Genomic DNA, 144,179 nt, shown 5'->3' with positions numbered 1-144,179 from the left:
CATCATTATGTTACGTCGAAGGACGTCGACTTCCAATCCTTTATAAACAAATACCTAATTTCAAATGGACGTAAGATGGGACCTAGACAACTTCTACATGGATGTTCACAAACCAGAACGCATGCTGCAATGAGGTTTTCCCATAACATTGAAAATCGCATTTGCCCCATCGGCCCAACCATTTTCGCGGACCTCGAAACATCACTAATGTGCAAGCATTTAGTTGTACATGATATACATTTTTTTTAGTTCTAAGAACGGTCTTATTTTTTTCTTGCTATGTATCAGCGCATCACTCTATATCCCGCTGAATTGTTGGTGCCGCCAGGATCAAACATGTTTGAACCATTAGACGACTGATATCGCCAGAGGCGATTTGCCGGCCATTCAGCGCGAGGAAGACGGCTTTGTGAGGCAGGTGCTAGCAGCCCCATCTCGTAGCATTTGTTCGCTTTCAAATGTTTGCCTTTTCCCCCGCCTGACCTTTCTGTCTGATTTCCTCACCGGTTTCCGCTTTTCCCTGGAGTGGATGTCTAAGGACGAACACATTTTATTTTTTCATCTGTTTGTTTTGGTATTGTTTTCCTTTATAACATCTGGTTTGCTCAAGGATGCGCCAGAGAACATCTCCCTCGCCACTATTTGTTTTATTATATCGTTGTCTGTTTGTGCTGGTCCCAAGAGAACCAGTCTAGGGTCCTCTTTGTGCCTATGTCACTGACTGCACTGACTAACTGACTCACAGACCGACTGTCACGTGTGAGCCGGGCGGTGCTATCCTATAGAATTACCCCGTAGCACAGCAGCTATTGACAGGGTAAATCCGGCCCATTTAGTAGACCAGATGCATAAAAAGACTTCCAGTGAATTACCCATTTCAAATATTTTTTTTTGTGCCCTGGGGGACAGCTTTACTAGGCTTGCCTACGGTCTTGTTTAACTCTTTTTTATCCTTCATTAGACTACAAATTTGGACACCTGCAGCTTTAACCTTTTGCCAAGCAAAACTTCTGTACTCATTCATGCTACAGATGTTCCAAGCAACTCCATTCTTTTACCGTTTCTCCCACACATATATGTACAAAAGAGGATTATCATATCAACAAAAAAGAAACAAAAAGGTGCGTTTCCAACCATTTTTTATTTTCTAACTTCATTCTGGAAATTCCCCTATATTCCCATTTAAACCCGAACTTGAAAATAACAATTCTGCACGGTCCTCAACACACGAATTGTTTAAAAATGATTTGGAATATGTTAAATGATTTGGAATAACGCATCAAGTCGGTGATGTATTATCGCACCATTGCAGTGAAACATGTCCTCGTTCACTATCAAAATGTCAAATTACCTACATGTTCCAGAGATAACTAGGTTTAAACCCCAGATATCCTAACGTGTTACTTATGTTATCGGCAAAGCAATTGATGTGGCATCAGTCGAAAGATGGATTTATGCAACAAAATGTGGTATAACTGCATGGTAACGATCTCCAATTGAAGAAGACAAAAAATAACCAAAAAGGCCTCTAACCTGAAGTATTTTCCTTAAGTGACACACGTCATTACAAGACTGCCTTCGATTTTAACGACGCTCATTAGTTCTTTGTAATGACAAGCATTAAAATACATATTTAATCAAAACCGATTTACTGGCCATTTAGACAATTAAGTCCCTGTTAATTCCCATCTATAGGCGGCACTAGAGAATATTGTACTTCGGTGTCATTAAGCTGGTGAATAGATAAATCATGGAAGAGTGTACAGGGCTTTCATGTTTGTATTATTCGATATTTAAAAAAAAAAAAAAAACCTTGGAGTTTTTACTTGGTCTTGTGTTTGTTTTCACGGGGGACATTTTTTCTTTCTTTCTGTACAGAACATAATTTAATGAAGGAAACTTCAGACCTGACCTACGATCGTATTTCAGTGTATGTAGTATTTTGTATCAGATCTTTGAAGTTGCATACCATGTTCTATTCGAAAAAAAATTCTCCTGACGAAATTTCGATTTGGAGGTTTTTAATTTGTTTTAACAAAACAAACCTACTTTATTCCGATTGAGTGCGTCTGATAAGTCAGAAAAGGGGGCTTTCATTTTACGCACAAATGAACCCGCCCTACAAGAGCCGAATTATCGTCAGGCAGCTAATTATTTGAATTTTGCGAAAACAAATAATTCAATAACTAAACGTCGGTGGACTGTTTTCCCAGGGGCGGATCCAGGAATTTTTACGGGGGGGGGGTCATCAGCCATAAAAAATCTGAAATATAGAAAGGTTTTTTTTCCTCCGGACACTTGGCCTCCGAAAATCAATGGGGGGGGGGGGGGGGGGGGGGCTCGTACCATACTTTCAATGGGGGCGCTGTTTCAAATCCGACTATTATTAACACTATATTACACAATAGTGTACAAATACCCCCTAACCAAGGTGGCTCTGTCCGTATTTTGTGCAAAGGCGGACATTATTACCTGTATAATTTTTTGGGGTGTCAGAGCAGGAGGGGGTGCATTTTTTGAAAGAATTTCTATGATTTTTTTTTTTTGACATAGCTGGGTTTTTTTTTTTTTTTATGGCGCAGAACGCAGCGATACCGGTGTGGTGTGCATTTAGTACTATAAAATACGGAATAATTGGTAGTATTGCGCATGCCTATGTGAGGATTGTGAATGATCTTCCAATAAAAGGGTAAAAGGGACCAGATTTAATAGAGTCAAAATTTCATGTGACACCGGGAAAGTGTTGAAAACCAGCCAGCTGGTGTTTCATCAACCATTTAAAACCATGCGCACTTGACGGGCTCTCGACCAATAGGAATGGGTAAACTGTTACCCCAAAACAATTACGACAATTATACTGTTAATAATATCTGCCGTGCACAGAATTCGGTCAGAGCCTGCTGGGTAACGAGTGATTACTACATATTTCTACACTATTCTGTAATATAGTGTTGATGATCTTCGGATTTGAACAGCGCCCCCATTGAAGGTATGGCACGACCCCCCCCCCCCCCCCCCCCCCCCCCCCCCCCCCCCCTTGATTTTTACGGAGGCCAAGTGTCCGGAGAAAAACAACCTGTCTACATTTCAGCATTTTTTTGCTGATGAACCCCCCCCCCCTGCAAAAAAAACACCTTGATCCGCCTCTGCGCAGGGGAAGCAGCCAACCTGCCTAATTGTTGTCTATCTTGAGATAGATTATATGATTGGCACGAGTATTAGCGTTCCTATTTGACGATAGCGAGCTTGGCTTATGATCCATAGATGAGGCAGATGCTAGAAGCGAAATCATAAGCCTGGTCGTATGTACATTGCGGAAGCTATACTTTTGTTTACGTGTTTACTGCGCCGCAGATAATCCACCACGCCTCCGGTAGCTGCATGAAACATCGCTGACAATGACCTTGGATCGATAAACGGCGACACTGACCCGTGGCATTTGACGCATTGCTCTATGTATCAATTGAATTTTCAAAATGTAGAAATAAAGTGAGCCCTTTTTCCAACATCGAGTAAAAGCTCAATCCTACACATTCTTACAGGTTTCCAGGCCATGTAAGGCGAATGAAGGCCGTGAAAAATCATCTCATCAGTCAAGGCCAAATCATTGATCAAAAATTCCGCCAAAAAATTAAGATATTCCTTTTTCACCAACGGAGGAGATGCTTACTAATCACACGACAAGAAGTAGGTCAGCGCACTTTTACATTTTCACAAATTATTCAGTATGTTTTATCATTATGTAAAACAAGAAATGATTTCACCATGTTAGGGGAGAGGTTGAACTATAAAGTGTGGGCTTAATACTGGGAAACATGGTCTCCATAATGTGGCGGTTTCCAGTAGTTCTTAATCTTCCAGATTTTTTCTCTATGGGCCTATGCCGTTTCTTCGTGAGAACGGTGACGTATACTGCAGCTCACATCGTTGAAGCACGCATAAAGCTCACATGTGTATTTGTTCAAGTTGGACCAGGGTGCCATATACATATGAAATACACAGCTGATGGGTGATTTATCTGCGTTGTGTGTTCACCTCGCACTCTCCGCGATCAGTAGGGGTGGCAGAGGGCGCCCGACCCGCCCAATGGCGTCCCTCTGAAAGCCTCAAAACAAATCTGTCATTTCTGCCTCAAGAGATTTGATCTTTGGGTATCATAAACAGCTTTGGCTAGAGATAACTTCAATTGAGTCGCGCTCCTCGTATATCAAATGCATCATTCATAAATTTTGCCTGGCGGCCTTGTCGCGTATAGTCTATGCAAGGTCCCGTCTCCATTTAGTGCCATTTTTGAAAGCAGGACGCCCTCACTTGTTGGTAAGATCTAGCAGGTTTTCTTACCTGGTTCTCGACCTAAAATAGATTGTGAATATTCTGACGAATGTAAGGCCGCGCCCTGATCTCTTATATAGGGGGGCATAACCTTTCAAAAAATTAGGAAAAAACTCAAAACTTTCCAAAGTGTTCATTACATATAACATCATCAAATAAAAGTTCGTATTAATTGTACTCTTGTTCACTTTCTGTTATACTTTTGTGGGGGTTTACCAATTGACTTTTGGATGATTTTACACACGGAATATAATCAAACCTCGGCATTAAAAAAGACCTGCCAACTCACTCAAAGTAGAGCGACTTTCACTGCTACTGTTATTCTAAATTTCACAGAAATACAAGTTCAGGGACTGGTTCAGAGATAGGGCCCTTCACTGCTACATGCAGCTGCCCTTTAAAGTGCAAGTGCAAACATCCCTGTAGAAGACATGATTTGGTCGGCATGGGGAACTGGGAGCGGCCTTGCACTAGCCTCCTAATTTTCTTTTCCCCTTTTGCTTTTGTTTTCTTTTCATTTTTTCATTTTTTGAAAATAGGGGTGGTGGGTGGCTGCGTCATTTCAACAACTTGACGCAGGTGCAAAATACACGTACAGCTGGCAAATATTTGTTTGCATCTCGGTAAAGTCATCGACCGTAATACGCATGCGTGAAACATCTCACGTGAACGAATGAACATGTCACCTGGTTCGAAATAAGTTCGTATAGCTTATATTGCACTGCAGTCAGTTCGCTGCAGTGGCGTCATGCTGCGCTTACTCTGAGGTTTTGAATGCTGCAGGTTCAGGGTTCGAATCGAGGACGAATTTTACATTTAATTGTTTCCCCAGAAGGCAATTGTTTTCCCTAAATTGTGTTTAATCAAGTGCCGATGATCGATAAAATAAAATTCAGCCTTTTCTTCCCATTCATGGCTCTGGAGGATTTATCAACTGATGCCGTAGCTCTGGAAGCCCGTTTCCGACATGACCTAATAAGATTATGAAGGCGCCAATGTCACGTGATCAAACCGGGGAGGTTTTCTTCCGTTTCCCCAAAAAAGTATTTCGGACACGTTTCCGTTTACACTCGGATATGTCTGGGGGTTTCCGCGTATAAAATCTTTGTATCTACCCAAAAAAACTACCTGCCATGGCTGTTGTCAGTCATAGAAACTTTGTAGCCAAGCGTAATGTCTAAAATCTATATTTGAAACCCATTTATGGAATGTGCCTGAAATGTGCATTCGACGAGGGGAGGCCGTGTTGTTTTTGAATTTCCCGGCTACCTGACGTGCGCTTACGATCCATCAAGAGCCGTCAGGGGATAGTCAGGCGAAGGGGGGGGGGGGGAGGGACCAGACTAGAGGTTTTCTTTACAGGTTTTTCGTGCCACATAACAGGCCTACTTTGTTTCACTTAGACAAGAACAAGTTATATACCGTTCAGCACAAGGTTTTCACGTTCTCTTCCGTTCACTCAAATCTAAAGTTGAACGGATCTCAGCCTAAAACATATTTTGTGCAAATTTCCCTAAATCTGAAATTAATGAAAATTATTGTATTATATATAAAGATTATTTTAAAAGCGCGGTCTTAATAGTAGAACTGTCTGTCGATGCCAACTAAGTCATTTCAGGTATGGAAAGCAAGATCGTTGTATCGAGAATGATGGCTAAATGAACATTACTTGCAGTATTTTCTAAATTCATCAGACTGGAGTGCAACATTCACCCTCTTATTTCTTGAGCTTTCACAGAGGATACATTTTGCATTTCCAATGACCAAGAGCAACACTTCCAATTGTGCAGTCAGTATGTACACATGGTGTGTACTCACATTGCTTACGGTAAGTGACATACCCACAATGCTTTGCGTTTCCTTCGAAATATTTTGTGAAGGGATTAGTGGTCATCAGTGCCCTTGGATATATAGGGCGGTCGCTATGGTTACGAGCAAGAAAAGTTCCGCGTCTGAACTGACAAACTGCAAGATAAGTCAAAACTGTGTTTCCTTAAAAGAGCCTGTCATGCATCTTGCACTTAGTTCTATCCGTGCACTTGTATTATAATTAGGATCTGGTATGGGTGCGGCTCGGAAAACTGTTTTTGAGATATTGTGTCTTAGCTACTGCAATTCCATTGGTCTAGAACGGTCACGTGTCCGGTCTACAAAAATGACTGTTTACTGCATATACACTGCGTTGATTTCATATACACCGCGTTGCATGTACATTACAGTATTACTTGATATACACTGCGTTGTATATAAATTACCTCTGCGGTGCGCGCGCATGTGACTGGTCGCGCGCCTCGCGACTGAGAACTGCAATCGCTCAGTCTCATGACTGGAAGACAGACTGTTAGTTTTCAAAAGCGATTTAATATATTTCTTGATATCTTTTTGACTTACTGGCACGATATAACAAAACCATTGTTGACTGCTGTGATGTGGGATATGTAACCGTCTCAGGGCGCATAGTTCGCCTCGGGTGTTAAGACGCCTTATGCTACATCACTGCAGCCAACAACTGTATCAGCATTTGTGCTTATCTGTGTTTCACCAAACCCATAATTATTACACATCTTGACATTCTGTTGTGAAATGCGCATTGCTCAATATGCGCGAGATGAAATAGCCGTGGTGATTTAACAAGCAACTTTCCCGAGCCCCATAAATATCCCGTACGCGTACAATTTCTAGTTGGTCCCTATATATATTAATACTATTGGAGGTGATACAGCAATAGTTTCAATGTGCTCAACGGTATTTCACATTAGTGGCATGACAGTTGTACAAGGTGGACAGCAAACGTAGTCTCCTGTAGAGAAGCCGGTATTGAGGTCTCCTCAAGACGGACAGAGCATAATGACCGAATAGTCGAATTACAAACCGGTTCTTTTCAGAGTTACAAAACAGATATGACTACTTGGTGCCAGCGCAAACCCCATATTTATTGCCAACATTATACTGTAATTGGTCGTATGCAGATCATTCTAGTGTACTGCACTATATTTAGTTCATTTTTTTTACTCCACTAGCGTAGTCATAATGTACCGTCTTTGAATTCGCCACTGTTTCTATGGAAATATTGTCTTAGGCTGTACTGTCCGACCAATTATAATAGTCAGAAATTGTCGGCCATTAACCCGTGGAAGGTGCGTTGGCCTTTTGCTTAGGTTGCAGCGTCCGTTCCCAACCAAAGCACGTATTTTGCTGAAAGATTAATGGAAGCAAAACAGTGTATAAATCATGCAGGTTTTTTCTGTCTCACTCGCTCGCTCTGCATGGTTGTGGAACTGCGTATGGAGCATAGGAAGAGAGGTATTGTTTTCGCTCGGAACAACATGCGATTTGTAAAAAGAAAAGAAAAAGGGAATTGTGTTTAGCAAGGCAACATCGCCGAAGATGTAAAATTCGAATCCATTGGTTTTTCCCTTATAGTTCTTTCAAATAACTCACACAATCAGGACAGCATTCAGGCATGTCAGGAGAATGGGTAAACTAGTCCAAAGAAACCACTTGTTCTTTTATCACCACTTATTCCATATACGACGCCATCTTTCTTCGAAATACTATACATTGTAGTTTATTTGGGATGTGGGAATTAAACAATTTTAATCGCACAAAAAGTCGTCGGTAAAATTTTTGGGAGGACACCGTCTTCATAATTGTGCATGTTATCTGGAGCTTCCCATTAATACAGTGTTGGGCGTCATGTTACTTCTAACACAACAGGGTGCGCAAACAGTCTGGGCCCCAGACCTACAGATTCTAACTCCCATTTTAGCCTTTGCTGCGTCATGATCTATTTTTGAATTATGACGACTGCATGACCCACGTCTATTCAGAGACATCGGGGGCTCGTCAGGTCAGGAAACAAGACTAGACACGCAAAGGTACAAATGAAGCCATTTACGCTAGAGGCTACAGTCTTTATAATGTTCACATCGTTTATTGAAACAATGCTATGCCATGAAACAGCATTGTATTTCCCGCTGTGCAATCCATTCACACTTGACGCATACAGATAACCGCTGCCCTTAATTTTGAAAAGAACTTTCCATCACAAATGTCCTGTATTGACAACACATTTAAGATTAATGAATCTATGTTAGATGGAAGCGGCACTGTGGTCAAAGACACGTTTTCTCTATCTCTGGTTTTTTTTTGTAATTCGTTCCCAACAGATAATAAAACAGGTGGTTTTCTCGTCTGACAGTAACCTACTGGTTAACGAACCCATGTCGTTCATCTCCCGTATACCCACTCGCCTATTCCCCTCGTAAAATCTCGCTTCTTTTGTTGGACTATGCCATGGACGGAAATTTATGTGACACCAGGCCGTCGTTAGTGGCTCCCTTCAGCCATATTTCACCGGGGACATCTTGCAGGATGGGGGTGTCTGGCAGCAGGGAGAAGGGAGGCACCAGTTGACGAACATCTTCGTTGGTGTTCGGCGCCTCCTTCTCTTGGTCCGAGAGACACACCGTCTGACTGATCCACCGGGGGTCTTGCATGCTGTGTGGTTAAACGTTCCTTTGGTTTCAAAGGCACAATGAGCTTCTTCAGAGTTTAATTAAAAGTACACCAAACTGCTATATATAACTCCAGTTCGTATATCCCAAACATCTAAAAACCACGCTCACAACATACAACTATGGAGGTCAGCGGATTGGCATCACCCGAACAAACTGTTAAAATTCGCGGAAAACATTTGGGCCATTGGGCCAATAATTCAAGCGAGGGAGTGAATTTATGGCTCACTATTTAGTTTAAGGGGTCCCTAAATGTGCTGCCAAGTAGTCACTACTGTAATTATTGTGACCTCGGCTTGGCATTACATTCTCATCATTTCTCCCTTTCCCATCGGGGCAAATTTGAAACAGATTGTTGAAAGTCGTTGCCTGCATCTTATTGTCCGTGGTGACAGCTCAAGTAGCCACGTGCATTCTAGGACCTCAATTTGTTTTGGACCCACATTGACACTATCTTCAAAATGTTTGAATGTCAGCTGTTCTCCGTTGTACCATGGTTGTACTACAAACATATGGGCGGGTTGAATACAAACTGCATAGCAATTGTACTGAGCAACACTTTCCCAGAATTGGCGATTGCTTTATGATAGGAGGTTTTCGATACTCCGACATCACCTCCGGCATTCATCTCTTGCTGCAAAATCACCAAGAGCCCCAAATGTCACAATCAAATGTAATTACTCTAGACTTTGGCTTCAAATTATTAGGTCTTGCTTTTCCTGAAGCAAGACATGGACATAAAAATTGAGCCAGATCCCCAAAGTCAGGGACCAAAAATAATATTTCAATTTGATCGGACACTACGTTGACCACTTGACCAAAATTCCCGGTGGTGAAGGTAAATTTTTGTTAGCTCACTTTCGATAGATTTTCTGAAACGAGCGGGATGCCGCGCTTGGCGCGGCACCCACTAGCTGGGTGGCGTCGTAAAGTTTGTCTTGTTTGACCTATTACATGTTTTAAAAAAAGTTGTAAGTGGAAAAGAAAGTTCAAAGTTTAGGATTTGAAAACATCTCGCGTGAACGAAAGCCTACATATTTGTGTGGCAAACGATTTGTAAGACAATCTATCGGCCCTGTTAGGCCGACAGGCAAGTTCCGGGAGACTTTTGCATGGGGTTAGGCCCAGAACCATTTAACCGTTCCCTGTCAGTTTGAAAGTTTGTCTCACTTGACCACAACATCCAGCAAAAGTTAATGTCGTGTTAGGAAGACTTCAATGGGGTTCGGGGTTGCATAGTGAGGAATTGTAATCATTATAAAGATACTTGTATGCATTGCAGTCAAACAAAGGACACGAATGGGAAACGTCAACTTCAAATTTGAAACAGTAAAAGTTGTTATATGCATATATATTTAGTACAAAATGGAAACTTAAAAAAGGTACTGCACATTATGAGTAATATTGACATTATGAGTAATATTGACTTTTGCATAATTTATTTCCAACAAAACCTCCATAAAAAGAGAAGATAAAAATTACAATAAAGACATATAATTATAAACATAACTAGAGATGTGTTTGTGGACAAACACAAGCTGTTTCGGATATTCAAAATACTCTGTGCACGTGATGAACAATCAGTGACGTCACTAAAAATGTCATCTATAACAGCACATTATACGTACATGTCAAGTAATAACCAAATCGAACATATAGGTCTGTAAATATAGGCCTATAAAGAACAAAATGCCCCTTTAAGGGACGTCACATGACATTTGATGATGACATCACATGAATTTCATCTATAACCCATCTCCGCATTGGTACGATCACGAATTTCTTCTAGGACCATCTGTGGGTGGTAGTCTAAGTGTGTACCAGGTCTAACGTCGATCGCATAATTTACAAAAGTGCCAAAGTAGAGTGTTTTAAAACGTGTACAAACCCTATGGGGAAAAATGCATCTTTAATGTGATGTAACCCAACACCTGATGACGTCACGATCGCGCATTTCTTCTAGGACCATCTTTGGGTGATGGTCTAAGTATGTATCAAGTCTGAGGTTGATCGCATTTACGAAGAGGCTAAAGTGGAGTGCTTTAAAACGTGTACAAAACATATGGGGAAAAATGCATCTTTAATGTAACGTAACCCGACACCTGATCACGTCACGGTTACGAATTTCTTCTAGGACCATCTGTGGGTGGTGGTCTAGGTATGAATTAAGTTTAAAGTCGATCGGATTTACGAAGATGCCAAACTGGAGTGTTTTAAAACGTGTACAAAATATATGGGGAAGAATGCATCTTTAATGTGACGTAACCCGACACCTGATGACGTCACGATCACGAATTTCTTCTAGGACCATCTGTGGGGGGTGGTCTAAGTATGTACCAAGTCTGAAATCAATCGGATTTAAAAAAGTGGCAAAGTGGACTGGTAGAAGAAACGTGTGTTAAACCTATGGAGAAAAAGTCTGAAAAAGGAGAAAAAAAAAAAAATAGAAATGTGTTTGTGGACAAACACAAGCTGTTTCGGATATTTGAAATACTCTGTGCACGTGATGAACACTTGATGAAGTCACTTCGAATGTCATCTGCCAAGTGAAAAGTCAATCAGACATACAGTGCCAAAGTACATGGTTTGAAGAAAAACGTGTACAAAACCTATGGGGAAAATGCATCTTTAATGTGAAGTAACCTTACACCTGATGATGTCACGATCACGAATTTTTTCTAGGACCATCTGTGGGTGGTAGTCTAAGTGTGCCAAGTCTAATGTCGATCGGATTTACCAAAGTGCCAAAGTAGAATGTTTTAAAACGTGTACAAACCCTACGGGGAAAAATGCATCTTTAATGTGACGTAAACCAACACCTGATGACGTCACGATCACAAATTTGTTCTAGGACCATCTGTGGGTGATGGTCTAAGTGTGTGCCAAGTGTAATCCATCGAATTTATGAAAGTGCCAAAGTGGAGTGTTTTATGAAAACGTGTACAAACCCTATGGGGAAAATGCATCTTTAATGTGACGTAACCTGACACCTGAGGATGTCACGGTCACGAATTTCTTCTAGGGCCATCTGTGGGTGATAATCTAAGTATGTATCAAGTTTGAGGTCGATCGGATTTACCAAGAGGCCAACGTGGAGTGTTTTAAAACGTGTACAAAATATATGGGGGAAAATGCATCTATAATGTGACGTAACCCGACACCTGATGACGTCACGGTCACGAATTTCTTCTACAACCATCTGTGGGTGGTGGTCTAAGTATGTACCAAGTCTGAGGTCGATCGGATTGACGAAGAGGCCCAAGTGGAGTCTTTTAAAACGTGTACAAAACATATGGGGAAAAATGCATCTATAATGTGACGTAACCCGACACCTGATGACGTCATGGTCACAAATTTCCTCTAGGACCATCTGTGGGTGGTGGTCTAAGTATGTACCAAGTCTGAAATCGATCGGATTTAAAAAAGTGGCAAAGTGGACTGGCTGAAGAAACGTGTGTTAAACCTATGGAGAAAAAGTCTGAAAAAAAAAAGAAAAACTAGAAATGTGTTTGTGGACAAACACAAGCTGTTTCGGATATTTAAAATACTCTGTGCACATGATGAACACTTGATGAAGTCACTTCGAATGTCATCTGTAAAGTCAATCAGACATATAGTGCCAAAGTATGATTTGAAGAAAACAGTGTACAAAACCTACGGGGAAAAATGCATCTTTAATGTGAAGTAACCTTACACCTGATGATGTCACAATCACGAATTTCTTCTAGGACCATCTGTGGGTGGTAGTCTAAGTGTGTACCAAGTCTAACGTGGATCGGATTTACAAAAGTGCCAAAGTAGAATGTTTTAAAACGTGTAAAAAACCCTATGGGGAAAAATGCATCTTTAATGTGACGTAACCCAACACCTGATGACGTCACGATCACACATTTCTTCTAGGACCATCTTTGGGTGGTGGTCTAAGTATGTATTAAGTCTGAGGTCGATCGCATTTATGAAGGTGCCAAGGTGGAGTGTTTTAAAACGTGAACAAAACATATGGGGAAAATGTGCATCTTTAATGTGAAGTAACGTGACACCTGATGACGTCACGATCACGAATTTCTTCAAGGACCATTTGTGGGTAATGGTCTAAGTGTGTACCAAGTGTAACGTCGATCGGATTTACAATAGTGCCGAAATGAAGCGTTTTAACACATGTACAAACCCTATGGGGAAAAATACATCTTTAATGTGACGTAACCTGACACTTGATGACGTCACGATCACGAATTTCGTCTAGAACCATCTGTGGGTGGTGTTCTAAGTATGAATCAAGTTTAAAGTCGATCGGATTTACGAAGATGCCAAACTGGAGTGTTTTAAAACGTGTACAAAACATATGGGGAAAAATGCATCTTTAATGTGACGTAACCCGACACCTGATGACGTCACCGTCACAAATTTCTTCTAGGACCATCTGTGGGTGGTGGTCTAAGTATGTATCAAGTCTCGAATCAATCGGATTTGAAAAAGTGGCAAAGTGGACTGGTGGAAGAAACGTGTGTTAAACCTATGGAGAAAAAGTCTGAAAAAGGAGAAAAAAAAAAAAAAAAAGAAAAAACTAGAGATGTGTTTGTGGACAAACACAAGCTGTTTCGGATATTCAAAATACTCTGTGCACGTGATGAACAATCATTGACGTCACTAAAAATGTCATCTATAACAGCACATTATACGTACATGTCAAGTTATAACCAAATCGAACATATAGGTCTGTAAATATAGGCCTATGAAGAACAAAATGCCCCTTTAAGGGACGTCAAATGACATTTGATGATGACATCACATGAATTTTCATCTATAACCCATCTCGGCATTGGTACGATCACGAATTTCTTCTAGGACCATCTGTGGGTGGTAGTCTAAGTGTGTACCAGGTCTAACGTCGATCGCATAATTTACAAAAGTGCCAAAGTAGAGTGTTTTAAAACGTGTACAAACCCTATGGGGAAAAATGCATTTTTAATGTGATGTAACCCAACACCTGATGACGTCACGATCGCGCATTTTTTCTAGGACCATCTTTGGGTGGTGGTCTAAAAATGTATCAAGACTGTGGTCGATCGGATTTACGAAGGTGCCAAAGTGCAGTGTTTTAAAACGTGTACAAAACATATGGGGAAAAACGCATCTTTAATGTGACGTAACCGAACACCTGATGACGCCACGATCACAAATTTTCTTTTTGGACCATCTGTGGGTGGTGGTCTAAGTGTGTACCAAGTGTAACGTCGATCGGATTAACGAAAGTGCCGAAATGGAGCGTTTTAATACATGTACAAACCCTATGGGGAAAAATGCATCTTTAATGTGACGTAACCTGACACTTGATGACGTCACGATCACGAATTTCGTCTAGAACCATCTGTGGGTGGTGGTCTAAGTATGAATTAAGTTTAAAGTCGATCAGATTTACGAAGATGCCAAACTGGTGTGTTTTAAAACGTGTACAAAACATATGGGGAAAAATGCATCTTTAATTTGATGTAACCTGACACCTGATGACGTCATGATTACAAATTTCTTCTAGGACCATCTGTGGGTGGTGGTCCAAGTATGTACTAAGTCTGAAATCAATCGGATTTAAAAAAGTGGCAAAGTGGACTGGTAGAAGAAACGTGTGTTAAACCTATGGAGAAAAAGTCTGAAAAAGGAGAAAAAAAAAGAAAAACTAGAGCTGTATGTCTGTTTGCAACAGAACACAGGGCTTTTCCGCATTATGATTTTTTTTATCAATAATACATCCCTGACTATGCGCATGAATGAACATAAAATCTGTCAAAGTTAGCCGAGAATCGGCTAAAACGGTCACTGTGGACAGGATTTGACCTCAGCCACACGTGCGCTGCAGGCTGACTGACAAACGATGTATGTGCGTATGTACAACGTACGTGCATGTACATGTACATTGTGGACGTCCAGTGCATGTTTTAAAGCAGAGGTATTGTCAACCTGAAGTTTTAAGCGTGCGCAGGGTATGTCCGAGTTCACTTATTGCCTCAAAACTTTGAAATGTTTTAGACCTACCCTTAAATCGACAATTAAAGTAAAAACAAATATAAAAACTGCCATGGTTGATTTTTCAGGAATTTTCAGAAGGAAAAGGGTCTTTTCATTATAACTTCCGGTCTGATGACGTCATACGCCTAAAACTTCGCACACGTCTTAAGTGGGTCAAGGTCATCATAAACACCAATATTTAGGCGATTCCGACAAACTTCGCCACAGACATCTATTCAAAATACATTTTTTTTAATTTTCAACCTGTCGCTAGAGGGCGCTCGAAAATTGCATGACGTCATCGGTAGATGATTTGAAGAATACTATCGGCTAAGACACTAGCACCGTTAAAAGCAAGTTCATATCTATTACCACTTTCAAATAATAAGCCACTTCCGGTTTGGGCCTTTTACGACCGGAAGCAAGGGTCGCGTGATTTCACACACACTGAATGAAATAAAGACCTCAACCTATTCTACCACTTGTTAGCAAAAGAATGCGGCGGACGCGTACTGTTGATTTCTTATGCATTTTTAAATATTAAAAGTGTCACAATTTAATTGCCCATAAATAAACACCGGATGACGTCATCATGACGTCATCATTACACAATGTTGTTTGAATTAGGGTCTTTGCTTAGACAAAGATTGGTGTAAATGAATTACTGGCAAAGAGTCAAAAATGCCCTTTGAAAAACGACATTTTTTTTTTATTTCCGTGTACAAAGTCTATGGGAAAAATTAAATATTCAAAAATCTATAATAAATTAGTCGATGACGTCACCATGACGTCAATCTTCGGGGCACATCTTTGCTATAGGGACTATGCTTATGCTAACTTTGAATGATGTCTGACAAAGATTAATGCCAAAAGTGGCGTGTAGAAAAAACGTGTACAAAGTCTATGGCATTTTGGCGACAAAAAGAAATAAAAAAAAAAAAAAAAAAAATCAGAACAAAAAGAAAGGCTTTTTCGCAAAATTGCGAAAAAGCCAAAAAGAAAAAAAAAAAAAAGAAAAAGAAAAAAAAAAATCTTAACGAAAACAAGAGCTGTTTCGGTGTGTCACCGAAACAGCTAAAAAAGAAAAAAAAAAATCTTAACGAAAACAAGAGCTGTTTCGGTGTGTCACCGAAACAGCTAACAACGTGTTCACGAACAGGATAACCCCGACACTCAAGGACGACCCCCAGATAATCCAGACAACGTCAGAAATTAAAGATTGTCAACACGACCTGAGCAGTCCACCAAGAGTGCCAAGCTCATCATAATCAAGAAATTGGTTACGATACCAAACTGTCTTGACACTATCACAAATACCATGGTTGATTCTGTCTACATTCTTAATGGTAGAAATGACACTGTACTTTGACATGTAAATGTAAGACACACAGTCTATTACGTAGGTTTCGGTTGTGAAATTCATTCAACAGTTTCACTCTCTTGGATTTAGAGAGTATGCACGGACAAGCAAGAAGGGGGGAAAGCCTGTTGACTCGGCAGCTGTTGACGGCACGTGATCGTCTATCTCCTCTGCTTCTTGAAGCCCGAGCCAGTTTTAAACATTATGTGCAAAGAAATTGGACTGAAAAAGCCTTTAACGAAATCCGTGATTACTTAAAATTAAACTGTTTGTGACGTTTTAACTTCGTGTTTTTTTGTAAACGGCCATGCGTAAACATGCATTGATACTCAATTAAGATTATCCCTACCAACTATGAAGTCACCTTAGCGTCTAACTACTGAATTAAAGGATATTAGTATCAATTGATTGGTATAGCCTCAAAATGATCTTTTCATATCGTATACAACATGTACTAAGTCTGTGGTGACATCACATGTACAATGGGGAAAAAATAATGACCCTCCTTATTTACATTCCCTGAAACAATGGAGTTATATAATACTCGTATACTTGTTTGGGGGCAAAATAAAGTGTGACACAAAGCTCTATTACCCCAAAAGGTTGCAATATCTGTTCCTTTTGCTCGTGGGTGAAAATCTGCATGATATATAGGCACATGCCTTTCTTAATCCATCTTTAAACCCGTTCTCTTAACTGACACGATATTCATAAAGGATTCTTCTTTCTTCGTCTTTTATATTTTAGCATGACCCTTCAATTCAACTTAGCTCTTCCATATGAAAGCAAGAAACAAATGCACTTTTTGAGCAGCCTCTTCAAGATTTCAGATCACGCGTTACTACCACGGTTCGTGCACTGTACGATGTTACAGCGAACCGTAGCTGTTGTCCTCTCCCTGCCCGCCCCATTAACCCGCAAGTCGAGCGTTACCACCGGTACTGGCGTACAGAACGGCGCCGCTGCCACATAGCCGCCTCCCCTTCATGCAGCCGACACTTCAGCCCGCCATTACTTATTCATACCTTGGATTATTATTTCATGTCCAAATCAACGATGATCTTGTATAATCAGAGGAGCAAAGACAGAACTGTAATTGCTAGATTAGGGGAGACGTACTTTTGTTTTTAAATTCAAGACAAGTGCAGGCAACGAAAAGTACAGGGTGAGTAAAAAAAACGAAACCCAAATGTTGGGACCATTGTTTTAGGGAAGTTTTGTATGTAGAATTTTCAAAATCAAGGATATAAAAGGCCAATTCTTAAGCTTTTTTCAGTACAAGAATCATTCAAATCATTCATGTACTTTTCAAGTTACGGAATTTTAAACACAACCACCGTTTTAAGGTTCTGTCCACGGATCGCAAAAAAGCTCAGTGTTCTTTCAACAAAACGAAAACAAATCACATAGGAATGTGTGAATTGTTTTCGTTTTGCTGAAAGAACGCACGCCTTTTTGGTGATACGTGGACAGAACCTTAAAACGGAGGTTGTGTTTAAAATTCCGTAACTTGAAAAGCACATGAGTGATTTGAATGATTCTTGTACTAAAAAAAAGATGATGAATTGGGCTTTCATATATTAGATTTTAAAAGTGCTACATGCAAAACTGCAATAAAACAATGGTCCCGACATTTGAGTTTCGTTTTTTTTTACTCACCTTGTACATAAAAGTTGTATATCCAAAGGCTTCCACTATAAACTTAAGTACATGTATCAATGTTGTGTTTTCGTAATTATAAAAAAATAGTCCATGACTAACAAGTCAGCATTCCAAGATCACTTGTTTCCTGCTTCGAACAAATAAATTAAAGTCCCTCATTTTAATGAATGGTTAATTAAGTAATATTTGTATAGGATTAATTATACAAGGCGTCAACTGTCTCAGTGAATAATAAATGTGACCGATGAAATCAAAACTGTAAAGCTCTCAAAAAGTTTTACCGAGTTTTAGCTACATTTTGTTAAGCGTATCATGCCAAATGTCCCTCCCCCCCAAAAAAAAGAAACATACGCCAACGCCATTACGGAATAGAAAATAGTGTGTCGAAGTCGATGGATGCTTTTTGAAAGATCATTTAAAAAAAAGCCAATATTTAGTGAGAATGAAGTAAAGCGACATTTCGTAATTGATCGGTGTGGGGGGAGGTACTGCCAACAAGGTCCTCCACCCCCCCCGAATTTTTTTTTCAAAAATCCCCAACCCTCCCCCTTCCCCGCTAAAAAGATGGCGGATTTGTTTTGTTTTTGGGAGGGTTAAATTAAACCAAAATAGTGAAGACGACAGTTTAAAAACGATATTCGTGAAGATAAATTAAGAAAGAAAGTAAAAAAGATCTAGAGCGCCCCTAGTGTCCAATGTGGTCAAGCCCCCACCCACCGCCATGCTTTTCGAATTTGCTACGGCTGGCCAGCTGACGGGCCGGCCGTAAGCACCTGTTACGCCTTGCTTATGTGAACTTGTACCGTATGTTACCTTTTTTTGATAGGGTATGCAATTAATCGAACCACTAGCATCGAGCATAGGCTAATCAAACCAACTCTCAGACTCGACTCATTTGTAAACAAGAGTTGAACCGGACTCGATCAACGTGTACTCGGACCTGGCCTGGACTCTATCTTCATTTGGGTTGGACTCGGATAAAATTATCAGACTTGATCGTGAGACTGTGTCTATTTCACCCCACGTAATCTAGCAGTGCCGAAAGCAAAAGAAAACTATTTTTTTCGGATTTGAATACTTCATGAACGAATTGCGACCGTGTATTGTTCAGGCATCTGTCTAGAGATTAAAAGTATTCTTTAATTCCATCGATTAGAAGAATTGCAGCCGCAAAGCTAATTTTCAAAAATGATATCCGGGTACAAAAAATGCTTACAAGTGTGACAAGTACAAACTGTCCATGTTGATTGAAAATGCCTGAAATGGGCGTCCCTGCTATAAATCATTCTTAATTGTTATGAATAAAAGTAGGTCATGATTGTATGGGCTTATTGCCCATTTTGTTTTCTCGTCGTATCAGAATCATCGGGGGCTTTTGTTATTTTCTCTTATTCACTGTCCATCCCCCTTAAGGTCAATTAGCTTTTGGTCTTTCACGTGGATGTAGGTTTCGCGTAGTCTGCAAGCCAAATTAGTGACGGTTCTTAACCCGCAACAATGTTGTAATCACTCCGGCTCGGTTTTGAAATTGGGCTTTCATCATGTATGACCACGTTAATTCATCTAGTTTCCCCTGCAGACCCAGACTAGACGGTAAATATTCACCCCCTGCCTCCTGTATCCACGTGTGTTTCTCGCCGGACCCCGCGGTCGCGCTGACGGATTCACTCAACTTCCTTTGCACTTTGCTGGCGCGGCCGGTGCGTTCTTCGCCATCCCCGCCGTGCAGCGCTCGATCGATTTGGGGAAACAGGCAGGCAGCCACAAATCGCCACGACACTTCGTGGCAATGGGCGCAAAGTTTTGAGCTATCTGGCCGACTCGGCAAGCTGACAGCGCTATCTCATAAGTGCATACAGCTAACGTCACTGCGAGTTTTTGTCAACTCGTGAACAAAGAGTGGGGAAAACGAGTGAATTTTGTCCACGGTTGTATACAAATCATGTATCATTTGGCTTTTGATTGGCCGCATAATTATTACAAGGGCTCTTTTTTTGCGCCATTTTACCTTTAATACTCGTGCATTTATCCACATAATTTTCTTAATATCGGGGCTTTGAGTGGCGGGCCAAGTTGGGCACTGTAAGCCGATACAGGCGAATCTGAGGAATATTGTTCTGTTGGAAACCTTGACATGTACTTTTGCCGATAACCACAGCTACTGTGGGCAGATTTCAACATGGCGGCAGGCTTCAACATGATTCTCAGAATTCTCTCGACTTTTTGAGGAATTTCGAATCAGCATCTACACGGCCATCATCCTCAGCAAACCTGAGTATTGAAAAAGAAAAGGCCCTCGTTCTCCTTCAATGTCTTGGTAGTAAAGTCTCGGTATAGACGGTTATTTTGAAATCGATCAATGAAACCAAGACTTCTCCAGGAGTGTACAGGCACTGAAGCTCGCAAGGAAACGGGCGATAAAGAAATAGTTAACCGTTCAGGTGGGAGAAACCAACGAAAGGGAAAACTAACGAAATGACGAAACCTTTGGGTTTTTTAGTACAAATAACACAATGCCATATTTTCTATAATTAAAAAAAAAAGATATTCATAATACGCTGACCAGTCAAGATTAAATATGGCTTCATTCGAGCACGTTAACCACATGAACCGCCACATTTCTCAAAATTGACCTCTCCTCAGTCTCTTGGCCACCTTCAGCACAAACATAGATACGGTGTCGAGTGCCCGACAATAAATCGCTGGTTGTATCTTACCAGACACATTATTCAATTTGGTGTAGCCTCGTATATTAGCGGGGCTGGACTCCGTGTGACATCATGACAAGGTCCAGTCGTCAACCGCGTGTGAGAGCCTGCAATGATGGGGGCCCACCGGGCAGGTCTCGGGTCCCGTATGGCATGGCAGGGACCTTCCGCCTTTCGTGGGTTCCTTAATAATAAAGTAACCACAGTGTGTATGCGACACACAGTTGCAAGACTGATGTCAATTTTAAGTCGCACTCTGCGTCATGCATATGTGACTTGCAGTCGAAATAAGAAAAGTCCGGCTGATCAAAATGATGACTCATTAATAAACACAAAGGATTACTCTTTGTACATACATGACATGATGACATGATTGGTAATCATTTCATTCTTCAAGCTGAGAGTTTGAATTCTGTTTCTATATTCGTTTAAGAAGTTAGACAAATTAATTGATGTCTCCAAAATATGAAAATTCATATTAGATTTTGTTACCGCCACTTTCGTGCTTTGTTCAAATTCTAAATGTATTTTGCACTGGAACAACAATGACAGTGTGCTTTCCTGGGATTAGTCCGATTAAATGGGGTTGATGGGTTTTGGAGTGCCGTAGCTTTCCCTTCCCTTAAGTTCAAGCCGCAATGCAGGCCCATTTTAAGCCTCTCGATGGCAAAATGAAAATGTTCCTCAATCAGCAATCCATGTTAGTCATCAATAACTTGCCTCCGCCGCATCAGAGCTCCTTCACACCCTTGCGACTTCGGACACAACCCCGTCCTTCCCCCGATCCTGCTTATCCTGGTATGGTTTTGATAATTATGACCTAAGGCTTTGAGAAAGAACGCTTACATGAAAACAATTGAAATCTACGATGCTTTCTCCTAGCATTCTAAGGAAATTTGAGAATACATTTTTATGAACTGAGCATTCCAGTTATTCTTTTGGCCACATTTTACTAGTATCGTAACATTAGTCAGCGGTTGAACGCCCCCCCCCCCCCAGATCCGACACTGAGTACAGCCGGCGCACCGCAATCCCTGCCGTTGATCAGCCGGTAGCAGGCCGGGGTCTAAAAAGCACTACGCATCATCGCTACCTCCCCGGCTGTCCCGGAAGCAATACTAACGGTCCCAGAGCAGGAATTGCACAATCGTACAACCTCGCTGACAGAGTGTCACAAGGACACCGAGTCAATAATTGACATTGCGAATTATTGGGCACAACGGTAGTTGAATACCTTAATGTATGGGACGACAGACACACGGCGGAACAGACAGTGCAAAGAGAAGAATAAATGCCTGCATCGAAAGGACAACGCCAAAAATACACCTGCTTCGGAGGGATTGATAACTTGCGGTCTAGATTTGGTCGGTGGAACCAAAGCAAACGTGGTGACCAACGCTAACTTTCAATTTTGCCCCCACCTGTCCCCCTTTTTAAAATGGAAAGCTGTAAACACAGGCTTACATTCACCCAGTGGTTTTCACCAGCGCCAAGGCAAGCAATGTCCGAGTTGATGTTTGTTTATAGATCTTGGGGGACCAGGTTCGAATCCAGGATTTACCTTTTGGCATGTCCCATGCATGCATGGTCCCGGTCTTTTCCTATGATCATAGGAAAAGACCGGGACCATGCATGCATGGGAAATTCCAAAAGGTAAATCACTCATATATGAGTGATTTAATATACCGTTATAAGCTCTGCTGCTTGGACTGTCTGCGAAGTCCAGGAATGTATCTTCGTATAAAGGTTCAATGCACGTTCAATGCATTGACTGGCCCACACTGGAAGCAGTGCAGTGGGTGGGCCGGGAAGCGAAATTTCTTTTCCAAAACGAGATCGGACAATATCAAAAGAGGGCGCTCTCTCTGCGTAATGCATATTCATGATGTCCCGGGAAATTAGAGAATCTGTTATATAACAAGGAATAATAGTGTTTAAATTAACGACGTTTGGCAGCTCGTTCGTGGATGGACTGGTTGGAAGAAGTCCTGACTTCTAAATCAGGTAATCCAAGTTTGAATCTCAGTGAGCGTTTTTCACTTCTTCTCATTTTATATTTTAAATAAGTAAAGTGTTGAAGGAACATTTCTCACAAGACGTAAAGCCTATCTTGGGTTTGTGTTATGGAGAACAAGGCATTAGATATGCATGTAATGGATTAATCAGAAGATGGGAAGCGGATGTCGTTTTGGGAAAAAAAGATTCGCGGCCGGGAACCCCGAGATCCCAGAAGAGTCCTAAATGGGAGTCGGTATTAAACGATTCAAGTTTCTTTCCTGAGTCCAATTCCTGATGTGGTTCACACCACATGTCGGTTCTTGTATACATTTCTTTGTGCTAGATGCAATGGAATGAGCCTTGTCACATATGGAACAACTGTCATTTTACAACGTCAAAATCCTTGCAATGAAGACATATATCATGCGTACTTTTAGCGGCCAACGTCGCGCGTGGTTGGTTATGACATCACCGTGTTCACTTCATGCACACCGATCTCGCGTTGTTGCATTCATAGAGAATAACCTCAGTCAAGTTTCGAATGTTCATGTTGGGCACATTTTGTTCTAGAGAAACGCACATTTTCATTATGCAATTGGCCCCAAATGCTTCCTTTTTTGACAAAAGAAACATATTGGATCGTGTCATAGCGAAAGAAGTTTTCAAGTTATGTTTTGGTATAGCTGCACTGAGTTTATTATACATGTAGTGCAATGTAATTCCAAGTAATCGTCTTATAAAGTCTGCTAACCATATACCGCTGCATCTCGTTTACGTTGTGTGATTGTTCGTTTCTTGTTAAAATATTACGGTTGATGAAGTTCAATATTAAATATGAATAAAGGTGTTGAACCTGTTGCATTTAAACAAATAAATCACGGCCTTTTGGTAGGATTGATAGCTGTACACGAACACGAAACAGCCAGTGACACAACTTATATAGCATTTTATGAGACCGTCTATGCTTTACCGTCGAAAACAAAGTACTGGACTGTACACAGCCCCCCCCCCCCAAAAAAAAAAAATCACACGGAACGGCGTACTTCCGCTACCCTGAGACTCAAACAACCTATACCAATGCATGTGGGATTCTGTTAACAGAAAATGAGTATAGTTTTTGTTCAAGGGCCTATTTTTTTTTATGAAACTAAGTCGGGTTTCATTTTGTCCCGATGAATGACTAAACCATCGGATAGAGAGGTGTTAATGTATTAATACCCACATGATCAGTTGTATGCTTCACAAAATAGGCTTTGCAGCAAGTACTACTGGACCGAATCGGGAGATCTTGGTATCATATTTCTTCTAAAAAGATTCCCAATCCATTGGTACAGGTGGTTTGAGTCTTGTCATTTTTAGGCCATTTATGGTAATTTACACACGTCAAATCACAATGAAATTCATTCATAAAAACCAAATTTTATTGAGGATTACGATTAGCTTTTTGTTTCATTTAGATATATATATGACATAGCGTAATTAAGGGTGCGATTGGGGGCAGTCCCCCCCCCCCCCCCGGTTGAGGTTAGTTTTCCCCCCCCCTATTGCCGCCTCCATTCAGAATTTTAGAGAATGCAAAAATGAACCTTTCATTGTTTAAAAACCTTTCAGCGCCCTCTCAAAAATGTCATCTTCACCCCCCCCCCCCCCCGCAAATTATTTACGCCACTGTGGATAAACAGAAAGGGCAAATCCTCACTGTCATCCTCGCTGGCTAGAGGTACGCTTACCAGACCATGGTTGGTCTTTGTCGTTTCTATAATTGAATTAATTACTAATGTTCGCCGTGCACGTGTTCCCTTGTGGAGGTCGGTTATCTAGGTTAAAGTGTTTTTGGTAGATTCAATATAGGCCAACCGCACATGTATATTTTAAAATGGCACTCCCCCCGCGCTTCTATACAGAATCGCACATAAACTGGATTGGCTGCATGCTTCAATGGGTTTCCAAAGCAGCGGCTAGATTATTTTTCATTTCTTTTTTTATCTCACAATAACCAAATTACCGTTCATTGAGATATTTGAAAGCGATAGTTATAATAAACAAGACAGGCCTGCACAGAGGATTTTATTTTTAAAACCCGGCTATCAACATGACGCGACTTCACATTTGGTTTAATATATATAAAAGAAGACTCTTTTAATAAGCAGAAAATGTTCGTTTTTCCTTCAAAGGAATAGGCATCTAAAATCCTTTTTTTCAGTGAGTATGGAAATAATAACAAAAACAACAGCTCACCACTCTAGATTAGTTAACAATCTGAATCATTTTGTTGTTAGCGCTAAAAGTTCTGAACCATTTGATCAACCCCTACCCGAGTTCCTTCATAATATTCTCATGTTCTAGTACGTCACTTTTGTTCACACACAAAAGTGTATTTTGGGGGGTTTTGGGGGGTAATTTTGTGCAATAAAACATTTATAGCAATTTTGTGACGGATGACGCGTCCTTTGGAATACAGGGGCTACGATAAAGCATTTTCCTCACCAGAATCATTCTGAAAAAAAAACAAACAAACAAACAAACAAACAATGATAACAAACTTACCCAAACCGATTCTTCCAAGCCTCACAGCATGTTAGGATAGATCCAGATATCAAACGAGAGATAGCTCTTAATTTTTAATAAAATCAGCTCATTATTAAGTCAGCAAATATCAGCGTTTTCGAAAGGCATTTTCGCAGACTCGGAATGGGGGAGGGGGGCTACAAGAGGGTTTAATCGGTGAACACCAGAAAGAAAATTGAGCCTTCGCATCTCTCAGCCCCTCCCGGATCTGCGAATACAGGATGAGTAAAAAAAAAAGGAAACCCAAATGGTGCCTCCCTAATTTTTAAAGAATTTCCGCATGTAGCGCTTTCCAGATCTAGAATATGAAAGCCCAATTAATAAGCTTTCGTTTGGTGAAAGAATCCTTCACATCGCTCGTGTACTTTTCCAGTTATAGAATTTTGAAAACAAACACCGTTTTTTTTATTCTTGTCCACGGATCATATTTAGGGTGCGTGATATTTCAGGGGAAAAAATGAAACCATGTCACATCCTGAAAATGATATCAGAATAATCCCATAAGTCTCCGGGGTAGCCAAGTAGAAGGCAGGGCAAAGCTATAAACTCTTGACATGTTATTTTAACATTGGAAGTAGCAGGTTTTTAAATAAATGTTATGATAAGTGCCAGTTGTCATGGTCATGAGAGTGTTCTGATGTGTTTTTTGGTATGTGTATAGTTCGTCTTGCTGAAATATCACTAACCTCCATGGTGACCCGTGGACAAGCTTAAAAAACGGTGTTTGTGTTCAAAATTCCATAAATGGAAAAGTACATGAGCGATTTGAATGATTATTTCACTAAATTAAAGCTTATTAATTGGGCATTCATATTCTAGATATGGAAAGCGCTACATGCAGAACTATTTTTTTTTAATAATAAAAATAGCGGGCACCAAATGGGTTTCCTTTTTTTACTCATATTTTACTCGCCCTGTATACTCCGATAAGAACGAGAGCCACAAGACACACACATTTCATGTTCAGTGGAAAATACTACAAAATGTGAAATAATGGGGAAAATGAGAGATTCGAAACGACTTTATGCTGACAAAGTTTAATTTTACTGAAGTGAATTTACATACGAAAAAAATGATTCTATATAGACACGACCTAATGGAAACTATACCAATAATTACATAACATGGTAATATAAAGTGATTTCAAATATTTACATGATAGTGTCCCGTCCTTAACGTTAATGTCCAACACACGGTGAGACTGCAAGTCTGCCTAAGATAGAGCTCAATCAAAATGTGAGGAAAATTTCCAAGATATTTTTTTTATCTTCCTTGGCAGTATATTTTACAAAACGGGACAGATACAGCGTGATCCTAAAATGCAGGATCAAACAAACTTTCTTTTTTTTCATTCAGAGTTCACTTGTGAATCAATGCAACGTCCATAAGATATTAGAAATGACACAACACACAGTTTTTGACCGCACAACTGATCAAAATAATTTACAAGAATGTATAGGAAACTAGTCGGTTATTTCAGCCTTATATTCTTGAGAATTACACCCACGACATCCGACGTTGAGAACGAATACAATTATAGTGAACGAATACCTTTGTTATAGTACGTTATTAGCGTACCTAATCAATAACCAATTGGTAAATTATTACTTTGATGTTAGGGAATTCAATTTCAACCCGAGTCCTTCATGGTTTAGAACGTAATCGTTTCGGACCCATTGATCTGATCAAGGAGATTTGCCAACAAAGTGTGGATGCGTGTTGTTACTAAAATAATTATTAACAAATTTAGCGAAAAGTGACTGAAACCATCTGATCATTAGACACGCGAAGGATTCGTTTAGTCTTAATCAATCTGCAGGGATATACATTTGGTACTTTGACCAACTCAAGTGACAATTCGAAACACACAAGTTATTGCATTATGCTTGAGCGGAAACAAAGAAACAAAGACCTTTATTCGTTGTTTTGTTTTGTTTTGTTTCTTCCTTTTAAGCCGTTATGGGTTTTGCAGGTTCACTAACAGAAACGAGTTTTAACATTTTTTTATTCCTGCGCTATATTTGGGTTTCGGGCAAAATAAGTACATGATAGATTGAAATAGTAGGCCTACAATTTCCAATATCACAACATTATGAAAGTCCGTTTGACCATATCATTGGAAATGGGGAAAGATGCCTCACCCTTTCCCAAATTATAACTGAGATTAAGGACAAACGATACTGTGTTTTTGATAACTACCATTCATGATACACTCATTGAGCAGTTTATCATTCGATTCGCAAAACCAACAAACTCAATGCTGAACTTTCCCGCAACAAGTATAAAGAGATAACTAATAAATCGTTTACACTATTAAAAATAAACTCTGATCACTCATCTAGAGTATAATAGAGAAACATTATAATAGCCATGTTAAGCAGCTAAAACCAGCAATTCGTGGGAACAGTAATCTTTATTGTTTGGTCTGCGAAGGGATGACAGAAATATTGAAATATTTTCAGAAAAATGGATGCCGGTGATTATTGGCTATTGAGCAAGCTTGGGAAGTATCCGATGTGGAGAAAAAAACATACACACAATCACGTCAGCAAACAAAGCAACAACAGAAAATCACATACCAGTGAAACAAGTTACAGGCCATAGTCTTCATCTTATTTCCCGTTCTATCAAACACATTGTAATATTTGAGAATATTTCTCAAACTATACCCTTTTTTCAGGTCGATAGTGAGCGGACAATTTGTTATAGTTGAATGTCGTTTCACTATTTTTGTCATCTTTGGCGAATGGTATTGCACAAAACAACAAAATGCATCAAAAATAAAATAGAAAATAGGGGGTACACTGCGTGTGGACATGCGCACTCGTTGGTGAGGACCAAGTAAGGTCCAGAGGTATAGCAGGTTCGTACAGCGACTAATAAATAAACGACCAAAAAAAAAGAGCATAGGCCTAAAGGCATCATATTCACAGCGCTTTAAAACAAATTGTATAGAGCCTGTTTTCTAGCCTGTCTTTTGCAAGGAAGATACAAGACAGGAACGACAATGACATGTTATAAACAAACAACACACTTAGCTCACTGTTTCTTTCAAGCCTCAGGCATTTTTGTTTGGTCCAATCCCACACAGGATTGTAAGTCATTAGATCAGTGCCCGTATCGGACATGTAAATAAAAGTACGAGGTCCCATCTACAACAGCGGTCCGGAGGCAAGTCTTGGAGGGAGAGCACACGGCGTGTCAAATGTCTCTCTCCCGCCGGAGTCCTCATCAGGACCGTAAACAATCTTCCGTGAGATTTCGGTTTAAACGAGTCAGCGCATGGACTGGTGGTCGGCCGCAGCGGCGGCGGCAGCGGCGGCCGCTGCCTCTTGGCTCATCAACTGCGAGATACTCTTGACATTGTGCTCCTTTTTCCACTTCATGCGGCGGTTCTGGAACCAGATCTTGATCTGTCGCTCCGTCAGCCCCAGCGCGTGGGCGATCTCGATGCGCCGTCTCCGCGTCAGGTACCGGTTGAAATGGAATTCTTTCTCCAGTTCCAGGGTCTGGTAACGCGTATACGCCGTCCGTGAGCGTTTGCTGGGCTCTAGGCCGTTCGTTTGGCTCACTGAAAAACAGGAAATGCAAGAGCGAAATCAAAATGATTTTTCAAATTAACGACCTGAAATAATCCACGAACCAAACAATGAATGTTATCAGAGGTATATCATGACTCCCTGACGGTATCATTTGTTTTCTTCACTCAAATCAACATCGTTGATCACTGAGCATGCGCATTGTCCCGTTTCCTCATTTAAGGCCGGAAATGAATAATCATACAAAATGTACATTTGAAATTACCGTTTTCCAAAGAAACAAACAAGTGAAGAAAAAAAATAGAACAACATCTTCATTACCATTGATAATGACCACATTCTTTTAACCTATACTGAAACACATGCAACATTGATTAAGCTCTAACATGGGTTAACATTTTCATCTTCTTTTACAATGACAGGTCAAAGTAATGATACAATATACATGTTTTTTTTATGACTGATCTGAACTCTGTGATTATATGCGATGATAATGCGGCTGTCAGGTTCAAAATTAGGCGGGCTAAGAACAACAATCAGGAGAAATGACTGTGATAAAACCTGTCCCGTAGTGTTTCCATGCTAGGATGGCATCCAACAGATCACTGGGTCATTTGCAGTAGAATTGTTAATTATCGCAAATGGTAGGTAACACACAGAAGCACGAAGCACAAAGCTCTTTTTGTTAGCGGAAGAAGATGCATTCCAGCCATCCCTAATATTACTGAAATGGACGACGATATGGCTTCCACAAAAAATAACGTGACTGACATAGAGCAGGGCAATGCACTAATGTTGTTACATCAATAGGCGTATCCACATGGCACATGCATCGCATACAAATTATAGATGATAAATCAGTGTGTATTATAGTGCTGTCGTGTGACCAAGTAACACCACATCAGCACTAGAAGCCATATTTGATATTTCCTGCACATGTCTATATATCAATGGAAGAGGATTAGACTCAACACAAAGGCCAATCATCAGTGCTCTAGTCAGACTTTACGTTGCCTTCAGTGAATAAACTATTCATACAAATCATAGTATCACGTTTGTATCTTGTGAGCATTATAAAGAATGAAACCGGGAAAAGTACTTTTCCCGAGTTCAAACAATCGACTCCGGAAAATGTCATGTTCTGTTGTGATAATTCTTACCACTCAGAAACCGAACGTCGGATGTTATCAACTTCTAATAAACTCCATTACAAAACGTGGTTTTATTGATGTGAAGAATGATCAAGTCAACCACCAGTGAAGTTGAACCATTCAAAATAATGCGCCTCTAGATAACAGTATACCATTATGATAGCCTTGTGACATTAATGGCCTCTTTCGCAAGATGGGCATATTGGGGGAGTCATTCCAAAGCTCTAAACGACATCATGTCCCGGGGGAACTCAAATTGAACTTAAAGGCACATAGGAATATTGGTAAAAACGCGGAAACGAACAAGCCGATAAAAGGAGAAAAAGCTTTCTCAAAGTGAAGATAGAGATGGTACCAAAAACCCTGCGAAATCATTCCGTCTGAAATGGTAACATTCGGAAGAACACAATATTTTAAGGTGTTTTTTTTAAGTGCCCGCGGAATCCAGTTACGAAACCCGAAAAAAAGTGTGAAAATGGTTTCAAATTTTCTCAAAATGTGTATTTGCCACTGAGCTATAACTTCCAGGTTAGTTGTTATGCACCCCGCTCCTTAAGATTTTGAACAGTTTCGTTTCTTCAAATGTAAAAAAAAAGCACAAGAACCAAATGATCCTATACGTACCTTTAAATTCAAGTTGTATTCCAAATCCTATTGAGCTATATTGACGGATTAATCCCCCTTTAAAACGGCATTTCTCGATAATTGGAACAGTAAATCTTACAAGGTACCTGTATTCCTGGACAACACAAAACTGACGAAAATTTGTTACGTAGTGGAGCGCTCATTCCACGCATGATCTACTTTGATGTATGAAGTAATAATGGCTGTGGTTTCACACCCTTTCGAGTTTTCAACATTTTTAATGGTGAAAAATTAGCTTAAGATAGTGTTATTTGCCGGAGGAGACCGTGTTTTGTGTATTTTTTTTTGGGGGGGGGGGAAGGAGACGATCCTCAACAATTACAAACGCATAATTTAGAAGTCATATTCAACTTCTTAGCCCACGCGTCCCCGCTACAGGCTAACAGTTAACTGTTTCAAGACCGGTCTCCAATCGTACAGTAAAAGCGATTCGCATATAGTTGAGTTTTGAATCATTACTTCGAGGATTTACTTATTTGTCATATATTGGGATCAAATCCCCGACTTAAGACCCTAAAAGATCCAGTGGGGTTCCGGTGAGGGTTGCCAACAGCAAGCAACGGCTCGTAAATGCCAGGACAAGACGGAGTGTACGCGTGGAGAAGGACGCCATACTCGCGAAAATAGGAAATCGGTGTTCCGCTCACTTGAAGACCGCAGGCTCCCTCACGCAATGCAAGACCCCCGTGTAACAGCAGGCACATGCTGGGCCAAATTAACCATGACACATGCAAAAGAAAAATCAAGCACTGTATTGCACTCAGGGCCATATCTTTGATATGGGAGGATGAACATTTTAAGAAAGGTGTCAAACAGTTTCTTTGAGACCAACAACAATTCTTTCAACCTTTTCATCCAAGGAGAGTGATCTGCAAACGGAAATGAGTCTTTATTTTATTTTTTAAAGGTGACAGAAAAATGTCAATTTTTGGTTAATAAACTAGAATTTCTTACACGATAAAGCCAAGGAATCAACCGATTTTAATATATATTAAAGCCTGAAAAATGAAATACAAGGGAAAAATTAGTTTATATTTCTGATTCCACGGATTAGGCATGTTAGGAAAATTTTGAATCGGAATGCGGTTTTTACGATTTTGCGCGAGCTTATGATTTATGCAACTTGATTTTGCAGATCGAGAATTCATGCGAGAACAGTTGATCTAAATTATTGGTTTGAAAATTTGAGATATTCGCGGCAAACAATTTTTCTGCGCACTAGGGAGGAGTCATCGGGAAGAATCTAAAAAAAAAAAAAAAAAATCAAAAATTTATTTGGACACCATCCAAAACTAATTAGCGCTGTTTATAATTTACGCTTTTAATAGTAAGAAGGCTGAAATTTAATCCCTGTTCTGGGCTGAATGATAAGATTATAATTTGAAGACATTATTCACTTTCTACACTGCTTCAGCACTGATCGTACTCATGCATTTGAAGAGTTGATTAACTCGATTAAGCTTGTGAATTTAAGGGGGAGAAAGCTTTCTTCTATTTCCACTTTTAATTGAACGTGCTATACAAAAGATACTTTAATCATGTTCAATGATCCTTTTTTTTTATTTAGTTAAGAGAACGTGCAATGTTTTTTATTTGAATTTATTTAAGGAATTTTTGTATAATTCTTGTCTGCCACTTTACACTGACACGTACCGATGTGTTTATTATCAACCATACTCACGTAGTTCATTTTGCCCCCATCAATAGGTTAACGGCAATCAACGTTTTACGCGTGAATCGTAAATTTATCGAGATGAGAGCACGCGGAGCAATGCATGGCTTGCAACGGGGAATTAACCGATACACGTACGAGAAGCGGCTTCTTTTACTTTACGGGAAAACATCATATTCATAATTTAAGGCAGGTTCTGAGACGCTTTAAAAAAGGTGCTTTTATCAAGACTGTTAACGTCTCCCTTTTTAGAGAGAAAAAAATCAATTGGTAAAATCGTTAACAATTCATTAGATTTGAATTCAGATAATGAATTCAGATACTGAATGTGATGTAATGTTTTTATTTGTCTGATGGGGCAATGGCATGTCGATTTCATACTAACATGGAGAACTTCTAAACATTAAAAATTCATTTCGCCAGTGACAGTTTCCGCAAGGCTTCAGGGCAAAGACCCCGAAACTTTGCATATTTTCATCACTTCACAGCGCATACACTGCATGTGATGAAACCAACATTTGCATCGGGCCAAGGTGTACCCAGGACTGAGGGGGAAAAAACCTGATGTGAACATTAAGAAAAAAAGGAGATTATGGAGTAAGGAAAATAAAAAAAAAGTACGATGCAATCAACGTTTGCTTGACAGCAGTGACGAACGAGTTTATTTATTGATGAACACACATGTAATTGGAGTCACAATGTCTCGCTTGCGGCCCGGGAACGTTCGACTTTAATCATGAGCCAACGGCCGCCAGGAACAACACACCGCGGCGCCCGCACACAGCCCCGTCCAAATTGCGAGAGGTGTAAGCCAAATAAACAGTTTTCTTTGCCGAAATTTGACGAAATTATCCCAAATGTGTGGTTGCACTTGTACGGTGGAGCGCCAGATATTGGAAACAAAGAATCAACACTCACTGCCGATGCGGTGGAAACCAAAGGCCGGAAGAAAATTGAACAAACAAAAATATATATATATCAAAAGTTGTAGACTCGCATTCATTAGGCTTAATACCAGATTGGAAAAAAGCGACAGTCACTGAATGATGACAACATGCATTGTCTGGCTCGTAATCACGACTGTGCATGAGTTTCAACAGTAACCAAGCCGGAACAGCATAATTCTCAGGGCACAATGGCGTCACTTTAGCTATCCGGTGTAAAGCATCGTCTGCATCCACCAGAGACACGTGTGCTTTTTACGCCATCGGTTTCTGTCACACGGAGGTTGCAATCAACACTTTACTCAACGTCGAATGGGTTGAAGACACGCAGGCTCTAGGGATTGAACTAACTTATACTTCAAGTGGTTTCGCACAGGTGATCTTGCAGATGATTAAAATTATTTTTCCATGGAAGTTTTAAAGACACTTACGATGATAGGATCAATCTTTTTGTTAAGCGGTTTGAGTACAACTGTACCACCGAGTGATTTTTTCTCCTTTTTTCTTGAGGGTATTAAACACATGTGCACACTGATACAGTGTTTATACGTCGATGAAGAGCAAAACCATATTACTATATTATTATTATTAAAACCATGGTGCCCGAGGGCACGCTATTTAACGTGCGTTAGCAACTGAATCCAGTTAAAAGACACCCCCACCCCAACAAAAAAAATAAAATATGCATGTTTCCTCTGTTTCCTCAATAGGGTATGTACAGTATGCATTGAACTGCAAAATTCAACAGATTATAGTTGATTAGCAATGTGCACAACAAAAATGCACAACAAAACCAATGATCTAATGTACCCGGCCTTTTAGTATCCGAATAACCAAACTGAATAATAACTCATTCACATTTCATCAAAAAAAATGACGCACGTCATGAACTAAGTTTCGAAATTTAAAGTGAGCAACCTCGTTGTATTTGGGCGGATGTAAATGACGTTGTTTCACTATATCCTTTCTCTTTTGTACAAAAACAAAACAAAACAAAACACCAACTTTCAAAAGGTTTAAATATTTCCACTGAAACTTGGTCTTTTTGGGAAGGTGATGGGATGTTGATATTCTGCAAAGTTGAACAAAACAATCACAAATGCTCAATTGGGCATGCATTTTAGATCTTGTATACTGAATTCGGGAAAATCGTTGTGTGTTTGAAAGAAAAACATACGGCCCTAATTTTACACTCGCTATACTATACAGTCATCAAAATTTCGTCAAGCAAACATATCGTAAATCAAAAACAAAATCTCTCCATTACCAACGTTAAAATGCGAAACAATAATTAAATACAAACGTTTCATGGAAACAAAAGCACCTGAATACCCGCACCAGCTGTTCGTGCAATTAAAAGCCAGATTACGAACCAATCCACTGCATGCATGAATGGCTGTATCACTTGGACAAATCAGAGCAAATCATGGTTTCTGTTTCCGTATGCTTACCATGTGACCACACGTCATTTTCAAACGCAAGATTATCGTAATGCAAGGCACATATGCAGAGTGTTAGTCGGTGCGGGTTATCTTTCCCCTGGAGGCTGATATACACGACCCGGTAAGAGAAAGTTCCCGAAAATTGGATCAGCGTCGCACGGAGAGGTCATAAAAGTGTTCTGCTGTTTCCGCAAGCCTGATTCCGTGGCCCCCAAAAGTCTCACCAGGCCTGTGTTCCTCCTTACCCCGTGCGCGACCCGCTGACCTTCGCCTCACGGCCCGCTTGATTTGTCACATATGCACCAGCACCGTGCAGACTGTATGCGTTATCTCGTCTTACGACAGATTATCCGTGCCACACGACCGTTTACTTTTTAACGAACTCAGTAATTAAGCAGACGATTGTAAGTCATTTATAACCCTGATTCGACTGGAGGGTTGGCATTCATGTCAGAACGGGTGGCATTTTATTTCTCGGTGCAAAACTGCAAAGGGAATTTCAATCTCAAGACAATAACTTTGAGCAATCTCTGCAACTGTAAACACAATTGTTTAATGTAAACCACGAAAGTTGTTCTCGTCCGACTGGTCCAATTTGGTAGACTAAATATTAGGTGATTCATAATAAATCCAATGTTTCACACTGTTTTCAATGCAACAAATAAATTGTCCGATATAATACTTGTGATACTAAACGATTCCGGGACAAAAGGGAATAATCTATCAAGAATTCGATATAATACGGATCTAAACACCCGTGATTGTTTTTAAAAAGATCAAACTTGGAATCTGAATAGATCTATAATAATATTATGATTTCTTTCTGACTTATCAACTTTGGTTGTTGATTCAAAACCAACCTTTGCGATTATGTGTTGCAAGAATATGCATGCGGGGAGGCTAGTTTGGATTTGCTTGACAGTTTTGATAAAATTTAATTTACTGTTTTGATAAAAATTACTTATGGAGTTCAATGTCAAACAGGAGGACTCATCAGGGGGCACATCTGGCCTCAAGCAATTTGCCTTATTATGTAGATGCAAATGTGCAGCCATTTGTAGCGATGCGGGGTCAAAGGTAGCACTGCACCTGTGATGTCAACGAATGTGCTTGGATGAATCCATTGTAAATAGAGTCACAATTAATTTCAAGTTATTTTGAATCAAAATGTGTCTGTGTCTTCATTTTTGGAGGGTCTGTGCTCGGCCAAAACTTCCTTGTAGTTACAAAAGGATGAATGGGACAAAAAAGTATTGTCTTTTTGTCAAAGGAATAGCTTTTGCCAATATGAGGCCTACTGCTACATCTTGATTGCTTCTATTGTTGTTGATGATGATAACGATGTCCATACAAATTATACGAGCCCTGCTGGTTTATGTTGTTTTCGTTATCAATGACAATAATGAATAACATTCTGTTTTGGCATGATATCTGCTATATTATCCATGTTGATAATCTCAATCTGAAAACTGTTATTCAAATGTATGTGATTTAGTTTAACAGAGATTAGATCCTGATCGTTAAAGTTTTTCTGGTTATATTTTCCTTTTAAAATGTTTTTTTTTTCTCAATTTCAGGCTTTTTGGCTGTCAAATAGTAACTTCATTTGATAAATATTTTGACACAACTGCATGTATTCATCAAAACGACATGGGGTGCAAAGTGCATCTTTAAAGTATGATTTTGCGGGGTTTTTGGTCTGTTTTTGTTGATTTATTTCACGATATTGTTGTGAAATGTGGATTCAAACACCAATACCAACTGGCATTTCTCTTAACATGTAAATAGTGAATGCAGTAGGCTGTGTATATACTCAATGTGTGTATACATTATGCAATGAACACTCGTACATGCATGTACGATTTGGCACGCTGTGACGCGCCGTAGTCGCATCAAAGTGTATACGGTCACAGTTGACCTCCTCAGTTGATCGTTAGTCAGTATTGTGCGCTCAGATTGGCCCAGGTTATCCCTGGAATTAAAATGATGGAGGTAGACATTTGGTTGGAAATCCGGAGGTAATTAGCCAGTAATTCACACTGGTAGACTTGCATATCAATCCGTTGATACTGGTTGTCTTTAGAAAAGGTTGCCTGGATCGCGCGCAGCCATTTCTACCGCGTAGTTCTCGCACAACCGTATGTATGCTTTTCATCAATGGATTCCGATACGCTTCGCGTGATCCATTCTGTGAAAAAATACACAAGGCCCTCGGGGATGAACCGCGATCTTTTGTAAACATCGCTGCTGATTTCCATTAACCATTGTTATGATATTCAATAGAAATATGGAACATTTTAGTTTAGATATTTTTTTACGTTGAGCAAAACCCATGGAAGGTTTCTCGTGTGCAAAAAAGGTACGGCGGTTTCAGTGTGTCTACAGCTTTGATGTAAATTTGAAACCAGCTGAAAGACATGTTGACGTAAAAGGCCGAGGGCCGTATACATGTAACAGGAGTTATCCCACAACCTTTCCAAACTAAATTAACTTACTGCCCGTTGCCCAACTTAAGGGCCACTGATGTTGCATTCACGATGCATTCCGCAACTGTTCATACATTTTAAATCTTACGGCAGAAGTCATGAACGTGCAGCTTCAGTTGTTCCCATTTGTTTGTAAGTATCGGTATTTATTTTGTAATATTAGTATTGATGATTCAATTGGCATGTTTTGTTTTTTTCGCGACAATGCGCGATGCTCCGAATGAAAAGAAGCCCCTCAAGAAATGTTTACATTGACACCTGGGTTGAAGTAATGATCTGCTGCAAATGTATATTTGGCATTTTAAAGTCAGCCAGTTGTTTCAGAAAAGTACCAATTTGAAATTGATAAAAACAAAATCACAGCTATGCCATGTGTTGTCAATGCTGCTTCAAAGTACAAATTGCGAACCAAACTGGGTGAACAGAAAACCCTGAATTTGATGTTTAATTATACATGACAGGCTATCAAAATGTCAGTCATAGTGCAGAGCCATTTTGCATCAAATCCGTAATTCACTGAAAACAGACACTATAATTTGAAGTGAAATACATCGGATCAAATCATTCAGTCTGCGTAATTTTACACTTGATGGCACACTTTTTTTGGGGGGGGGAGGTTCAAATAACATGGCGTAGAGTTTCATCATTTCGACAGTTAATTCTTGGAGGTCAATGTTGTTCTACAAAATTCAGAGCAGTCTTGCTCGGGCTATTGCAGGGAAGAGGGGTGGAATGAATAATAATGAATGTTTTACAGGGATTCAGTTGTAATTTGAAATGAGGATGGATGGGCGAGAATGAGCTGAACAGTTCTGATGCATAAAGCATTTCAATGTGGCCCCGCCATGTCGCGTGTACAGTGTATTTCAGCAGCTGTCAGCTGACGGTCTGATGAAATATTAAATACAAATCTAAAAATGTATATTTCACGGAGGCCCTGCAATTCATACTTTCTGTTGAAAAGAAAAGTCCGTTAAAACGAGCAAAATGAGTGGGTTTTTTTTTTGGGGGGGGGGGGTTAGTGCTGAGAACATACGGAATTAAGTTACACCAACTTTTCAACTTTGATTCAGATAACTTTTAATAACGTTAAGGTAATGGACAACCTTTGAACAAATTCAAAAACAAATTGTGAAAAATATTATGAATATTCTACTTGATTGTTTGTTAATTATAGGATCAAGCATTCTCTGAATTCGTTGCGCCTAGTATGCTGTCATTTTCAAGAAAAGAGGATTTACCATAATTTTTTCGCGATGTTTTGGACCAAACCATCGCGAAAAAAGACCAAATTTAGTTTAGTTTCAATAGGTTACATAATGAATGAGAATTATTTTCCCGAGTCATACCACAAAAGGGTGCAAGTCAAAACGTATTACTATTTGTGAATATTTTGGAAGGGCGGTCTTTTGTTGCACAATTGCTTTTCGTTAAGAAAAAAATAACGATGATTTTTACGGTTTTTTACAAAAAAAATATATCTACTGAGCTGAAATTTCAACAGGTTAGTTATTTGTTTAAATAACCAGCTTTATATTTATTAATTATATTGTTGTTCCTTGAGTCGACATGAAATACATTTTGCAAACATGGTAAATGGTGTACATTACCTTTAAAAATTAAATGGCGAGTTATTAACAAATTGATGTCGGACCCACATAAAAATATTGATTGATCTCATGTGGCCAGTTTTGGAGCAATTATTAAAAGGGTTACTTTGTTTTGACTCACCTGCCGTGTTGGAATGAATTCTCCTCATCCATGGGTATATCTGCTCGGGTTGGCGGGCTGTCTGAGCTCCTTTCATCGCTGACTTGGCACAGTCCCCACTCATATTCTGACCGGTCATCTTAATGCAAGCAGCGGCAGCAGCGGCCGCCGCCGCCCCGCTAGACCCCGTCTGGTGCTGGCTCTGGCACCGGTTGTACGCTGCCGAGGTGGTGGTGGCAGTCACGCCGGACACGGGCGAACTTTGCGGGTGCGTCAACGGGACAGTGGGCTCCATGGACGGGGTCCGGTCCATGTGGTAGAAACTACCCTCCAATTGCGACGCCCCGTAGCTGTTGTAACTGTAGTTAACGGGCGTGCTGTTGGCCGGGTAGTGGGGGGCCTGTCGGGAGTAGCCCTGCACCGCCGCAGCCGATGGGTAATCCGACCCATGGTGGAAATCGGCCGTCGACAACGAGTGTGTGAAGTATGAGCTCATTTGTCTTGTATCTGGGCTTAGGACCGTTGATTTGTGACCCTTAGGATTTTATTGCCCTAGCTGTGTAGTATAAGCGGCTGTCTAGCTGTCCCGCCGAGTCAGCAGTGCTGCAACTCCGAATGATGAATAGAGTTTGGCACGGCCTGCCTTCTCTCAGGTCAATACTGGCTACCAAATAGGGAAAAAAGAGAAATACCACGTGATTCAAACTAGCCAATCGCTCAGAACTATCGGTTTTCCCCTTCACCTAAAAGCTGATCAATGAGATAGGCCTATTGTCCAGGGTCACAAAGCGCAGTGAATAGAGTTGTCATATTAAAAATTGTGCTCATAAATAACAGGCCATGAACTATGAAGCGTGCAGTCACCTATACATGAGAGAAGAGTAGCCCTGTGTCACATAAACAGTATTAAAACAGCCCTATATTCTACTCAATTCGCCTCCATGACTACGCTACATAATGGACCAATCAAAATGCTCCGCTTCGCGCGTGACGAATTGGACGAACCTTAGATTTCCAAAGGGAACTGAATTATGATAATTGACATGTGATTAAGTTGGAAGGTTTGAATAGTAAACAAAAGGGAGATACACCAAAGTTAGCGTGATCTGGGCGCACTGTATTACACTTTCCGAATTACATACTGATCGTGCTGCATAACCCAATGAAACACTACATCGATGTAACAGCTAACAAAATGAACAAAATGCCCAAACAAAGCATAGTATCACAGTCGCAATACCTTATATTATACGCAAAACAAACCACTTGAAGAGAACGAAACAGTTGGAAACAAGCATTTAAAGATGAACATTTGTTTTCTCTACACACGTGCTCATTACAGAACACGATATTGTTAGTAATGGTGTAATTATTCTGAACACACTATAATACCAAGTCGCTGGAGCATGACCGACGCGGACGTCTGCCGCGACCGGCCGGCCGCCTGGCCATGCGCTGCGCTGCCTGGGCCCGTATGCCTCACAGATTTTTTGATCATTTATTCAAATGAACAAAACACCACGGCAGCCTTGAAATTCCCCCAGCCAAGAACAATATCTGAAAAGGCCCAGAGAGATAAGAGGAGGTGGGGGAAAAGAGAACCCAACGACAGCATCTATGTCTCAGACGCAACAGTCCGTGGATTGGCTAAAAAAAAAAAAAAAAAAGTCGTTCTCAACGCGACCGCCGGAGGGAGAGGGTGCATCTTTCGGCCCGGGGACAAAAGCGTCGGTTCCGTTCCACCGACTTGGTACCTTCGATGGAGCCATTTGTTACGGGCCAGCGGTGCTTTTTATACGGGGACTGTATTTTGGTAGGCCAGCGACACAGGTTGGCTTAAACCGATTACTGGTTTCCGCAACACGCGCAATGAAACAACGTTGCTTACATCGCATATACTGTCATGAAGTGTTGTGTTTCGACACGCTTATTTATTTATGTTCATCAATGCTAATGAGTACATTAATTTTATTGCATGAATTTCGTGTGCAGTCTTCCACGTAAATCCGTCTCTTTCTTTTGGGTATCGATTTAACCATTATCATGACTGTCTTGTTGGGTGGAGGAACACGTGTGTCATGACCACGATCGCACGGCATTATACTGAGCCTTGCTACATGACAAGCAAAGAGAATAAGAAACCTTACTTCTGCATGATTGGCCAGTAGGCGCTTATTCTAAAATTGCACCATTTCTGTCAATTTATTTCATTAAATGCAGTTATATTTGCGGTTTTCCCTCCACGTTGTAATTATAATTAGGTGCGTAAATATAAACGCAACTTTAACCCTTCGTGCAAATAATATTGACTAACAAAATTTTAATCTTCGGATACAACAATAATTCCATTTTTCAAACATTTACTTACAATTTAAAGATATGTGATTACCTTTCTTAAATAACAAAACTAAACAAATTTTTATAACATCAATAATAGTTAAGACTTGATAGATTGTATGGTCGAAAGTCAATTTAGGTTTGTGGTAGCACCATGTAGATATATTTCTGTTGCGACTTTGTGTGGTTTTGAAAAGAACCGGTTTGGTAACCTGACGTTTCGGGCGTGAAAAAGTGATAAACACGAATTCCTTCACCCCAAGGCTAGATAAGTTTATTAGAGAGAAAAAATGTTTCCATAAACGGAAGGTCCATAAACAATGCAACTTTACTGTAATAGCTGGAATTTCATTTTTAGTAAACCCATTCACAAGCCTCAACATTTCCCTCGATATTAACATCGTTCTTTGAAATAATAGGCATATTCATAGTCATTATTGCGTCTCTTTTCCACATTATTGCCGATCTGACCCGTATAGACCATGTGTGCCTAATGACATGGTAATCATGACAGGGATATTCTGCAATCAGCGTCATGATGACCATCAAGTACACTCCTATCGGTTCGGGACAATCAGGACCCAGTGACTTGTGAAAAATCACCGGTCTGCGATATGTTGTTCTATTCGCTGTGAACACTGTCCCTCGCGTGCGATCCCTCTCAACTCTCATGCACTTTTGGAAGAAAAAGAGGATGTTTGTTTTGATTTGATTACATGCGTTATAAGATGCATCGACCCCACAATCCATGTCATTTACATTAAAAAATAACGTTGTTTCCACATTAATTTATCGATTCCTTCATTAGCGAGAACGGTCAGCTTGATTGCGAAATCGCTAACAAAGATATCAATCAAAAATACGTGTGTAAGTTCATTATATCTATGTCAAGGCCGGCGCGATTTATGTAGGCGAACGGTTTAAGATATTACGGCAAACGCATATTTGATTTATTAATCATTTGAATAAAAATACACACAATTTTTCAGGAAATATTGTTAAGGATGACTGCAGGAAGCATCTAAAAACTTTTTTTTAGGTTTCTGTAGAAAGAACAAACCTCAGCCTTTATTGTTGTTGTTATCATCTTTAACGATCACGTTATTCCCAGTTGGCTTGGAAACAACAATGTTCATCAACAAATTAAACCCTCCATTTGTTCGAACATGCAAGTACAACCTTAATTCCCGAATCAAGGACAACGATTAAGAAGAAAAATGCTCCAATGTGAATATTTCCTTCTTAAGGCTACAATGAAAAGCCAATGCTTTGCTTATCAAATGACTTACCCCGGAGCTTATACAACTCGACAAGGCGCCAGAAGCGACAGTGTTACTGTTACGCCTCTGAGTAATTGGCCTGCTCGAGTCACGAGACAGACGGGCAGCAGGTAGGTGGGGTTTTCACCCGTTGGGCCCGCCGTACGATACGGCCTTCCAGAGGCGGCACGGTACGGTCTGACGCGGTTGACACCGCACCATTAGATATTGCTATAACGCATGTGCCCAGGTTCCATGCACTGAGGCCCGTTATTAACGCAAAATGGTGGCTTGATAATGGGGAATCGGGAGAGAGAATTAAATATCATCATGATTCAACATTCCAGCCTACAAGTTTCGTGTGCGAGGTTTTAATGACGACCTCAAAATGTAGCTCTACGTAATCAAATATAACATTGAATCTATGCACGTAATGACGAAATGAGGATGCTCTTCAATGCATATTTCTACTTATAACTATTGAACATTTCTGTTTAAAAAAATGGACAGGGGTGTTCTAATAAAAAAAGGCATTTACACATATCACAAATTGATTTGATTTGATTTGATTTGATTGGTTGACAACAAAACGGGGAACCGCCAACATAGTGCTGGATAGCTGAGTTGGTACAGCAACGGAATGGCAATCCGGGGGTCGCAGATTCAAACCCCGCTTCAGTCAATTTCTTTCTTCAACTTTAGAATTATTGTACAAGAGATGTAGGCCTAGTGCAACGGAAAAGGAGTAGTAGTGTGAAATGTTGAGGTGTTTTACCTAAAATTGCCTTCAATCCATGTCAGAGAGACAACATGACTTATTACACGTTTAGGCAAATGAGCCCCAATGGGCGCCCCCTTCTGATCATCCCACGAGAAATCACACTCAAGTACGGGTCATGGGATTATTAAAATATGCTGCAAACTTTTCTCGAAATTGGTGAACAGTTGCACAAACAACAAGTTGTAAAACCCACACAACTGGGGAAAATGTCTGCTGGTAAAAAAATATAAGAGTATGATCCACTTTCGTAATTTTCTACTTGCGGTACGGACTTGTGCTTGCCTCGTTTAGCAACATAAGAAGGAGTAACAAGTTTGGATTTTCGCTGAGGTAAATTCGCTCTTTTTTACTCGGTAGGTGAGATAATCAACTGTATCAAAAACTGAAATGGATTTTAAAATCGGAAAGTGAAATTATCAAACAATGTATCGATTATGGGCCTGACATTTCTGATGCAACCATATACTACCTGCAGTTCTCCCACCTTACCAAGTTAAATACTTGTTCCCATGCAGCCGTGAAGACAAACAAAACCACTGGTGGCAGCAAGGAAAGCAAACCTTTTCTAGGGGCACTCCCTGATGCAGCTTGGTTATTCTGCGTTTTGGGCGGGCATCATTTCCCGTGCTATATCAAAATATACCTCAAAACTTAACCTCACGGGGGACACTTCAAAGAGTCACAATGAATTGGTCGGAACCAAAACGCTGACACTAAAAGCCCTCGACCTTTAAAATATGATACTTTTCCCCTTGCCCCTTAAAAACCGCCCGCTAGCCTTTCCATCAAGCTGATTTCATTTCACTTTATAAGCTCCCGCCGAACGAAATAAATGGCAAGACGGGGAGCCTAGTTCCAGTATCGCCTCCAAGCCATTCATTCTGAGTGTGCTATATTAAATAATTTTCCGTTGATTACAAAGAGGAGTATGTTAGCGCACTTTATTAGCCGTAACGACTGGCACTTTGGCGTATAATGGCCCTTAAACACAGGAAGTGTGTCAAGTTGTATTAGGCCCGGCCGGCCGCCGCTACTGCCTTTTAAGATCTCGCAATCGTGATGGACGGCCGGCATTTGGGCGCTTTATGGACTGTGGAATATCCATAATGTCATTCATTACTATATGGCTGAATTCTCCACACGAGTTGGGGGAGGAAAATTGGGGGCTGCTAACGCACGCTCCGACCTACCGTGCCCGAGCTCCGTGGAAATTCATTAAGCCTTCGTGGCTTGGGTCCGGTCGCCAATTTCAGTAATTACGTGCGTCTCATTTCTTACACAGTAATTATGTGCAAATTATATTATATATATTGGAAACATGCTTTGTCAATTTTCGTGTTATTTCGTGATGAAAACAAAACAAAACAAAAAATAAAGGGAAAACAATACCACAAAACACTCAGAGGAAGGCATCCATTATTTTGACTATCGCAACTTCCAGATCAGCACGATTAATCGTACTTTTGATCAAAACAGGTGAAATTCTTACCGAGTGTTTGTAATTGTTCTACTACTCCCTACACCTTTACAAAATAAATAAATACATAATTAAGAATAATGTGTGATGTGTTTTCATCTAGAAGTTGAGGTTTAGCGTGATTTCACTTTCAGAGCAGACTTCAATACTCTAACAAATAGCAAGTACGAGTAACTGATGACTCGGGGTAGGCCTTTGCTGTATTTGTATTAAGATTACTCAGAATTTTGTTAAACTTACAAAAGGTAATGCCATCGCCGCATGACCAAGTTTATCAAGCCAATCTTAAACTTATCAGTGTGCCAAAAATATGCGGCCCAGATCACGTAAGCCAAGCCTAATATGTCACCCCCGCCTTGGTCGGTGTGGTCCATGGACGCCAGCACCGTAGCCTTTTAATTAAAGGATGGCCAGGCGAGGTGCAAACACGCCTGGACGCGTCACGCGAGGCGTGTCAGGAGCAGCATAAATTCTCACCTTCGGTTGGAGCAAGAAAGCGAGGATTCCGTGCCGTCTGATCCCGGGGTCTGTGGTCGCAAGGCCGAAGTTGGTTATGGCCCGGGGGTGTTCCAGAGCGAAGTTGTCTTAGGGGACCACTTGTCGGGAGACCGACTCCATACTAGTGCTTCAGCGGTGTGGAAGGTTGCCGTGTTACAGTCTAGATCCACTGAGAAAGTTCAATCGCTACTCCAGACTCCACCAAAGTGAGTCCTGTCTCGGAAAAGTGAGAAAATTGTGAGAAAAACAGGGAGTACAATAACTGATCTGGAGCTTCGACAGTGTGCACCATTTCAAAAGGCTACTACTGTAGCTGTTTGAGCTGCCCTGTGCTAGGTTCAATGCTGCTGTAGTAGCGATTACACTACAGGCAAGGTGGGCGCATGATCGTATGGGTTCCTGGCGTAACCAGTCAGTAGTCAGGGGTGAGACAAAAGGGCATGATGGGAACAAAGATGTCTGCCAACATCACCGCTGGCAAAAGCCGAACCAGCCCTCAAAAAGTCACAAAAGCCAGGTTCCTGAAATATGAATCCTCCAAGCCAAACGCGAGAGGGGAAAAAAACACTGTCAAAGCCAAAAATGGATGACAAAGAAACGGAGCTTTTAAAAAAAATGCCTTCTTTTGTATATTTTTTCAAAAGGTTTGATTGTCATCCACGCGTGACGACCGCTCCCTTTTCAGTCGCTCGCGGGTTCAAAGGCCCTGTTCTTCATTAGCAGTGAATATTGATAATTCCTAGGCTTAGTGGTGGGCCATTTCAATTTTTAAAAAAATTGAATGAACACTCGCATGGGGCTATTTGGATATGAAAGGATGACTTTCGGTATTCAAAAAGTTAAGGTAACTTTTGTGCGTATCGTGATTTGAATTCGACTAAATAACTGGTGCCTTTCTAACGGCAACATTATCACCAGCATCATCATGATAATCATCACCATTCACCAATATCACCATCATGGCCATGATCATATACATCACCACCACCATCACCACCATCCCAACCTCCGCGTCCACCACCACAGATGATAAACTATATAACCCATGGGGTTATATAGTGCAGTTTAGCATTAAATCGCCTTTCCAGAATCCAATTTGTATTCACACTATGCGTTGTATCATCGTTATATTCGCTGATCCGTCACCATCAGTTTGCAAGCGAATTTCGTGGCTCAGAAAAAAAATTATTTCTACACAGAATATTAATATTGCGAATCCTATACCCAAGCGGTCATGAAAGCTTAGGACAGTCCTCTTGGAGTCGCGCCCACTTCATTCCGGTCTCTCCTGTTTAAAATGAAATATTTATCGGCGAGTGTGAATCTGAAACACGCCGGCCTGTGTCGAGCCCCAGCTCTCCCCACGGAGTACAAAAACAGCAGCTCATTAGATGTGTAAATTGCTTTTTCATGTAAATGCACCCTTTCGCAACTCCCCGGCCCCCCGAATTTGACATATTTGAAATTTTAAAGTCTGTGCATGGTTCTGCCAATAATTACTTTTGATCTAAGGAAAGTGGTGCGTTGCATACAATATAACTGCATGGCTGCTGCCAGTGGGATGCCGGAAAAGCTCTGCTTTTATCTTGACTTCGGAAAAGTTAACTTTCAGTGATGTAACTTGTTTGTATTTGCCTTTTCCCCTGGCAAGGGACTTTAAACGCAAGCCAAACCGATTTTATTCAGCATTCGACACTTCGTACGTTTGATAAAAAATCCAGTTGACATTAATTGTTTTAAAATCTTCGTGTCCTCTTGGTACAAATTAAAGAGCCACCCCAATCCGCATAGTTCAAATAATGCAGGAGGTTCATCCGCATGTTCATCGGCTTGATCTAACTGATATATCTGTTTTCCTTCGGGATAAATTTGAAATACTTAAAGTGCTTTTTATTGAGCAGTGATTACGTTCAAACGAAATGTATGCGGAATCACAATGGTAAACAAATTTATATGTATTTTCCATGAGGCCTTCCTATTTCCATTATGTTCCCGAGAATCACTCAACCTGGACCTAGACACATCAGAAAGATCAACATTAAAAAAATATTGAAGTACTTCGGCCATGTTAAAAGAATGCAACCCACAAGATATCCAAAATGGCACTAGAAGGCAATGTCAAAGGTGATAGACCCAGAGGCCGTCCACCAAAACGATGGCTGCATCTCACAGGACTGCAGATCAAGATCAATCCCAAGAATAACTGATGCGGCAAGGTTGGCTATGCACAGGAAAGTTTGCCACAACATCACCATGCAGAAGCCATCACGAGGTCTCCTACCTGCACGGACGGCATAAGTCAAGTAAGTCAAGTCCCGAGCGACAACTTTTTGGTTGAAAAGTCGTTTACAAACCTAAGTTTCTTCTCTTCATGTTAAACCCCGCCACCGTAAATTACCGCGAATTAGAGGGAGAAGGGATTTCAGCAATCACATTTCCCGTGAAAGCAAAAATAGAAACCAAGATCCCCAGTTTAGAAAAAGACGTATGGGATTGAAGTTAGCACCATATATTACCAAAATGCCGATCATCATAATAGATAAATTACGTTGAAATAGGGATATTCACAATTGTAAATGTCGATTTGCACGCTTACCTGATACTTCAAAAGACACCTATTCGCTGTCAAAAGGATGTTACACCAAGCGAGAATTCAGCCTTTTGTGTTGTACTCGTTTAATCGGGAAAAGTGTACACAACGTGCTATGGCGCGCACTATTGACCGGGGAAAGACGGTATCGCGGGGCTATAGTACTGAGCGAACTTGATGTCAAAAGAAATATAGCTCTACCTCACCAATTGACAAAATTAAGTTATTAGGCCATCTGTGTCGACAGTTCATGACCTGGGTAATTTGGGATCCTGCGAAGAATAGGCCGTGGATGAAGTCACATCGCAGGCGCAATATAATGCACCGCAATGTGTGGCCGTACAACAAGATGTACTTGTGCGTGGAAGGATTTATGTCGGAGGGCGGGAGCGGGTGAGAAGAGATTCATAGAAAATGAACCTACTTTTTTTTCTTTTCCGTTTGGAAGTAGGTGTATATTTTATTTCTCGTCTGTGTTTGGTGCAAGTAGAGAACTAGGGCTAACGTCGCCGAGTTGGACGTGTGAAAAAGGCGAAACACGCGCGTTAATTTGTGCCGAGTTCACCCGATGATGGAATCAAAATGAAGGTCGAGGCCCGGTACATGATACCAACAGTGTGGGAATATTCTGGGTTATAGATTATAGATAGGATAGATATTTAAATAAAATTCAAGCAAGATCTTTGAAGTAATAAGGCATTTTGTTTTATGTTAAATACCAGGTTACCCTTATGGAACCACCTTATTGCAAGTATATATAGGGGACGCCATGGTTGCGGCTTCCATGTGCTAATATTCCCATAGTATCAACTTGAGCTTTCTTTCATTATAGTGTGTGCATCATGTTTAAACGGTACGCCTTCTTTTTAGGAAACAATTTTTTTTACGTGTGACTCACAAAGATGTTGTGACAATTATGTTTTGGCTACTATTGCATGAAGGCTTCACAAGGATTTAAACCAAGTTCAAAAATGACAGAAAACAACAATCGAAGTTTGAATTGTTTTCAAGGTTTAACATCCGACATGTCTTGCTTCAAAATCTGCCGTAGATTTTCTCTCTAGTATAGGGCTACGTACACACCAACAACAGTGAGAGCACGTGAGACTCAAAGCATCATTTAAAAACAATTAAAATAACAGATTAAATGTTGAAGCTAGCCCTGTAATCGTTGTCCTGTAAGGAAAAGACCAATTTTGCCACGAGTAAGCGGAGGGAAAGTTTGTACTGGTAAAGACAGTACTGCTGGTGTTGATCCTGGACATGCTTCAATTTTGGCGACCTGTGAGTTCATCCAAAATTTGAAAGAGAATTCAAATTCAACTGAATAATGAGCTACAATCAAAGGGCAAAACGCCTCATTTTTCTGAGAATGAACCCAGACAGACTATACAGGTGTCGGTGACGGTCAGGTTGAATTTGTTAGGTTGTAGACAAAACAAGCCTATGATAGCTAACGAGAGAACTTAGCTGATGTTTCTGACTTCAAACGCGAATTGAACGCATTCATAGGAATTGGTTTTCCTTTAAAATACCAATTATATCTGATAATGACATGGCGGCGACCTACACAAAGTGGCACCTTGCCCGTTCCCGCCTCTTTTTTCCCCCTCCAGATCTCGATAGATCAATGTCTGTGACTCACCACAGCACCGAACGGGGATGAATAATGTGCTGGGGTGTATCTGGCAACCACTTGCTTATTTTTCCGTCTCAGACACCAAGCAAGTAAACTAAGCGCCCATTGGCCTTCTTACATCATGCATTAGCCTGCTGATTAGGGGGTGAGCAGTGATAAATGTTCCCGGTCATCTGCTTATAAATAATAACTTGCATTTTTTTCCCTAAGCTGCGATATAAGGGAGTATTGATGGTGGTCGGCGTAGCGCAACTAACTGCCCATTGTTGGGATGCATACACAAGCGGCTCCGGTGTTCACCCATGCATGTCCATGCAGCCGATGGGACACAGTAGCCTACAGCCCCGCCGTCACGCTTCGAGAGCAAGATAATTTCTCGCCAAACTAAACTTTTTCAAGCAAGACAGGCATTTACATAATATGCTTTATCTTACCGGCTTGAATCCTTGAACAGAAGAATTATATTTGTCTTTCATGGTTTCTCTGATTTTTTTTCCAATATGGTGTACATGTACTTTCATTTTCAACTACGTGAAGTTACTCCTAAGCTTCATAGCTAGTTCATAAATTCACTGGAATCAAAATACAATGTATTACATATCGACGGTAAGGTTTCAAAGACCGCCTTCAATGATTGCTTTCTTCCGAATGATACTATTTTAGGCGGAATAATTTCACAGGGTATTTGATACCAGTCCTATTGAGCAAGGATTTTTCTCGCTAAATCGGTAGGTGCATTTCCGGATAATCGCAAACATCCCTACGTGCTTTTAAAGACAGAAATAACAATGTCATTCCTGCCTACACATTTTTTTTGCCTGCCAAATTATGATATTGGTCCGTATGAGGGCGCTATACGCACGCATACGGTCTGGAGCACAGACAGAAAATCGATGAAAGTTGTCCTCGTATTTGCCTTCCTCCAGAGTGCACTAACGAAGGGGTCAAGTCAGTGGGTGGCTGCCTCCTTCATCGCCTGCCCCTATTGAGGCTAACCTCCGGCTTGCTCAGGAGTAAATCACAAACCAGACACCACACCAACTCACTCTGCCGACACACTCTGTCTTGACTGTCCCTTCCCACCAACAGTCACCATACTCCCCTTTTTATCATCGACGGCCATTTTGTGGAAGCTTCAAAATGCTATCACGGAGGGAACTGGGAGGAGGAAATCTATGCTGAGCTGGGCAACAGTCAATACAATCGCAGTGTTAGATGAGGGAAAGTTGCTGCAGTAGGCCCTAAAAGGTTACAATGGTCGAAGGAGCTTGGCACTAACTTTTCTCAGAGCATATGCCTGTTAGGCACTGTACCTAACAGTGGGTTCTTTTTTGTACGTTCTCGTACTGTAAAACCACAGTGCTGGACAAAAACCCGGGAAAGAAGATGTGAACAACAGTCAGTGTCACTCTCTTGAAGTGAGGCCAACAGTCACTGACAAAGGTTGATAACCAGAACTTGAAAACTCACAAAACACTGTATCTCTGTTGGCTTTTATCTGGAGACTAACAAATGCTGACATTCGCAATTCGCATAGAACATGTTCATGAAGCTTTTAACATTTAGCTTTGTTATTTTCAATCACATTTACCAACCGAGGATGTTGGTATTGTGTGAAGTAACTGGGATATCTGGATCACTAAGATGTGTTTGAGACACCATTAGTTACAATGTGCTACTTGTTGCCGTCTATCAAAGTAATGCTGACATGACCTTTTCAAGAACTTTTGCAATATTACGTACATTTTTGTATTGCGCCATGAGCGTCATTTATGGCGGATACCAGCGCGGTATAAATTGCCGTTATTATTACTATTATTATGCCTACACTTAATTCTAACAAACCGTATGTTTAACCTTGGCGATGTTAACATCTCCCCTCCAAAATCTTTCCCAATTTAGCGATGCAGAAAGAGCCGCAGGGCGCAACAGCCTTCGCCCTCAGAGCACAAAACAGTCGTCAGGGAAGTTTGGCGGGATAATGCCGAAACTTCAGGGGAAAAAAAGTTGGGAGCATGATTGCCTCTGGCCAGGCGCATAAATCTCCATCTTCGGACTGGCTTCATCCTCCGTAATGATGAAAGATGGGCAGGCTGAGTTAATAAATTGGACGCACGACTGGAATGGAGGTCGCGAATGGACGAGTGAACTCAGTTTTGTTGTTGTTGGTTCTGGGAGTTTTTCGTTTGAGGTAAGCTCCTTTAGCATTATTACTTAATTGTGGAAGGTTTCTCCTGACAAAACTTCATCAAAACATAAAACATAAAACAAGAAAAACGACTGCGCGCCAGACATTGACGTCACTATACCGTACACACATGCTCTGGTTGCATTTGAGAGACGGCTCCATGCAGTCATTTTTGCAGGAAGTCGTTTTTAATGTAACTATTTTCCTTCTTTTGCTAAAATTAAAGTGAGCATGGCCACCACTAGAGGGCGCACTTAAATATTTACTCTTACACAGTCAATATTTCGGACACTTCGACCCTGCGTGTATTTAGAAAAAAAATTACTAACGAAGACGCTAATTTCAACTCCTATAGGATTTTTTTTTTAATATATGCCTACTTTTGAAAGATATTACCATTTTTATTTTCTTTTGCAATCCAGTTTTTTTCCTCCAGTTAAATATAAAAATGAAACTTTACCAAGGAGACACCCAAATGCAAAATTATTTCTGTGCAATAATGTATGCTTACTGGGCGTAGTAGTGCGAACTGCAGTACTTCACCTTTTTCTTAAATACAGTTATAGAGAAAGGTATATAAAAGTAGGTTAGATCGTGGCGTCAGAAAAGAACCATTAAGGCGGCTTTGTCAAGTATCTTTCGGTACTACATTATTTACAGCTGGATATATTTTGGATAGGTATTGCACCGCTTGCAAGGGAATTGACATGCTTACGTACAAAATCCAGACCTTAAGCCTCTTCGCTTGTATGTTGGGGGAATTCCCCAAACACCATTTCGTCATCAAGATGATACGATTTGTATCGGATTTAGCTTTGGCAGTTTTAACGTCATCTCCCTAGGCCCAAATGCTATGTGTATACGACTATTATATCTAAATAGCGACTTATCGTGCCCGTGGGACACCGTTTGATCATAATGGCAATCTCCGTAGCTTGCGTCCTGTGGACAGTTAAATAAGGGGAACTGTTTCTTACAATCTCACTTGATGCACCTCAAAACAAACATTCATCCTCTTACTCAAATAAAGATTTCAGATATTAAATATTTACGCTTAAGAAAACGGACAGGTCTCAGGATCAAATCCATTGTGACTTCGATGTACATAATTATTACTGATTTTCTAAATCTATGGTAGATTGACCACTGCTACAATATCTCTGTTGCCATCGAAAATAAGTACGTTTTGCGAAGAAATCTTTGGTTTGGATTGGGAGGGGAAACCTCTAGAGTAAACCACGTGATCAAGTGACGGGTTGAAAGAAAAATCCACATTTGCCGCAGGGTGTATTTTGTTGACAGCAGGGATGAAAAAATAGGAGAACAAGAACTATCAGATAGTCATAGCGTTTTTTTATGGGATAGAAAAAATTACATGTATTTATTTCATATTCCTTTTGTGTGTGTGGTGTTTCCGTTTGGGGCATTGTACTTGTATTGTACTGTTTAATGTGGTTGTATATAGGAAGAGCTTGAAGTTGACAAATATATCTTTCGTAGATATTGACATCAGTCCTGTTGGCATGCAGTGGTTTCTGCATGGAATGGATCCACGTAGAGCAGCACGTTGTATGTTGGTGGCAACGTGCCGTGCACCGCGTGTATGCGGCCCCTGATCGCCGTCTCGACAGCCGCCCTTCACAGCTCGGCCTGCAGCCACCTCAAGACGAACCGGATATCATTGTACTCGTAAGCGTGCCCAGCCAATTGCGATCCCTCCACGCGCTACATATCGCCGCCGGCTAACAACTTAATGTCTGTATTCGTTGGGAAGGTTCCACTCCTTCATTCACAGGGCGTCATTTTTTTTGTTCTTTCATCTTGCTCCACGGCCACTTCTCCCCGCCGGCAGGAGCCACACAGGCCCGTCACATCTCGGGCCAAGCAGAGGCTCCGGTACTTATGATTATATGGAGTTATCCTGGTCTTTATGAGCAGCGACAGTTAAAAGATGTGAGGTTTTGTTGCTCACCGGAACAGCGAGTATGTAATAGCCCGACTAATCGTCAGTCACTGCTTTTGGCCCCGTGCTGCCGGCGCGATCAGCCCGGCGCTGCTGCTTCGCCGTGCTCGCTCGGTGAAATTAAGCCGCGGTGATTACTTACTGAAGAATTATACCCATTAAAATGGTGTGGAGATTGTTACAAATGGAGTCGTCTTTTGAAATTGATATTGATTTATCCCGTTCATTTAGGTACGGCTCATCATTGTCAGGCAATCTGTATTCATTTATAAGTATGCCCGCGCTTGTATAAATTGAATAAATCAAGCTAAAAGGCCGTTCATCTTAAGGAGAAATTGAATTTTAACACAACACATTATTATCAATATCTGCAGAAAGAAAAGCGACATTTGGTTGAACTTGCTTGAATTTTGGCTTCTAATCTTTGAATCTTCCAGTTTATGTATTTTTATTAAACAATTCATCAATACATCACATTTTTAAATTGATCAATGGATTAACGACAAATAATGTATTCCTTTTTAGAAGATAATAATGTTTAACCACTTTAATATATAATTATGGTGTTGTATGGGATGATTCAGTTAGATATGTGTGTTACTGTGTTTGTGTTATATTTTCGGCACTTTGTTTCGTATAGATCAGACCGATTTCGACGTCACTTGTATAAGCAGGGGAAAACAGCACACTGATCATGCCTACACGATTTGCCAAGGCTCGTTGCCGGACCCTGCTCTTATTGTTCTGTTTTTAGAGGATTTATGCCATTACTGGACGGGAAATATTGATTTTTGCTTTTCTCATGCCTACCGACTGTCCTTCCGACCCATCGCTGTGACGGTAGCCGATGCCAGTGCCAGCGTGCCCCCCCCCCCCTCACTCCCCGCAACAGACGCGGAGTTGCATCCGTCGATGGCATCTGATTGATGGCGCGTTGCTTCAGTCGGCGCCTCTCTACCTACGCCATGGCCTGATGAGAACAGCCATCATGATGCGAGTCGCTAGGCCCTGGGCTTTTCTCCCTTTCTACTTTTACTAGTTCTAGCATAATACCAAAGCCTCAGCCGAGGTGTTAGCGTCTGTCTGCCAGTCCAGAGTGCCAAAATCCCCTCCTGGGTAAGCAACCGATTTGGCAACTTCGTTTTTCGAAACGTCATGTTCTCCTTTTTTTTTAGGGAATGGGGTGACAATACACCAGTTGCCCGTGAGCATGTCAACGGTGTTCGCGTGTTAAAGGTTTCAGGGTAACATGTAGGGCTGTCAAGATACTTGTTATTTGCCCCCCAGAACAGACTAGACACGACAAGGTGTTGGGTTGGAGTCTTGACCCATAAGACAGAAACACGGGATTGGAACAGAATGCATCTCGCTCGCCGTTGCACAAAGTTCTTCTGTCTAAACAATGCCATTCTAAATTGTTTTCAGGATAGTCACGGTCGGGAACGAGTACAGTGCGGCAATAAACAATCACCATTATGTCAAGTTCGAAATGATTGTAAGTAAGCCATAAATTTACACGCTACGTTTGATTCAAACATAATATGGATTGCTATATGTGGGCGGGAACTGTATGAGATTGGACACGGGTCTGCTTCAATCAGATCTGGCCTGTAACATTGAAAAGACCCAATAGCGATTAACGTGAGCCTTTTAAGTGGAGAAAAATATCTTGTAAAATAATAACACATATAAATGTTCATGATCAAAGGAACCGTGCCATGGAAATAACATTGTCAACATGAAAGAGGGTTTTTTTTTTGAGAAATCAAAAACTAAAATGTGGATTTAATTGTAATTCATTTCTTTTTATTTTTTGGGGAGGGGTTTACATCATTGCTAAGGGAATCAATTAAAAGTTACTATTGATCAAGTGGACCTGAAAGAATATGTACCATTTGAACTTGTTTTAAATTAGCATAGCGGTGATTCAGAGAATGATATTTTCCGTCCAGTTTGAAATTAAGGTGGCGAGAAGTAAAGTTTAATTAATGCACGACCGTCTTTAGACCAGCTGTCAAAGGAAAATTTACTCCAATTAGTATTACAGTTTAGCACATTTTTTTACAATAGTGGCAATTTCGAAAATGTGGTTAAACTGCGGTATAAATGAGTGAATATTGAAAAGTTAGGAATTTATTATTCACTGCGAGGATTAAAAAAGTGTATAACTTTTAAGCAACAAAATGACATTAATAAGCGGGAAGAAGAAAGAACAAGCTCTCGGTCTTACCTGCTTGGATGGTAACTCAATCGATCCCTGCCGAGTGACAAGACTTTCTCCAACTGAATGCTCTTCCTTGATCCGACAGCAGCAGATGTCTTAGGCTGCCTCAAAAACACCCTCTTGCCAACTATGTCCTCTCTGATGATGCTGCTTGCTGCTGCGGGTGACGTGCTCTCTCTTAGGACCCAAAGTATAATGAAAAGTCGCTGTTACCCGGCCGTGCGGAACCTCCGATTTAATTGCCTTACACCGGCAAGTCCCCGCAGGACACGGCGTAGGATGGGGCCCGTCCTTTCCGGGTACCCCGATCGCTTTGCGAACCGGTGGATGAGATGGGTTTGATAACTTGGAGATACGGGCGTTCAAAACTCAAGGGACTCTCCTCCCTCATGCGTGTAATTGAGCGATAAATGTCCCGTCAGCCGAGCTATGCTCAGCCGCGCGGTTTAGGGTTTGTTTTTCGCATCTCCTCTTGTCTCTGATTTCTTTGGATTTTTTCTCCTATTCTTCTTCTTCTCTTTTTCCCCCTCTCTCGTCAGGGCCGTAGATGTGTCAAGAGGGTAATCGTTTCGCGTGTAACTAATCTAATCTGGCCTATGTTGACTGTAAGCGAGCCGGCTTTGGTAAACACATCTCCGGTATGGTCCGTGGCCGGGAATGAATTAGCAGACCCTGCCGGTTCTGCTTACCGTACACCGGGGATAGACGCCGGATCGAAGGGCGGAAATCGCATCGCTCGGCCACATTGTTTCGCCTATTGCTCTGCAGATCGTCTTTCCCTGAGTTGCATTAATAGGAATTCAGCCCACAGTGTGTATCGTTTCTGTATTTTCATGATGTCAAGAGATTGATTCTATTTTCCGTGTGGGGTTGTCTAATGACAGTCGACTCAAAGGTTGAAAAAGGCGAACTTGCATTTTACCACAAGCGAGAATCGACCAGCCATACATAACTATTGGCTGAATTGAGGTCAATCAGTTTCATTCGCAATAAAGAATGACATTTGAGTGAGCATACATTCGCATGATGCCCTAGCGGAGGTCGTGCATTGGCAAGGCTGTAGCATAGGTCAACAATATAATGTGATTATGACTTCGCTCATTAAACATTTAATGAATGTTGCGATCATATTCAATCTGACTTCAGATTATCAGAGCATGAGGAATCCGGCCTCGTGTTTTGTATATTTTGTACATAGAATCAGTTGATCTGATGATAAACAAGCACTAAACAGTTGTCGTCTGGGAAAACACGTAGAGGTATCCAGATGTACCTTGTAGTTGCACGGCCATGAATATCAATACATTTTGCCAGGAGTTTATAGTGTCAAGTTATTTTTTCTTTTTTTTTATTAAAGAAAAATTCCTCTCCGTTATCGTGTTTGAGAAAACTATCTTTCAAAAGAGATCGTATTTGTGCTGTTTGTGCAGATGTTGTATGTATAATAGCAAATTTTAAAATATGCATAATAATCTGTAGAGTTTTAATGTGACCGTGTGAAAAATCTCAGAGCATTCAGGCCTACTTGCTTCGTAGTCGGTGAGCCGGTTTTGTGTTACAAGTGTGTTTCACTTGTCTTCAGAAAAACGGGAATTTCCAAACAGGTTTGCTTTGTTTCAACATCTTTAGGGCCTACTGGGAATATGTTTGAGATTCACCCACCGACTGTTGTAAGTAGCTAGTTAATGGAATTACCTCTGCATGTAATTTGCATATCTGTGAGGTGGCTCTCTTCATTGGTATTCAGGCGTGGCAAAGTGAGCACGTGTAAAACGGTTAATTACCAAAACTATGCGCCCGTGCCGCCCCTCAGAACTCAAGGTCAGCGGAGTCTTGTTCACGGGTTGTGCGCACGGTTTAGCGCTAAAATTGGACACGCTTGACAGGTAGCAGCGAGCCCGTTCGCCCGGGCGCCCTTCCGATAGGCAGACGTTTAGACGGCAGTGTCCTTTCCCCACTGATTGGCAGTGGAATTAATCAAGAACAATTTGCACCACTCGACTTTTTGAATATATTGATGAAGATGTGAGATTTGTGGTGGATACCGCGTACCGGCCGGCGGCCGGTCAATCGGTAGTGACCGCTTCTTTCTGATTACTCTTAAGGAAAGATAATAATTGTTAAAATCCAATTGTTGAAATTTTGCCCCGGAGGCATCAGGATTAGCCTTGGATGAAAGGAATTGTTTTTATGCTTTGTTTTAGGAGGCTTCCTCTTTGTCATCTCAATTTGTAGGAATCATATACCATCATTTTAGCGAAGATGGTACCCTGTGATGATTAGAAGTTAGAACTATTAGTTAAAAGGCATCTGTTTGAAGTAAATACGCCATGTGCATAGTTGCTTGTTGGTCGTTTCTATGCACGATGTTTATTTTGCAAAAAAAACATGAGTGTTTACACAAGGTCCGTATAAGGTTTGCACTGGCAAAGTTAAATTTAAATCCTTTTTTTACATTCTACCTTCAGTATTGATTACTGTTGCTTGTATCTAAAGGTTACAATAATAATATTTATTTATACATTTATATTGCACAAATCCCATAAGAATATGATCAAACGCGCATCACAAATTTTATTATCCCTGTTCATCTGGAATGAGACCCTGCAGCAGCTCGAGATCAGCGCATTCTGGTCTCTACGTTCACAGGTACCCATTTATACTCCTGGGTGGAGAGAGGCAATCGTAGTAACGTGCCTTGCCCAAGCGCACAAGCATCATGTCCCCTTCCAGGGTTCAAACCCATGTACCACGGCACACGAGTCGAACACCGTTACCATTGGACCTACTTCCGAAGCGGTGTATGATTCGATAAACAAGGTTAAAACAATATAGGTAAAAACAGTCTCCCCCCCCCCCCCCCGATAATGACAAAATTATTTAGACTAATTTAGATCTGCCCCTTTAATGCATGTTTTGTATTAACCAACATTCCAATGTTAAAACTTTCTACCAATAGAAGCTCATCAGTTATATGCTTATCGTGTTAACAATTTATACGCGCTTAGCGCGGCCTAATAAAAAGCTCGATATATCCAGTAAAAAGCTCGATATATCCATGCGTCCCATCAAACTGCTTGGAATCACCCAGTGATTAGAAATGGACAGATTTACACTTGAAACATAACAATAACGGTTTACACTTTGGCGGCCATCTTAGCCTCGTTCTGAAGTTGCGATGAAAACAGTTACAGCCACTCGTTAGCGTACATGACAGCGCACGGACTGCGACCGCCTTAATCGCTGTATTCAGCATTTTCACCACTCCCTGGACAGATTGCATGAAAAAAAGTGGGATCTAAATTTTTATGGTGTATTTTGGTAAAATGTCTTGCATTACGTGCAACAGTTTAGTACTGTGGCATTTTAACGTCACTTTCTGAATTTTTTGACGTAGGTTGACAATGACAACCGGCCACGTTCCAGAGTCGCCACAAAAACACTCGAAATATACCCGCACGACGGGTACCAGGACGGACTCAGAGTACCAGCGTACCGTGCGTGACCGGCCTCGGGAAATCAAAAGCTGTGCTCGTACGTTTGTTGTTTTCCCCTCACATTTTTTCGGAAATGCCACATCCTACACTCGCGTAAATATGTGACGCTTCATATGTAAGTACATGTACTTCAAATAGGCCTAGGCCTACTTGGGAAATGACGTGTCGTGTAAAGATTTCGAGTGTTTTTACGTGACTCTGGAAAGGTGGCTTTGTGATTGACACCTCGTTTACGGGTCTAGGGCCTCTACCTTTAGCGTGCCTTGACGACTAATTCAAGAATGATTAGGGAAGAAAACTAACGGATTTTACAGTCACTGGCCATGTCACGCACACAGCCCTGTTTGACCTCAGTTTCTTGTCCCGAGGTCAAGCACGCATGGCCCAAAAGCGTACGCGAGATTTTACGAGATTTAAAAACACGAAAAGTGCCTGGATACATGCACTGTTTGACCAAGATGGCTAAATAAGTGGAAAGTTGAAATCGTGTGCTTTATTTTGATACCAAAAATAATTGCTTTTGACAAATATAAAGTGTTGTTACGGCCTGTCAAACAAAATCATATTTTTATCAACACCAAAATCATATTTTTATCAACAAAATCGAGGGCCGATAATTTTTAGGTGTACATTCGATTCTTAAAAACGGCCGAAAGAAACGGCAAGGCTCAGTAGATAGAGGAAAGTATACGCTTCATTTTCATGTGAAACAGGTGCAGGAGACTTCTAACGTTTGGACCAAATCGCCGGTTGAAAAATGAAGACTTTTGTGAGATTTCATGATTTGCAATCACATGTACGCGTGTAAACGAACGTAAGTACGCCAACGCACGTTGGCCTGAAAACATTATGAATAGCACGTGCTAACGCGCAATGAATGACTTATGAATATTAAACAGGCCATACTGGAGCTCGACCAATCAGTGGGCGTATGGGTCACAAGGTCACACCGCGTTTGGGTTCCTCGCTCTATGCTTTACAATGGCGACGATCTTTTCGCGTTGTGAAAAATGGAAGTTGTTGGAAACATTAGGTGCATGTACATCGAATTCTTAAAATATTAACGACATCACGTTCACGAGATGTTTTGTAGATGAAGGTTCACTCTTTCCTTTGATTATCTCAACATTTTGGAGACTTTCGTCGTTCTCGGAAAAAAACTAGAAATTTCATGACCTAATTTTTAGTCGATTTGTCCGTGAAATAATATCGTCAAAATGCATCGAAATCCTTTTTTTGAGAAAAAAATACCTTGATGAATGTATGAAGAAGGAATGAACTACCTAAAACAACTTTGTTTGTTTGAATCGGTTGTTGTTTGCCATGAAAATTGCGAATTTTCTGAAGCCCTTTTTACGGCCATCGTTCGCTGGCCTCGCGTTGCTGTCAGTTGTGTGGACGAGAAAATAGAGCAGCTACGCGTGACACGGCAACTGACTGTTTAATACTGAAATGAACTACAGGAAGCTAAGATTCAATGTATCAGCCTAAATAATGTGAGGACTCAAACTTTTTATCTTGCGATTCGCTGGGAAATCACGTGCGAAATTTAGCAATATAATTATGACTGCGAATACCTATTTCTGCACAGGTCGCCGCCATTTTGAAACTTTTGATCGCAACTTCAAAACGCAGTTCTTTCACGCATGCGCATTTTTCGAAGTGTAAAAACGTGTATTAAACCACTTCATCAGCTTAACCACTTTGCTATTTGCTACCTGATGATCATCATGCATGACGTCAAAGGATTATGCAAATCTCTGGTTAAGGATGAAAGTTTGTTCCAAGGTTCGAGTTCATAAAATCACCGCTTTGTCATCTCATGATTAAATGAGACCAAAATAATCAAACAAAAAGGGGATTGATTTCAATAGATGATAATCACCGAATGATGGAATGTTTCAAACTGTGCAGGTTGACCCGCGATAGTGATCATTCGTTAGCTAACACTGACTAGACATTTCGGTGAACGGAAGGATAATTTCCTTTTACAAAAGGCATTTACAAAATGCAACATTATGCAGCCTGCGGCCATTTTTGAGGTGTGAAGTTTTGTTCAACATGGATAAGCACGGGAAGTCTTCTTGTGCATTAATGTTATTGTTACTGAATTGAAATAGCAATAAACATCTCAAAGATGGCAGTTAAATACATAAAGTCTTCAGATGCTCTATACCCTTACCACTATACGTTGGTGGATTGGACTTTTCAGGCCTACCTTATTGTGAGGGTTTTACGTGAATTTGTATATGAAATAAGCTCAAGCAGGAAGAGGATATTACAATTGAAAATAGTTTTCCGTCATCAATCTTCTGTCGTTCTACCTTCAAAGAAGTTTGTGGTAAATAATTGTTGTCGCGTGTTTAATTCAATTCGTTTCTCATATTTTGTTCCAGTCGTGGCATTCTCGTTTCCTGTGCCACTCTTTCTTTTTGTTTCTCTTCTCCTTTAGTTTCATGGTTGTTCTTCTCTCGGCAACACTGACTCTCTGATCACATCAGAGCACGATAGATCCCTCCAACGCTGCGGCCCAGCTCCCGGCGCCTCTCCCGTGTATCCAAGCAATTTACATCATCCGCGCGCCCGCCGTATCCCGGGGCAACGGACCGACATGAATGCCACCAAAAGTTAATTCTGCTTTTAGATTGCGGGAAAATTGACCGCGGTCCCAAATCGCAGCCGGCCGGTTTTTCCCGCGCGCGTCGTTTGGGTGATGACAATGTTATTTTCTCCGCTGGTTCTAGGGGGAGGGGATGATGTAAATTGAGTTTGGGAAAACCTGAAATGTTAACTGTGTATGAAGGACCGAATATATGGCTGTTAGCATTTTGTACGGCGTGCGTGTGAGGTTTTGATGTAGGGGACGGATTCGCACCTAATTATTGTATACGGCAGTCTGGCTGCTTGTCACTGCGTCTATGGCCCGTTTGTATCAGATCTCAATGTGTCGATTTAAACACCTCATCTCCGAGAATTCATTGTATAACAAAGACTTATCACTGTTTTTTATTTAAAAAAAGGCAAACCCAGAGCGCACACAATTCTATTCAAATGATTCAGAATGGCCAAATTAGTTCGTATAGTATTAGAGCTGTAATGGTAACGTGACGGAAATGGAAAAATCTACTTTCGCCGTTTGCATGGAGATCTGACTGATTACGTACACATGTGCCATGTATAGGCCTATGGGGAGGCAGTCGGTCAGTCGGTCAGTCAGTCAGTCAGTCTTTCAATCTGAAAGTCGGGCGGGGAGTCAGTCAGTCAGGTACTAGAAGTGGATACTATATAGGCTGGCCCTCTGAGACAGGCGAAAACATCAACATATTTATTAAGTGAGGGAGGATTTGGGCACTAGCTTTTGTCTTCCATATTAATTGCTATAGTGTCCACCGTATAGGATCTGAGGTTGATATAGTACATGTGGGATAGATCACAAAATCTTATAGCTGACGGCTGTGCGAACGAAATGCACATGTTATACTGATGCTGCTCAGCGCTGATGTATATATGTAACTAAAGTTATATATTACAACTATAATAATTGTTGTTGCCAATGTCAATGATTATTCCGTGTATTCACAAAGACAAAGACAGGGCAGATCATCTTAGTATTTACAGAAATGAATAATTAATCTATATAGAATAACATAATCACTCTAATACGCCAACAGTCGGTTGATTAATGCTTTCATTAGAAAGCACGTTGTTATCTGTCTCAGGAATAATATGTTATAGCAATCCAAGGCCAATTTGTAGGCTATTTTGTACAGAGCCTAGTAAATTAGGTGAACATGTATTTTTCTTCACAAAGACAATTAATCATGTCAATTCTCTCGGAGGATACATACGATGAAAATTTCTGTAAACAATAAACAAGACAAAATATGAATCAACCATAACCAATCTTTCATAGAGGCATATGGAAGGGGGACATGACCTTTGGCCGGAATGCCAATGAAATTTTCCCCCTTTTTCGAAAACCCTTTAAAGTAATGTGAATTTTACAATAATGTAAAACCTTTTGTTAACAGATAATTTGAGATATTCACTCATATTTTTTTCAAATAAATAATAAGTAAACAACCAAAACACAATTAAATAAATAGAGACAATTATATTCCTATAAACCGTCAAGTATATGTAATTTCTTAGAGTGTTGAATGATCAGTGGATAATCCTTGGATTTGTTGTTGTTTATAGTTCATTCAATTTTGAATCTATTTGCAGTATGGACACAGGAGCCCGCTGCAATGGTATAAACAATAAGACATAAACAAAACGGCCCAAGTTCGGGCACAGTGTCATATGAAACTTTGACTCCTATGAAGTTTTTACTTTTGTTTATCTTATATGGGCTCTAAACCTGCCACTGTGTTCACGGCATGCGCAATCCAACCAACGAGTCCGTATTTCAAAGAGTCCAAATTGCACAGTACACCGGCCTTACAGTTCCTCCATAATAAAGGCAATAGTTTCAGTGGTATGGTGGAATCGAGTCAAAAAGTAAGTTTTATTTCTCGATATGAGTCCTTAACAAAATGAAACGAATACACTTGTGGTCCCGTGGCAAGTGGTCATATAAGGCATCAAAGCACGCAAACTTTATTTTCAGAAATATTCGTTTCAACCTTCTGTTTTCGATTTTTAATTGAGGAACGGAAATAAGTTTAAATGATGGCGTGAATTATTTTAACGTACACACAAGTGGGAAGGTATGGGGGGGGGGCAAAAATCGATTCACCCATTACAATTTTCTACAAATTAACCTTGTGACTTGCAAGTATAGTGGGGCAGATATGGGGATATATTTGGGGAATTGTGCCTTTGATGATACAAGCATGGCATTTGGCACACAGTCAGAGTATGTCCTAGGAAAGATATTTAGCGATAGGGCCATCGCAGATTTGTCCTTTGAAACAATATAGGTAGAATAACAAGCAATGGCAGCCATTTTGGAAATATTTATATAAATATAACATTTTCTTCTAAGCAGCGTCATGAAATAGGTCCTAATGTCTCCCTAATAAACGTAAGCATCTAGGCTATTTATGTTTCAGTTTCACTGATATTGTATCACTAACCGATAATGTAGTAAAAATTGACTGATAGTGTAGTAAAATGTGTACCCGATAATGTATCACGTGTCGACAGATAATGTAGTTACCAAAAAAGTGTATCCGATACTGTATCACCACAAAACGGATATTTACGAGGGAGTTTTTCGAGGCTCTTATACGTAATCAAGCATTGTGGCGTGTTTGGTATGTGTATCGCCACACCCGTACAACCAAGTCATTTTGTGTGTAGGTTCCTTACGTCAACATGGATAGTTCAAACGACGATTTCTTTCTGACTCAAAGTTGTTTTTGCAGTGACGGCGGAGAATCTGACACTGAAGATGCAGTGGTAATTTTCGGAAGGAAAGTTTTCATGCAGACGGTCCTATTAATGCTCATTATGGAGAACAATTGTCCGACATGTTCAAAGTGTAGATTCGTAATTCCGAATCAACACTTTACTAAAGATTCGTAGTTCTGAATCCACACTTTTAACAATAGTGTGACGTCGTAGCAATGGTTTAATTTCCCTTAAATTAAAAGTATCCCAGTGATAGACTTGGAGAAGAAAAATAGTAAATGCAAAAAAGGACATAGTTGGATTCGAACCAGGGGTCTTTCGATCCATACATCAACCCACTATCCACTATATAGGCTAATGTGGCAGCTCGACGACAGCCATTCTTTAAAATGCTTTATTATAATCACTCAGAATTCGTTCTTAACTTGGCCCGGGCTTTGGCAATTGGGTCAGCCCACCTGCACCGTGACGTCATACACGAAGTGCCTGGCCCGTAGCCTCTCCCTTTAAGCATTAAGCCTTTGTCTCAACATTCGTGTGGGCTTATACAGGGTGAGTAAAAAAAAAAACGCATCCCAAATGGCAGGACCAATTTTTGAATCAAGTTTTGCCTGTAGCACTTTCAAAATCCAGGATAAGAAAGCCCAATTGATGAGCTTTCTTTTAGTACAAGAACCATTCAAACCACTCATGTAGTTTTCATGTTACAGCATTTTGAATACAAACACTGTTTTAAAGTTTATTCCACATATGCATGGATCACAGAAAAAGGTAAGTGTTCTTTCAGCAAAACGAAAGCAATTCACCTGCATCCGTATGAGAATTGTTTTCGTTTTGCCGAAAGAACACTCACTTTTTTGTGATCCGTGGAATTAACTTTAAAACGGTGTTTGTGTTCAAAATGCCGTAACTTTAAAAGTGCATAAGGGATCTGAATGATTCTTGTACTAAAAGAAAGCTTAATGACTGGGCTTTTATATGCTAGATTTTGAAAGTGATCCAGTCAAAACTTCATTCAAGCATTGGTCCTGCCATTTGGGACGCGTTTTTTTTTTTACTCACCCTGTAGATCTTTGCGCTGCATCCTTCTTTGAGATATTTGTTTTTATGCATGGGAATACCTCGTGTGCGTTTATTGGTAATGAATTGACGTCACAAAACATGCAATCCATCTATTCGCGCCCCGTACTCACCATGCAGTATTTACGTACGAAATAAGTGTAAATTCCTCTAATTTTCATTATATGGACAATTGTACGTCTTGCGTTTTTTCATATGCAAGACGTCTTTGCAGAGATCATTATCAGTTATCCCAAATGAGCTTTCAGCGAGGAAAGATCTGCATTCATAATTAATGCTAATCACTGCAGTTTTTTTGGAATCCATTCGCTGAACGAGCAAAAGTGAGTGGAGTGCAAGCTCAAGGCCACGGAAAAGCATCGCTGCAGCCTTTTTGGCGTCAGGCCGAAAAATGTTGACCGACATGCTTTATTTCTCTAACTGACATGAGGTCTTTCTGTTATAATTTCCTAGGGTCGATTGTCAAAATCACTGAAGGAGACATGAACTGATAACAGAAGCGGTTTGTGAGGCTTGTTGCAGTGGCGGCGGTACACAAGAATTCCCCACTTTTGTTGCACGCAGGTTTACAAACGTTTCATTCAGCAACAAAGCCAGGGCCGACATGCCTGCATTCATTAAGTTAGTTCAGTTGAGTAAGCTGAGACAATGACAGTTTCGAAGAATATATCGCATCAGGTTGTGAGGGAGAATTTATAAATATAACATATTTAAAGCCACGAGATTATTTTAGTCATTCGAGCTCACTCCCAGATTGAAGAGTGAATAAAATAAGGTCACTGCTAGCATGCAAACCATACCTTAACATTCGGTCATTGTATTTCCGAGATCGGAAGTATCGATCCCCGGCTGTAAGCAGGCGCGGATCCAGAGAAGGGGGGGGGGGGGGGGGTTCAACCACCCCACCCCCTGCTCCCCCGCTCTGTTTCAAAATGTATTTTTTTCATATAAATACATAACATGTAATGTGAACGCCCCCCCCCCCCCGCTCTGACTGAAATCTTGCCGGGTTAAGGCATGATACAGTGCATATAGAACCATTTTGTCAATTTTTATAGAACCTCTGCACTGAACAGTCGCTGATCGGCACAACAAATATTCCATGGATTTTCATACATATTTGATAGCGATTCTTACCAGCGAAGGAGATATTCTTAATCTCCCGATTACAAAGCAGCCACTTTACATTGGTCAGATGCAACCGCATACGTATTCACCCGTTGGTTCTTTGCAAGAAAGAAAAAAACGAAGTTTGAAAGGCCCTTTCACCACCCATCCCATCGTATTTTGGCCATGAAATATTCAGTTGGTATCCTCTTTGGCGCCCCTGCCCCCATCCATCTCCGTCAATCTTGTCACTCCCCGTTGTTTGGAAACAATATTTTTCCCCTCTTCGCCGATGTGACCATAAATCCCCCTGGATTTGGAGTTGTCTGGGGAAAAAAATCCCGAGTGGGGACGGACACATGGACTGTTTATAAAGGCAACATGAATGGGGGTTGGGGAGGGAGGGGGGGGGGTGATGGCGTTGGCTGGCTCTGCATCTACCCAGCTAAATTCATGACTATGGCCCCGTCAAGGAAATGAGGTCTCACGATGAAATACATCGCATATATTGTTATAATAGCTATTTGTGTTTAGGCTTTAAAAATGCTGGCAGAAAATAAAGGACGTAAAGCATATTCAAAAATAAAATAAGCATGAAACACCCTACAGATAAACATAATCAATTTCCCATCAAATTGTTTGGAACTTTTTTTTGTCAATTATTGCAAGTGGAGTTACATTTTAGCTAATGAAAATATGATCTCTTCATAATTCACAAAGAGTTCAGTATTTGGGTTTTTTTTCTAATAAACTCAATCAAATAATTATTGTCGCAAAGCTATTTCATCCTGTTTCATTTTTTGAGACCAGAAATGAAATTACATGTCAGGGTTCGACCTTAACTTTTTTGTTCACTAGCCAGCCGGGCTACTGAAACGGACTCTTAACTAGCCTGCGGGCATTTTCACTAGCCCGCATTTTTTTTTATTAAAACAGTTGATAAAATCAGACACAAATTGATGGGGTTTTCTTTCTGAATTTAATGATTTATTTCTTCCTGTACGTTCATCTTTCCGTATCCCAATAATATTTCACTCACCAGCCAGGCTACTTAAGGAATAGTTTGACTAGCCTGCCGTTGTTTTGACTATCATTTGGCTAGCTGGCTACCATTAATTTCGAACCCTGCATGTATTTTATACTGATTAATGTGTAACACTCCACAAAACAAGAAAATCTAAGTAGTTCGCAGGATTTTAAACAAGTGCAGATAGTGGTTTGTTTTGTTGTTAAGAGATCATTTTTAAAAGAGGCCCCTACTAGCTAGGGGCCAATTTAAAAGTATAGGACACATTTCTTTTGTACATGTTCTATCTTACTTACCCAGTTAGCATAGCTTTCCTCAGGCATCTAACTCATGTGATGCATGCAGTGACGTTATTCCGAAGTGCATATATATTCACAGATCCATGTGCAGCGAACTTAACATGCCAAAGCGTCACTTAAACCAATTTGGTTTATTTTCATCCCCTTCGAATCCTCGTAAATTAACGTGATATACGGCGCTGGAGGTGTCACTGACGAGAATTGGAAGGTCTTTCAACATTGGCAGGATGGTTCCACTTTTCAAAAACAAATCAACGTTGTAAATCAGTCTCCGGACTCCAACGTCTCGGTCTAATACAGTTTCCATACATTTGCATTTGGAACATGTATTTTTTTCCCGGACGACGGTCGATCTTTAATGAAATGTATACAGATTTATTGCATTTTGCGGATTTATATGCATATTGTTTCTTTTTGCGGTTAAACACTGTGCGAATTGATATACACAAATTGATGACGCTTTTTGGACTCGTTTTTGGAGTTAGTTTTCAGGGGATGAAGGGTCCGAATCTGTACTTGTCGATATATCGGTTCTAAGACTTTAAAGGATACATGAAGTGAATTTTTTCTTAGGAGCATATTTTGTGCAACTGTTACTATTCTTAAATATGTATGAAAAAAATGTTTCACATCCCTTTTTGGTTAATTTTATTGAAAAGTGCACTTCTTTAAACATTTAAAAGTGTTACATGTTTTTTCCGACAACTGAGGGCGTTGTTGCTGTGATGTCATTTCAGGAAGACAATGTTCAGTTTAGGGTTTTTCTGTTGTGAAAATTGTGAATGAAAAAATGTGCTTATGAAAATTTTGTGAGAAAAGTTTGCTCTTTGGTTTACTGCCATGTACTTACAAAACGAATCACCAAAGAAATTTAAATTTATAACAGCAAAATATCCAAATTTTTCGGCAATTTTTGGTGCTGAAATAGCTGTAACGTTGAGGTTTCTGCCTGAAATGACATCACACTTATGCTATATGGAAATTTGCATTAGCATAGAAACCAAAACGACATCAAAACACCTTTGAAAATGGCAAGACGAGAATTAAAAATAAGGTAAAATGGGAAAAAAGCTGCATTTTCAAGGATCGCATTAAAAAATTACATTGCATGAGGCCTTTAATTTTGGATTTCATTTCGGGGATATTATTATTATCACATATTTGAAAGTCGCAGACGACAAGTGTTTCCTCATAATCTGGTTCATCGTCAGGCAGGATGGCATGGGCGTCAATTCGGGGGGGGGGGGGGGACAGGGGGACATCCCCCCCCCCCCCCACACACACACACACACTTTTTGAAGGATTGGGGACACAATATCAAATGTCCCCCCCCCCCAGATTTTTGAACTCGTGTCTCATTTTCAGGGCCCTTTTATGTACTACAATGTATTTTTTTGCTAAGTACATTGGTTAAAGTGGTCAGAAATTGCCTCAGATCGCATCACAGAGAATCATTTAGAATCCAACATTTTTCGGGGTCCTTAAGCGGGCCCCGAACCCCACGTCTTTAGCTTTAGCTTATTCAATGACTTCAACCTCGAAAACGATGTTCAAATTATTATCTTTTGCTAAGAAATATCGGTTAAAGTGGTATTACCTCAGATCACACTACAGAGCATCTAGAATCCGATTTTTTTCGGGTCCCTTATAAGCGGGCCCCGAACCCCACGCCGTAAGGGCTACGCGCTCGCATTAGTTCTGATCAAGATATGTCCCCCCCCCCCTCCCACTTTTGAGAAGCGATTGACTCCCCTGTAGGATGGATGTCATAATGTCGTTCGAAAAGAATCGGCTGTAAGATTTCTTTGTTAAAAGCACGTTGGAACATTGGTAATGATCCGGAAACGTACCTATACTGTTTTTAATGTGAAAAACCTTTGCTCAAAGTGAAGACATGGCTGGTTCTAAATACCGTATAATTTATTCAAAACAAATTGTGGTTGTAAGCTGACAAGGGTGAAATATTCATGTATAATATCTGTCTTGAACTTGGGGACCTTTTATCGGGGTCATTACGATTTCTTTTTTTAAATACACATATTTCAATCATTTTATATCATTAGGCCAACATATTTGAAAATGGTGTCAGCCAAAAATGTGTTTCTTGTCCAAACCTTTCATGAATTACACCAAAAACCGTGGCCATTTTCGGGCGGGAGGGGCATTTTTGTGTGTGTGAGAGTAATTGAGGGGAGGGCGAGGGTACTTTACCTTTACTATAGCGGTTCCATTCCAAATGTGACTAACGATGAATATGATCAGCGCCCGCTTGCGTCTGGTTTGTCGCAGTGTAATGATGGCCATGCTGGTTGGACCATAGGGTTGCAGACCAGTAAATCGGTCCGAAAAATGGCTGTGGGCCATGAACTTGAAGTTTTGTAAAAAATATGGGTGGAAGCCGTGCACAGGACTGTGAACTTGTAGTTCCGTTCAATTTGGATGAAATTGGGGCCTTAAAAGCGCTCTATTTTGCAATGGAGTGTAGGCATCTTTTTTCAAAATGGCGATGGGCTTCAGGACTATTTTAAGGGGTGATTATCTTCGGATGGAAATTTCTCCTAAAAGTCATCAGTTGACCCCCCGTAAATTGAAAAGAAAATGAAAGATGATGAAATAAGCTTTGATGTGTGTCTCGAACACCTTGGAGAGTTGTGAGTATTTTCCCCAAATTTCTGAAGTGGGAGCATTTATCATTGGGTCAATGGAAGTTTATTTACTGGTCTGCAACCGTAGGCCACATTTGCCGTTCCCCACACGCAGTTTCACCTTTCTTGAATCGAGCATGGCGCTATTACGAAGGATTTGTAACATTACATTTATTGTACTTTGTTGCATTCAATTAAGTAGGCTTGGCTAACTGGATTTTTGTGACATTAAGAACGGTGCGTTCCAGGAACGGGAAAAATTCTGGCTACTGGTTAATTTTCCAATTTGTATTGTTTTCATGTTTAATATTCGTCGTGAGTCATTATTATACTTCACGGTCTAACATCAGAAATCAAGTGGTATTCCTCCAGTGCAAAGAGAGGACATTGCTAAATTCTTTTCTTCATTACATACAGAAAAGGTCCGGTCATAGGCCACAGTGTTAATAATTAACGGTGACAATAAAGATTGGTTTATCCTTTCATACAAAATATGCATACACATCATCTTCTAGACACTTCCCATTATCATGCAGCCACTGACATAAACGGTCCAGAAACACAACTGCTTGTGTGATATACCGCCCTCTTTTGTCAACAGTGAGCCATACTTTTCATTTCGCCATACTTTTCATTCCTGCAAACAGGACGCTGGGATAATCTGGTGAATTCACGCTCTGATTGGTTGGATTTTGCGTGACCTGTGACCTGCGCGTCATCACGGTCATGACTCTGCAAGGTTTGAAACGGCCGTTAAGACTGATTCAGTACTCTTTTATTCCAGTTTAGTTGGGGGGGGGGGGTTTCGTTGAAAAGCGTCATAATGTAGGAAATTCTGTAAAACTTATCTGTGTTGTAAATTTACAATTCCCGTTACTTGCTTAGGCTCCGTTTCGAATCACGAACGGTCGGATTGCACTGTGCGACGCTCAAAATTTCGTCCACATGGTCCGCAATGAAACAGAAATCACATCCGGTATTGAATGTGAGCATTTCTATGGGAAGTTTTCGGATAGCATTTGCGCACATTGTCTAACTGCGGTCTTGAACAGCTGCAGCCAGATGTTTTATACATAGGTCATAGGCCTCTTCCTTCACAAGATTCTGTGAAGCTCAGAGTATTCCAGCGTCCTGTTTGCAGGGCGGGGGTACGAGCGAATACTTTTCATGAGGCTTGCAGTTGATTATGATTGTTATTATATTTTCACCAACTTCGTGTTGAAGTTTTTTCTCCACACTGATATACACATAATGTAACATTGCACAATTCGGTTGTTGTTTTTTTTACTATATCGAATAACAGCATGAGAGCATTTTTGCGTTGCACGTATAGTATTTTTTATGAATGTCGTGGTGGTTAAGAGAGGGCGCACTTCCACACTTCAGGTTTTAGACCCGAGTTTGTGTAGGCCAGGCTGCACCCTCGCATCGCATAGCATCATCGCATCGCATCATAGTGTGAAATTTGGACTTCATGAAATACAGACCCATTGGTTGCATTGCCATAGGCGTAGCCAGTGGTGGGGGGGGGGGGTGTAAGGGGGTATTCCCACCCCACCCCATATTTTGTAAAGACTGCACTTTTCCATTCAAATGCCCTTTTTTCACCAGTGGTTATCCCCGAATATATTTGTAAAAGCACCATATAATTATTGTCCGTTAGTGTGCATAATTATCGGTTTTAAACAGCGCCCTTATTGACAGATGGTACCAGCCCAGCCCAACATGTCACATGACCAAACTGGGATCAAAGGTCATCATGGGGTAACTGGGGTCAATAACCAGATTTTTTGTTTTACTCAAAACACTACTCCTTTACATGGCACAATCACGTGACTCATGCATGAACACGCATTCGTTCGCCCGCAGATTCCGAGATCCGCGCCCCTGTTGAGGGTCCGCTCATAAGTCCGACGCCTCATAGGTCCGACGCCTCATAAGTCCGAAATTTCGGACTTATGAGGCGTCGGACTTATGAGGCATACAATTTATTTTTTCCGCCTCATAGGTCCGACGCCGCATAAGTCCGACGCCTCATAGCTCCGACGCCTCATAGCTCCGACGCCTCATAAGTCCGAAACAGCATTTGTCTATTGTCGGACTTATGAGGCGTCGGACTTCGGAGGCGTTGGACCTATGAGGCGGAATGTATGCCTCATAAGTCCGAAATTTCGGACTCATGAGGCGTCGGACCTATGAGGCGTCGGACTTATGATACGGCCCCAAGTAAATGATCTGTCCAATGTCTTATCGCATTAGAATATGCCTATGATGAGTACAATATTAAATAAGTTTGAATATTAAATGAGGGGAGTCCTGCTCAGCACCCAAAAGTAGTATTGCTTATCGATTCCTGTGCATATGTAGCAAAAAAAATTAAACATCTTGGTAACATGAGTCCAGATTATTTTTCCCCACTCAAAATTATCTGAGCGGGAGAAGGTACGGTGTCGATTAAATGGGTTTCTAGGGGACAGCCGGACCCGTCAACCTGAACTGGCGGCCCAAGGAAACCTTTTGCAAAACAAATTATGTCGCAATACAGCGCCGAAATAAAAACTCGATTGTTTCCGTGTGGAGGAACGGCCCGGGTGACAAACAGCCTGTTTGCGGAAGGACAAGACGCGCCAAAGATATCTGGATTCTGGACCGGGACCCAAATGTTGAACTAAAAAACAACTTGTCGGGGCAGACTACGGATCCAGCAGGGGAAGCTTCATGCTGGCTTCCTGAAAACAAACTTGAACTTGGCACTAAGGACAATAAACTCCAGTCGAAGAAAGCAACTGTATTCAGTGAACAGCTGGGATGTTTTGCTGACTCCATTTACTCCGGATGAATATTAAGTTAGACGGTTACGCGCGCCGAGGTAGCATTACATCATAATCTTTGTGGTTTAATAACAGTTATTCAACGTAACGTTAACGTACTGATGATGCCGAACTGCTTAAGTATGAATACCACTGTATTCATTTTTTCGTGACGCATTGAAAACAAAACGTTTATAATAGTTATTCAATAAATCAAAGCTCTTTGTTTTTGGTCTGACAGCAGCTGCTCCATATTCTCTGCGTAGGAATAGGCCTATTGGCTCTTATTAATAGTCTGGTTCCCAGACCAAAAGATTCTGACTATTCTGACAAATCCTAGGTCAGGTAGGCGGCCGGGAACGTGACCAAAAACGGAGGATGGTCCTGCCTGTTTCCGAAAGTTACCCGCATACGTTTCCCCAGACACTCGAACAAGTTCGCGATAGTTGGGTATTTCTGAGCGAGAAATGGCTTTCAATAACCAACAAAATACAGGGGGGGGGGGCTCGTACCATACTTTCACTTGGGGCGCTGTTCAAATTCGACGATTATTACCACTATATCACAGAATAATGCACAGGCCCCTAACCAAGCTGGATCTGTACGTATTTTGTGCAAAGGCGGACATTATTATCATAAACACTTTTGGGATGTCGGGGGGGGGGGGGGGCTCGCATTTTTTTTTCATGAATTTCTATGGATTTTTTTTTTTGACAGAGCTAGGGGGGACCCTCGGATCCGTGCCTGAAATACCTACCATGCTTATTATCAGTCCTTAAAATTTCAGTTTATAGGCCTACATTCACGATTTCCATTTCCGGATAAATTTCAATGCCGGGCGTATTGCTCAATATGCCATAGGCTCCATTTTTATCATTGTGCTTCAAACATTTATTCGTGCGATGGCGGGCTTTGCTGCGTCGTGTTCTATTTTGAATAGTGACGGCTATCTGACATACCATCTATTGTGAGACGTCAGGATCGTCTGGTCAGGGAACCAGCCTACACTGATTGGCTTATGCCATAAATTGTGCCTGGAATATTTCCCACATTGTCTGATCTAGATATAAGCCCTATTCAGCTGTGGTTGTTGCAGAGGGCTTTCTTTGAAATATTCTCTGGCCCAGCAAAGGATGTCTGCGTTTTATTTCAGCGGCTTTGTTCTAAACTCGAAGTAAATTTGAATTGACTTTACTGAATTTCACCATGTGATTGTCCCGCCTTTATTGTGATCTCCCCGGCAATTATGGCATGTCCATTATAGGCGCAGAAAATAAGCTAATCCATCAAGGTGTAACAACCTTGCCTCCCAATATTGATTGTTGTCGATACTGTTGCAGTCGCGTGAGAGGAAAAAAAGCGAAGCATTTGAGCGATACGGACTGACTGGATTATATAGTTACACTCGCTATGACTTCTTGTCGTTAACTACTCACCCATGTACAAGTCGGCTAGTGTCTGAAATTGAATATTTTCGGTACAAAAAGATGGTTACATAACGCAGAGAATCTGATACGGGAAGTCAACTCTATCAATCACTCATTTCTTTAGGACAAAAAAAAAACTATTTACCTGCTTCGGGATGAAACTGTGCCTGTGATTCTCTAAGCTTGGCTAATCGCCGTAATGGTTCGGCGACTTTTGAAGGATTTTCTTTCAACACATTTTTCCCCCACTCGTCAGTGTTGTACAACCTGAATAAGTCCCCCAGAAATATGTTAAGGACTTTTGCAAGCTCCGGCGGTGTATTGTAGTATTAATTTTCGGTGGCATTGGATAAAAACGGAAAGGCAGGGCACCGAACAGGCGAAATGGCGGCATAATAATTTGACGATTGGCTGCGTGTAATTCTAGAGGCAGACGTTAATGGCGTTCCAGCCAAATTGAGCAAAATAGCCCAAGCGCTGGAAAACGGACCATTAACTATTGATGAACATGCAATGCATGACATACTGAAATGGAATATCCATGTCCACGGCTAGGCTAGCACATTTTCAGCTGGATTAGTTCGACAGCTGTATGCAGGTCTCGACAGCCGAGAAACATTTATGTGCGCCCTGGCTGTCATGCTTTTATCTGTTTAAAAGATTTTGTTATGTAGCTCCATCATTTTTTTGTTTAACTTGCTAAACACCCGTTGAATGATAGTACACACCAAAATCGTGGCGGCAGTACCTATAATATCCAGCAGACAGAAAACATATTCTGAGTGTGATGTAGACCTACTGCATCCAATTATAACCAATCTGGTCTATACTTAGCAAGTATGTGCTTGTAATGCAATAGCCCCCAATAACAAGAGACATTTTTCTGGGGTGGAGATTAAATTCGAATTGCACAAATACAAATGGTCGCAATTTGGTTGGCAAATAGCTGAGAATTCCGGTGCGAAAAAAGGTAAGATACAGCTGTCATAAAATGAACACATTAATATAAAGTCTAAGAGGGGAGCTAACACTTGTTTTATAAATTAAGATAGCACTAAACGTATACGTTGGCCATTCGATTTACAACTTTTAACAATTTGAACACTATGAGTCTCTAAAAGCCGAGAACCGACCGATCGAACATCGCAAGTCACTAACACAGTTTAAAATTTGAATCTCCCATATAAAAAGGGGTCGTTTTTAGGGTGGGATAATTAACCCCAGACTCTTTCCAAACAAGCTCTGTACTTTAACATACTTTTTTGCCCTTCTTCAATAAAGCAACCCGACCACAAAAACTGAATCTTTTCGCATTTCCTCCAGTAATAAATTGCAAAACAAGCAAGACCGTAAACGGCAACGCCACCCTGCGATCTCGTCCAAAGAACAAGGCCTAATTAACACGGATTATCAATCATCGCGGTCAGCCTAGGAGTAGAGATGACAGACCGTCAATATCATTACCCTGTGTCAAATTCAATATAATGTTCATGAACCCCAGAAATTTATCAACAGCTTCAATAAGCGAGCAAACACAGAGGGTGACGGTACTTTTTCAGACGGTAACAACACGCTGGCAGCATGCAGTTTCGTCCTTACCGCGAGGGGAGAAAAAGCCCTTCATTGTGGCTACGCGATAAAATGTGCGTGGATAATTATCGTAAATTACTCGGCTTGGGCACTCCAAAACAGACCCGGATACACGCCACCAATCGGCGACTACAAAGCACCGCAGTGCATCATGGGGTAGCCCCGGGAACAATGTGTCGGCCTATTTCAAAAGGCCAGCTATTTCAGCCATCAACTTTTTTCCCCATGTAGGGCGTCCCAAATATTGACGCAGATAAATGTCTGACCTTAATGCGAACGTAATAAAAGCGGGAATTTCTTCTCTTTTTCTTCCTTTTTTTTCTCTTACGGTCGAGATTTATCGTGTTTGATAAGAATTCTATAATGATTTCCCTCCAAACATATCTAGGCCAAAAATTGTGACAAATTTTAGTTGTCTGCATTAATCTCCAAACGAGGTACAGGGAACTAATGATAACCTAAATGTCGACAACAAACGTGAAGATCTGTGGGTGTTGGATTTTGATGTGGACTTCTTGTGTTTATAAAATGGTTTTTGTCATGAATCTCATACGATCTACGTTGCTCTGCCATACAATCAACCATCATTTTCATGTATGCAAGAAAGTCTGTGTCTTGCCTTTTAAATACTTTTTACAGATTTGTAATTTGAAATCAATGTGTTTCAAATATGACATGCTTGAATGACATGTCAGTACACGTACACCATTTTGCATTGTGTAACTTTAGGCATGTTAGTTGATCCAGAGGAAACAGAGAAAACGTACAAAATGTGTTGACCAACAGATTTTTCTGGATCATTTGTAATTATGGCCTCGGAGCATCAACGTAGATATCTTTAACCTTTATCTGAATGAAAAACAATAGAGAGGCAGGGGATGCGAATTTCCCGGTTTCCCATGCACGATTTTCTGTTTCATTATATAAATGCAATACATTGGGTTTGGTTTGGTCTAGATGACAGCCTTGGAATTAGATCCCCTTGACATCTGCTACCAGCCCCTCTAACCGCGCCATTATGCTATTTGTATAGACAATTGCACTTCAGACATGGATTGTTATTTAGCTTGTCAATGGCCGGGGACATTTCAGTTGTGTGAAACTCTCTAGGCCTGTCGTAAAATGGGCACATTTGCGGCTTACGAGCAACATTTGGGCCGTCCGCGATCCGCAGTTTCCGCTCCAAATGGGGCTCGGAATGGCCGTTTGAATGATCCCATTCGTCCAGTTTTTATGCAGGGCGCAGTGTCCCCAATATGGCCAGAATGTGTTTGGTTTGAAGTTATAAGGTGGTTTTTAGTGGTAGTTGAAAGCTCATCTAGGGACAAGGCCGGGTAGGTTGTTAATTTTAAGCGGAGGCTTGTCTTAGTTTATGGTATTCGGTGAATAAGCTGTGGAGCGGTTGGTTCTGTCATTTCCAAAAGCTCTCGGGTGAACCTGCCTATCCTCCTTCGACATAAGTCTAATAATATCGCAGTTAGAGAAGTTCCATGGATATATTTTACCTTCATCATCCTGAATCTCGTGGGGGAAAAGGTAAGAATCATCGTGATTCAGTGTCAGGTTCAGTGAGATATTTGGCCGCGGACACCAACGTTGTAAGGTGTTTATTACCGGGAAGATCTATAGCATGAAGTATGCAATTCATGTAGGTTTCGAGTCGCTTATTGTGGTATAGGATTGTGTGTATTTCACTATAACAAATCCAGAGACAGAGTATCTTTTCTTTGACAAGGCATGTGTTGCATAATGTGATGTCTTCTAAAATAACAAACCTTAGCTTTGATTTGTTCTTCAATCATTGTTGGTTAATTGCACAGTGGTTGAAGTCACTCATTACGTGTCATCCATTCCAGAGACCATTTTTTTTAATAGAAGTTTACCAAAAGAAATAATTGCATTTTAATAAAAGTTACTAAAATAGAAATAACTGAACAAGTACAGAGACGCAGATTTAGGTTGTGATAGAATGTAAAAACAAAATGTATAGTACAAGTTCAAACCTACAAGGGCCCTGCAGTGTAGGCCAATCAATTGGCAGTATATAGAGACTAAGAACATGGCATTTAAAGGCAAATAGGATCATTTGCTTTTCATGCATTTTGTTCATTTCCAATAATAACACCACTTAAAGTTTTTCTTCAATCTTCAAGCACTCTTTATTCCAAAAATCGTTCAATTATTGACAGATCGTTGGAAATTAACTACATGTCTTGATTTCTTCTAAATGACATCAAGCCAGATGGAATAATTTCACGCGGTGTTATGATCTTTAATCCAAGTAGGACCTAAGCTTTTGATAATAATTCGGTAGGTTTCTTCGGTAGTGCTAACAATAACCTCCTGTCTACTTAATCAGAGGTAACCAGACTTCAAGTCTTCCAAAATCAAGGCATTTGTACTAGTCCCTAAAGATAATTTTTGTACAAGAGATGTTGATCTGCATTTGCCCAATGATATAGGTAAAGTCGTAAAAAAATTATTATCTTCCATATCAAAATCTAGCGGACTTCAAAAGAAAAATTCCGTTTATCCGAACTGTATGGTAGTTAAAGCCCCCCCCCCTCCCTCGTCTAAACCAGTCAGCGTTTATTCACAACTTGTCAAATCCATTACTTTAGGACATTCATTTTATTGACACCTATACGATTGATGTGTTTATTCCTGTGCCCATGCAAAGACCGAAAAATGAGTTTTCCATCTGTGAGTTCGGCCCCCGCGCAGCTAGCTAGCTAGGCCTGGTGCTAAAATCAGCACTCGAGCCCAACGGAAAAGCAAACGGAGGTTTGATATTAAAGGGCCATTTCACAGCTAATACGGTGTAACAAAAACAATAATATTAGCAATAATATTAGGCTGGACACGACACGACACAAACGGCGCTGTTCATGATATAAGTGTACATCTTATGCATATTTGAGAGCTCACACTTCACCTTACATCAAAACCGTGCATTTAAAGCTGTTCTGCTTTTTGTTCTCCATTTTTCAGTGCTATTTAATTCATGGGCTGTTGGTAAGTTAGAAAATAACCTTAAAATCGGTATTTTTTTTATTTCTCACCACAAAAAAATTCAAGCAATTGTATGTTGACTTTAATGAGATTGACATGCATGTGCGTGTGTGACATAAATATTGGATACGAAATAACTTAGACTTATGTTTGTTTGTTTGTTTGATTGTTTGGTGTGGGGTTTTTTTCGGACTTCACATCTAATAACTCTTTTACCCATTTTATAGCTTCAATTGTTTCTGGAAGTGTGGGCTCAAGGATGGCGGAATTTTGGACTTTATTGCTCAATTAATTGGGCTTTCCTGTTCATAATTTGCCCACCCATCACCTTGACTTTACCTTGGACATCAGAACCCACAGCAACTGGCAAATGACTTAAATCTAAGCAGCACTGCAAACAAAAGATTAATCTTATTGTTAATCCCTTGTCCCGTCTTCAAATTGTGTTCTATCCAAGTCTCTCCATTAAAAAAAAATCACGTTTTCCCCTTTCCCTCTTAACCACTTTTTCCTATTATGCATTATTTTTCTTCCCCTGTGTTTCGTTTCTCTTAATTCCGGTGGCAGACCTTCTATAGTGTTTGGACTTCCAAAAATATCCGTCACAAACGTGTTGTCTTCCTCTTAACCGGACAAACACTACCAGCACTGAATGGTAGAAGCGGAAGCTGATTGGCCGGATATTACTCTACGTCACCACCCTGCTCTTCATTCATAACAATTTCTCTGTGGGTCGGAATTCCTTTCATCCGTTCGTTCCTCGCTGTAGTCTTCGTTGCCAAATGTTATGATAGGAACAGCGGATGGAATTGCTGTCATGCGTAGTGTTTGTGAAATCGGTTCAAAGTAGCATCGAATTCGATTCTTTTAATGTTAATGGCATATAGGATCATTTGCATTAATCCCAAAAGTAACTTAGCGAATTATTATCAAAAAGCTTACGTGGATAGAACTTCGTAGGCCTACTGGTACTGAACACCACGTGAACTTATTCCGTCTGGCTTGCTGTCGTTTAGAAGAAATCAAGAAATGTAGGCGATGTCCAACAAACAGTCAATTGACTGAATTTTAGAATAAGGAATTATATTGACGAATCGAAATCGTGTTTCGTGTTCAAAGGTTGTGCGTGGTTGTTTCAGTTTTTTCTCGAAAAGTGTAATATCAACTGAGCTGAAACTTCAACAGTTTTGAACATTCTTCTTTGGATTTTGAGTGGTGCTATCATTGGAAACGGACAAAATGCATAAAAAGCAAAAGGTCCTATGCCTTTAAAGCCCTAGTACGATATTAAGGTCCCGATTCGTCTTTTCTTTCAGTCCTCAAAACAAAGGGAACACTGAGGTCATCTGTGGGGGTCGATGGTAATTTAAATTTCACCTATTCAGGCTTGAATATTGTTGACAGTTTGACTATATGAAGGGTATAGGGCTTATATTGATGAGTGAAGCCTCACATACAATCTTAGCTTGAACTTCTTCTCCGTTAGTTAGGGATAAACCCATGTTTACGCAGAATTAAACAAGGGAGAAATACATTACTCCGGAATCGTATTTAAAAGCATTGTACAATCAGAAAACACAAAACATGTCCATGTGGTAAAATTGATATTTGCAGGAAGCCGCTTGCTGTCATTGATAGGATTAGCCTACATCAATAATCAACACATCATAAGCATTGTGGCCTTTACTAAGAAACAGTATCACGCTAGAATTATTAGTAAAATCTTCTTAAATCTAATGGTGTTTTTTTTTTTTCGTACTCATACTTACTGTGCTTTCAGCTTCGAAGCTTTGAAATGTAAATGCGAATAATTGCAACACCCCGGGAATCGAGATGAAATGAAAAGATGATTTACATTGTAGTCGTCTTTGAGAATGTGTGCTTTTGTCAAACAGGTCACCTGTGGACCACTAGTGCAATCATTGTTATTGAATTAGAATAAATTCTGAAAAGGTTTGATGTACGATAAGATACACGCATCGCATTATTTTTTTTTTTTGCTGTGCGTACTTACTTAAAAGCCCCATCTTTGTCTTTAGCTTGGCGCCTCATTTCGAAACTTTTTGCTGCAGTGAAGAATACATTACATAGGAGTGAAGCTTGTTTTCGTCCTCACTGCTGATGTCCGTGAACTTAGTGAAACAAAATGTAAAGAAAGAGATAAGCTATTACTCCGAGCTTCGTCACGCTTGCCGTAGCAGAGGTTCCTGCGGTGATTAAGCGACGCATCGACGGACCAGCCTCCCCCCGCCCTCTCACCGCGAAGGCCAGCGACGTACACCTAGCGCACCCACGTCCACGCGCTCCAACAACGATAACGGAAATCTTCCATGTAAACTACTGAGGAACCTTCTGGCGGGAAAAAAATCAAATGATAACAAAAATCTCGCCAAAACCAGTTGAGAAAACCATGAGGTGACGTCATAAATTACGTTTGTTTTACGTGAAACCAAGGAAGCATGGTCCACTGCAATGGATGAAGTAGCCAGACATTAAAAAGTGCACGGAGGGCCAGACTGCAGTTTAATTAGCTCAGTTGATAGACCACATGTCATGTTTTTCTGTGTGAACTTGGCAATTTTTGTTCTATGGCTTTTGCTTGTACTTTTTGGAAGAGTGCAAAAACGTTCATTTTCGTTGACCTTGGTTGGGGCATTCGCGCCGTGTACTTTGAATTACCGCATCATTATGCGAGGCTGTTTGACGTTTGGGGAAAGTTTTGAATGGGCAATAAATGTTGCTATTGTCATTATTATTTACAGTTACTGTAGTTGTGTAAAGAAAGTATGGGCATAATATTACTTTCATTTTTTAAATGATCTTTTAATTGATTAAATTTGGCATCTGAATTATCCTTGACAGGGCCAGAGTTTTGTGATTGCTTCTTATTGCAAGATTTGACCATAATTTAATGGAACTAGAGTCACTTCATCCGAAAAGGAAACTCATAAACTTTAAAAATTGCTTCTATTTTCTTTTTGAGGCATCGTCCAATTATCGTTTGTGATCTCCCTATACTTCAATTAATTTAACTTATGGTATTTTTATAACTTGTATGAACTCCGGGTTGAAAAAGCAACTCTCTTGGAGTAACAAGCGAACCTTTCTTCTACTTTAATAATCAAGATGTATTTCCTCAAACACATTTCGCTATGACATAACTTTAGAGTCTATACAATGTCTTCGCAACCGTTAAATTATATCGAAATGCATAGAAATTGTCGAAATTACCGAAATTACGAAAACAAATCGGAGAACAAATATCACAAAAAAATTGAACGTTAAGATAAAGGTTGAGAGCATGACAATTGTACATCTTAGTCTTCTGGTCAGAAAGTACTTTTAGTTTACTCCATTGTCTAATGTATCATCACACAGCATGGAACGGTTCAAGGATTTTTTGAAGGAGAAACTAACTTTCACCTGTCTACATTTTCTGCTTCGGAAAAACGTATTATGCTAATCCTTACAGACAATTTTTGCCAATTTCAGCCGTAATGTTCGACAGTTAAAAGGGGAAAGCCGCAATAATCCATCACTTGATCAAGTTAACCAAGTTTTGTCTCTGCCGTTCAACCAGCCTGTCTTTTTGCCAGACGATAGTCATTCCTCCATCCCCCTTCAAGCCAACTCCCTAGTGTATCTCAACGACCACGCTGGCTAAATGCCTTACAAGTACGCCACGCGTGCCTTCTAATTCGGAGCGAGGCATAATCAATACCTGGATTAATCCCCGGGGAGCGGTATAGCGAGTCGTTACCTACCCGCCGGCGGACATTTCACGGTACATTACGGGCGACTCTGCCGGATGGCGCGCGGTGCCTGCCCCCGGAGCATCCCCATCATCTCTCCCTCCATAAGCGCACATCTGCGTACCGCGCGCTTTTCTCTGTCTTTTTTTCCCTTTGAATATCACGTCCAACAATTAGCGTCATAAACATAGGCCGAATTATCTCCAAACTCCCCCCGGGACTGTGAAAAATTCTTGCTCAATTTTCCTTTTTTCCGCATGAAAAAAAAACTACTGGAGTGAGACTTATAGCCAATTACGTGGAAACGACAGGTCTACAGACATGAAGCATTGAGTCGGACAAGCGGAACCAGTTGATAAGGTTTGTTAACAGTCATCGCAAAGGATGCATATTTCGTTTACAAATCCGACTACTTTCTGATATGCCAAGCGTAGGCTACATTGTTGTTATCGGGAAATGCATCGGTTGTATTTTGTTTTAAAGTACACCCACCATCTCTCCGTCATTCAGCTGTGTTATTTATAATGACTTGATATTTAAAGCCTCACATTTTAATAGTTGTACTGGCGAGCTAACTTCTTTCATCGCCCACCCCCCATGTCCTTATACACAGTAAATCCGCGCAAATGAACGTTTCCCAACAGTAAAAATTCTCTTCATTCGGCCTTTCTACGCCTAACATTTGCCTTCTGACACTGTCACTGACCCCAATAGGATTACCTTGAGTCGGTGTAAATTACACGTTGAAAAACGCTGAAGTGGAGGCTACGCGTACGTGATATCATTAACCTGTCGCCAACTTCCCGCCAAGTGTCAGATTAGGTCCATCCCCGCCCCAATAACATTCGAGAAAAGTTGATATTTACATCAAATTACATAACCATAGTTTTGTATAGAGAAGATGCCGTCAATTCTGTCGAAAAAAGGCTGAATTTGACGCGAATCTGTACTGCATTTAGGTTGACAACAATAAAATGCATTATGTCAAATCATGAAAAAAAATTCCAACTGAGGTTTTCACTAAAAACAAAAATAAAATGCAACATACTGCGCCCATAAAAAAAACCAGTATAAGACAGAAAACCAAAAATGTATGTGGTGTTTGCCAAGCATTCAGGAGTCGAACTCGGGAATTAAAAGTAATTCCCTTACCAACTTCCATATAGGACTCTTCTGGGATCCCGAGGCGGCCTACCGTCCTTCCATGCCTATCCATGTAACCCGAAGATCCAGCAGCTTAAAAGGGACAAGGCGGCCCTAAAGGCCTGACCTTTGAGCTGGCCATTAGGCCTACATGCCTTGAACTTTTTTGAAGATGTTTCCCTGGACTTGGCAGACAGTCCCAGCAGCAGAGTTTACCTAATACCATCGCGTTAATCAAATCATTTCTATAGAAAAGGACCGGGAGAACGCATAAAAAAAATACCAAAACAAAACCAGGATTCAAACCCGGTTCCGCGGTGATCCACGGTCAACCAACCTATCCACTTAGCCATTTGGTGAGCATTAGCGTTTTGTCAAACCGTTGAGTCTACGGCAAGATTTCTGTCCAATTCATCTTCTTGTTTACCCTCATGTTCACACATTACCTGTCTCAATCGTGTTATGAGCTGTTAATCTCCATCATGGATTTTATGATGTGTTGCCACCGATGCACAATGCACTGTAATGTCCACTGCCCCATAATGTCCACTGCCCCCGTCGGGGATCGTAAAGGCTTTTCCGCGTCCATCGTCCAAGCAGCTTGTAACCACACCTCTTTACACTATTAGCAAGTTGCTGCAAAAAAGATCAACCCCTCATGCTCAAAAGCCAACTAATAGGTCTTGATGTTTTTGATTGCTATACAGGTGGATCCATGTAGGGGGTGCCATGGACAAGAGAACAAAATGCCACATGAGGCCTTAATGAACATGTTATTCCCAACACAATTTGAAATTGTTTGACCACCTACTTAGCGGAGACATACTGAAGTCATTCTTGTAATTCACAACTGGTTTTATTAAGACTGTATTCTATATACATGCATAACAATCATGTCGCGGTATTCTTGATAAAAAGTCTTATGTCATGGAGTGGAATGCTGTAACGGTCTAAGCAATTTTGTCATAGGGATGTTATTAGGTGAAATAAATGCAATGATTGCAAACAAACCTCACCTTTTTTGCGTGGATGACCACTTTCTAGTGTTTATGACTCATAAAAGAGGCGAAAATCAAGCACTCTCGAAACCCCCTGTTTATATACCTGTTTATCGCAAAGGTAAATGCTTCAACATTCATATGATTCAAAAGAGATGGTTTTAAACCAACCCCGATTAGGTTCAAATGAAACTAAATACAACCACCTCCATGACGTCGTCAAATGTTTGGAAAATAATGATAGCTGATCATTATCGGACAAGATTCATTCTTGTTTCGGCTCCATTCAAGTCACAATCAACCAGACGTTAAATTGCCGAACCCCCTGAATAGTCACATCTCAGTGGAGACGGATTGGATATGCTGTTGCACATGCAGGTTCAAGATCCAGGTAAATCGGGCACCCCCCCCCCCCCCATGCCCGCAATTCAGTTGTTCCTGCCTCTTGATTCCCAAATTTTATACAGGGGCGGATCCAGGGGCGTGGGGCGCAAGCCCCCCCCCCTTTCCTTCTAAAAAAAAGGGTAAAATATAGGGAGTGAGAGAGACTCAAAAAGAGAGGGAAAAAGAGGGAGAGACAAAATTCATAGGGCAGTTCACGTCAGACCGTAGCCTGCTAGGATTAGTTGCACATAGACACCATATACTGTCATACTTTTACTAAAATTAAAAAGCGACAGGACCAATAACTGCATTGAGACAGCGCGCGACGCGATAAGTGGAAGCGACGAGCGAGAAGAAACCTATGCTGTAAAATATGCTGTAGATTACAGGAAAATGCACCCGACCTCTCTACTAGCAGGCCTGGCGGGCACGCCTTCTGCGTGGGCATCAATCGGTGGGAGACGGGGGACATGACCCCCTCCCCCAACTTTAACAAGTATCATATCATATCGTATCCCCCCCCCCTTTCGTCCCCGGATAAATATTGTAGCCTACAGTTTAATTTGTTAGCTCAGGATAGCTGATTCAATGACTCCAGCTCGAAAATGATGTTTAAATGATGATCTTTTGCTCAACAAATTGGTTAAAGTGGTCAGGTATTGCCTGAGATCGCACCACAGAGCATCTAGAATTAAAAATATTCCTGGGCCCTTACGCAGGCCCCGGACCCAACGCCGTTAGGGCTTCGCGCTACGCGCTCGCATTACTTTTAATCACACCCCCCCCCCCTTGGCCTTCGGCGTAGGCGCCACAACCTCCCTTCACATTGCTGCATGTTACATTTCACGCCCCCCTCCCCTTTGGTTAATCCTGTATCCGCCCCTGTTATAATTCTGTTGTTGGATCTATGAATTGTTTAGTGAACTCCAACCGTTTCCTTGTTCCGTGGTCATAATATGCACACTGGTAGTCTATCTGGGCAGGGGTGGTCATGGGCGGGGATTCGTGTCTTTAGATCATGTGTTTGTTTTGAACATCTTCTGAGAGGAAATAATCACAAAAACAGAAGTGTTCCGGATGGGAAATCCATAAAAAAAATTCTTCCGCCCAATTCCAATGCTATCGTCCCGAACACTGAACATTGGACTATCAAAATATTTTTATAGTGGACTATCAAAATGTTTGATAGTGATAGTCGATTTTGTTTATTGTTTTCTGTTCTATGTCATTCTCAGCTTATAAAAAGCTTCTAATTAATTGGATTAGCTAAAACTTGTCAATCGTCATGTGAACTGAATCCGTTGGCATTGGTTTTGTACAATGAGCAAACAAATCATTTATCTCATGTTTGATCTATTGGTATATATTGGCGAAGTTTTTAAGACCAAACACCTTGAGTGATGTAACTTTTCCTACAGCACACTGCTCATGCCCTGAAAATGGCTTCTGGAATTTGACTGCAACGCTGAGTGGTTGACATTGTGACACATACAAAAGCCAACCTCTTGGGGCGGTTCCCGAAAGATATCGAAAGAACAATCCTGACACAAAAGTGGAGATTATCATTTTAAAACTAAGCTTAGAATTCAGTTTGTCATGGCTTAACAACGTTATACTGCGGTATTCTTTGCAGTTTCTTGTGGCGTGTGGAGAACATTACCATGTATTTTAAGCCTTTTAAAAAAAGTAAACATATGTCTTTATAAAGGAAATTCGTTGTTATTCAAAAGCTGGTATTTGGATCACGGATTGTGTTCTGTTATTGACGATTGTCCCATACAATCACTTTCTGTTTCAGTCTGGCCACAGTGACCACTTACTTTGTCTGCCTATGACCTATACATGTGCAGCCAGTGCCAAAGAAGAATCCCATTTTGGTACTTGAAAAGTAATGTAAAAGAAAGAGAAATATTTAACGTTCCATTTGGCAGGCAAGCCCATTGCTCATGTTTCACCATATTTTAATAAGATTAGTATTATTCTGCGTCAAAGCTTTGAGTAGCCTGTATAAATTAACCATTTAGTTTGCTTAGAAAAAAAACAAGTCGGTCAGAATAGACTTTTGCCTATATAGCCGCAACATAATTCTGTTCCTTTATTCATTCCTAGCTAATCCATTAATAACGTCGTCCCTTGAATGCCGGAGACACGCCACCATTCAGCGACCGAGGTTACATTTAACTGGTCCCGATTCACCCTCATACCTTTTATACGATGGTCTTGCTATTCAACCCATAACAGACCACCAACATTGTAAGACTTCAAAGAAACCGTCTTATTTCCCCTAAACCAGTCAAAGATGTCGCCATGATGCCTTGAGAATTCGCGTGGCACAATTCAACCTGAAGGGGAGCAAAAAACATCGATCGACCTCCACTGTTCCGAGTTTTAGGGTAAACGTGACATAGAGTGGTCTTAATTGTAAATGTTCTCGATATTTCCATTCACTTTGTTCTTATAAAAGTGCTTCTTGTGTCAATCCGCACGCTCTTCAGTTAATGGTTTCTGATTACATTTTCAAACATACCTTCAGCGTAGGTTATGCAGTTTATGAAAGTCGCATGGTAATTATTCATTTATATGATTCCTACCCAGTTTTATTTGGCATTTTTTGATTTCTTGGTCGGGTAAGGTTCGGTACTGCTTCCCCCTCCCTAGTCCACCCCATTCGTTAATTTTTCTAGTGACAACAAAGTTCAGTCATTTCTTGTCACCAGTTCAGTTTTGGAAGATACCGTTCACGTGGCTAAACGTATACTAAACTGTGTATATGATGGAGTATTTGGACTTCAGCAAAAATCCCTCCCTTGTATTTTAAAACTTCGGAGTATAATATTATAGTATTGAGAGATCGCCCTTTTCACATATTTGATTGACGTTTGCTCAGGATACGAACTGTTGAAACCTCCATAATCAGCCAAGCTCAACTTGGCAACGTATAACGGAAAGTCCAAATACATGTAAGATCAATTTTTTTGCGGACTTGTAAGGGCGGTGATTAAAATTAATTACATACTCCACAGTGGTGAGTAATAGACTAAAAGCCCTGATTTTGCCCAAAGAAAGTTTAAATATTGTTGCTGCTTGTATATACGCTTGCTCATAATGTCGCCCTAGGGGAAATGTGCAAGGATGGCGATGTATGATGTTTGTGCGTCCATGCTAGACGAAAAGGCACCTCGTTAAGTCACAGCCGACTATTCGTGGTTCTCTACTTTACAATTCAATTATAGGACAATGGGGAAATGCTTGGGTGAACGTGGATTGATTGTTGTTGTTTCCCTGAGGATGTGGTCCTTCAGATACCCAGGATCTGCGCCTTTACAGTTTCCACACTTGTTCAAGTTAGCTTGTGCGTCATATTAAAATTAAGACTCCTTCGAAATGTGGTGTCTTTGATTGTCTAGTATTTACACAGAGACAAATTTAAAATCCGGTCAAGGAGTATAGGTTTGTCACGGATGCCATGCCTAATGCCATATCAGCCCCCTACCCATTGTCCTGCCGGCGTCGTGTCCAGTGTTAGCAGTGTTGACAAAAACACAACAGATCTGATCAGAATGCGGTTTAGATTTGGAACGAAATCGTGTCAACAACAACAATGCAGATGGCGGGCACGGTGGTGTAATTGTCATAGACCTGTCAACAAGGATTTACGGATACAACGCCAGGAGACCAAATAGGGGAATCGCACTCCAACTGTACACAATCCGCCACCAATTCGGGGTGAGTGCGGTTTCTTCCACACACATTGTACTTTTGTTGGGTACATTTCGGTGGAGTGTCCCTCAAAAAGGTTAGAAAAAAAACTTCAAAAGCCACCGCCACACAATCGAGCCTCCAAAATGAAGTAGGCAGCACCCCGCCGTACCTATCAGTAATTATCTGGCAATACGCCGCGTGGGGGTTGCGGGAGGGCTACAAAGGGCTCAACAGCTAATCGAGAGGCTAGCGGAGAGTGTTGACTCTGATAAAGTTATTGGTTCAGCATGTTTGACTTATGTTTTATGCAAATATATTCATCAAGCTATTATGTGTCTTTCTATGTGTCAAGTTCAATGAAGAAACTTTAGACTTTAGATAAGCGACCACCACCACCACCACCTCATGGTTCGCTGATATGACACTGTAGCGTTTTTAAGAAGTGTCAGCGGTAATATCAGATTGGAAACGTGTATCGTTAATTTCTAAAACGAAAGAGGTACAGAAAACTAATTTTGCTATGGCGTTATATTATATATCCTTTTATATTTCAATTTAATTTCACATCCCGATAAACAGAGAAGTTTAGGTTTTCAGATTAGATTTTTAAGATACTTGTAAAGGATTCGCAGTTGGAAGTTATTATTTTTTCAGTAAGACTGTGATACGAAGTCTCAACAAATTAATAAAATTTAAGTTACATTTTGTTCCATTTACATATCTGGGATTTTTAAAAGCCTTTGAAATATCTGTTTATATATTCTTCACATATCAGCTTGTTTGAATGAAACCGTCTTCTTTTCAGAATACAATATGGCAGGAGCAGACCCTAAACATCTAGTTTCTTTTCCCCCATTTCAACATTCAGGTACTGATCTATTACGGTCTCAATATGGTATACTCGATCCGATTGTCTGCTGGGTTTGTTGGTTGTCGGTCGTTTAAAGAAGTTCAAATTTTGCAGTGGTCTGCATCACTTTCATTTAATATTTCGTGCAGTGTCCTGGGCGCGTCCATACACCAGTAAGTGTACACAAGCTGGAATGCTGTGTGAATTCACCATGTAAATGCATACATGTCTTCTTATTGTGTCTATATAACTTCTGTATTCTATGCTGTTGACACATATACTAGTTACGGTGCTGAACTTTAGGGATTTCACTTGACCTTGATCTGTTGTCAAATAGTTGTGTCACAACTTGTTGCAATTCATTAACATTTACCCATCATTCTGTCCCTTGATCGTGACCATGAGTATTGCCTGTGTGTATCTATAAAGCCCTATCATGCGATGATGCAGTCTCATTCAGTTGTAGGCCAGCTTCGGTGATAAGTAAGATTTTTCTTCACATGTAGACCCCTACATACATTTTTCTTTTAAAAATACAACACGCAGTTTTTATATATAAAGTATATTTACTGATACATGTACTGCCGTTCTCATATCTGTTGATCGCAATATGTCTCTGATTATACAGGCAAACAATAAGACAAATACAGGTAATCTCTTCGTTTCTTTGCTTAATTAAAGTGTTTAATAATCACTTAAGTCACCATAGAAAGACAAGGTAGAACCTAAACTCGCTCCAAATATGTACAGTATTTACATAAAAGTTCAAGCTAAAACACAAAAAGACACAAAACATTTACACCATCATCCGGGCCAAAAGCCATAGTAGGCGCCAGGCGGCTATAATAAACAGGAATGTTCCCAGTGTTTTTCCTTCGACGTAAAATGCCTTATAGGCTACAACAGTTTGTATTTTCATATTTTGGAGACTATATTTACACAGGACTGTAAGTTATTTATGAAATGGATAAGACATAAAAATTCGTATGTTGTGAGTGACTTTTTTTTCAATCCAGTTTATTGTATTTTGTTTTTGCAGTTTTTCTAAACCTTACAACATTTCGAGTCGCGGATACGTCATATATAGAAGGGGGGAACATACGGCTTCACATATGACAAGCACAATATACTGGGTTTGAGTGCATACGGCATACATGTTTTCGGTTTTGTCACATGTATATCAGATTGTATGATCTTCTTTTTCTCGTTCCCGGTATTCAGATCAATATCTGATTTCTCTAATTTCCCAAAAGATGTGACTTAGCGTTCATACAGTAGAAGGGTCTTATACAATAGGCCTAAGGGTATAGAACTAGAAGGGAATAGTTCAAAAGTATGGTGGCAGTTTCACTGTAGGACAAATTTAATTGCAATTGACCTCATGAAGGTCTTCGTGAATTCTTGAGTGAGGTCAAACAGCATTCATGGTAGGGCACAGGAGAGTTTTCCCCAAGCATCCCTCGATGTAAATCAGTTGCAGTGATGTAGATATACGATTTTTTTGTATCCAGTTGGCTCATGGTTGGTTTACTCCGTAATGGTCCAAACGTTTCAATGAAATAATTTAAAACAGATTAAGTTACTATAAGTTAAATATAAAAAAATTATCCAAATTGATATTTTTTCGGTATTGTCATGCACATTTTGGGGAAGGGCTTTATAAATAAATCACGTTTGAACACTAAATACCGTGAGAGATTACTTGCTGTACATGTATATACATGCGGCGTGTGAACTATTACTGATCAACACAAGCAGCTGTTGTATTCGTCGGGTGTGAGCTCGTAAGACAAAACACTCTTGACCTTCCACGAGGGATGCGTTGGATGACTGACCGCGGGGGGTGGTCGGCAGCTGGAAAGGTTGGGTGAGCACCGGGTCTGGGATTTGGGTTTTTCATGTCACAGATTGGGTCCTTTTTTTATAACTTAACAAAGATATAGCATGTAAAGAGATGTCAGTCTGTACAAAATCCAGTGAAAAAAAAACTATAATTGAGACTGCTTCGTCTGATGTACCGTATGTACGTAATTTGTCGTGCAACCTAGAATGTTCGATACTCATTGATTTTGAACGTCCTGTGACGTATGTTCATGGACCGATGAAGCTATACTCTATATGTATTTTTTACAAGGCCTCTGCATCCCTAAGACATAAGGAGGTAAGGAAGGTTCTACCAGCATGGCGGCATATCTTCATGGCTAACGGGCCTATCATTTTGCCAAAGTCATATTTGGGTCATCATCGGATGGGCCTAGCATTATTAAGATTAAATCCACAAAACGAAACGTGAAATCACTCTTCCTACCATGCGATGAATTTCGTTAGACCTTTTGTTCAATGGACAAGAATAGTACTGGTGATTGCACCTGTCATTCACGCAAATGTTTAAGTTTAAATCGAAATAAATTCTTGAGAAGCAACCAATGTGCACCGACAAGAAAGTGGTTAATACTATGGGACGTGGCAGTTCAATATTATAATAGTTACAAATGTAGTGTCAGAACTATCGATCTCTCACTGCCAAAAGCTGAATATGCCTAAGTATTCGCACAGTGCATTCCACGAGAGTTCGAAGTGAGTACTGTTTCAGGCAGCATGTACGGTGCAATCTGATCCACAGCCTCAAGAGATTTACACCAAGCCTCTTATAGAATAGCGGGAAATGAAACTGTTCCGATCCTGCTGGGGACTCTTGAATCATTTGTCGCCTACTTCGTGGACGGTGCCCCTCTCTTCAGCCCCAGGGCCGAGCGCCGTCACGCTGCCCAGTTCCGCCTCGATCTTCTCCCCTTCCTCCGGTGAGCCGGCCCCTTCCTTCTTGTTCTCTTTCTTGTACTTCATGCGGCGGTTCTGAAACCAGATCTTGATTTGTCGCTCGGTCAGGGCCAGCTGGTGGGACAGCTCGATGCGCCGTCTCCGCGTCAGGTAGCGGTTGTAGTGGAACTCTTTCTCCAACTCCAGGGTCTGGTAGCGGGTGTAGGTCTGGCGGCACCGCTTCCGACCCACATCCATACCGGCAACTGTTCCTATCATAGAGAAACAGAGAGACAGAGAGAGAAAAAAGGAAGGTTAAGATCGTTTGCATGAAACGGTGAACAGCAAAGGGAACCCAGAACCCACCCAGCAAATCATCGATCAAGCTCAAGTACCTCTTCCCGGTCATAAACGCTCTCGTTCTTAAATATTTTATGCAGCAACTGAACTCAGTCCTGTGAAGAATATGTTAATGCCTGTCAAATCTGTGTAGGCGTGTGAGTCTGACAAAGTTAACATCGGAGAAAAGGACAGCCGCTTTGGGGCAAAATCTGAACCAGACTCAATGTTGATGCTACATTGTTAGAGGTCTTAATTGTTATTTCCATAGAAATCTAACTTTAGACTGTTGGGCATAATATATGACTTGTTGGATATAGATGTGAGTTCGAAACCCGTGTCTTGTTCAGTTCGAAACCCGTGTCTTGTTCAGTTCTGTCCCCCTCCACCCGTAACGTCAGCGGTTACTCTCTAGAAGCTAAAAGTTAAGCGTAGTACTGGTTGGGGGAGGGGTTCACCCCAAATGAACTGGATGATGTTGAGAGGCGAAGACACGAAGCTAATCTTCGGATTGAATGGTGTTTGAAGCGTACAGGCGCCAGACGGGTCATGAGTCTATGGAGACCGACAGAACAGATTTGGTTATCATCGGACCCCACATAGACACCTCAATGGTGGATCAAGAGATTACATCGACGGGCAACAATAGCTGTTTACGGAAGAAGTCTCCTTATTTCATCACATAAAGGCACATGCCGCCCCAAACATTTCTCAGCCTATTTCACGCATGGGCTGAGCGGAGTGGGTATATAGCAATGCAACGAAAGAGTTTGTTGGAAAACATAAACAAAATGAATTAACGAAAAACTCATATACATGACACATATTATATGCTCAACGTTATTGTGCCGTTGATACAGTTTTGCCGAAAGTTTGTATCATACAAGCTATAGACCTGCAGTTTCCGATACTGGGCAGAGTCTGCATGGATGGGCCTCGTTTGGTTGAGTTGTACACCACACAAGACAACGAGAATCATTATTGTATTCATTTAATAGAAGCAGTGCACACTTTCTTCTCCTTGAGAATGAAACAGCTAAATTATGATATTTCTTTGACCGGCTCTCACTGTTAACGTCATTTTTTTAAAAACATAGACAACCTCCTATATCGTGCATGGTAAATGTACAGTCTTCTCAGGCTAACCTAAAGAGAGATGAGACAACCAGCCTAAAAATTATTAAAATTCTACGGGGTGCATTTATCAATTCCGCGGAGTGCTTGTAGGTTCATCTCACATGATTGATCGCGCGGGTTCTTTGCTGACTAACGGCCTTTATGAATGACATTTATTTTCGGGAGGCATTTTGATTGTCACTGCTAAGCCAATGCTTACACTTACCCCAGGGAGATGCTTTGTCAACAAATTCTGGTTTGGTTTGTCGCCGTTCTCCCACATAGGACTGTAACGTCGGCTTTTATTGTTGAAACAACCTTTAACCATTCTCTTTATAATACTTCACTATTGTATTTGCATGGAGTTTATTTTGAAAAAGAATTTATAATCAAAACAGCCAGCAAAAAAACAAGTCCCTGATTTGGATCTTTTCCAATTTTAGAAGGCCCACCGACAACTTGTATAGTGCCAAACAACGGGAAGCGTGAGGCGTCACCGGCCGGTCTGTCTGGCCCGTTACCAGCGGGTGACATCGGCAGTCCGGTGTCCAACCCATCATAGGAAACCAGCTATCTTGGTCAAGTTTACACCATCGAAACTTGAGGAGGCAGGATGTGCGATATTGATTACCGGCCAATTGACTGGAATGATTCGGTATTTATCCGTATTTGTGAATGCATTATACAATGGAATGCTAATCGGTTAGGGCATACGTGGTCTGGTCTATGGGTATATGTGTTTGACACAGTATGACTTGTTGTTGCGGAGTAGGCCTATAGGATGTGATTATGGCCAATGACCGAGTTGCAGAGGTGACGGGAAAGGGAGGGGTACTGGTAAAGCAGAGAATTCGAAAGAAAGAGCTTTACTAAGCGTGAATGTTACCATAACAAAATATACAACACTATGTATAAAAATTTGTGGCACTAACCAGGATTTGTTATTTATTGGGCACAAGAACTCTTGAAGTGACGTTTCACTAAACAGCTCATGGTGTGCTGCTGAATGAAGTAGACCATTTTTATCCAATAATTCTAATAACAGGCAATAGGCCTAACAGTACTGGCTGTGAATTATTCGGTAGTGGGTATATTACAGTGGTCCCTTATTTGTCTTGGATTTAAGTTTTGATACTTCAGTGTATGAACTGGATGTATGATGGCTTAGACTGGAACACGGTATGCCGCATGCACTCGAGTTCACCGACGGTTGAACATATGAGGCAGTAAAGACAATGAATGAGTGACACAGTTGGTGTCAAATGGACAAAACATGGACAGAATTTATTGACTTTACTTTTTGCACGGAAATGCGCGAATTTGACCACTTCCATCCTCCCCGCGCTTTGTCAGAAACACACAGCAACTTTCACTGATCAGCTGTGAAGTGACCCCTGCCTCTCCCTCTCTCTAGAAACCACAACACAACCGTCTCTTTAATTTCCGCGACTCTCTGTAGAAACAGTGAAGCAGAAAATGTCTGATTGGGCGTCAAAACAGTTGACTTATTGACAAGTTGACACTCACTATGCAGTGATGTTTGTCGGGGAAATGATATATTCATTTGAAATGATACAACGTCATTGAACGGGCACCCTTCATTCAGCATTTTAAAAGCACCGACCTGCATGTCGCCTGCACCCACTTCGCCAATGGTTTCCCAGGCATTAGAAAGCCTTGCACAATTTACGGACCCGTCCGATTTTCCGGACGTGGCGCCAAATCTGAGCGTTGAGTGCGCGGGCGACTGGACCCGCAAAATAATCAGCTAACTCCCTACGACATTGGTTTATTGCATTCGCCAAGTCAACACTTGAGGAGTTGTACAACAGACTGTTTGAAGTTAACACTGAATCCAGTCTAGCGAAGTTCATGGGTATAGGGCTTGCGATCAGACGAGCGTTCACTCCCAATGACCCTGCAGTTTCCAACCCTCGTCCAGAATCTTCTAAACAATTTCTTAGTTCTCTTTGCAGACACCATTCCTTTGTACATGTACAATATAAGCTACACTTTTAGTAACCTACATCTTCGATATTTTATGCGGAAAAAAGTGGAAAAGATAAGAAGGCTGTACGCCATAGATTACATGACAAACTGGATAAGGCGTTGATGACGAGTTGACTTAAAAGCCTATCCCTGTGTCCTAACCTGTATCTAGACATCAACGCAGGTAAAGGGTAAAACTCCGCGTTAAAAAAAACTTATGAGCCTCATATTCTAATACACTAGATTTTCTTTTACCAAAACTGAAATGAGGAATGCATCAAGAGTGCACATTTCGATGGTCAAGAATCAAAACTCACGATCATAGACGTTCCGCAACTTAATTAAACTTTCCGATTTTGTTTGTTTTTACTTTTTTTACTGCCTATTACGACGCCCTCTACGATCAACGTTCAAGTTCGGTGCACACAACCCAACGTTTAATGAAAACAATATCGCGTTTTGAGTTCGCCAGTCACCTAAACTTTGGCGCGAAATTGATTTTACATTCGCATGTTAAACGCATCACGGATCATTATGACTCCGTTTGAAATTGTTTGGCCATGGTCAGATATCAATTTAATATCCGGTTATTTCTTTCCTTCATTATTTTAGTAAAAACAAATCATAACAATATTCAGCGGTTCTGTCACCCCTAACACAAATGCAATGTGGTCTTGGCTTTTTTTTAAATTATTTCTTTCATATTTAACGGCAAAAAAGCCAATCACGACAATAATATGTAATCTTTAATGTGGAAAGAGTCCAGTTTAAAGGCGACATGGGTTCTGGCAAACACAAGTGTTACTTGATTGCTAATGGAAGAAATATTCGAAATCAAAGTATTTATCCAAGACGTATGTTCCTCGTTCAAACGAACGAACGAATTATATTGGATGTTTTGAGTATGCTGAGATCCGCAGACATCATATCGTTCCAACATGCACTCAACGACGCATACATGTCAGTCAAATGGTTGCACAGTAGCTAATGGGATATAACGGGTGACTTAATCCCCAATAATCTTGCCATTTGATCCGCCGATGTGACTGTTGTCTGGTAAACACGATACGGGTCTAACCTTTCTACCGTATATCACTTGTTTATATATAACATGGACATTATACTGCGGTGATGGTGCTGACCGCATCTCGGACATATGTCCGGATAGATGAAGAGGTTTAAATAGCGTGTTTAAACATAAACAGAAATTTTATTTGGGGCGGCACATCGCGACACGAATCCTGAGGAGAAGAAAAATAATTGGGAAAACGAGGGGGAGTTGTAATGACGATGACCTGAAACGATTTTTGAATTCAGTAATTTAACTTCTTGTGACGGATTAAACATCAACATGGTAAAGATATTTATTGCAACTAGTCCTCATTTAAACGAAAAAGGAACTGAAACAAATTGAGCACTATAACAGGCATCGCCTGGTAATCGAAATAAGTATCGATTTTGTGACAACAACGATAAACGTTCTCTTATTGCCCACATGCCTACACATTATTTTAGCTACTTTTCCGATTTTCTTTTTATACATTAGGTCCAGTCGTGTATCTATGTTGTGAACTCGTGACAAAATAGGCCTTACGATCCCACTCGGACCGAAGTTAAGAACTTTTGAGCCCCTAAATTGTGTTATGACGAAAATACGTTAATCGTATCTTAAAAAGCCATCGATCCGATTTAATGCCCTAACGGCTGCAATGGTCTTGTTCAATTATGATGATAGTTGATACATATTTCCACACCATTAGCGGGTCACTCCTAAACGATAAAAAGGTAATAACCATTACCATCGATGACCCAACCTCTTTGCGGGTAGTTACAACTTAGCCAACTGTATCCATTGCGGTTTCTATCTGGTTTGATATATTTTAACTAGTCATACGTTACAACGCTACACGAAACTAATTTGGCAAATGTAAAACTCTCAAACTCTCTCCATAAACAATCACACTATGTAGGCCTAACGCCACATTGTCTACGGTTTAATATATGAATTTCAATCAGTGGAGAATTACCTAGACCATCTATCTATATCGCATGTGCTAAGTCGTTGCTGTGGAAAACAGAAGAGTAATATTACAGCACTGTTTACCGAAAGTCATAATTAAACTTGCATATTTGAAACATTTTAGTGTGCATGCAGTGTATGCCAACTTTTCCTGGTGACAATCAAGACAGAAACATCAAAGCCGATTTCATAAGTTATCAGTTATTGCAATTATGGTTTTATCATTAATTGTTTGGCTGTTTTCAATTCTTTGGTTTTGTCGTCTATTAAGACAAGTCTGAAACTATCTCATTATCCCCGGCCGCCAAAAAAACGTACTCACTTAGGAACTAGAAATAAAAGTAAACATAACCGAGATTTTGAACACAGACATATTAAAGCCATGTCTGATTCATGTGGGGATCGCAGCACTTAATTGAATTAAAACAGCATTGAGAAAAGTATTCCAACATGTTAACCCCTCACATGATGTACTCAACTCCCTTGCCGTATTTCCATCACTTGGGCCGGTACTAAGCAGCTCCTGGCGGCCTCGGGGTTAATCATGTGTTATTTTTATGGAGTCGTAAAAAATCCTAAAACTTCCCTGGGTGAAGTGGATGGTACGGGTAGTGAGACAGGGTGCACCGGGGCTGCAGCGCCGGCAGCCCACCCACGACAGTTACGATCACATCCATCACTCCTTGCGTATTTCAGCGGCAATTGTCAATATACATGCGGAATGACCCCTCTTAATCCAATTTACTGGGGCGGTTTTTCTTCCAGCTTTGTTTTCTCTTTCACTTCAAAACATTTAGGCTACTGTTGTGTCCTCTGAATAAATTCGGCACAATAAACACTTAATTGATATGCAAGGAAATCTGTCAACTGACAGTGAAGAACGACCGTTTCAAAATTGTTTGAATTTTCTCGGCGGTGTATACCATTCTAGCATTTTTTACTAGTATAAAGGGAAGCCAGATTAGATGTGTCAAAGGACAAGTAAGGGTCGGACGTTGCGACGGTCCGGAGTTAACTCAGTTGTAATAAAAATGTAAGGGGTTTGAAAATGAGCTTGCTTTCCAAATGGTTAGAGTTCGTAGACTTTGCGTTCCAACTGAAATGTACCCTCTACAGACTTATTATTTTTAATATTCAACCGGCCATAATCGTACAAACGAAATCGAACTATACCAATGCATTCCGCGTACAATCCGAGGCCTAGCTACCATCAGCAAAGCGAAATTTGCTAGTAGAGCATTATACTGTTTTTCTTGCTCCATGTTCAAATTGAGACATATGTGCATCACGTATAACTATAAGAGAAGGAAGTTGTATCTTGGTTATAGCATGGAGGAATAGTTATAGGTCCGTCCCATGACCATGTTAAAAGTTATCATGAGTAAGTGTATATAAGAGGCTACAGTAGACACCCCCCCCCCTCTAATAGTCGAATTTGAAATGAGCATTATTAGTGCTGGGGTTTCCTAAGCTAATCTGTCATCAAACCACTCATCAGTCATCAGTCATTACTACACACCGTATCATCATGCATCATCGATTGCAAGGCAAGCAATAAGTCCGTAGGATATAACAAGTGGGACAAAACAGTGAGAAAACGTTTAAAGGTATAATTCGAAAATTCAATTATTTGTTTTAAAGAAATTTACAACTTCATGAACATCATAAATACAATACAAAAACACCCACCTGCAACATTCATCCAGGGAAAATTTGAATTGCCTCCCGAAACCATGGAATTGTGACAGTTATTATTGAGTACATCTGACTGGGAACCCGGTGAGAACACCCCCATGGCTCCTGAGTGTTCCTTCAAGCTGTACGAGGAGTCCAATTCGGCCGTGTTGCCCGGCCAGGAGGTACCGTAAGATGCGAGGCGAGTGTCCCACGAGGTGATCGGCGATGCCGCGCTCTGATTGAGAGTGCCGTACACGTTACTGGCCGTGTTGCCACCACTGTGGGGCTCGTAGGACCCATGATACGCATTGGCGCTGGTAGCTGGGGTGCTGAAGTAGCCAGGCGGCTGTTGGTGGTGAGTCGATACCCCGTTCATTCCCCCACCGATGTTGCCGGAGTTGTAAGACCCCTTCTGTGTCTTGGTAAAAGCGCAGGAAGGTAGCTCGTAGCCTGACGGGTAGAAGCCTTCACCCGGCTGATACTTGGAGAACAGAGTGTTGACGAAGTACGAACTGGAATTCATGGCTGCAACATACACGCGACCCGAAAACAAACTTCAATGTTTATAAATATTATAATATCACTGAACGGTAAAGCACCGAGAGATGTGCGGTCTGTACCGGTCAGGAAAGTTTACGGTAATGCAATGTGATCCAGTCACATTACATCCATTTATTTCACAACCAGTGCCATTCACAATCAGATGGAAGTGAGTGTGTTGGGCTCAGCCAATCATGGGCCTTGTAACTGCCGCTAGCATACTGACAAGCCGGGTGCGCGCTGTGTTCAGTAGACTGGAACCTGAGTTCCGACCAATAGTTCCGCTGAACTCGGGTCATGTATTAATTAAACCCGTTATGAAACCTATCAGCCTCAATCTGTGAAGAGGCTGTTGGTATGTACACCGGTAAACCACCGAGGTCAATCGTTGATAGGCTTAAAATAAATCAGTCTGCCTGGGAAAAGAGACGGAAATTCGTCATGGTAACAGCATTGGCTAATCTGAATTTGGATTTCGCGGAACAATTTGGGATTCCCCTGTTAAAACGATTCATAATCACGACCTGGTGCAATCCGGTTGATTAATGCATTTTCATTTGTTTCGATTCAAAACATTAACCCATGCCATTTTCGTACCGCATCTACAATACAATGTATGTCCAAAATGATGTCCATCAGAAATGGAGCAAAAAGATCCAAAAGCATTCAAGTTAAATCGATATACATTTTTAAGCATCGGTTGTTTTTATTGGTGGGGGTAAGGTGGGTGGGGTTTGGGGGTCAGATAAATTCACCCGCCAATATAAAGGCAGATCAGGAATATGTCTCCATTGCCTCACAAATATGCCCTCAAACATTGTGAAATGCAGGCCAACCAAAATTGGCAGTTTGTTATCCTGCGCTGGGCCTGAGAGTAGTTTGTCTTGTAAAGGCAACACACTCAAAATTTCTTTTTGGAGTTATTTGAAATATTTTACAACATTTCTAAAACGAAGTGTTTCTCAAAGTTCGCCCTCTCGATTTTAATCGAAATCTGCAAAATTCTTGAAACATTCTCCCGAGTGCTTTCTTTTGCAATATGAAACTTTTAGGTTTACTTTAATTCCGTAGAAGAAGCCTCACAAGATTCCAGAGCTGTAATCGAAAGGCCCAAACTCCCAACTCATTCCTTAGCCCCCCCCCCCCCCCACACCCCCCCCCCCCCCACACACACACACCCACCCACACACACCACCCCCACCTCTGCGCGTTGACATGATGCGTGTTTGCAGTCATAAATGCATAAACGTGGACACTTCTTAAACAATGATAAGGTACTGTTCGTCGCTGGAATTTGTCATTTGCTCACCTTAGAAATTATACATGACTCCTATACAATGTACGTGCTTAAGTTTCCCATTCATAAAGGAAAATTCTAATCGCACCAAATCGTAGATTTCTCTGCTACAGCTCAAAATATAGTATTAGCCACCTGTATACATTTTGCACGTACACCATGAATCGTTTTAGCTGAACTTTGAAACAACTCATGTCTGTGAAAGATGGGCCACCGCTGACGTCGCCCACGTAGTTCCTGCATGAGACAGAAATAGCAGCAGCACTACTACATCCGCTGGTGGGAATTAATTATAACAGCCCTTGACCGTGGATAACAGGAAAACTGAAAGCATACGCACTTCGGACATTTTTGGGAAAAATGTTCTCTCCCACTTTCCACTGAATTGTACCAGTTTTCCCCTGGCTGCGATTTGCCAACGAAACATGCTCGAGCTGGCGCATTCGTGAATTCATGGTCGTGGTCCTTGAAACCACCAACGCATGCGTTTGTCACTCCTATAAAATTTAGCATCAGGTGCCTAGCATCAGGTGGTTCAGTAATGGTGGCAATTGATAGAATACACACGTGACAAACATAGTGCAGTATGATTTTCTTTGTATTTTTTTGTGTGTGTGTTCATGAACTATTCGGGGTTCATATTCAGATCACAGAGGGTCCAGTATGTAGCCTACAAGTCGAAAACTAAGAAACATTTTTGAGTCCTTCCTTTTCCTTCTCCAAAGTGTCGTTGGTTGTTGCACTTGCACCGTTGCCTCATTATTCCGGCCACAGAGAAACCGGTTTTTTTCCCCAACATGACCGCATGTCAGCAATACCTACCCAGTGTGTATCATAAAACAATCCCCTCTCTATTCCATGCAAATGCAAGTTCCGGGTGATTGCAAATGATTTTTTTTTTTTATGATATTACATTCAAACCAATCAAGGGAATGTTATCTTAAGTCGTCTACAATCAATTCAGGATTTGAGACGGCCGTTGTGATTGTCAAAATCACAACGGCTTTTTCTTTGCCAGAACACAAATTCTTTGCCAATATTTGAGAGCGCCAATATAAATCTAACAAGTTTTCCCAACAAATAGATAAAGCAGAAAAAACATAACCGAAAATCTGCTTTACCAAAAGTACTCCGAAAAGGCTTCAGGGTAGGCCTAATCTTTTGACTCGGATTCTGAACCTTCACTTCAAGACTTGAAAAAAAGGGATCATTACGGTTGGCTACCCAAAAAAAACATACCGTGAAGAGTAGTACGGTGCCTACGAAGGGACATCGGAAGCGGACACTTCCTGTCTTTTCATTCTTTTCTTTCCTTACCTGGCTGGGGTTTTCTCCATAATACTTCCTCGTGGGAATTCTAAAAGGAGGTGCATTCATGAGTCTTTTCGCTCATAATATGGCATCGGAAATACCTTTCACAACATGGCAAACTTTAACATGGTGATTGATTTAAAAGAAATATGTGATGTCGGAAACTTCGTGAAGTCATTGTTTCCGATGCTATGACAAGAAATCCATACATGCGATGTTTTTTTCGGGTCCACCGTAGTGTCAGTGACTGTAAGGGATGCATACGTTGAGAGGGAGGGGAGGGGTGGAGAGGATAGCCGATGTGTGGGGGGGGGGGGGGGGTTCTATCGAATAGAGTTATTATAGGTAGCCTCTTTACCGATATTAACTTGCCTTTCTTACAATCGTCTCCAGTCTTTCTCGAGGCAGCATAGCCTTCCTTGATTCGTTGTATTATATAGCCGTCTTTTTTTTCCCAAAAGGGCGGACCTAAACCGTCATGTTCCAGATGGCCGTTATTTGACAGTTAGTGGCCATTGTTTCTTTTCTTTGGTTTCAAATGTGGATATGAAATTCAAATGGGTTGTTTCGGCTTCTGCACTGGTATCTTCTCGTTTGTACTTTCTCATTATTCGAAAAGGGGAAAATGGAAATAGGCATACACATTATTTCCAGATTTGCTTCAGCAATTTGGTGTATGAGAATTTTTAAAATTCCTGAAAAGTGGCAACCTTTTGTCTTTACTAAGTGTTGAAGATGGGTCGGTATCTGATGTTAGAATGATGATGGTTGCCAGTTCGTTTTGTTTCATGAAGTAAATTGAAATTAGGTTCTGTCCCTAGTACATGATTCAAAGGGTAAGTTTTTTGTTTTATTTTTTGTAAGAAATTACCTTTCGATAATCAGCTTGAGTTAGATTTACTTTTCACATAATATGCAACATAGAAACAACATATTTGAAATTCAGGAATTAAAAAAAAATCGGCTAAAAGAAAATAACATAGGACTATATAATTATCCTGTCACATTCCACGTATTTGCAGCTTTTAGGCACAAATACTTGCTGAGCGAAAATAATATCATTGTTTAGCACAAAGCAGGTTAGTGAGGTTACCAGCCATAATGCCATGTTGTGTGTATTGCTTGTGACTGGTATGCTCCGGACAAAAGTTTGCAAAGCAATAAAAAACATATCGACAGCATGTCATTTGGACGACGCCATAATAGTAACTAAATGATATGGTTAAGTCACAACAAAAGCTAGCAATCTGTACAGGACATCGCATGAGCAATCTGCTATCATCAACTTATCAAATTTAGATACATAATGCAAATTTCTAAGCAACTGTTATCTCCGAAGATAATAACAGTTAATATCAATAACACCGGGGGTAGGAGTCAGAAAAGGGAATAGAGGAAACGGCCTGTAGCTTCTCTCAAATGAGAGGAGAAGATGACATGAGCTGGTGTCTCCTCGAATACAGAAGTGAGAGTGCAAATTACTCATTATGGTCAATAAATAAAGATATTTAAATAAAACATGTCTCTCTGGACTGATTTATAGCTAATTAATAATTACAACTTAATAAATGTCAAACAATCATATTGAAACAGAAAACTGACTAAGGATAATGTGAGTCAACAGGTAAGGTATAGTCAAAGCAATTATTTGTAAAACCAATGGATAAACGAGAAAGTGGTGAAATGAGAGGAGAAGATGTCATGAGCTGCAGTCTCCTCTAATAAAGAAGTGAGAGTGCGGCGGGCCGTGGGCCGAGCCGGATTGTGTACATTACTTTTAATTTAAATAATAAAAGAACCTAATGAATATTTAAAGTAAACGGGGGGGGGGTTCTTAGACTGTCACAAATTATACGTTACACTTGAGAAGGTTTTGTAGACTTGTCTCCCACCCCCCCCCCCAAAAAAAAAAAACCACACACACATATACAAATGTAGATTTTCATGGTTTTTGAGCTGAATGCCATCCCTTGTATTTAGTGCTCCGAAGAAGCTAGCGGGAAGTGGACGGATTTGATATACACCTGTGCGTTAACTGATATGAAATGAAAAATCGGTTGTCTGATAAAACGCCACACCATAAATGTGTCACTTGAAGGCATTAATGTAAAACCACTTCAAAGCGTCATTTTGTTTGCCCATTCGACAAATAGCATTAATAATTTAAAAACTTGTTCAAATGATTCGCTGTAGCAATACTTCCCATTTAACGTTTGGATTATAGGCCTTTCGGGGTCATTTTTAACAAGACTTGGGAAAGAAATCTTTCTTTTTAAATAGAAATGAAGGTTGTTCAAGGGCATGGGCGTCGCGAGGGGGGGGGGTCAAGGGAGGGCGCTCCCCCCCCCCCTCCCACCGGAAAAAGGGGGGGGGGGAAGGAAAAAGAAGTGCGAAGCCATATTGCTTTTAATTTGATTACTAAGGGTAAGGGCAAATGTAAATGTTCCCCTGCCCATGCTCGGAAAATTTGATAAATTGAGAATGTTTTGAAAACGTTAAGGAATTTTGGGGAAAAACGTGCTTGCCCCCGGAAAAAATCCTGGCGACGCCCATGTTCAAGGAAGTGATTTTGTTGTTGGTTGTTTGAAAGTTTCTCGGATTTTTTTTTTTTATATTGGCTGGCTGAGAGGTTACCGTACCTGCTCGACGCCTCCACCCTATATCCATCCCCTCCTTGGATGATTTGAAAGCTGGTTGGCGGGCAGGTAGGTTGGCTTATCAGTCGGTGTTTTTTTTTCTTTTCGATCATTCAGTCTGCCGGTTGTTAGCCAGCTGATAAGTCAGTCAGTCAGTCAGGTTGTCCGTCAATCAGTTAGTTGGTCGGTTAGCTATCAGTCGGCCAGTCGGTGAGTCAGCTTCCAGTTCGGTCGGTCGATAGGCCAGTCCGTCCGTCAGTCAGTCTGTCGGCTTGTCGGCTTGTCGATTAGTCAATTGATTTATTAGTCAGTATGTCGGTTCACTGTCAATCAGTGTGTCAGTCGGTCAGTACGTAAATTGGACGATTGGTGAGTCAGTCATAAGATCGATTTTTCGGTTAGTACATCGGACTGCAGGTCAGTTTGATGTGGGCCTGTCGTGGATCAATCAGTCGATCGGTCGGCTGGTCAGTCGGTCAGTCATCATCTGTCAGTTGGTCTCTTGGAAAGTTATATTATTGATCAGGAAATACTCATTAGCCATTCAATATTGGTCAGTGAGTCCGTCCGTCAGTCAGTCAATCAAGTGGTTGGTATGTCGGTCGTCGGCTGTCTTGGTTGGGCAGCAAGTTAGTCGAGCAGTCGGTCAGTCAGGTAGAGAGGGTCGATCAGTCGATCGGTCAGTCGTTCAGTTTACTTGTCATTTTGTTCAGTTGTACTCTCATTCGTCGATCACTCATGTTCCTTCGTTGGTCTTTTTATGTCAAGAAAATCGGGGGGGGGGGGGTTTCAGACCCGGTCACTATAAGTGGGACAGCAATCTCCTACATCCTATGTGAGCTCCGGTACGATACCAGCAGAGGAAATGTCATCAGTATCATGTTACACAGACTGAAAATGTCACCATATTAAACCACGGAAATTCCCTTTGTTTTTTTGCATAACCAAAACAGTAGGTAATGTGGAAATTGCACAATATCCATAATAAAAGAAAAATTCAAACTAGAGATGTGTTTGTGGACAAACACAAGCTGTTTCGGATATTTGAAATACTCTGAGCACGGGATGAACAATCAGTGACGTCACTATAAATGTCATCTATAACAGCCCATTATAATATGAACATGTCAAGTTACAACCAAATCGAACATTTTAGTTCTGTAGATATATAGACCTATAAAAGAATAAGATGCCCCTTTAAGGGACTTCACATGACATTTGATGATGACTTCACTTCAATTTCCATCTATAATACATCCATGTGAATATGCATACCAAGTTTTAACCCAATCAGACTTGTACTTCCGAAGTTCAGTTTGAAGAAAAACGTGTACAAAACCAATAGGGAAACAATGCATCTGTAATGTGATGTAACCTGACACCTTATGACTCCACGATGACGAATTTCTCCTAGGACCATCTATGGGTAGTGGTCTAAGTGTGTACCAAGTATAAAGTCGATCAAATTTACGAAAGTGCCAAAGTGGAGCATTTTAAAACGTGTACAAAACCTATGGGGAAAATGTGCATCTTTAATGTGAAGTAACGTGACATCTGATGAAGTCACAATCACGAATTTCTTCAAGGACCATCTGTGGGGTGATGGTCTAAGTGTGTACCAAGTGTAACGTCGATCGGATTTACGAAAGTGCCGAAATGGAGCGTTTTAAAACATGTACAAACCCTAAGGGAAAAATTGCACCTTTAATGTGACGTAACCTGACACTTGATGACGTCACGATCACGAATTTCGTCTAGGACCATCTGTGGGTGGTGGTCTAAGTATGAATTAAGTTTAAAGTCGATCAGATTTACGAAGATGCCAAACTGGAGTTTTTAAAACGTGTACAAAACATATGGGGGAAATGCATCTTTAATGTAACGTAACCTGACACCTGATGACGTCACGATCACAAATTTCTTCTAGGACCATCTGTGGGTGGTGGTCTAAGTGTGTACCAAGTGTAACGTCGATCGGATTTATGAAAGTGCCGAAATGGAGTGTTTTAAAACATGTACAAACCCTATGGGGAAAAATGCATCTTTAATGTGACTTAACCTGACACTTGATGACGTCACGATCACGAATTTCGTCTAGGACCATCTGTGGGTGGTGGTCTAAGTATGAATTAAGTTTAAAGTCGATCGGATTTACGAAGATGCCAAACTGGAGTGTTTTAAAACGTGTACAAAACATATGGGGGAAAATGCATCTTTAATGTGACGTAACCTGACACCTGATGACGTCACGATCACAAATTTCTTCTAGGACCATCTGTGGGTGGTGGTCTAAGTATGTACCAAGTCTGAAATCAATCGGATTTGAAAAAATGGCAAAGTGGACTGCCAGAAGAAACGTGTGTTAAACCTATGGAGAAAAAGTCTGAAAAAGGAGAAGAAAAAAAAAGAAAAAAAAAATCTTAACGAAAACAAGAGCTGTTTCGGTGTGTCACCGAAACAGCTAATGACGTTAATGAAGTAATCAATGGATATATAAATAAAACAACTGAATACACAACGGGGAGAGAGCAAAACGTTTGGGTACTCAAAAAAACCGACAGTTTACGGATCTGTAGCTGAATATGTGGGAAGGGGGATTAATATGACCATAATTACGCATAACTCACCCCTACCCCACCCCCGTGTGCCTGCCCTCGCAAATTTTACCGGTTACCGACGAAAATGGGATGATCTACCACAATGCCTGCAGAAGAACGTTGTAAAAATGGTGTGAGGGTGACACCGCGTAATAAAAAGTCTCATATTCATGACCTTTCCTCACGATTTCACAGTTTAATTTTTTTTTAATGTATATCTTCGATAGTTTCCTCTTTTTGTATGATGCTTTCGCTACGTCTCTGAATAGCAAGAAAACAACGAAACAAATCCTTCAAAGCAAAAGCAAACCAATAAATATATTGATAAAAATTGATTTGTATTGCAATACAAATAAATCAGCAATCAAACGGGTAGTGGAGCAAGTAAACGAGCGACGATATGGTTATTTAAAAAGAAACATATTTATGTGCTGGAGATTCATCACAGTGCAGCGTGATATAGCCTGCAAGTCACTGGACATTAATTCTGTTGTGGATTCCCGGTTTGAGTGCTGGTGGAGCGCGCCCTCTGTCGGGTCAATCTTGTGACTCTGTCCATCGGGAACAGAACTGCCCTCTGATACTGAGGGGGCGCTGTAGCCTGCATGTATGGCATCGCTATATATAATTATCATGAAGCTCCAACTAAACGAACGTCTATTTTCAACTGGTCTATGGGCAAAACTTCTAAACCAGTAAATACTGCAGTGTGCCTGACACACGGGAATAAACTCTTAAGTTAAACAGCTTCTATCCAGGTTCCGTCCATTCTCTGCTGACAACCAAACTTTCAGGGGGAAACATATACAAATATAATTTGATAGTTTTAGGAGTTCTTTTTAAAATCGATTGGGATTGATGAATAGGCAAGACTCTTCTGATCATTTGATGGATTCTGACTAACAAATGGATGTGCGTTTCCTTTTTCTTTTGATACAAACCAACTTAATTAGTTTGAGCTTTTAGTGCCTTACAGCAGAGAGCCTTATGATTACCACGCCTTGTGTAATATAATCCTCACAAGAACATTGGAATGCCAACTTCTGTTTTGTGCTTACTGCTCGCTTCCCAAAAATTGTCACAAGTCCATGCATGTAAATTCCAAGTATGCTACGATTGCATACAGATTATTTGAATAAGTAAAACCAGATAAGTAATTTGTTGGTCGGTTTTATTTCATTGAAGGTCATTATAAAGAGTGACTAAAGTATCATCCAAACGATCCAGTCTTTATTGAGCTTCTTATTTGAAAATGAGGCTTGGGAGCTGAATCTCTACACTTTTTAATGTGGTTAATAAACTTGAATTTGGACTTGGATTTGGAATGTGTGTTATGTCTTCTGGACTGAGCCGTCACTTTGATTGTTCAGGTCATCACAAGAGGGCGCCATAACAACGGTCCGTTGATGATCCTTTTCCAAACCCGCTTCGGTCACCAAAGTACTTTACGGAGTGTGCATTTCAAAAAGGCATTTAATTACGGCACATGGAAATGTCAGCGTTTGACACTGGTATCTAATGAATATTGACGTGTGAACAGTAGCAAGAGTTGTCGTTATTATGCGACAAATTCTTTTAGAACATGAATTTCAAAAGTCATTAAAAAAAGTTATTAAAATTTGAGAATTAAATATGTATCCTAGTCATTTTATCTTATGTGTCTTTAAAAGGAGCAACTTCCAGTATGTTGGGTTGTAAATCTCTGGAAAAGTTTCCGATAAAAATCTCATCGAGTAACGAGACAATGACCGACTCATGTAAATACACTCGTTAAAGTCGCCGTAAATCGGTTGTCGCAAGCTAAATTCTGGCGGTCGGATTCGTCTGCCGTTCTCGGATGCGTCCGTCCCGAAATGCTTGTTAACTGGCGAGGCACTTTGGGGTCATAGTCATGAAAATGTGGCCTTTAGGTCGTACAACAATCAATAAACTTGCTTTGTCTTATTGGCTAATGACTGATTCGTGGAGACGTTGTACTTTAAACTACAGGTGTATGGAATAAACTATTAATTATACAGGCACGTTTTGTACATTTTAGTAGCAATGCAACAAAATATGCAAGCGACTTTTTTTTGTTGTGTTTTTATTTAATACGGATATTTTCATTTCTGAACTTATTTTGAAAAGTGTCCCTTGGTATCAGAGGATGATAGATTTTTAATTTAATTACTGTGAAGCAATATCAGCGCCAATGTACGTGAACATGACATTATATCTTCAAGTCTAACTGAAATTACATGAATATATATAATGCCCTAATCTATCAAGTTTTGGCCCATATGATTGAAAAAGCCACATATGCGCCTAATTAAGAGAAACGCGAATCCAAAGTTATCGTTTGTAATTTTGTTTATTTACAAAAAACAACTTGCCTAAAAGAGAAAGCCAATTTCACTTCATCGTGCATCGCCCTTAATGAGTCCCCCTCTTTTTTTTGCCAGAAACCCATTGATATTCTGATAATTAGTTCATTCGCTGGGCAAAGATTCCGATTGGCTGATAATTTATTTGATTAGCACTCATATTTCACGGCACCGAGGACACTAAATTAGCAAGCTGATACCTTGCATGTCATCTTGCGCAGCGGCAAGGCTCTGTGTCGAGCTATGTTTACATAGTCGTCAGAATGTGATATTAGTGAGTCATGTACATTTTGGTTCGGTATGCCAATGCATGTTTTGCCGCCACGGCTGTATAGTGAATGTACTTTTGAAGATGTCAGGCCTTGGAGAGGGGAGTATAAATGTTAATGTCTGTATTGCGCCCTCTATCGGGAATGATTTTGAAATGCCAGGCAAGACTCAACCTAAATTCTACACACTGTATTGATGACTGTATTAATTTTAATAGTGTACAAACTTGTCAAAAGTTTGGGGTTTTTTTTAAACTGTTTCTTAATAATGTGTTTAGGAAGAACATATCACTATTAAAATCACAAAATTGAGGGCAATGATGACAATTATGCAGAAGCTTTCCCCAATGAAGAAAGAAAACTGGGATGCTGTGCAAAATGATGTTGAATTACCGAGCCTAATTAATTGGGAGTGTTATTATGTACTGTAGCTCCATTTGTATGTACTGTAGCTCCATTTTAAGTGAAGAATAGATCTTGATTTTCAAGTGTAGAATGAGAAAGTGGGCGTTCCGAAACTCCTTTCTCAAGCCTTATAAAACAGCAGTGTTCGGAAACAATTAGTTCTAGTTAAAGAGGGTAATGGCCCAAATGCAATAAGTTCTTATTTTCCTGTTAAGATGTTAACATCTCGTTTCCTTTATTCAAGGGGCTTTAGAAGTGAATTTCAGGGGTCTCCGGCGGGTCAGGAGCCTTCCCCTTTCATTTTATCACAGAGGTCAACAGAGAACTTCAAAAGTTCAGTGCTTGAAGACATTGCGAAAAGAGTAGGGAGAAGAAGTTCGAAAAAAAATAATACAAAAAGGAAAAACACCAACCTTTCATACCGCTTTCCGATATCACATTACGGAGTGAAACCATCTGTTCATCGTATATTACCCGCCTTGCACCACGAAGCTGTGAATTTATGTCCCGTTGTTTTACGGAATTATGCGGACTAAATTGGGGAATGCGGTGTAAAAAAAAATTCGATGTTTCTCCCGAGAAATCAAACGAATATGAGAAACACAGGACCGACTTTCTTGTGAATTTATCGCTTTTAATGGTCTCCTTTGACTGGTTCACACACTTTCAGTTTCGGGTTTTTTTTTTTCTTTATAATTTGTTTTCACTGTCTTTTCCTCCGTTCCCCTCGACAATGGAATTGAACCTTAAGATGACTTCATTTCATTTCAATGCATCCATAGCCAGGTAGAGGGACAGATACCCTGTACCTATATTATTGTAGTATCTGTTGATTAATGATTATCGTTACAGTTGCATAAGTCCCGGGTAATATTTTTCTCCAAATCCGCTTCAAATTTGACCTGATACGTTGAAGGGCACACTTTTTTCCTGTTCAAAATAACACTTCTCTGGACCATTTTCCGGGTTGTTTTGACCCGCAAACTTTGTGAAGAGTGTCTAGTAAATACGGGTTGCCGCGTGCTTTATATCACGGCCTTCAGCCTAATGCACATTGTGGTTTGTGACCAGTGGCGGCGCTCCTGGGGGAGGGGGGTGGAAAGGGGGAAATGAAAGTAAACGAGAAGAAAAAAAAGGAAGAGACTCGAAGTCAATATTTTTCTGTACATTGAATGAAGAGTGGAAACCCTCGGACTGTGGCCCAAAAACGCGGCTATTATGGACATAAATACGTATATGAATAGTTTTGAACAGCGCCCCCTCTTCCCCCATTTTTCTATGTTCCCTCCCCCTTCAATCATCTATGACATCATTAAAAACAGACGTGGAATATTCACGTTGGTCTGCAGGATTGCTTGCTCAATATTCATCTTTTTGCTCTACAGAGGGCGGCCTTCTCTCCATCAATATAGCACTACTGTACTTGCATCTGAAATGGCGCCAATTGTCTTAAAAATGAACTATAAATTTCACATTCGTCATTTGGTGTAAAAATGTGTTCCTGATATGAAAATATTGTTCTAGTGAAAGCTTGATGTTAAAACTATACAGCCCAAATATTTTAATGTACCAAAACAGTTTGCGTTAATCATGTTTATTCTTGGACGCATGAACATAATTTTTTAAGGTAAAAAAAAAAGTAGTCACAAACCACCATTGGCCCCGAGCCTTGGATCGGGGTTGGAATAACTTACACTAGAGAAAACGAACAGTGGGTATACAAATCAACGTCTCGTCGCGCCTGTAGTTCAAATACACACATAATAAATCAATGAGATGCTGTTACTTTACGAGCCCCTGGGTCGGGCAGCAAACGACTGGGGTCGGCGGCAGTTTATTTGTTTTCCCGAATCCAACCTAGGTCATCCGAGGTTGTTGTTGTTTATTTTTGACCCGTGAGGTAAATCCATCTGTGTGTTTCAAGCTCTGGGGTTTTTTTTTGCACAACACTTTGTGGTCTTACCTATAATCAATCCGAATGCCTGTTTTGGGAGTTTTGTTGAGCATCCGAGTCCAATGGTCTGGAGCCATACAAAAAGCAGGAAAATGTTATGGTTATTCGGTAAATTTTGTGTGCTATGCAACATTTAGCAGGGTACCAGTCTCAAGTATCAACAGTTCTGGGCCAATCAGCTTCAGATAATTGCCCATGCTCGTGGTTTCAACTTGTCGAGTAATTTTAGGCGCTGATGTTGAGGTATAAGAATTCGATTTTCCAACATTTCATACGTATTCTACTATCACAAGCATCCGCCCGGGCATCAGGCATTTAAATATTACTTTATCTCTCTTCATGGGCGTCGCCAGGATTTTTTCTAGAGGGGGGGCAAAACATTTTTTTGCCAAAAAATGCTTGTATTTCTCAACACATTCTCGATTGATTAGTTTTAGAGGGGGGCAGGGACATTCCCCCCCCCCCAACTCATTAAATTTACACCACTTTGTCTTCGCGCCTCTTTTTCTTTTTTTTTCTTTTTTTCTTTTTTTTCTTCCTTTTTTTTCTTCTTTTCCAGGGGGGGGGGGGGGGCAAGTGCCCCCCCTTTCCCCCCCCCCCCTCGCGACGCCCATGTCTCTCTTTTTTTCCTGATCGTGAGTTACAAATCAGAGAGTATTCGGGTTGGGTTTACTTGAAGTTCAAATGTTATCTCCATCGAATAATATATACTCTCTTGTCCTGCACTGCATTTGGCTGTTTGACACAAAGTATTCAAGGATGAAGTCATCTTATTGAAAATCATAAAATCAAGAGACCAATGCATACGAATGTCGTTCTGTCCGTGTAGGTGAGATCCTTGGTGCACCTCTAACTTGCAACATCCGTTGTGTACTTATGTATTTTTTATTTAACAAGTGCGCATGACATCACTACAACTACACTGGGTTCCTTCGAAGTACATTTGTACAGTAATTTTATGATGAGTTGCCTTGTTTAATTTTGTGTCGAATTTCACGTGCAATTTGTATGTAAAAGGCTTGTTAGAAAGACATGCATGTGCTATCAATAAAGAGCCAAAACATTCCTCCCAAATCAAATATTTTCCATGCAGTCGATGTTGGTGCCGTTGAGATTCCGATTCGATATTTTTCAATTATGCTTGCCCGACCTTCGTCTATCGACACGGGGCCCGCCAACCCACCAGGGACTGGGCCGACGAGGGGGGCAAACCGTCCGTGCAGCGCCCATAAATCTCCCGCCATCCTCCAGCGCGGCACTCGGCCTGAGTTCGACGGAGTTATACCGCCCGGACAAAAATAGCCCACCGCAGCTGCCCCTTTGCATCCAGACCATGGATGGAATTCTCAAACCAGGACTGCCATGGCAATTACTGTCAAGAAGAATAAATACTAAGAGGGGTAGCAGATTCAAACTCGGCACGGATTTGGTCGGAAAATCACGTATCTCCATAGCAACGGACCCTTGTCTGAGCCTGCGGTTCGTTTCTCACTCAGCAACCAAAATGTTGTTGCCGAAGAAGTCCGTCCTACATTTTGTCAGTCTGTCGGTCGTGTCGCTTAAATTGTTTGTTGAAAAGACGATTTCTGCTGAACAGAAAGTTGTCCGGACATTATTATACCGTACCGAATGTTCAATCTTGGATCACTATTGCGATTATTTGTAGTGATGCCTTAATATTTAAAACAATGTGTCACTGAAAAACTTGCTCAAAACTTGCTTCTAAAATTGATCCAAACAATCCAAACCCGAGCTTTGAAATAATTGATACCGTAAGCCCCAGCAACTATTGCGACAGTGGCAACTGCGGGGGAGTTCAGTCGCCGGTGGATTCACAAAACATCCCCAGAGATTCCGTTTGTGCGCTTACTTTGCTTTCCATCCCCCAACAGAACTAGTATTTATAAAACTTGCTTGCCCAGACTTTTCTTTGTACTCCCTATCTTTGCCCAAAGCATCTTTGATTTATGGGATGCCTTTGCCCTGCCCAAAAAAGTCTCACCCCCATAAAATAGCAGAGACAAACCAGAGACGGTAACAGATTTCCGCTATACAGTAGTGGCGGGAAGAAAGCTTACGTCATCCCTCGTCACGTGACCTTGTCCTTTTAATACAGTTTTATGGCTGAAAAAAACATTAATAATATATGCATTATAAATCTTTCGCAACAAATTACCGTTTTCATGGATCGCGATCAGAATTCAAAGCCGTTGACCCACCATTGAACTAGCCCCTGTAATTAGGCCCCCTATGGGCAGACATTTGGGTTCATTGAGCATGCAACTTTCCCAGTTTGTTTTCACAATTTTGCTTCAATTGAGTAGGCTAGTCTGAAGATAGAAAATATATCTGATTTGGTAGACAAATTCGATAAGAAGTGTGCTCGGACAGCAACGTCTGGATCACACTAATGTGAATGTATTTTCCTTTTTTTCCCCTGCTCTATAAACCCCCCCCCCATGTTCGTTTATTAATCACTTATATCTTTTACCAAGGAAATTTGGTGTTCAAGCTATAAATCAGAAATACGGGAGACCAAGAAGGCTGGGTATTGCGCAACGAAATACACCAATGCTCATTGAGGTATGAGCATTTTATTTTCTTATTCTGCGATTAGTTGGGTTTATTTTCCAACGAACGGGTATACCTTCAAGTGTGTAAAACGTGTTGTCGCTAATGGGGGGGGGGGGGTGCGTAAAATGATAAAACTTAGGAGAAAATAACCTCCCAAATTGTTTAACTGTAAAGAAGTGGTAATTTTGAGGTTGAGTAAGCCTCCCCTTCCATCCCTTTTTCTAAAGCCCGCAAGACCCTATAAACGCTGGGTATACACCGCGGATGAGGTTCCACCTACATTGATGCTAGACAGACCCGTGTACATTACGTGAGATCACCGGCCAACGGACCAGGCGCGGCCTTGCCCAGCGGGGCCTCGGGACAATAACACGGGGAAGGAAGCGTCTGTCGCCCGGTGTGTGTTTAGCGTCAGCCGAGGTGTGAAGTATCATGTCCGTTAGATCCGGCCATTTGGGAATGGATCGGACACTTGCGCCAGGTTTGAGCAAGATTGACCAGCATACAGTTAATTTCATTAGCTACGGCGTAGGCCTACTATAAGTACAGCCATCGCACACATTTCGTAAGTGTTAATGATCTAATTTTCTCCATTTTTGTAGCCGCTTGTAAGTCAATGTTATCAAGCAATAACATATTACAGTTGGAGAGGAAATAATACTAAAAACACATCATGTGCTTTCCAATATCCGAAGCACCTTCATAAATGTCCCTGTAGGCTCTTAAACTACCTTGAAACAAAGCTTCAAAAACACTGCTTTCACATCTGCAAGGAACATCAATTGATTCTCACAGTTCCTTGATATATTCTGTACTCATTTAAATTATCATAAATTATTATTATTGTGTATTTCAAGCGACATACTTAAAAAGGTTGATCAAATCTAAAACTACCTACAGAGAGATTCACATTTTGAAATATTTATGCGCGTGTTTGAAATACTTGGTTGTTTCCATTAATACATGTTTTGTTTTTAAACAGCATTGCCTGGCACGCTTCATTAATGAGTAACAATAGTCTCACGTGTGCTACCATCAAAGCACGCACTGCCAACATAATGAGAGACAGCACGGCATGTTGCGCATTTCCATCCGATCTTTCTACTACAGACGCACATACCGTGAAGTCTCAACGCCCATACACGCAAATACGTCACCGGGACAAGTTGCCGAGCCAGCCGTTAATGACTCTGCACGAGATAATCTGCGGCGAGCGCCATACTTCGCACCTAATTTGTAGGTGACACCGACTAGTTGTTGAAGGTTAAAAGGAACAACGTGTAATTCGTAGCTTTGCAAATATACATGGTAGCGCCCTGAGGAGCCATCCCACAAGCCGAAGACATATCATTGGGCCTGTCAGGATTTACAACGCTAGACAATATCACTATAATTTAAGTTTATGGCTTAAGAGATCTTTAGTTAACCAATTTCAGCGAAGAGGAGTGTCTATTGTACTGTGTAAATCCAAACCGAGCAGACATCGTAAATTCAGAGTTACCCAGGCAGTCCGCACACTCTGTCCTACCTGCCTCATCCACGTGCTGCGTTGCAGTCGTAAAATGCACTGACATATATATTGACAAGATTCAATAAACTTGAGCAGTTTTGAAAGTGAAAACACTTTGACCATTTACTGCCGTACATCTTTTGAAGTGGAACATAATGCAATTCCCATTTGAGTTTAGTTTAGGCCCTAAATGTAGATTGTAAAATCTGCAATGAAAACAAATTGTTTATTTGTTTATTTAAATAATTATCTTATAAGATACCACAAAGTTACGTTTTCAACATCAGCGTCTTCCTTTGACTTGTAGACACGTGCTTATTTAGTCAAATGTGATTTCTAGCCTGTTGGCCTGTGGGCCTACTGTTGCTATCAATGAGGTGATATTTTGGATTTTTGGCTTCGTTGATGTCTGCCGTCTGTCAGACACCTCCCGCCCATTCTAAACGCTTCAACCCTGAACCATTTGCACTTTTTCTCCAACTGGCAATCGGAAAACTTGGGCTTCAAAAGGTGCAATTACGGGAGCAGACCTAATTAAATAATCTTTCAAAATTAACTTTTCAGGAAAATGGTTCCAACACAAGCGGCAATTATACCTAAATGCACAAGGACAATAGTTGCAGCTGTGTTTTCCACCCAAAACTCTACCGGAAAGAAAAGAGCCAAATTTGTTGCTCGTTAGGAGGCAGCGTTTGAAGCCCCCCGACAGAGGCCGTGGTGATCAGGCCCAAAGTCTATGTTTACCGTGCCGAGAGATTTCCAACACGCTGGCGATAAAAAGACGATTTTGGTGTGAAAATGACCGACGTATTGCGGCGCTTAGCGAGTGCCGGTCTGTTTGAACGGACCTCAGAAGTGAGTTAAAAGTGGACGCGGCATGCCTTTGACACGATGCTGTCTCGATACAGATTGCACACCCGCAGCGCCTGTGGCACTATATTGCCCTTCCTAGATTCACACCACGACTGTTGACAAATCGTTTAACCTTTGGTTGAAATCAAAAAGAAAACACCACCACAGAGGCACACCGATTTTTCTCCTTTTGTCACACCATACACCAAATTTCCATCTAGTGTCAATATCATTGCCGGAGTCATAGACAATAGGAAACAAATGAACTTTTGTGCGGGATATGTCAATTAATCGGCACTATCAGGGGGAGTTGATCGCGTGAACCGCCAGGCCACAATGAAACGGCGGCTATATTTTATCTCGGTTTTGTCACATTGGTCCAATATGCGGTTCTAAGCATTTCCCAAATGGTACTTTCACGACATGATTACCAGATTTTTCAAGTTCAGAATTTATGTGCGCAGCCCGACCACAATCTATAACATGCACAAATCTCCGGCGTTATTAACCTTATACATGCTATTTTCTCCCATGAAGATGGCTCTTTCGAAGAAAACAAACTACATCTAAGTTCACGAAATCGTACATTATCCGTCAACGAGGTAACGGTATCGCAGCGGCTCGTGTCGACCTGCAACGGGCATCACGACCGTGCGATCCCGTTGTTCTCGGTAGGCGTTTCGCACCAGGGCAATATAATTGAAGCAAGCGTATCTTGTAGCTGAACATTCATTGCATTCATGCAAATCAGTACGCAAGAATTTGTCTTCCCGACTTAGAGTTCGAGGTATAAATGCTACTGCAAAAGCCAGAGACGTTCTTGTAGGGTTACCATCAGTGAAATGTAATGTCTTTAGTGAAGTTATTTACAGTACATCGGTGTTTTCAGAACCATAGTTGAATGCATTAGACACAATCGCTTGTTGTTCGTTTTGCTTCCCTTTGAACCGATTTTCATTCGACTGTTTCGACATTACAAATGCGCCCAATCTAAATGGCGGCCGGGTCGGACAAACTTATTACTGAAGGTAGCGAGACGGTTAAAAAACACCAACCCCTTAACCACGAAGCTTTCAGAAGTGAATCCGCTCTATTGCTCAAGTTCACAGAAAATTATGCCGCTGTTCGTGATTATTTAGTTACTTCCTGTTTCTGTCTGGATGATAGGCCCAGGTCAGACTGAAGATGAGTAACACATCTTCATGTTTTTCTCCTTCGGGGAGTTCAAGTTTAGGTCGTCTTCCGAAAGGGGGTCCAACAAAATCGACCGGGGCAATTTATTTACATCACCACATCGCGGTGTAATGCATGAGTGTGGACAGTTGGGAGTGTGTCGAGTCACGAATGTTATATTAAGGTCATGGAGAAACATTGTTTGGTTTTATTGGATAACAAATTGGGGCGATTGTGAGGAACAGGTTGATGGGTAACTAACGATAGTAGCTTGATATGGGTTGGAGGGAAACTTTGGAAAGGATGTTCTAGAATAAGAAGCTCGTTATTTTTTTAGTCAACTCTATTGTAAACCAGGCCTTGTAGGATTATCTCATCAAATATCACATTATTTGGCCTATTATCAGATGCATGCATGCCCCTTTGCGCCACTCAAATATATAAATCTGTTGTTGACAGCCATGTAAACAGTAGTTAACAAATAAACATGTTTATCCTTTTTCTCCTCCAGGAGTTTAACTAAATTGTGTTAAGGCAAAGTGTGGTCCATAAACATGCAGACGGACGTACAGATTAATTTTTGTATTGTCTTGGATTTGAATGTTTTAAAAGAAAAGTGGTAAAGCACATCCAACCAAATGACACGAGAAAAAAAATTAAAGATCAGCGCCAGTTTTTTCCCAGTATCTCCATAACATATTTACTGCTACTGATATACGCACGATTCATAATACAATGACAAATGTGTACAACTCATATTACATTAGGGATTTGTCGTCCGTTTGAGCATAAATGGCTTCAATTTGAAATAATAAGATTGGAAACATGTCTGATCGTTTACAATGTTCTTACACGTTTACAAAAGTACAAACAGTAAGAAACGGAAACAAAGAACAAGAGATGAATTAATTGGCCAATTCAATGATTCTTCTGGTCATTACTTGTCTTGCAATTTGTGCTTCATTAAGCTGCATGTAACGGAACAGAAACTATATATGGAGCTGACTATCAAATCGCAATTAATATTATGTTAGGAAGAATGAAATCATTCAAAATATGTTGCCATCCAATTGCCAAACTAATTTCTCTTCGTTTCTTTCTTTTTTAAATAGTTGAATGTTACCAATCGAAGTTGAAGTGGATTATTGTTTGTACAATGCATGTAGTCATGGGGCATTCCTTTATTATGTTGTTTCAACATAATAGCTAAATACACAAAAATCGTACTACATGTAATACTGTTTATGTGATACTAATTCCAATTTTTTGATACATTAATAGATTTGAAAAACATGACAGTGGCTGTATGTTTTCTGTGTCTATTATGACGGCAATGTACAGTAGCAGTTGATTTGCCATTCTGTATGAATTTTTTATTAAAAATGCTCGGAATTCGGTTAGTTTTGTGTCATTAAGTGTAAGAGCTACGGCATGCAAAATTTAGCATCATTGCATCACATATTCAGGATCATAATGCATGCACGTTCTTGTCATTATGCAGTACATCTGCGGCAAGCAGTCCGAACCAACAGCAGTGAATAATTAAATATCGCAACAATTAGGCCAACATCATTACATCTGTGAGAAATCGTGTCAAATCAATCTTTTTTCCGCCGATAATTTTTGTTGCATCCCCACTTAAAACAAAATATGTCATAATACAGCTGCACCATATCACCTATGTGATAGGCCACTAGGAGGACAGCTAATGAATTTCTCACCAGAGAACTATACGTCCCCAGCGAACGAAACACGATACACAGCCAATTTTTGGTGGGGGAAAGAGGACACGAAAATGCCAATATATCTTCGGCGATACTCGCAAGCGTGACATGTAGGTTATTACACGGTCAATATAATACGATGCGGCCTTCTGTGGGAATATTCTCTGGATGTAAAAGTCACGTGACCGCTAGAGTACAGCACTGTCCGCCATGTTTGTATTAATGGGTGCGAACAGCAAGAACAGATGCCCACAACAACAACGATTATTCAACGCTACCAGTCTCTACGGCTGTCTTATCCATCATTTCTTCCCCTCCTCGTCCGACCTCCCCTTTTCCATCCCGTCTTCTTCATCTTCTTCGTCCACATCCTCATCCTCGTCTTCGTCTTCGTCCCGGTCTCCGTTCTCTGTCTTCCCCGGGGAGTTGTCCTCCGCCGACGGGTCCTTGCACTGCTCTTTCTTCCACTTCATCCGTCGGTTCTGGAACCAGATCTTGATCTGTCGTTCCGTCAGGCAGACGCTCTGAGCGATCTCGATGCGCCGCTTCCTTGTCAGGTACCGGTTGAAGTGGAATTCCTTCTCCAGTTCCAAGGTCTGGTACCGCGTGTACGTCTGCCTGCCGCGCTTTTTATCTGTCCCAATCATCTGAGTCCCTGAGGGAAAAATGAAAGCATTGATCAGTACCAACTAGTCCAGACCCACCTCGTGTGCACGTTTTCAGTGATTCGACCAGGTTCAATTTCACATCGAGGCGTCTTTCAGTCCTGGGTTTTGAGAATCTTTTTGCCAATTAGGACGACGTGATGTGCCCTTGAAATCAGCGAAGGAAACGCTGTCTGTCTTTGCCCCCCAAAAAACCTTAAGTTTCTTAATTAAGGCGTCTTGAAATAAAGTATCAAACCTGTGCACTTTTACCTAGAAATTATAATTCTAAAACCGCCAAAAGTTGCAAGAGGGAGCGTGAAGCACAACAAGTTTATACAGGTACATGTACATTTGCAAAACTGTTCAACAAAAAAGAGCTCTGAGCAAACAGTGACTTGGTTGTGGCAGAAAAATTCAGCTGGATAATGTTGTTTTCAAGCAATCAATCGGTGTTGACAATAAACAAACCGAGAACAATGTTTCCACATGTTTCACATGTAATTTGATTCCGCAGTTTGTGTACGGGTTTTGCCTGTGATGCAGTCCCGGTGACAAACATTAGGCAGACCCACGCTGAAAAAGCTTCATTTCCCGCTAGAGTTTCCCGCCGGTGAAAAGGTGTCGAGCGGCATTTGAGAAAATCCTGAATTATCTGCAGGCTAAAGGTGTCGAGCGGCATTTGAGAAAATCCTGAATTATCTGCAGGCTATATAAGACGGAAACATTGGCATTTTAAGGGGAAACTGTTTTTAATTAATGCACACGGTGCATGAATGTTTCAGAGTTTTGCTTCTTAGATTGGAAAAGCAGAATCGATATTATCAAGCTGACAAACAGTACTTCTGACGCCACGGAACATTCAACTCTTTATCTTTTGCGTAATTTCGAGCATTGTTATTTTTGTAGAGATTGCTTGTTTTGTTACTATACCAAACCAAAAGTGGTCCCTAGATATAGTTAAGATATAGGAGAGTTTCTTAACTTATAAGGCATTGTTTATATTTTTCCGAAAGGTATGAAGTGAAAATGAGCGCAAACGCTACGATTTTTGTTTATTGAAAAGAACTTCGGTAATATTATATGCATAATATATTACCGAATAAAGAAAAAAAACTGACATAACAGTGACGTACAAATAACCCATATTGCCACAATCCTTCGCTATTATTTTCTATTGAAATGCCCATATCACCTTGTATTTAGAAACTCCACATACAACCAGATAAACTTAAAAAGAATAAAAGAAATTGAATAAAGAAAATAGAAATTGGAAAAAAAAGAAGAGAAAGTGTGCTTGAAAACAGAGAAAAACAGAGCTTCGCCTTTTTAGCCAATATTTATTTCTAGGCGGTGCGCACACCGCAACGTTGGTAATCACCGGGTCGCTAAGTTCAACTTCCCGGGGCCTGGGCCGCGTCGCGCCCCATAAATTACCCGAGAGAAACCTCGCACGACCTGCCTTTTTTGCCCGCTGATTGGGACTTTTTTTTTTTGCTTGTTGTTCCCTTGTGGTTCACCATTTCGAGGAGGTTTGGTTTGGCATGGGAGGGGGACATTTGGGTTTTTTGTTTTAGAGATGACAAAGACATTTACGAGTCTCCTGGGCTGGCGGACCGGTCAAGTAAGTTGTGGTCAGCCCAAGTCGTTCGACAGGGTCATTTTGCGGGAGCTGACCCTAACCTATTTGTTACTCTATATTTATTAACATGTTCTCTCTGACTTCGACCAAACTTCAATCCTATTGTTTCTATCAACAGTCAAAGGAAGATGGCTCTGTCATTTCTGGGATTAAATGAAACCACATTTGGCCCCTTTAAAATGAGAAAAGTTGGAATTTCTTGAATATTTGAACGAAATGCCAACCACGGTGATTGAAACGAAATATACCTTTTCACGATTGACTATATACATGCATGGCCAATACGAAAGTATAGACGCCCAAAATTGCCAATTTACTGTTACAGCAGCAGTTGATTTTTTTTCATCAGCTACTGATTTATCCATAATTTATTTATAGTTTCAAGCCAGCCATTGCAATTTTTTGCTTGTAGTTCCTCTTGTTGTATTGGAATTCTTAACCAATTTGATCCCACAAGCGAAATCAAACGTGGCATCGGGATTCAAATGAATAATTCCAAGGTTTTTTCAGAGCTCGAAACTTCAATCGAAGCCGATTCTTCTTCTTTAAAATGACACATGAACAGTTACATTCAAGCAAACAGCACATAAACGGATGGAAGGCCAGGATCAAGGTATAGCTTTTAATAACAGCAATTATTTGAAATTACACGCTACTGGTGAATAGAATCGTCGAAAAAAGTTGAACATCTCAAGTAAAAAGTACTGTGTTTCAAAAGGCAACAAAACTTTGTGTTGCAATAACACGGAAATAAAACTGCATGCGGGTTTTAAATAACATCTACAAAGCGAAAGATTACTGTTCGCTTTCAATCTCACCCAGTTTTTTTTTTACACCAACTGTCGTGTATATACACAATGTGCAACCTGTCCCCTTCTATTCAACGGAAATACCATGTTTTTTAATGGAAACCCAAAAAAAAGGTATTTCAGGAAAAAAAAATTGATCAAACAAAGAAATATGCATCAATTTAAAAAAGGGTCAGTGCTTGATTGGATATTGGGCAAATGTAGATTATCTATATAGCCTAATTAAGAGTATTTTAACTGTAAAATAAATGTATCACTTGATTTGCCTTTGTGCAAACATTTCGTTCTTCCCAACAGAATTAGAAACACGGAGGAGAGTGGCTATTTTTTTATAATCATATAAGTTTATAATCATCCTCGATGATCTCTTTTCCAAGCGTTTTAAAGATTAAAACATAGGAGCAATTTTTAAAAATCCAAAACAGACATTGTCCATACTGCGGTAAAAAAAAAAGGATTTGAAAAGGCACAAGTTGACAGAAAGTTGCCTTGAACGGGCGCAATGTATTATTGTTTGTTCCATTCAAAAATTAAAGATGCTAAAGTAAAAAAATGTCTCTGTCTTTGATTTCCTCCCTCGAGAGACACGACGTTGTCTTGTGAAGTTCTGGAAAGTTGCATCAACAATGACCTTGAGCAAATATTGTAGTTCATATTGAAGATTGTTTGACTGCCACTCATTTGATCATCTTAGGTCCGCAAACTGTGCTAAAAAAATCGCAAAAAGATTTGCATCTGTTCTGACTACGCAGTATGATGAAAAAGCAGGACATTATCAAATGGAATTTCATAACAGAATATTCTGAGACTTAAGAAACACCAAAAATCAAACCTTCATTTTCCGATGAAGCGTTTAGTCAAATCCCATTCCAGGAAAGAATCTTAGTTCAACCGGGAAAAAAATCATAAACTTCACAAGTATTACCTCCAAAAGATTATAACAAACAAAATAAGATTGAATTGGTTTTTGCTTCAAGAAAATTACGAACGATGTTAGATTCAACTGTTAAATTGTATATAAGCGGTGCCGACTTCTTTTGCTGTTTAATTCCTTTTCTCAGTGGTATAACAGTTTAATGGGTAGCTATATCCAAGGGATTTAAATAGTATTTGAAATTTTTCGAATGCGCCAACTTCTTTCCCGCAGGTAACCATTGATCTTTTCTGGTCTCCAATTCGTTAGTTTTTAAGAATCCTCCTCTGAAAGGCGAGTTGTACTGATGAGGCGAATGACATCTTTGAGTAACCAAGACCCCAGGCGGTTTATTGAAACATAAAAAAGACAACATGTCGCCAGCGGAGTCGTTTCTGTTGTAGGTAGAACGTTATAGGTCATGTTCATGTGTGTGCCTTTTGTTTCAGAAGTCGAAAGTGTGTGTGTGTTTTTTCTCGCTAGTTCTAGAAACGTGGGTTCGTATGAGATTTAAAAACTTAAACCAAATTATTTGAGGTTTTCAACTGATCGCTTTATTATGGCAACGACTTATTACTCTTTTTTGTGAAACTGAAATAAATTTGTCCCAGAACATTCCTACACGTTGCATTTTCTCGTAAAATGTGAATATCTTAGAGCCCAAACCAATGAACCAATTCAACATCTTGTGAAAGGCGATTTTCGAGAAATCGCCTGTAAAAACTCTTGTGTATTAATACACAAGCATAACTGGTTTTTTTTCTTCCAATAAAATCATTTTAATCCAATGGACTGGATTCTTGATTGGTGAGGAGCAATGTCCTTGTTAGCGTGGTCTATTAGATAATCAACAAACCCAAATTTTAAAGAAAAGGGAGGATGCCGTGACTAGGGACATGTTAACGTACATGTCTAACATATACCTCGGAAGATGAGAGGTTCAGATATTTCCAACGATTATGAGTTTCTTTTCGGTTTCAAATTACAGGGACCGTTTTTAACATCCTTTAAACTAAGCCCTTGCGCAATAGCGCTTATCTTGATATCGGGCACCGCATCTATTCATTATTATTAATATTACATGGTACATGAGATAATAATCTTTGCATTCCAAACACAAATGTGTTTCCTGAAAGCTGGAGAAAAAAATCAAATCTGCCGTGCCTTGATAAAAACCATGTTTACGCCCGCCTAGCGATAGGACGCTCCCCTACGCCGCGGAATTCTTGTCCTTTCTAGTCACCGCTACTGACATTCGAATCACAATCATATATGTTCTCAGCGGGGTTTTTAGTTTAACTACCTGCAGTAAAAATCTCACTTTGTTTGATTCATTGCCCACTGTCGTCATTTATTTTCCCGGCTCGCAATATTGCAGGTTGTTCGGGGTATGGTTTTTTTCTGTCTCTCTGTCCCCAGATAAGGAAGCATGCTACTGTAATCTGCCTCAGCAAACATCATTTGCAATCTTGCGGGCAAGGCAAGGCATTTTTATCCCTGAACTCCGGCTCTGTAACAAAGGCAGTATTTCTTGAAGAAACCGCCCTGATTTCAGTGCGCTCAAATCGTGATGTTCGGTGCCCAACGAATTTAACGACAGAATCGGGGAAACATCAACACTTTTACCCAAAAAAGATAGGTTTTGCCTTGATTCTCAACGTTTCAGATGAGAATAATTCTTGGGAAAAGAAAATGGGGTTTTTTTTGGCCTTGTCGTGTACCTTTCGTTGCCATTTTTTCCTTCGCAATCTTCCTAATGTAGTAATTCATAAAAATAGTAAAACAAAAAATAATGAAATCGTTATTGAAATGAATAAAAATCTATAGCAACTTTTATATTTTGAACAGTATTTCAAGTATAGTTTTAACTTTGGTGAGGTGTTAATCGAGAGAAGACAATAAACTTCGGAGACTACAAAACATCATTGTAAATTTTCTGTAAAATTAGGATATTTGCATCAAACTAAAATAACAATACATCTTAAATAAAATCAAAAAATTGTGAAAATCAAAAAGTCCCAAACTATTAGTCTTAAATCAAATAGCTATAGCTTCAGTGAATCATATAAGTTGGGCATCGTTGCAAATACCATTGTTCAAATAAAAACGGATGATATGTCTCTACAACCATATCGGGAGAAGATTGAAAAGTCCATTTTCACCACCACCAAGGCTTTAAAACGCTATGTTGTTTTCAAACACGTTGTTCGACACCAGCAATGTTGAATGGATCATCCATTTAGCAACTTAGGGCACGCGTACTGGGGCTATAGTCTGCGTAAACTGAACGGGGATATAATCAAAATATCACCCCGTATGACCTTCCGTGTTTCCTTGTTTTATTACATGCTCGTTGGCGTGTTTTTACGCACCAATTGCCCAGCGTGTGGTTTGGCTTCAATCACTAATTGTCCACGGACCATAATGTATTATTCAATCGGTTAATCCGCCCAATTTGTTATTTACAATTGCCGGAATTAATGTTATCATTTTTTTAATCCGATCGTTAATTAATTAAAATTAGGTCATCAAAAACCCCGTTGTTAATTTTTTTCCCTTTTGCTTTACTGTTTTAAGCCGAACAACACACAAAACAAACCACATAGTCTTTTTTTAAAATTAAATTCAATTATACCCCTATTGGTCATCACACAGTCAAAAGATTTCAAACATTTGCTTTTGAAAAATGAAGCAATGTCAACATTGCCATAAGTTCAACTCGGTTCAATCAACTGGCAAATTGAATTTTCCCACTTGATTTTGAACACGTGTTGCCAATCTGGACACACTTTTGGGTGCAGATCGTGCATGGGACTTGGAAGAGTTTGGGAAACAGATGTAAATATGCCCAATGTTTGATTATACAGCAATCGGACCAATAAGAAAACCAAAGGCTTCGGCTGGGCTGCCGTCTGGTCGATCCACAGCGAAATTAAGACAAATTGGTGCATAAAGGATGCGGACTGATCATTGTATATACCCGGGGTGCGCTTAGGGACATCACGACAAGTGACTAAAAGTAAAAGCGACTGCACACTTAACTCGATTCCCTGATATCTTGGAACAAAGTCCTTGAAGATTCCCGATAAATTAGAAAGTCGAGTCTTAAGTTAAGCTAGTCGTTTTATAAGAACCTGCTTTATTAAAACTTTCAATGCGGAGTTTTCTAATAGAACTCTGCGTCTGCTCAATACCGTACTTTACAGTTTACAATATTTCCCAGAAAAATATGAAATACTGAGATAGGCCTGTTAATGTTATTGGAGGAATAGATATCTCATTGTTTGATGTCAAAAAGTTAGGAAAGTTAATAAAGTATTTGTTCGCCCTTTCACATTTATTGTGACTTGTTTTATGAAATATTTAAATATTTCTCTTGAATATGGTCATCTTGTTCTCGGTGATGTATTGTATACACAATTAAATATGATTTTTTGAATACCATGATACTCCCTAAAAAATGTGGGTTCCCGGCCTCCGTACTGAATAATGTAAACGTAAGTTTAAAAAAAACAATTAAAACAAACTAAAATGCATTACAACTGCAATGTTACCCTTCGGCCCTTCGCAACTCAATGTTACCCTTCGGCCCTTTGAAACCTCAAAATGTCACATAGATACATGTATTTTGTTCATAATTTCCCTAATTTCAAAATGCAGTGTGCACAAACAATGTTATGATTCTACTTTTCATTTTAACCTGCCCAACAGTCTGACAATTTGGCAGAGATGGAATATGCCGCAGAAAACACGGTTGTTCCGCGGACATCTGTCCGCGGCGTACGTGATACCAAGCACAGCGGGACAGTACGCGCATATCAACGGTAGTCAACATGGTTGTAATTACGGGCGATCATGTAATTAATACAAGTTACATTGAAATAAATATTTGGGGAAGAAATTGAACCAAATATTAACTTACAAAACAGACATTGAGATAATGAGTGACACACTGAGGCTCCTGTACTATCTATTTGACTGATTAAATGTGTAAGCATACTGTGTTCCTCGACCCAAAACTGTAATATATTACCGTCAATTTGTCACGAAAGTTGATTATTTTGCCGCAACAATATGAAAGGTGATATTTTTTTACAGATAATGCTCTGTTTGCTTCGATGAAAAATGGGTTGACTTTCAATGATAAAAAAGACAATGAACTGATGAATAGCAACTCATTGAAGTAATTCATTATAATAAATTTGGCTGAATGATAGAATTTGGACCAATGAAAAAAACATCGACTTTTTTTCTAAATCAGGAGTACGAATTGTCTTTTTATTCTCTACAGACTCTAGTCTTTATTTTCAATAGATTTTTTCCATAATATTATCCTTCTACTCTTTTCTATATTTTGGAGAGGGTTATATTAAATGTTGCTTTCAATAATAGCAAAATAAATTGAAAGATGATTTTTCTTTCTTCAGTTCTTACCTGGAATTTTCATCCATCCATAGACGGGACCTTTGTACGTTGTAGTATTCGAGTCCGATTTTTTGTCTTTATTTGATTGAAGAAGGTTGTCTTTACTGTGCTGTCTTTCCGAATCTAACTGCGTAACTCTTGTGATCTGTAGTGGGTAGCAGGCCCCCTCTAACACTCCGCTGGTGGGCCCCTTTTCGGCGGTATTCCAAGCCCCCTGGTGGTGGTAGTTCGCCGTGGCATAGCCACCCGTGTAGGAGTTGAACTGGTTTTCGTATCCCGACTGCGAGTAGTGGGGATTGAAAGAACAGGATGGGTAGTTGTAGGCGGCGGTGAAGGCCTGGGAGTTGAGCCCAGCCCCGGCCATGCAGTTCGTAGCGGCCGGGGAATTATCGTAGGATCCAAACGGGCCGCTGGGCACGCCGGCTGCGCATCGCCAGCCGCCCGGAGCCGTCGAGTCCCCCACTATCGTGCCCCGACTGGGTGCCACCGGCTCGAAACCGCTCGGAAACCATGCCTCGCCGGGCTGATATTTCTCGAACAACGACTTGAGAAAGTATTGGCTCATTTGAGAGATTGATTTGTGACCTCGTTTTGCCCGTTTTATGGCTTTTCTGGCTTGAGGAATTTGTGGATTTACTGCTGTCAGTGGAGCGGCCTTTGTATGGCACAAGATGGCGGGCTTCTCAGCCGGATGGCGTGCTATCAGCCAATCACAGATCGACCTGGTGAAAGTGCGCAGTGTAAAAGAGAAAGAAACAACCATTATGCAATCGTGCATGTACCATTGATGTCATCAACTCACATGACTAGTGACAACAATGCATTAACATTTATCATATTCATTGGGGGGAAAAAAAACAGATCAACTACTTCATCTGCCGGGCTATATACATGTACATTCAGCGAGGCATCAGTGACAATAAATAATCCAAACACATTGCAAACCATAGTGCGATTCGATAAAGAAAATTAAAATCATATAAATATTGACAAATAATAATCCTCATTTTCCGCTTTGGTTTTTTTCTTCATTCATCGTTGCTCTAATGCGCAACAAATATAATGGAGAATATACCTGATTTGTATCAAACGAGATAGTTGGTACATTACAAGTGCAAACCCGGTGCTTAGGCTATAAGTCTTAATATTAATTTTTAAAGGAATTATTATTTATTAGCTCATATTTTCTTGAGTCCAGATTTAACTTTCACTCAACTTGGTTATAGATTTCAAGACTTCACGTCGAGTAGCATCCGAATTTTGGCACAAATACCATACCATGCCCCGTGATTAAACAAAGTTAAAAAAAAAAAAAACCGAGCTCCTCGTCCGCCCCCACCTCCTTTTTTTAAAATTCAGTTTTCAATATTTTGTTTTCCAACAAAGTTGAAGTTATGTAGAAAAAAGGGTTATGGCTCCCTTGGACACAATTTCGTATCAGCGAAAAAGTCGATTGCAGATTCTATCCGCCATCTTGGAAAATCCGCCACCTTGGGGGAAAAAACGAAAACAAAAGTCCCCGTCTCCTTCATTTTTCTTCTCAAAAAGGCCGAACGAGAAACTACTTATTTTTGTATACGAGGACTAAGCAAGATGCGGCCAACTTCTAGCCTTTCTCCTTCTGAATTGGGTGCAATCTCAAAACAGATTTCCTCAAACAAACCCTAAATTCCATTTGGAGGATTGAGATCCTAATTTCTGGAAGGAGTATTGGTAGAGGGGATCTTGTTTCAGCCACTCCTCAGCCCCAAGCAGCCAACCTAGGGGATCTCAGTTCATAGTACTGCTTCGATATTTAGATGTCCAGTTTTATTTAAATTTATAATCAAGTGTTAAATTAATTTTCAAGAACTTTCACTCACTGTTTTATGAAACAGCGTAGTTTAAATCCACGTCATGGGCGCACGTTTACATTTCTAGCGGTAGCGGCATTGACGGTAGTCTTTTCGGTCAAAAAGTCCATTTTTTTTCTTTAAAATTTGGTTCACTTTTTAGTTAAAAAACAAACAAACAAACAAACGACTCCCTAACACCAGGCTGGCTACACGCCTACAGTACATACCCTTCACCAGATATAATTATGTTCCTATAATTGTCAGATATTTCAGGTATAATACAGTCTACAAAAAGTACAATACATCTTTTATAATACATCGGAGGCAAACTAATTCTCCATAGCTTGGAGCTTAATAAATATGTCGACACGAATTTATTTTTTTATTTTGTTGGGTAAGCAAAAGTGGTTAAGAGAATGAGAAGCAGGTTGGTCAGGTGGTTTCTGGTTTCGGGTAACTTCCGTGCACGTACATACACGATACACAGGGGACAAGACTATAGGATACAGATCATGGTGGTTGAATTTGTTTGTGTGTTTTTTCTCATAGGTCTATACTCAGTGGTGGATATATCTAAGGATGACGTCACCACTTCGTCCGCATGATGTGGACCCAACAACCAACACGATTCCAATACCGTAGCTTAGCGACATGATGGGTGGCGTGGATAGGGCATTCGTAGAAAAACAAAGGTAGGCATGCAGTGATATAGGGAAGGAGGACAAATTGATGGGAGAAATTAAATCGAGTCACAACGATGTACCAACATTCGGAATCCGACGGGGGGGGGGTCGGTAAATAGCGCCCTCCGTTGAAAATGAAAAGTGGCAGGCAAATAAACAAGCTGGTTCGTTTTTCCTGCTCCTAAAGCTTTTAGACATTGTGTGGCAGTATTCCATCAGGACATTGTATTATATTCCCGCTGGTAATCAGCCATTCGCAGATTTTGCCATTATAAAATTGCTTGCGGTTTGTAGTTTGTGTGCAGGGAAGTAATGCATCCGGGACACTGACACACAGTTGCCATTCCAAAATTGCTAAACCTGGTTCCAATTTGAAGGAACAATCAGATACCAATAGTTCCTTCTGATACCGTTATAAATCAAATATTGTGCACCTGACCAGGGGTTAAGCTCAACTATAACCCACTTTTTTTCTTTCTTTCCTTTCAAACCCCGGTAGGAAAAAAAACCTCGAAATCATAAATTTTCACGGGTGGGGCTCCCTTCCCGACTCTCAAAAACATATGCTTTCGCGCTGTTCTCGTCGACCTTTTGAATGTGAAGCACGGGGGAACCTCTCTCCTCAGATCAGAGAGCGAGGAATGCAGTGTCTGTCTCCCTATCGGGAATCGTTGTTTTATTTATTGTGATTCGTCATGACGAGTACCAAGATATGCCGGCAACTGGCTCTCGTAGTTTACGCTATGTGACGGCAGTGGACCGGCTGAAAGTGGGCCGCTCCGTGATTTATTCCTGACATTTTGGAACTTATGTTTTTAACCTTTGTTTTGGCCCCGAATCCTGAGGTAATTTGGCGGGCTTCAATTTCTAGGTCAGATACGGACGAATGTTACCAAATATTTAGAGTACGGGAGCGCTTGTGTCGTTCCGATTGAACCACTTGAGATGGATTTCCAGATGGGGACAAAATTTCGTCAGCAGGAACAGAACAAAATGAGTAACTGGCTTGTTTTATTGAGCGCAAATAATCTGTAATTACCAACGACATTGAATGCTGTTCGCTCACATCGCAATCTCTCACCCCTCCTCTATCCACCGATTCTTTATCATCCTTTCTCGTTAATTCAGTCTTTAGCGATCATCACCACTCACCATTAAGATCATCCCAATCACCATCCTCGCCTTTGCCATCCAAATCAAAATACCTGAGTCTGAGGAATTCCAAACCACGGCTTCAATTCTGGTTGCGGCTTCGTCCAAACAATTATAAAAAAAATCTTAAATTCCTGAACCAGATGCACCTATATACCCCATGATATCAAGTGGCCACCGAATTAAGAAGAGAGCCTTGCTTAAAGTGAAGATTGGGCTGGTATCAAATACTCTGTGAAATTATTCTGCGAGACGTGGTTTCGATCGAAAGAAAGCAATAATTGAATTGTGTTTTTCTATTTAAAGTTTGCCACACTGGCACAATTTTTTACGTGTGTTAGCAACGGAATCCAGTCACGAGAGCCCGAAAAAAGGATGCGGTGTGTTTTCTGTTTTCTCAAAATGTAGTAGCAACCGAGATAAAAAAATCAACAGGTAAGTTGTTATTTTGAAGTAGTTTTGTCTATAAACGAAAAAAATGGGCACGTATCAAATGATCCTATGCATCCAGATATCGGTCTCAACTCTTTGACTGTCCATCCCTCCGTGGATGTGACATCATGAATCTCGAGCCTGAAGGCTGAATTCCAGCTGAGACTGGAGAGGAGGCCAAGGAGAAACCATATGCACGATCTCTCCTCGTATCGGCTTCAAGGAGGGCTTAGTTATAATTGTTTGCATTTATTTGAACCATTAAACGTGTAAAGGTACCAATAAGGAGACACGTTATCGTAATTTCTTCGCACCGGATGGGAGACATCGGTCATTTTCATGTCTCCCTAATGTCACAGCCCCCATTTAGAGGCACAATTTCATCGTCGCAATTAGGTTATGTTTGTTGCTCGTGGTCTAATTAGTATAAACATACCGAAATTCGTGGAAAAAGGACAAAGGAATATTGGGTTAGGGCACATTTAAGTTTGAAAAAAATTGTGCACAAGTCTATGGGGATGTCTCCCAAATGTCCAATCCAGGGTAGTTATTATCACCACCATTATCATAATCATCATATCATCACCATTATAATCCGACGACCGTCCTTACCATCTACACCATCAACATTGGCACAACCACCACTTTGTTCACCACCCCACTACCACCATTATCATCACAATATCACCACCATCACCACTATCACCACCACTACGTCCATTAACCTTTACATGCATAGTATTTTATCCCAGTTTAATCTCATGCTTGCTCAACCGTTTAATCATCCTCACCATATCATCGCACTTTCTCTATGATCATAAACAGTTCAATATTGCAGTTGCTATCATCGTAATTGAGAAAATCTAATCACAAAACGGTGATAATATATTCGTTCTTCCAGGGACCATGGGCCTCCCTTGGGACAATAGATGACCGCATAGAGACACCACTGCACTGGATGTATTACGGAACATGTTTTTTTCTTCATATTAAATCATATGATTATGAGCAAGTTATCAAAATTGAAAATGAAACAAGTGATGATAGGGCCTACAGGTTTGTGTTTGAAATTAGAGCCTGATTTATTTTAAATGAATGTTTACTCAAAGGGGTAGGTTTTCGAAGCGACTGAGACCACACTTTTGTTTAACAGTTTCATCAAAGAGTTTTAGAAACTGTTTTTACCGTGAGATCGGGTTACTCAACCAATTCTGTTTTTATATCAGGAATAGGCCTATCTGTTCAGTTTCACCATCCAAAATGTCAACGCACATGAAAACAGTTTCTTTAAAACTACATTTTCTTTTCCCTGAAGACATTTGTCTGTCATGAGGTAGACTCGCGCATCGCCACTTGCCAGTAAGAAAGAACCCACAATAGCCTACGGAATGATTTGTTATCCTTTGTTAAGTGCAGCAAATGCCAGCAGACCAGCTCCGTGGTGTGCGCATATCCCGTCGCCATGATGCAATTAGCCAAAGCTGCAATAATTTACACGTGCTTCCCAAATAAAGACAGGTGTTTCAGATTCAGCGGTGTCAAGCGGGTATTTCCTGATATTATTCGCCTGAAAGGCGATACTTTGCCCGCACACCTGTGTGCCTAAGATGCATTGGCCAGACATGATGGATCTTTGGCCGGCCTGGATGCGACAGCTCACGACGGGAAGGGTTTTTTTTGGCAGAGAAAATGAGGGTACGTCGACTTTCAGGCCGAATTGATTTGAACATTGTCCGACCGTTATAGTTCTGAAAGAAAAGGCTTTCTGCGCTCATACTCATAGTCATGAATGTTATGATGCTGTCAGATAGGAGAGCTGCGTGAGTCTGAGATCAATTAATGGATTAGGAAAACGGCAGAGCATTAACCTCTATTACCTCGTATTTCATCCCTATAATAACAAAACCATGCCATAATTAAGATAAATGTAGCTGTTTTCCGTGGATCCACTTCCCCCAAAATTTTCTCTTTAACCACGACTTTATAACTATTAGTTAAAGCCAAGGTTAAAAAAAAAGTTTTTTTAAACTGGCATTCCATTGTAATTTTATACAGCAGACCTCCAAAGATCCCAATGCCTACCCAATTTCAGAAATCTAAACACTGAGCTCAAACATAATACTCATTGCTATTGATAACTATACATCGTTTATCAGATCAATGTCAGTTATATCATTAAGTAAATTGATATTAGTAATGAAAACATGTGACCAAACTGTACAAACATTATTTTACAGCCGTGATTTCACCCAGCTGTATTTTTTTTTCACCGTATTCATATTCTGTCAGCCCTTGCAAAGATGTGTTTGAGAAAATACGAGAGTGAGGACTTGAGCAATATTTGTACTGAGTAGAATTAGAAAGAATAACACAGGCCTATTGCTAAATTTCGTAAGCTTTTGCTTATTTTCTTCGATAGGGGCTCCGATTTTTTGAACAGTTTGAAAACACAGCTCAAATGGAACACACTCATGCGCCGGACACGAAGACTCTATCAACGGCATAACACGTTCGACTCTCATCATTCTGGGCAACATTGAAACAAAATCCGATCCCCTAAAACTCTTGATAACGTCAATTATCGAGATAAACCCATTATCACCATTATAAGACACCAGACGTAGTGACACCAGAGCCAAACACTGAAAACCAGTATGATACCCCTGATGAGGAGCCGACAACACTGATGCAGCCAAACACGGGCGAAGATGTTGAGAGCACCCCGCCGGGTGTTATGCCTCTTCGGGGTAAGATGGATTTCCCCCCGCCCCGCGAACAAATTAGCCGGCGACTGTTCTGCCCTCGTGCGTTGAGGGGACCTGACGACTCGCCCTCCCCGGGGACCAGTGCGTCTCGTTCCCGCTCGCTTACTGGATGGAGAACCTGCCTGTAGTCTTATGCAATAGATACCAGCTGATCTCCGTGTGGCGCCTACAGTAACTCCATCGTGGATTTTACCAGAGAGCGTGGGGAGTACTGACTTTCCAGCACTAGACAATGCCCTTTTTTCCATATTAGGGGTGTCATCAGTAATATAATAATCTCCCATTTTCTTTATCATCATCTTCCTGTAGAGGCGTTGCGCATCTTTTCCCTGCAGATTTAGGCTTAAATAGTTGCGACGTTTTTGTTCTCCAATTTCTGTGCTGATTAACAATTTTGCATCTGGCATGTCCGGTTACACAGTATTTCAAGACCTAAGAAGACGGAGGGGTCGTGCCTATACGGTGAAAATCGAACCATATAATTTTTGTGAATCATTTAATTTCCTAATACAGCGCTGCAGGGGTTTTGGAATGTAATATCACAATAGACTTTACTTTGAAAGATCCTTGGGTGAGGTACAATCCGGTGTTGGATTGTACCTCACCTTGTAATCATCGAAAATATTGATGTCCCATATTATTCTCCCGTTAATATTCTGTTCCAATTAACGGCGCAGAAATATTGTATAGGCCTAACGCTCCAAATTGGTTGCAGCAATTTTCAGAGCATTATTCCAACAGTCTATAGCTAGCCTTATTCTTTAATAAATTGTACACCATTACCCCCTAAATCATGCACCCTATCCGACGAAAAACTAACGTGTCCGAGAAAATGTATTCTAATCCAGTTCAGTGGTAAAATTGTGTCATCTAATGCTGTTCGTACGAGGGGAGCCAGTTGCCCACCGATACGGAACGTGTGTTTATGCCTCCCTCGGCAAATCTCCTCCCGAATAAATCAGGCTTTTTGACGTAGGAGAAAATGAAGCTTAGGGTAACGTTACGCTGATGTTTGTAGCTCCCTTCACGATGCAACACCTTCACCATTACAAAATGGTTGCTTGTTCCCGGGCCATTCTGGTGGGATTCGTGCACTGGACTTATAAATCATTAGTGTGTGTCATGTTGACCTATATTCAACCGATAATTTCATAGACCGCATTGGTTTTAGAGGTCTGTGCCCGACTAATTTCAATTCTCACACTGTATGTTGTCCTGAAGTAAAATTGACAGTTAGCTACGCGTATGGTGCGTTAGGTCTGGGTGTGGCCATGTTTGAATGATCCTTCCAAAAATGAACTAACCAGGGATTCTTATCAAGGTAATCGCTACAGAGTTTTAACACCAACTTGTTCAGCCTCATGATATAAAAGTGAAACATAAGGCCACGCCTCTATAAACCACGAACCATATCGTGTGAAATGCGTTTGCAGCCTTAAAGATACCTCTCAAAAGTTTGATCAGCTTTACAAAACTCAATTGTTATAACAGCACTCTAAAGGTAGTTTTCTAATTAGGCTTTGTGCTTCCAAATCTTCCCTAAGCAGAAACACACACAATCCGTCAAGTCCTAAGTCAGCTAATGTTGATATAGGCCCTACCAAAAGATATTCTTTCAGAGGGGTTCTACACAAAACCCGTAATACTACCGATGATTTAGAATAAGCGTTGCGAGTAAAAATAAAGTGAACAACCTACGATCAAGCATTTTTTTATTCATTTTTCATTATACTATTCATATTGGCATCATTTCATATCAATTCTATCATTTAGAACAATATTATACTCCCAATAAATCCAAACACCTGTTTGTGACGAATGACAAAATAAAACGTAGCAACCTGAAATTCAGTAGCGGATACAGAGGGGGCGCATCCGGCGCCCCCCCCCCTCCTACTTTTCATGGTTATTTGATCACTTCAAAGACAGAAATTTTCATCCACCTGAGCAAATAATATTATGCCCCGCTTGTATGTTCGGGTTTCGCCTCCATCTTGGGCGCCCCCTTTCCGTAAATGACGGATCCGCCACTGAATTCATAATCGCCTCGCAAAATGATCCAACGGAACGTTACTGTCTATATAAACCGAAACTTCAATATATGAGAAGTTGGGTATTCATATACGTACGTCTTCGGCTTTCGAGAGTCAGTACGCTTGAAGATTCATGAAACCTTGGAAGCTTAATTATCATCTAGCACTAATAGGATCAGTCTGACTCATTACGATTACAAACAACCGCAAGAGAAAAAAAATGTTTATTTATTTCCATATCATGCATCCTCACATCATTACAAACGAGCACAAACATACCAACATTGCAAAATTTCTAGTGGGACATAAACGTGTATCGAAATAGCATTGCAGTCTCGTTTGTTTAGCTTAATAAGTGCCGCAGCACATCACAGAAATTGAGTGAACATGAACGAAATGAGTGAAAACAAGGCAATCAAAAGCACCAAATAGGTCATATACTTTGCTTGCTAAACGACCGTTAGCTGTTAAGCGATAGAGTTGGGTTTTTTTTATTTGGTTTCCACTATCACGTTGGTCTCTAGATCTTTTGCAATTTCAGATCGGGAACCAACTTCATGGATCTTCTAATCACAGAAATTTGCCAAGGCATAGCAAACATTTACTGAGCAAACCAGTTTGCCAGTTATATGTAATGTAAATTGGTTGTAACTGGTACCCCGCTGATATTTGCCTAACATACTAATCTGCTTAGAAGTATTTTACTGCTTGAGAGCTCCATGATGTCACCTCTATCATAGTGAAACTTCACAATCATGATTAATTTCACAAATCCTTTATTATCAATCCCCCATATTCCTTCATGGTTTTATTTTAATAACATTTTACAAATGAACACAATCGAACAGCTTGCTAGACATTTCAATTCTTTCGGACAAAGCCTCGCTGATTTTGAGGCAGGAGTAGCCGATTGAAATTAGTCTTCCATATTTTAAGACAAAATGCAAATGTTGCCACTTGCCAGACACCTTGTTGAGTTTGTTTTTGCCTTTCATTTCCTGTTATTCCCGAATGAATTGATAAAATGCTTTGCGCACTTCACATCTATATAATGTCTACCTCTCGGCGTTGCTGATGACTCTGCATTAATGCAATAACAAGGCGGCTATCCTACCATATGATATACCGATCACTTCTCGTTGCATCTAGCAAGGATTCTAGCCGAGACCGCCTCTTTTTTCTCTCCTCGTGAAAAAAAAATGGCAAGATCACAACAGCCTCCTTTTTTCGCGCCAATCCATTAAAAATTATCTCCATCTGATGGAAGTGAAATCCATCCGTCTCAACCGGCGCAGTACGCGGCCGATGAGGAACCGGAATCGTGCTCGGCCACCCACTGCACAAATGGATATTTATGTGTTTGGCCTTCCTCGCTGCATTTCATCAAGGTACAAGGTACCGTCAAAACTGACAGCCAATTAATTTTTTTTCTGAAGAATCCTCCTTTTTTTTGCTCCGGTCTATAGTTGATGCTTTAGTCTCATTAATTTCATGGGAACACAACCCCCTTGTATATCGGAGAATTATTATGCAAGTCACCTGACACCTTGTGATATTCAGGACATGATGACCGTTATAGTTTATACTGCGTTTACACCAGCCATAGTGTTTGGTTAGAATGATTTTTGTATTACTAATTAGTCAGCAGGTAAATATTGTTATCCAGATGTTTTGTATCGAAAGTATGTTGACACTGCAAAAACTGCAGTATAAATTTAACACTGGGGATATATATACGAGTGGCGTAAATATTTTACACCGATGATCCCACACCACTGGTGTTAACTTTAACACAGCTGCTTTGCAGTGTAAACGCTGCTTGATAATCCCAATATAAAATAAAAAGTATGAGTAAGAAATAAGTATGGTGTATATGAAAATTACAATGTTTTCAAAATGTTCAAATGAGGTCTGTTTTGTTAGATTTGCATTATTTATAGATCTCTTTTCCAATGACAAAAAGTAAAAAAAAAATGTTGTTGTTCGCCATCCACCCTACCTCAAATGTTATGTTATATCTTCTACATGTATATACTGGGTCATCGTACAACCCCTATACATATAAGTGCTATATATATATATATATATATATATGGACTTCAATTATGACATGTTTCATTTCCTAATATCGTCTTTTTCCATTGCAAGATTTAGGCCTAAAAACGGTTTGTATGCAAGAGATAAATTTCTAGAGGTTCAAAAACCCATAAGATCCCTTTTCAATTTGATCACCGAGACCATTGATCTTTCAGGAGCAAACGATCCGATAAATCCTTTTGATTTTGTTTAATTCTCCAACTGCAAAGCCAAAGGCCACCTGAGGTGGCAACTATTTGCAATCCAGAATTAACGGGTGGACTAATAATAAAGGCAATGTGATACAACCAGCATTAGTGAAAACGTCAACTTATTAAAACAATTACAAGCGAGTGAAAAAAAATTAGTTTTTTTGATGACTAACACCACTCATTATCTTAAATAAAGATAGCAATGAAAAAGGCCCCAATCGGGATGTGCTCAACGTATCGTTTCATGTTTCTATGAATTCTCATGAAAACGTCTGAAAACTAAGTCTGAATTTTAACCGGATGTTGTCAAATGACTTACATTGCAACCGTAAAAATACGGCGGCGATCAAACTGTATTCCTTGAACGGTAGCCATTGTTCATTCACGACGAAGCAGTATCTATGCATTTAATTAAACATATTCAGTTTCACTGCAAGATTTAGTTCACGGTCAGACCATATGAGGTACAGATCGAGTAGTCTACACAGAACAGTGTATTTGTCTCCAATCGGGAGACAAATAGTTGTAATAGAATACGAAACGTAATGTCCGGTGTGGTTTAACGCATCTATCCGACTACACGTTAATGGTACAACCGCTACATTTGAAATGTGAAGACGGTAGAATTGAGCCATATTTCTATGATGTCCGGGCCTCGTTATGTCCCGTGAATTACCGACTATTCCTCTTAATTCGACACCAATCAGGCAGTTTTCCCTAAATCTCAGACAAACCATTCAAAGTGACGTTTATACGACGCAAACGGCCGTAAAAGTTGACGCAGCCAGCAGCGCGGTACAATTTATGCGTTTGTGGTGCGACCAGTTATTGCTTGGGTGGATGAAGCGGCCGTGAGATCATTCCTATATAGCACAGGGATAGGCCTATGCCTTAGGATTGCCCTTCAGTTAACCAAAAATGGACAATTTATTTGATTGGTTACTGCAGAGACCAATTACTAGCAATAATTCTAATCACGACGGCATCGGAAAACAATAATAGTTTTACGCATCATAACTCAATGCTTTCGCGTTCAGTCCACGAAGGAACGTCAATAGCCGTCAAATGAAAGATTACCCTTTCATTTGGGAATTAATACTACGTGGTTAACAAATCCCAACAATCATAAAAAGTCATGTATTTGATTGGTTTGTAACATGTGAGCGAAAATACCAAGAAACTTAGCGTCTGCTTCTCTTATAGTAATGTCAGCGGGGATATACTAGATTACCTTAGATTTTTCCTTTTTTCTCTGGTTATTCTACTTTCTGATTGTTTTACTTTTTTTAGGTTGAGGTCGATGTCATTATTTGTTTGAATTAGAAAACACGGCACTTATAAGAATCTTCTTTTTCATCTCTCCGTTGATAGTCTTTCGTTTTTAAATGCCCTAGTCTTGTTTCCGCGAGTCGAGTAAGCGTTCAGCTCACCGGGCACGCGTTCACGTCACACCCGGTCACTCGCGTCGATTTACGGTATATGCTGGAGCGGCGTGCGGCAGAGGAGATACGCTCTGCCTTTTTTCCTACCTCAATTTTGGGGCTACTAATGTTTTGAAATATTGATATTTGTAAAACCTCCCCTGTGACAAGAACAGTTCAACTGACAATTGTGCATGTACATTAACCTCATTTTGTTCCTCACCCAAACGTAAACTTTGGTTTATAGCTTTTTATGGTTCGGCGACTTCAAGGTCGTTGGATATTAATGGTTGCACCGTCGATGTGACCATGAAAAACTCTTGCAACATGCATTTGACAAAGCTAAGTTGCACCCACAATTTGAAATTGTGAATGGAGTGTTTCAAAATACTAATTAGAACCTACCAATCATAAAACTATCGCCTTCTCTTCCAGTTTTTCTTTACTATATCTCTTCCGGATATACCTGCCTCGGCTCATGGATCTTTTTGGTTACTAACAACAATTTGATTTACCTAAACGAGAAACTTACCTCCAGTTCTAATAGTCCTGTTGGGATGTTTTTACGATGGATTTATTGAATCCAGGAAGCAGTTTAGCTGCGTGTTAGCGATGTGGCCCCACTTAGCTGCTGACAAATAACCTCCATGCGGAATGGTATATACTAGGCTACCGTTACCCCCATGCTATGCAACACAGCAGACAAACGCCAACTCGCTGTAACTAATTCATTATCGTGTCACGTGACTGATAGGTTGATTGCAATGTGTGTACGCGGTGTGGTGTTCCAATAATAACAGGTATATTCGTTTTCTTTGCAATTGATACTGGGAATTGTGGAGATGATATCACCCCTACCTCTACTAATATTCTTCTAATATTGTTCAAGCCTAAGGGCATTACATGAGTATTTTAATTCATGGATGATTTTGTTCCGCTTGTTGTTTTATTAACTTCCTTTTAAATTTTCTTATGGGTGAATATAAATCATCTTCTCTTTACTTTTGGAAAATGAGCACGATCGCTTGCAATGACATTTATTGATCTACTAAATGATCATTTTGAATATAACAGACACAAATGTAATTGTATAACAACTACGTCTCTCTAAAACAAAAGAACAAACGTAAAGACAACTGCAAACAACATGCAAAAAAAGAAGAACCCAAACAAACAAACAAACAAACAAGCAAACAAACTGAACACAGTGACAAGCAAACAAACAGAACACAGTGACAAGAACCAAAGTACAAACCTTTGACTTTTGAGAAGAAATGTTCACATTGGTTTTATCTCAAGATCATCGATGCATAGCATATGTGCGCATGGAAAACAAAATCTGTACAACCATGCAAACATCACCCCAAGACCTTCACCATACAATTAAAACTACATGTATCATCATCACCATCACCATCACAATCACCCCCACCACCGTCGCGATCACCACACAACCACCTCACCGTCACGCTATGTATCTCCACAAGTTTTACCCACCATGCCTCACCACGGCCATTGGAATTTGAAATTCAAGATTGGAAAAAAAATCAAGAAATCGGACAAAAATGAGGTTAGCATCAGTATATAGGTGTGACAACGAATTAATGCAGCAAATTGTTTTCGGCATGCAATTCGCTAGCGGCAAAAACAAACTTACTAC

At 40.5% G+C, this 144,179-nt stretch overlaps 3 protein-coding genes across 4 annotated transcripts; all 3 read right to left on the bottom strand.

Annotated features, from left to right (window-relative positions):
• Positions 1 to 26,166: 26,166 nt before the first annotated feature.
• On the bottom strand, positions 26,167 to 46,372 carry LOC119718758 (homeobox protein Hox-B5-like). The gene is made up of 4 exons (XM_038188166.1): positions 46,314 to 46,372; positions 45,069 to 45,302; positions 38,759 to 39,401; positions 26,167 to 28,719 (listed from the first exon to the last, which is right to left on the bottom strand). The coding sequence occupies exons 3-4, from the start codon at positions 39,231 to 39,233 to the stop codon at positions 28,424 to 28,426; spliced, it is 771 nt and encodes a 256-aa protein (XP_038044094.1). The 5' UTR covers positions 39,234 to 39,401; positions 45,069 to 45,302; positions 46,314 to 46,372; the 3' UTR covers positions 26,167 to 28,423.
• A 44,660-nt stretch (positions 46,373 to 91,032) lies between these two features.
• Positions 91,033 to 100,992, bottom strand: LOC119746085 (homeobox protein HB1-like). 2 transcript variants are annotated; one of them, XM_038222875.1, is made up of 2 exons: positions 100,285 to 100,992; positions 91,033 to 93,397 (listed from the first exon to the last, which is right to left on the bottom strand). In XM_038222875.1, the coding sequence occupies exons 1-2, from the start codon at positions 100,793 to 100,795 to the stop codon at positions 93,075 to 93,077; spliced, it is 834 nt and encodes a 277-aa protein (XP_038078803.1). In that variant the 5' UTR covers positions 100,796 to 100,992; the 3' UTR covers positions 91,033 to 93,074. The 2 variants fall into 2 exon arrangements, with proteins under 2 accessions (XP_038078803.1, XP_038078801.1); XM_038222873.1 differs by having other exon boundaries at positions 91,033 to 93,403; positions 100,285 to 100,987.
• Positions 100,993 to 120,426: 19,434 nt separating this feature from the next.
• On the bottom strand, positions 120,427 to 130,617 carry LOC119746500 (homeobox protein Hox-B7-B-like). Its single transcript, XM_038223472.1, has 2 exons — positions 129,920 to 130,617; positions 120,427 to 122,132 (listed from the first exon to the last, which is right to left on the bottom strand). The coding sequence occupies exons 1-2, from the start codon at positions 130,473 to 130,475 to the stop codon at positions 121,780 to 121,782; spliced, it is 909 nt and encodes a 302-aa protein (XP_038079400.1). The 5' UTR covers positions 130,476 to 130,617; the 3' UTR covers positions 120,427 to 121,779.
• Positions 130,618 to 144,179: the final 13,562 nt, after the last annotated feature.

The sequence above is a fragment of the Patiria miniata genome, unplaced genomic scaffold (genome assembly GCF_015706575.1).
Source record: "Patiria miniata isolate m_02_andy unplaced genomic scaffold, ASM1570657v1 HiC_scaffold_7, whole genome shotgun sequence".
Taxonomy (NCBI): domain Eukaryota; kingdom Metazoa; phylum Echinodermata; class Asteroidea; order Valvatida; family Asterinidae; genus Patiria; species Patiria miniata.
Note: the sequence above shows the minus strand (reverse complement) of the source record. Positions and strands in the feature narration are given on the sequence as shown.

Bases quoted from the DNA above. Each gene is read 5' to 3' on its own strand.
- LOC119718758 (XM_038188166.1), bottom strand. From the start codon at position 39,233: ATGAGCTCATACTTCACACACTCGTTGTCGACGGCCGATTTCCACCAT. The intron at 28,720-38,758 runs GTGAGTCAAAAC...CCTGTTTTTCAG, and splicing joins AATTCATTCCAACACGGCAG to TGAGCCAAACGAACGGCCTA.
- LOC119746085 (XM_038222873.1), bottom strand. From the start codon at position 100,795: ATGAATTCCAGTTCGTACTTCGTCAACACTCTGTTCTCCAAGTATCAG. The intron at 93,404-100,284 runs GTGGGTGTTTTT...TCTCTATGATAG, and splicing joins TCCCTGGATGAATGTTGCAG to GAACAGTTGCCGGTATGGAT.
- LOC119746500 (XM_038223472.1), bottom strand. From the start codon at position 130,475: ATGAGCCAATACTTTCTCAAGTCGTTGTTCGAGAAATATCAGCCCGGC. The intron at 122,133-129,919 runs GTAAGAACTGAA...TTTTTCCCTCAG, and splicing joins TGGATGGATGAAAATTCCAG to GGACTCAGATGATTGGGACA.